We start from the raw sequence: 144,179 nt of genomic DNA, 5'->3' as shown, positions 1-144,179 counted from the left end.
GAGACGACATCTCAGTCTCAGCTGGTGAAACTTAACTCAACATACATCAGTCTTAGCTATACTTCCATCAGTCTAAGCTCTGGGTTCCAGCGTTGACACATGCCACAGATGCCAGGAAATGAGTTGTGCCCTTTTTTTTTCTTTTTTTTTGGATTTGTGTCCGCCCCGTAAGCAAACCTTTTCATGAAGTGTTAGACTGATGGATGTTGAGCTAAGGCTGACAAAGTACAGCTACGACTGACCATGGTATAGCTTTAGACTGAGACTGACATATTGTCTCAGGGCCACCGTAGAACTGCTGAGCAACTGAGTAACTCCGCAAAGGTCAATTTGTAATGGACAAATTCATCAGAAATATTTATGTTCTTATTCCTGCTATAGTCAGAAGGATGTTATTTAACCTGTGGGATTGCCAGTTATGTTTCTGGACATCTAATTACTGGATAGTGATTTGGAAAACATAAGAACAGTTCCTTTTAAAATCCCTGGATTTGTGGTAATTAAGGCACCTTGAGGTACGTGACTTGTTGCTTTCACAATGTTCCCAAGAGGTAAAACCCACACTTGGATTAAATATGGTTAAAATACCAAGAGACATTTTGATAATACCCTAACAATAAACGTAGACAGTCTCTGTCAGTTCATTTGCACTGACACATTGCTATGGCTCCCAGACACTCACTAACAATAACTCACTTGTCCTTCATAAGAGGCTTTCTAATTATCTTTCCTCTCTCAAAATGGAACACAGTGTTAAGATTATCTTCCAGAACTAATGTGCACTTTGAAATTTAGGACCATAATTGCATTTTTACAAGTTTTTATTTTTAGATTTATAGATGTCTCATTCCTAAACATTGTAAACATCAGGAGGCCTGGTGGAAAGTCTTCTCTCTGTCTGACTGAATTAAGGCCTTAGCTAACCCAAAGGAACAGTGGTGGGTTATGAGCTAAGAAGAAGGAAAAAAATCTGTAACTAGTCAATCCCAAGTATAAATAAATAAATAAAAATTGCACCATCCCATGTTTGTTTAATAAGAAAATATACTCAAACACAATTTCCTCTTTAAGAAATTACCATTTTCAATTGAACTGTGCAGTGTTTTATATACACTGGACTGGAGACTGGTCTGAAGACAGGGGACGCTCAACATGGGAAAGAGTCTCACATAAACAGGAGACAATAACTTTCAGTATGTTGCGTTGCCAGTTCTGCTTTAGGAGTCACAAGTTGTCTATCAGGTGTTCACTCTGGATTGGCATAATCCTCTCTGCAGGGACCAAATCTGGCATCAGATTTATACAGTGCTTAAACATGAAGAACCTGCAATGCCTACACAGAGATACACCATACAGCCTAATGTTGAACTATACTACCGCTTACCACTAATTTGCCTTGACAAGACCGTTATTATGATAAGAGGGGTGGTCAGAGAAGGAGCTTCTGAGCTTCATGTCAAGAACAGCCACTGACAGACTGAATCAGAAGTGAGGAATGATCTGTACAGATCAAAGAAAACAGTAACGAAAGACAGGAGAACATAAAACATCTCAGTAACAATTGTAAAGACTAAAGCAGCTTCAAAAACAATCTCAAATAAGAATAACTCTGGTTGAAAATTGTAATCAGGTGGAGCTTGCTTTTGGTGCAGTAGGATCTCACCATTTTTCTTATTGTCACAAAGGCCAGCAAGTTATTCCCTCCAAGTCAGCAACCACTCAGACATGTTTAAATACAAGGCCTGACAAATGGCAGGAGGGAAAGAACTGAGTTCAACTGTTACATCTGTTACAAAGACAAGCTATACACTGGAGAATAGTGCTGATAATTGAGACAACTGACTCTAAAGACATGGGAAAAGGTTTGTCAGATGTGACCAATTTACTTACCTTTACAGAGGTACATTCTTACCAGTTACAGTATCATCAGCCTTAAACCTAGTCAGCAGTGTCACAGAAGCACTGGAACAAAGGGTCAAATTCCTTCAAGTAGAAACTGTTTCATTATCTTGAATAAGTGTATCACAGTGTATCACTTTTCTTATTTCAGATGAATGATTGACCATGATGCTCTGCAAAAACATCAACTCTTCAAGTTGGTTCTTCCAATAAACAATGCAAAGCCAAGATGGACAAACTCCCTGCTAGTGTAAATTCTCAAAGAAGTAAATTACGGTTTGCCATTTTCACAACCAAGTATACTAAAGTAAGATTCTTCTCCTGAGATTTATTTTTATTTTTATACCAAACTCAAAGAACTAACAGCCTTCTCCTATCACGGTCTCCTTGGCTTTTTTGCCAATAAACAAAAGGCATTTGCAATTCTGCCAGAATTAGATCAATGTACCAGAATTACCAAATACCTAACTGCTCATAAAACTTTACAACTAACTGAAAATGTCACAGTATGCTTGTAGCTCTGGAACAGGTGAACACTCAGCTGCAGTGGCAGGTGTGGGGAAGAGAATCCTTACAGTTACACCTTCCTCCAGTACCTAATCAGCACAGCTGGACTGCATTCCCTCGTCAGCCTCCACGCCTTAAAAGATGGTGGTGCTCACAGCAAGAGAAAGTTTGGTTGGGGAGGCAGCTACAACCTGTCCTTGGCTCTTGTATGCCTGCTAATAGTGCTAATAGCAGCCGCCAACCGTACCTCCGACCGCTCGTGCCTCGGTTCTCCACCCCACTCAGCCACTAACTCACCAACCGGCCTCCCCCTGTGCACTGAAACCCAGAGGATTTTGTTTCCAAGTAACTGTTTTCAAAAGGCTGGGGTGGTTCTGTTGTGCATTTGGACTCCCTGTGTTTGCGTTCCCATCCTAAGACTGGGTTGTTCTGTAAACAAAAGGGAAACTGTGCCACTTTGAACTGTGTTCTGGACTGGTCCTTAACTCTTTCTCTGCTGGGATTTGTCGTGCCGCCCTTGGCCTTACAACAAAGCTGTTCGGAATGTCAATGGATAACCAGTCCAGCACAGAGCATATACTGCTATGTACACTTAATGCTCTATAAAAATGTGTACCAACTTGTCAATTCAGTTGAATAAGTCCACCTTCACCATGTTTCCCAACACTCATGGTCAGAAAGCTCTGAGGTAAGGGTGAAGACTCTATGATTCACAGAGATTGCTTGTTGTTTTTCTTCATTTCAACTTTTGTCCCATTCTCTGGATTGATGTCGAAGAATTCACAACCAATCAATAAATACATTTATTTGTTCAAAAGGAGTCATGAAAAGTTATTGAGACAAACTGTTTCTTTACCTCTGGAGGAACTTGAGTGTGAAGCCGAGATCCATTGGATGGTGAATGTTAAAGCAGGAATAGCTTCTAAACATCAAACAAATGGCAAAGATGAAGGTGGAAATTTGGCCATGCACAACCTATTGGTCGACATTCAGCATGAGCTGCCTTGAAGTAGGTTCCTGCTCAGAAGACAAGAGTAGAAAATAATTAAGCCATTCCTTTCTAAAAGTGTTCTTAGAACCAAAAAATATATAACTTTTATTTAATATGTGGTGACATTAGCCTGGACTCTCACAGGAGATCTTTTTACCTGTAGTTCTGTGACCAGACATGTTTCTTTTACATTGTGGAAGAAGGTTCTACTCCTTTTCATGAAAAACAGGAGAGACGACGGAGCACCACGTCTTTGACATTTTCCAAGCTACCCTCCAACTGACTGCTCAAAATTTGTAGCTTTGTGACAACCTGCAAGACTTGTTTATTCTTGTCTGCGCAAATACTTCTAATGAAGTCCAGATTTCCACAGGGAAAAGTGTGGATTTTCAATGTTCTGCGCTGTAAAACAAACACTAAATTAACAATTAATTCAATTATGTTTTGTTCTTGGTTTTATATATATATATATATATATATATATATATATATATATTTTTTTTTTTTTTTTTTTTTCAATGAGTAGAAATGCACTTACTGGTTTGTTTCCAGGCAGCTAGCAATTTTTTGGCCTGAATTGGCCTTAGTTCTGAAAGTAGATCAGCTCCCTGAATGAAGTAGAAACCCTCAGTGGTTACCACCCCCAGCAATTGTAATATCTTTTATAAAATATTTAGAAATGAGACTGGGATGTCTGGCAGCACCTCAGTAATAGCACTTATATGTTCTTTTCCTCTGTATCAGCCAATTCTGATGAAAAAATAACTTTCACACATTTCTGATGAATAAATAAATGTATAAATGAATAAGTGCACTTAAACACCAGAATGAGAGCCTAAGACATTCATTACAATAACAACACACTGTGCTTCAATGGAGCCATTTGGTATCCATCCTTCATGTAAGATGACAATGGATAGAAACCACTGATGTTCAGGCATTGCATCCTTCCGCTCTCTTTCTTATCAATGTACAGATGGTACTGCAATGGTACTTTATTTCTTGGAATTTTCTCACAATTGTGAGTTTATTTCTCTGAATTCTGAATGTATATATATATTGGTCCATAGGTCTTCCATCTTTTTGTATACCACTTTAAAAAAAATTTTTTTTAGACTTGGCAAAAAAGCAGTCTCAAGTCTCAAGTGAGGATTTTTGTAGCTCAGAATTCAATATGACACATCTTCTTTTCAGTGGGACTCCACCCAAAGAATGCATCTATCATATCACAGTCTTTGAAGCTGTATAAATGGAAAACACAGACAAGACTAGCTTCAGTCATTCTAGATGAGGGCATCTTCAAAGTGAATAAAAATATTACATCATTGCGATTATTATTTTATATCATGCTTTTAACAAAAGTTTTGCTACAGGATACACTGAGATATGTACCGTATCCTTCTCAAAGTTAAGCTCTCAGGAAATATTTTTGTCCGGGTGCACATTTCTTTTTTTATGTTAACCCAGAAGTAGTAGTATTGTAACTTTACTTCCTTTTCTTTTTCTCCTAATTTCACTAGTGCTACTACTAATATTACATCCACTTATTTAACAAGTGGTAGTCTGACCACAAGTACAATAATTAGTAGAAGAGGTAGTAGAAGAAAAATGTTAGAGGGGGTTGAATTCAACTACTTCTAAGCCTAATAATTACTAATAATACTGCTACTTTAACTGAATCAAGTAACACTAATTTTGCTATTACTAAAACTAGTATGCATACTACTGCAGCTCTACCAATAATTGTACTAGTACTTCACTAATATATTGACTAATAATTGTACTTCTGCTCCTAAAATTGTGTAACTCATGTACTTATGCTTCTTATAATTGTACAACTAATGTGTATACTAATCATTTTACTTATGCTTCTATTGTGACTACTTACTGTTTTCATTGTTTTTGTTGCCATTTTTGTATTACAATTAAAGTAGATATTCTGATGGGGGTTGCATGATTTTCTCCAATTAAAAAATAATTAATCTCCAACAGACTGGCCAGTAGCTTCTAAGAGCCCTGTGTCTGAAAAAGAAAATAAGAATAATAACAAAATAAAATACATAATCAAAAAGCAATTAAAACTGAGAAATGGAAGGTGACTTGTGCAAGGCTGTTTCCTTATTCAACTGGGTGGCCACATCACAGCAAAGGTACTCAGTGGGTCTTTTTAATTATTGCATTTATTTTAGGAATTTCTTTAACCATATTGGGTTCAGCTGGCTACGAACGGCAGAATAAAGGATCAGTATCTGTGTGTTACATCCTGTCACTGTTACAACTTTCTGGCATCAGGCAAGAAGCTTGTTACTTCCACATACTTTGTGGGTCAGATTTGTAACATCTGTTTATAGGATTTGAAGTTGACACAAATGAAACCTGCATAGTTTACTAGTGCCTGTCCTATAAATAATAATAATAATAATAATAATAATAATAATAATAATAATAACTAGACGATTCCTGCAGAAATTGTGAAGTGTGGTTGCCGCCAATGCCAAGTCGACTTTGTGCTGAACAGAGTTTTATAAATTATGCAAACATTATTCTTACATAAGTATTCAGTATTACTATTTTTGAAGAAGACGAGGAATTTCAGGTTTCGTATGCTAGGTAGTTGATATGGTGTTCTAGGTGGTTGTTAGGGTGTTCCTAGGTGGTTGCTATGGAGTTCTAGGCGGTTGCTAGAGTGTTGCTAAGTAGTTGATATGGTGATCTAGGTGGTTGCTAGGGTGTTCAAGGTGGTTGCTAAGGTGTTGCTAGGTGGTTGCTATGGGGTTCTAGGCAGTTTCTAGGGTGTTGGGTTGCTAGAGTGTTAATAGGTGGTTGCTAAGGTGTTCCATGAGGTCTATTATGGTATTCTAGATGGTTGCTAGGGTGTTTTATGCGCTTGCTAGGGTGTTCTAGGAAGTCGCTACAGTTAGGGATAGGGTTAGGGATACATCTAGGGTTAGGGTAAGGGTGACAGCTAGGGTTAGGTCTAGGGTTACAGCTAAGGTTAGGGTTAAGGTTAGTGTTACAGCCAGGGTGAGAGTTAGGGTTTCAGCTAGGGTTAGGGTTTGGTATACAGGTAGGGTTAGGGTTAGGGTTACAGCTAGGGTTAGGGGTAGGGTTACAGCTACGGTTAGGGTTAGGGTTACAGCTAGGGTTAGGGTTACGGTTACAGCTAGGTTTAGGATTACAGCTAGAGTTAGGGTTAGGGATACAGCTACGGTGAGGGTTAGGGTTACAGCTAAGGTTAGGGTTAGGGTTACAGCTAGCATTAGGGTTAGGGTTACAGGTATGGTTAGGGTTAGGGTCACAGCTAGAGTTAGGGTTAGGGTTACAGCTATGGTTAGGGTTTGGGTTACAGCTAAGTTTAGGGGGAGGGTTACAACTAGTGTTAGGATTTGGGTTGGGGTTACAGCTAGGGTTAGGTTTAGGGTTAGGGTTACAGCTAGGGTTAGGGTTACTGCTAGGGTTACAGTTAGGGTTACAGCTAGGGTTAGGGTTAGGATTACAGCAAGAGTTAGGGTTAGGGTTACAGCTCAGGTTAGGGTTAGGATTACTGCTAGGGTTAGGGCTACAGCTAGGGTTAGAGTTAGGGTTACAGCTAGGGTTATGGTTAGGGTTACAGCTGGAGTTAGGGTTAGGGTTACAGGTAGGGTTATGGTTAGGGTTACAGTTAGGGTTAGGGGTAGGGTTACAGCTACGGTTAGGGTTAGGGTTACAGCTAGGGTTAGGGTTACGGTTATAGCTAGGTTTAGGGTTGCAGCTGGGGTTAGGGTTAGGGATACAGCTAGGGTGAGGGCTAGGGTTACAGCTAAGGTTAGGGTTAGGGTTACAGCTAGCATTAGGGTTACATCTAGGGTTAAGGTTAGGGTTTCAGCTAGGCTTAGGGGTAGCGTTCCAGCTAGGGTTATGTTTAGGGTTAGGGTCACAGTTAGGGTTAGGGTTACAGCTAGGGTTACGGTTAGGGTTAGGGTTACAGGTACGGTTTAGTTAGTGTTAGAGTTACAGCTAAGGTTAGGGTTACAGCCAGGGTTACGGTTAGGGTTACAGCTATAATTAGGCTTAGGGTTACAGCTAGGGTTAGGGTTACAGCTGGAGTTAGGGTTAGGGTTACAGATAGGGTTATGGTTAGGGTTACAGCTAGGGTTAGGTTTCTGGTTACTGCTAAGGTTAGGGTTAGGGTTACAGATAGTGTTTGGGTTAGGGTTACAGTTAGGTTTAGGGTTTGGCTTACAGCTAGGGTTAGGGTTAAAGCTAGGTTTAGGTTTTGGGCTACAGCTAAGGTTATGGTTAAGATTAGGGTTTCAGCTAGGGCTCGGTTTAGGGTTACTGCTAGGGTTAGGGTTAAGGTTTGGGTTACAGCTAGGCCTCGGGTTAGGGTTACGGTTACAGCTAATGTTAGGGTTAGGGTTCTTCATCAATTAATTAAGGACTCTCTACCAAGTCCAATGAGGTATCCCACAATTTGTGGACAATTTTGCCCCATAGAGATGAATGGCGGAATGTTCGGAGAGAGACCAGAGTACTGTTGCTAGAAGACAGAGCATTGTGACAGCACAAGGGTGATCATTCCGCCATTCATTCTCTATGGGGAAAAATTGCCCACAAAATGTCAAATATTTTAAGTACCATGCACCAAAATTTCCCACAAAGTAATAACATACCATTCCTGATGTAGCCGCTCGATTTGACATATTGCACATGTACGTACAAGAAAACTCTGGGTGGAGTAGTGGTCCAAAAAATGGGTGGAATAAATGAAGAATAATAATAATATGTGAGATAATAGTAATGTGATTGCCAAAGGCAACCACACTAATAATAATAATAATAATAATAATAATAATAATAATTTATTCAAGAAAATACTGAAGGAGGATATCTACCCAGTGAAATTTCCAAATCAGCACCTGATTAATTTTTAGTGGGCAGCTTGTCTGCTATCAAAATGTCAACAAGAATTCTCCAACATGAAGCACCAGAAATGCCCTATGAAAAGTTATTCAGTTTGGCCCTTAATGTGCCTTGCTCTTCTAAAAACATTTGACTGCTGTAATCGTGGGACTGCTCTTATATAACAATCTCAATTGGTCAGATCAGGTGTATCTAACTGTGTGGCAATGCTGGTGGAACCAGGCTGACCCTGCTATAGGTCAGCCATACTTGGCTCTCGATGCAGAAACATTTTTGTCGAGAAACTGACAGAGATCCTTGAGAACCTTGAGAATAATATGGAACGCTAAGGTAGAAAAACAAATATGTGTACGTACTAGATAGGAAACCCACATTTACCTTGCAATTTTAATAAATAAAGATGAATGCTAACATTTGGGTCTGTAAGTCAATAAGCTTCTCCATCTCGTAATGTTTTTTTTTTTTTTTTTTTCGCACCGGTGAGATCGTGAATACAAATGAAATCCTTGCTCCAGAGTGTCTGAGTGAATGTGTAAAGATCCCAGAGGAGCAGCGATTTATTGTCTTCCCCTGAATCCTGTATATTAAAAACACACCACAACGGCATAACATCAAGCGAGAAACCCACAGGCTCTGTTTGTCCATGGTTATGAAGGAAGCCAGGGTGTATTAGTATGACTGATGCCAGCCACTTAAGCAGATCAGAACGTCTCCACTTCATCTGTTACGTTTGAGGACATGCTCTAGACGAGCAGCTTTGCCTTTGACAAGTGTTTGGAGATGTTTTGGGAAAATTTTAGCGTAAAAAACATTCCCAAAAATGGTCCTCTCAGCAGAGTGTCTCTTCGTTGGGGGAATCAAAAGGAAGCCAGCGGGAAATACTAGGCTGTGAAATGAAGAACATTGATATACAAAACTAACATAATGAAAAGCAAGAAAAATAATTGATCATTAATCGAACCATGCCCACGACAAATTACTGGAGAGAATTATACTCCGGTTTGTATTACTTTCAGTGATTTGCTTTCAGACTTGTTTTCAGTGATTATAATACATTTCTGACACGTGTATTTGCTCTGACCACCCAATTCTGAAAAAAAATAATAAATTCAAATCTATGAAATTCTACTGAAAGGATTTGCAAGATTGTCATTGTTGTTAATTAATTCATTTAATTTAAAGATCCAGGTTGTATTCACAAATGGCTTATTTGTAAATGATTCTTGCAACAACAAAAAAAACGTATAAAACCCTGTGCCGAGATTGGCTTGCTTTCCCCTGGCTAAACACCAGGTTTTCAGTGGGTGGATTTGGCTGAGTACAATGCATGTCACAGAAACACTAAGACCAATGACATCCTTTCTACTTGTAATTAGTAAATGATGCTCATGCAACTTTTGTGCAGACAAGCTAAGTTGGAAATGCCTGAGAATTGTGCCTTCTCTGGATGCAGAAAAACCAATATGCTTTTTTTTCCCCCAAAAAATTAAATGACCCACAAGAAATGTGTTTAATTTCTGGAGGCCCATGGGCCCTGCAATATTGCAATAACCCCAATAGTTCATTTTTGTAGTGCTCATTTTCGCTAGGAGGACTTCACCGACTATCTACAAAAACAATGCAGGTTTGCTGAAGAGCTAGCGCTGGTACGTGGTGCAGTACCTTCCCTCCCTTCTCCTCCCTCCCAACTGTTGCTAAGGAGACTCCTGGTTCTTACAGAACAGGGGCATGCTGGATTGGTAAGTAGGCCTACCGTTAGCTAGCAATGATTAAATAGCTTTCAAGCTCAGACGTGGAATCAATGGCTTTCTTTATCCGGGTGTAATATAAGGAGTTTGATATCAGGTCCTTAAAAAATATTTACATCCAAAGCCAGACTGTACATATCCAATTCTCACCCTAATTTGGAATGTCTAGCTATTTGTAATTGTCACAGTGTTCACACTCAAACACCACTGTCGATTCGGGATAGTGTAGACATCCACGGTTCTCCTACAAAACATGTGACGTTGTTCGCCTGCTTCTTATCATGCCACATTTCATAGCCTGTATAAAACTGAGTTGGAGGAAGGCCTTTCATATGTACCTTTGACATACAGTCCATGGGCACCTGATTGGCCAGTGGAGCTCGCTAGAGAGCCATGAAACATGGCCCCCTAACCGACTGAATCCTCCAATAACCTGAGCGATACAATTGCCAATCGCCCATCGCCTGGAGCTGCCATCCACAGCAGGCACTGACACAGTCTTAACCGAATGAGCCACCCAGAAACTAATTCAATTACTTGTTTAAAGTTTTGGTCTTTTCAAATCATTAAAAATTCATGTAGAAACTTGCTGAGTGACATTGAGATTAGAGAGAATACTTCCTGCCCCAGAAAGTTGTGTGCAATACCCCATTATGCTACAGAGAAGACAACACAGATCCAAACTGTGCATGTCCCTGCATGTCACTCAGGATAAAATATATATGGATTTGGCAACTGGTTCTGTGATGGATTAACACCAGAGAGGACACTTGTACATCAAGCTGCTTCACATTACATCAAGACAGGGTAAACTCCACCAAGCTGTCTGATCTCACATATAACTTCCTTCCTGTTTGGAAATCCAAATGTGGTGTAGTACAATGATCTTTGTGTTCAATTGACCTGATGTAGGTGGAACAAAATGGGGTACGGTGCAAAATGTTCATGGACAACTGGAGTGGAGTTCATGTAGCGATTGCATGATATACAGCTTTACATGATATTCCCCCAGGATGTGAAATGGTTGCCGTTACCCTGATTGGATCCAGAGGATGGCTGTAATGCTATTGGTATGAGATTTTTTCTGGATTCAAGCATGTAGGCATTACTTCCAGAAGAATTTTGGCAGACAACTTGAAATAAGCTAACGTTACCTGTGCACTCAAATAACTACAATTTCTTCAACATAAAAACTTGGTTCTCACAAAACCAGTGCTCACTCTTTGTAATCCTGGTATCCCCAAGTGTAGATTAAACAATATCACAGTTTTATCTGCAGTGAATATATGCATTAAATAATGATCATTTTAAATTATTTTACGACTTTATGAGAACATAAATATTTTATTAACTAGTTGAAGGAATAACTATGTCTTTTGAAGGAATAACTAAGACACCCTTGTGTTAGAGGAAGAACTATTTAGACAAGTTATTACTTGCTTTTTTAAGCGTCACTTTCTGGTGCAGTGGCTTTTGTCAGTGGAGACCTGTCACAGGTTTTAATAATTCATATTTCCATGCATGGATAGCCATTGTCTTGATACTTTTTGAGGATGTAGTTAACTATTCCTAAATGTGTTCCAGAAACAAGAATTTCAGAAAACTTACTTAATACAGTTGTCAGACATTAGACAATGGTTCCGTCAAAACATAATTTGACTCTCCATTAGTCTGCTAAAACAAATGAAATTGCTTTATGCAGCATTGCTGAACAGCTTATTTCAAAATGACTTAAATATTTACCCATTGGTAGAAATGGAATTAAAGAGAAATATCACCAAAGTAAATGTCAATGAAAATAAAATGTTAGTTGCATGTTTCTTTATTCCATAAATGCTCCAGCTGCAGCATATTTGTTTAGGTAACAATTAAGTGTTGCTTCACTTTTATTCATCCATTCATCCATTATCTATACCTGCTTATTTCTGGTCAGGGTCACAGGAGCCCATTCCAGCATGCACTGGGCAAGAGACAGGAACACACCCTGGACAGTGCGCCTGTCCATCACAGGGCACACATACAACCCACTCATACCGGAGGAAACCCATGCAGACAGAGGGAGAACATGCAAACTCCGCACAGAAAGGCCCTGGTCCGGATACTAACCAAAACCTTCTTGCTGTGAGGCGACAGTGCTACCCACTGCACCACCATGCTGCCAAAATCAGAGAACAGAGAGGTACAGGTATGAATAAAAATGTCTTCAAAAACAAACTCAAGCTTGGAAGTATATGTATATTTTTCTTTTCATAAATCTGCCATAGACACAGAATATTGCATATTGGCTAATATCTCCTGTTCTTAAGCAGTCAAACACAACCAGAGCATATTTTTTTTTTTTAGCAAAACCTCACCTTGGCAAATCCCTGTTGAATGAAGATATCTGTGTGTGTTTATTGCCTTTCTTTGTCAAATACTATCAGGTACAGACGGTTGACTTTGAAAACAGGGATCAATATGAATTAGCGCATGACCGAGAAGCCAATGAACAGGTGTTATCGGGCTTCTATCCTTTTTGTTAAGTAATGATTGATTTTTCATGTATTTTTAATTGCATCGATCCATAGCACTGTTAGCTTACATTTCAAATTTAGCAAATATCACCATCAATCTAAATATCTTTACATAGTCAAAGTAAGACCTACCTGAAGGGGAAAAAATAGATGTATAATGACTTTCAAAAGTGATTTGAAAACCAAAAATGCATTCCATCAAGCATAGTGACTCACAGTAATGAATCATTGCCTTATCTGAAATGTTATTTGATGTGTAGTGAATTTTGCTTTACCCTAAGAATGATATTTTTCCCGTCCTTTTTTATGTTGCATCACCATTGCATCATGGTTGCTTACAGCGAGGCCAAATGCTGCTTAACATCATTGTCACTTTCTAAATCTAAAAGCAGTCCCTTGACACACTGCTGTTCCAAATAGGTGTTGTAATTTAATGAACTGTGTACACCAAGTTCTCTGTATTTTTCCTTAGCCTAGTTCAAGAAAATGGTGTTCTATTTATCTTTGTAAAGATTTAATTTTTTAAAGAGTACTTGCAGAATATGACTATTTAAATCAGTTCACTTGATAATCAGTTCACTAGTTGGGTTCACCAAAACCACTGTACTTTTGCTAGTAATACAGAATCCCTCAGGAGGTCACATCAAGAAGGCACTGAGTTTGAATCCCAACTGAGGGCCTTTTTGTGTGAAGTTTTTATGTTCTCCCCATGCCTGGGTGGGTTTCTGTCAGGTACTCCAGTTTCCTCCCACAGTCCAAAGGCATGCAGTTGGCTAAATGGAGACTCTAAATTGCCTGGAAGTGTGAAGGTGGGAGTGAATGGTGTGTGGGCCCTGCGATGGACTGGCGACCTCTCCAGGGCGTATTCCTGCCTCTCGCCCAATTCGTGCTGGGATACGATTCAGCTCTCCTCACGACCCTGACCTGGAATAAGCGGTTCAGAAAATGGGTGGATGGATGGAATCTCTGAGGATAAAACAAGACTGGGACAATATCGCCAAGACTGCACCGTGACACATCAAGGTGTTTAGTTTTTCAAGTGCAAAATGAGAATCTCAATTTAGGCTCAGCGTAACTGTAATGATTTCTCTGTAGTGCCTTTTAAAAAACCTCATTATATCTACTGTGCAAAACCTTAGGCTTGAATGAAATAAGATCTCAAATAATGTGACGGTTCAATCTAACACGGTTCCATTGGTCTTCCACAGCCATCTCATTTTGTTTAGTAAATTTTCTCAATAATTCATTTATTTGTGCATCCTTCATACGTATATTTTATGAGTATCCGGACAGCCACAGATGATGCTTGCATGATGTACACTTTTGTATACTGTACTGGCTGAATGAGATGATGAATCTGAACCTGAAATACTGCAAGTGATACATATAAATAAAGTGAGAAGATATTCTGAAAAGATCAGACGGTTGCATGATGCATGTCCAGGATATTGTAGTTTGTTGAACTCTGAGCGTAACTGACACAAATCCAGACCACAGCCCACCCGCTGAACCAAGCATAAACTTCTAAACCCCAAAATGAAAAAAATAAGATAAATAAACTTACCATCAATCACTGATACTTATGAGAAGGCCTAAGGAATATCTATCCCCTGATAACTAATAACACATTTGTCCTGAACATGTCATTGGCATGTTAAACACAGATTGTGCCTGTTATATTGTAAATAATCAGTCAGAAGTATGATTCTACTAAATTGAAGGTTTTTAAACTGCATTAGCCTATGAAAGTCATTTGAGGAATCTCCCAATTCAGTTCATGTCATCAGCTTTATTGGCAAGACAAACATGTGGTGCTCTTTTGCCAAAGTGCATAAATAATCATATTAGCGCAAAACATTAAATGAATATATTCATGAATAAAAAATAGCAAGGGAATTATTCATTAATATTTCAAAATTAATCAGCAGCATTAATATCAATGATTCTCTCTTACACACTTTCTTTTGTGTGTTGAAAAGCACCAGTTGTTGATGACTGCACTGCTTTTTTGTAAACTAATTGTTTTATTTATGTCACAAATTGAGTTCCACGTTTAGAATTCCACATTTAAAACCCCTGGCCTTTTGGTTGATTTGGATTTGATTTTGACAGCGACGGCTTTGTCCACCTGTGGTGAAAGTCAAGATAGGAATATAAAATTATAATAAATTGTTCTTCTTCTAGAACAGATCAAGTGTCATAATGTGCAGTAATTTTCCAGGCACTTTGTTTTTGTATATGTTACGCAAGCTTTTCAAGCACTGGACCAAAATAATTTGCAGATGTTTATTGAAATCATGAAAAAATGTGGAAGGGATGGTCTACTACCCTGTATGTTTATTTATCAGGTGCTCTTATCTAGGGCCACAGACAGATTAGCGCATATGAAAAGACCATATAAACAATAGCGGGGAGGCAGAAAAATTCCACAACACAAGCGTGTCATTGCACAAAACATTGCAACAATAAATGGACGGCACGAATGCCACAGTGAAGTGGATGGCCTACAAGGAGTCGAAAGTAAAACTGCTACAGCAGCAGCCACAAAGTGCACTGGTAATCAAGAAAATGGCTGCAGTCAATAAATCCCAGTTAGCGCTCGGAGGCTGAGGGGGAGACTGGGCCTGTGAAACCCTACGCTCTGTTCAGAGAGGCTGGGCTCCTGCCTGCGCCAGTCGATGGCCAGCGGCCTCGCTGCTCCATGCACAGTTCTGAAGAAAGTGTCACAAGCCTCTTTTTATTTTTTAGTTCCAATGATATACACATAACCATGCACTCTTTTCTGACTACTGACACTAAGGATTGGGTTTGGTTTGAACTTTGGATGGGAAGAAGTATTGGTAGGCCAGTAGAGGGCACTCTTCTATTTGGACCAAATAGAAACCCAATGCCAGAACAGTGAGGAGAACACTATAGTAGACGGGCTCATTCTTCTCATGAGACATGAAACTGAGGTCCTGGTTCACTGTTGTCCCACGATAACTTTCAAAGGTATACCTGGCTAACTAGCTCTCAAACATCTGACCACTTAATAACACTCAATAACAGCCTGTATCTGAACAGCTACAAAATTGCTACAAGCATCCCTTCTCTCTCCACCCAGAGTCCCTACGATTGACCTATCTGAGAGGAAACCTTTTTATTATTTTGTCTCTTGTGCCTTGATATTATAAGAATTGTGTGATTTATAAGGTTGCAAGGTTATTTACATGGCAAGGTTGTTTCCCTCATTCCTGACTTATCTGTGCTGTGTATTACCTTTCTGCAGTAAAAAACAAAAAACAAAACAAACACTTCCATAGCAGAATCACCCGGGAGGCTGTTCCGGAGTGGAGTCAACTACGTGCAGAGACCCTGCAGATCAAGGTTTTAAGATTTGTAAAAATCATAAATAAAGATCATCAATGGAGGCTACCATGTGTCTTACGGTAGAGAAGACAAGGGAAAATGGCAAGAGTGAGTAAATTTTGAAATGCATAAAGTTTTCCATGAACGACCAATCCTCTGAGGTAGATGATGTTTCTTTCATTAACACAGTATCCATGGCTAAATCTTGCAGAATACTAAAACTGGTGATGTGAGTGAAAAATGATGCCTTGCTCAGACAAATGAATGAATATAGTCAGTAATTTTAGCTTGCTTTTCCGTTTACATAATGTAATACTGTTAGCATACCCCAATCAACTTGATGCAGAAACTGAAAGAAATATCCTGCCATATCCCTTATTCCTGACTCTGTGAACCCTAAAAAGCAATGGTCATAATATGTGGCACATGCACATCATTTGATTCATTCTGAGGTGTTACCACTTGCGGTGTCAAGTTGTAGTGACCTTCATATCGCTTTTAGTTTGTTTTCACAGAGATATTACGAACACAAAGGTCTTTTCCCGCTCTGTTTGTTGTGCTTTAGGTAAACAGTGAATGAGGGGAAACTTTTACACATCCCTGCTCTCTTCTGCCTCTTTGATTTCAGGCTGGGAGAGACAGGTCTGCTGCGTTACCTAGCAACAGCTCGCAGACCCTAGCATGTTTCCCTCCGTGACTCCTCAGTGGCACAGAGGATTTATTTATTTATCTGTCTGATAATTTATTTATCCGTGTGTTCATTTCATTTTGCGTGCATTTATGTCTCACTTTATCCTCGGGTATCAGTGATGCGGACCACCTCATTGGATGTGCATGGGGTTGGGGGGGGGGGGGGGGGGTGTCATCGATTTCACTTTCACACCAATCGCTTTCTGACAACACTGTTGATGGCATTATTTATTCAAGGATTTTCTGTAAAAATGTGGTCATTTTTGATGCTGTCTGATTCACACTAAATGGTTCAAATGAACATTTTGTGGGACAGAGAAAATAATTCTTAGAATGACTATTAGTATCATAGACATGAAAGCAGCACAATCATTGGTTATGCAGATTACCCATCATACCCAGCTGTGTATGCCTGTTGCTAAGGCTGCCACTGTCCCTGGATCTGAATGCCTCTAAGCTTTGGGAGATAGCAAAAACCTCTGACAGTAATAAAACAGGGAACAACATGCTATAATAATAATAATAATAATAATAATAATAATAATAATAATAATAATAATAATAATAATAATAATAATTATGTGTTATTATGCATGAGATTAAGAGATAGACAGTGTCACTGTATCTTTGTAGATTGATATTGATGCAGTCAGTTAGCATTATCCACATTTGCTAAGTTTCTCTGTCATTGCCACAGCCTTCACACACAGAACAATAGTCAGTTGACTCTAAATATATGACTCAGTGTTTTCACAGCTCAGATGTGATGTTTTTCTCTCGGCAGACTGTTCACTACCTCACACCAGTCAGCTTTGATGATGACCTACATAACAGAGGCCCTATAGACGGCACATAGCATCTTCTCTCCTATGTATGGATGAGAGCTCCGGATAAATGGCAGCAATGTTTGAAAGAAGTACATAAAAAATGCTTAACATGTTCTAGCTGCAGGTTGGCTGTGATTTTTCACCACAGCTCATTTTATGTGGAAGTGGGAGTTAATGTGTAGGGCGAAGTGTTGAAAGTCACAGCATGAGGCTGGGTGACTCATTCGTGGCTCTTAATTAGTGTGTTTCCCTTCCTCCCCGGAGGCAGCCTGATGCCTGACGACCCACCTGCGGCAGTCATCAGATCCACCCACCCGCCCCGACCGAGTCGGCCGACTCGCCAGACACTTTCCCTCACCTCACGTCTGTCATCGGACCGCGGTCGGATTCACGGGAACGTCTTAATCCCTTTTCTCCAGATCGCTAAAGCCCCTTTCCCGCGGTCAGCAATTTCAATTAACTCTCCTGTCGTAATTGCAGGCCTGTGCAGTGGTCTCATCAGTCAGTCATGGCGGGTTGTGCGCTGATGCGAGCGCTCCTCTAGTCAGCCGCTGTGTCTTACTTGCCCTGGCTCTACCCTCAAAGCTGTGTGGGCCGCACAGGAAAGGGCCGCCCGTCTGACACAGCTGAGGCAGACTGCGGGTGCCTGATCCACTGGAAGCCCTCTCAAACCCTGAGCGGGCAGAAAGTAAAATTCCTGTCATGTGTTTCCTTCACCCGTGAACTCAGCCGGCTGATTTCACTAATTAGTTCTACCTCCTGGCTCAAGAATTGTGCTGATTAGAAAATCCAGGTGATTGGAACAAAATCCTGGGGAGGTCTTTTGCTTTCTGAACCTTTCCACCTCTGCTGAGCACACCTTTATTAGGTTGACCTTTTTGGGGTGTGTGCTTGCACACAAAAATAAATAAATAAATAAATAAAAACTTGATGACAGCGCAGTTTAGGCACACATGTATGCAAGCTCCCAGGAAAGTAACTCTGAAGTATTACTGGTGACTGGTCCATGATATTGCTGTTGACATCATATAAACATTCGGCCATACTGTTCTACATCCATCCGAAAGTGTCCCTTTGTGCCAGAGCGAGAATAGCACGGGAGTATTTCCGAGATATTACAAATAAAAACCAGCGGCTAAGTCGATGCAAAGATCCTATAGAGCAGGCCAGTACATTGAGCAATGGTGAGTGAGCCTTCCGTATCACAGCCTGTGATGAATCCCAGGGCTCCATGATACAACGTGTCTGTCAGGTCAAGACAATAGGTGGGTGTATTCATGTCAACAAAAATCATTCAATGTACAAAAATGTATGGAGTTTGCGTGTTCTCCTCGTGTCTGTGTGGGTTTCCTTTGGGTACTTTGGTTTCCTCCCACAATCCAAAGGCATGCAAGGAGGCTATCTGGAGACTCTAAATTGCCCAAAGGTATGAGTGTGTGAGTGAATGGTGTGTGTGCCCTGCGATAGATTGATGACCTGTCCAGGAAGCATTCTGGCCTCTCGCCCAATGCATGCTGGGATAGGTTCCAGCACCCCTTGTGACCCTGACCAGGATAAGCGGGTATAGATATTGATGGATGGATATTTTTGTATTCACGCCTCTGTCGAAGCTAATCAGTTGGTAATACTTGCAGAACCTTAAGTATGTGTTGCTTAGCAGAGTTGGGCAGATTTTTTTTTTTGCTGAATTATAGTGTGAAACCTGATTGTTAACAGAAAATTACTTTGTTATTGAGGAAGTGTAAATCATTTTGATTCATTTCAGCAACCACCAGTTCATAACCAAATGCTATTATTATTTCATGAATAATAATAGCAAAAATAATGACACTTGCTTAAATGATTAACTCAAAGTTAAGGAGTGCACTTCAGTGAAACTCCATTATCAACAGAACTTCAGTTTCAAGGAGGTGTACCAAAAGGTAAGAGTGATGTTGGCAATGATTTCACACAGAGAAATCCTCATTTGTGAGGAAATTTCTCCCAAAACACATACTCGGTGTCTTTAAAGAGAGGGCACATAGTGCAGAGATTACCTGTTGCTGCGGGTATGGGGAGATAAGCAAACTGTTGGGGTGGTCAGGGCTTGCTGTTAAGTCCTTGGCAAGCGCTGCAGTTGCGTCCAAATTGCCAGTGTTACCACATCGATCTCGCCGAGACCACTGGACTAGGTGAGCGAGGAGGTGCCGCGGGCAACAACAAAGGAACACAGCGAGGGGTTAATTGCGAGCTCCTCATGCCTCCTCATGAGCTTCCTCTGTAATTATGTGTATTTTGAATTAAGCCAGAGGCTGTGATTGCTCTTGCGAACAATCATTTTCATTTCATATTCATTTAACAGTGCAACAAAATCACATTTTTTCCCCTTAACTCTGAATTATAAATAAATGAAAGTGTCATTTTTTTTTCTTCACAAACTTCACAACTGTTAAAACTCACCAAATAACTTGCTTCATTTCTTGAATTTTTATCAGATCTCTGTGTGCATTGAATTACATTATACTATTACATATGCTAAGCATATAATTCTAATTATTATACAAGATGAGTATTATTCATAAAGCATTTTGCAAAATACTTTGCAGTGCCGCTTCCTTCCTAAATGAATGGTAGATACCAGTACACAATTTGTTTTTGTCCAGTCTTTATTGGACTAGGTATATTTTTTATTTTATTTTATTTTATTTTATTTCACTTCTGTGGCAAGCCATCTGGGGTTTCCCCTATTGTAAATACCCTGTGTTTCTTTGAAGTCCCTAAGAAAGTAGACAATAATGAATGCTTCCTTGGATGGCTCCGTTACTTGAGTTGTATTACACCTGACATTTGGCAGCTGCCTCCAATTTACATCCAATTTACAAGCCAATCTACCCGCCGAACACGGGGGCTAATGGCCCGACGCACAATCACTCTACCCGACAAAGGTTTTTCCCTGTCTGCCAAATGGACAACAATGGCATCTGAAATTGATCTCCAGGTTCGAAAAAATAAATAAATAAAGAAAAAACAAAAAGGGCAGCCACGATGGTAGAGCCAGAGAACCCCTTCACGCTCGTGTGTACCAAACCGCAACCGTTCCCACGGGACGGTTCCCACGGTTGACAGTGAGGCCGTTTGTGATTAGTCAGCAAGCGCGTGGAATTCCAGATTTCATAGTGTGGTGTAAGCGGAGATCGAAAAATAGAGGACGGGTGAGCTAAAATACTCAGGGTCCTCTTAGCAGGAACTAACCTAGCTCTTGATTTGACACCAGGAGCTATGATGTCACGCCTCTGTCTATCATTTAATTCCACTACGCCATCTCAAATATTTTCAGCGTCCTTGAACGGGCTCTGCCCTCATGGCCTCTGAGCTTTTCACAAGTGTGGCCGAAGGGGCCTAAGCAGGGGTGTAGCACAAAATTCTGGGCCCTATGCAGAAGCAGTCTCTGTGGACCCCCTTCCTTTCTTGATCCATGTCTCTCACGCATCATTCCAGGCTTTTCGAGGCCCCTTCCCCCATTCGGGCCCTGGGGAGTCAGTCCCACTGGGCCTAAGTGGCGACTGATGGAGCTGCTGGATTTATACTTTGTTCCAGTGAGTGGCTGTGCCTCGTAGGCTGGTACTGAATCAGGGGCAGTGACCGCGTGGCTCAGTTGGTGGACATCAGCAGGAAAGGACGGTTAGCTGGCAGGACGAGCTTTGGTGGAGAGCGCTTGCCTGCACTCTCCAAAACCGGCGGAGGATGATGCAGTGATAAAATGGATTTAGGGATGCAATTTGTTTCTAAAATGGAACAAAAAAGGCTTGTAAAAATAAAAACGGGAATGGAAACTGCAGACTTCAGAGACATTACTGATGAGCGATTTAGACTGCCAATCAATCACAACTTTTTTTTTTTCAACAAATGCAAGCTCCGCCAGGGTTGTTTGTAATTGTTGTACATTACAGTAAAGATAAATACCTTTTCACAATGAATAAAAATGAATGAGAGGCATCCACTGCAGGCTACAGTGTTTGAAATGAGCACACACTCTAATGATGAGTAATGGTTGAATAGTCTGTGGTTTACTTGGTGACTGTTAATCTCCTAATAAGTCCAGTACTTACGACTCAATCACTATTCTCAGTGTGATTTCCAATGCTTTTCTACAAACATGATCCAGTATTTATACCCCAACATTTCTTTAATGGCAATACATGAATTACTTATGCCATGACTAAACTTCTTATTTTTACATTACATTTCCTAACAACTTCTCAGAAAGTAATATTAATCAATATAATTAAAAGGTTAATAGGATTATTAATGTGAAAAACTCCATTGAAATCTATGCTGCAATGACTAACATCGTATCATTAAGTTCAAATGAAAGAAATTAGTTTTTATTCTCCAGCAAATGAAATATTGAAGGTATTTAAATTCTAGTTATCCTCTCACATTTCATAATTGATCTGATACTAATCCACTGGGGTGTTCCAGTTTCCAGATTGTACTTTTATACATTTTAACATTTAATGGTCTGACCCTGAAATGCTGTCTGAGACATTGCCAAACTGAAGTAGTTGAAAATGTGCCACCATTGATCTCTTTCTTTCTCGTAACAATTAAGTGACCGCATATTCAAATAATGATTTCTTTTTAATGCAATGAATTTATGAAAATCATCATCATACATTATTTATGCAACATTTTGGAAAAAAGTAATTAATCAAATTAATAATTTCCGACTTTTTTTCTCAAATATTTGGGGTATATGATGTCTATAGCACTAAACATGCTTGTTACTTACTAGCAAAAGTCTGGGAAATTTTGCAGTGATTCATACTAGCTCATTGCTTTGTAGTGTTGTATGGTCTATTCCATGCTGTGTGGTTATCATGTCATATCATTCATCTGTGAAAATAAATACTTGCATACAAATGCAATTTGGGTGAATATTTGAATAGCATGATTGAAAATCTTAAATAAATACCGTGGCCTGGGAATGATCATTTCCACGTGGCATATACTCATGGGCAAACATGGACATCAACTGACTTCTATATTGGATGCTTTGGTTCAATTTATTGCTTGACAAGCCTTAATGTTGCAAGGGGGAAATCAGTGACCCGGTTCAGTAACACATTATGATAAAGCTGTTGAATTCCTTGGGAGTTAAGACTTAATTCCTCATGAATAATAAATTATTCATTCATCATTTGTCATTGCTTGGGTCTGCATTTTTTAAATTTGATTTTCATCACCCAATAACCTTTAAATACTCATGTAATATTGTCTAGACCAAATTGAAGACACACGTATAGATCATTAGATGTACATTAATGCTGCAGAACCATTGTTTGAAACAAGTGAAACCAGGTTCTGTCTGTTAACATTGGGACGCCCCCGCCCCCCCCCCCCCCCCCCCCCACACCACACACACACACACACACTCACACACACCCTGACCCCAAATGATATTAAGCATTCCCAAAGGGGATTATTCAAATGATTAGGCTTTAAAATTGAGAGTTCATCTGTATACATGTCTTATAAAAAGTACAACTAGAAGGAAGAGGTTGATCTGCAGGCAGCTCACACTTTCTTATCAACTGCAGCATATTGGGGCTAATTGATATGATTACACAGGGGATTTGGAGTGCATGTAATTCGGCTGTACTTCATGTTCCGTAATGAATTGTGAATATGTTGTAATTTTATAATTATCACAAAAATCCAACCGAGAAACTTGCGTAACTGATCGCATTATTTATTTTCCTGCACGGTCATCAAACTAACACATACACATAGCTGCACATAGACATATACACACGTGTGCATGCATGCGCACAGACAGACAGACACAGACACACACACACACACACACACACACACGTACGTGTGCCCTCTTTCAGCCACACCCACATATACACGCCAGAGGGGGTAAAACGGAGAGCAATCTCGACAGGGGCGATAACCGTGACGCTCGGATATTGGTGGGTGAATTACAGACTCTGTCGGCTGCCACAGGACATGGCGCTGTATCTGGGATCGATTATCTGGCCTGTGGAAACAACTGAGGAGTCACATTTATTTATATATATACTTATTTACTTATTTAAAAGCTTCACAAACAAGCATACAATGTGAACAAACTGCAACAACAAACTAACATTAAGAAACTGTTTTACAGAGGTACACAAAGATGGGGGTTGAGTGACTGGGGATAGTGCATAATGAGACATTCAAATATAATGTCAATGGATTTTATTCATAAACCTACAAGCAAAAACAAGCAATCTGGATTTGAGAAGACATGAGTGACAACAAAAGCAATACAAGATAATCCTGGAGACTTGAATGGGATAGAGAAGCACGGGCATGTTATCGAGGGAAGAGATTGGTCATGAGGACTTAAAAGGATAAACAGGTATTATAGGGAGATTGCTTCTTACTAGTTGATTGGAGGGTGAGGGAATGTGTGGTGTGTGAGGGATTTGGGAGGAAACGGGCTGTGGGGCTGGGGAGGGCTCTTTCAGGAGACAGGCCACAATAATGGAAAGCTGCAAACGCCAAGAACTGGCAGGCAGGGACTCCAAATGACAGCACATCAGACCACACTCATCCAAACACACACATCGTGGCCTCGGTGAGGCAGGAGGCTTTTCCCTTCTGGAGACTGACGTTCTTTTATCATCCTCAGCAGCCCCCGCTCACAGAGCGGGAGAGAGGGATCTACACGTGAGACCGCCAACATCCACTGTGGCGTAGCGTCGCCCCTCGCCCAAACGTTTGCCTGACCCCTTGCCCACCATCTCCCTCCCGCTACCCTATCTACAGGCCTCCAGGTCCAAGACCCTCCTGGCACAGCCTTTTTCCAACCATTGGTAATTCAGTGGTTCGCCTGCTCCACTGAAGCAAGTTTAACACAATGGTTTCTCTGCCACAGTTTTTCAATTCCTGCCAGTTTTTACAGACGGTCACAGACAAAAACCTACACAGACTAGAAAATGTGCTGTTACTGCTTTTCTTGCAGCATCTGTGATTTAAAGGGTTTTACAGCATACATTGCAACAACAACCATGCTGCGGTAACACATGATAATCTGAATGAAAGTGTTTCCTCAAACTCATTTTGTTTTACACATACTGTACAGGGCATCATTATCATTTTTTGTAATTACCTGGTTTACAAATAAAATTTATAAATGCACTATGAATCTTTTTTTTAAATTTTTTTTTTAAATTCTTATCGCTATGAAACACTTACGATTGTTTAGTAAATATTTTGCCAAGCTGAAGGCCAGGGCTGTTATTGTTAAGAAAATTCTACAGAAAGTATCTTCAGTGCTGCAATGGCTTATGTGCACCAAACATGCAAAATACAAAAAGATTGTAAATTCACCAGTGTGAAGTTTCTGAAGCTGGCAGTCCTGGCATCCAAGAAAATGCATTACAGATCTAAATAAACAATGTGTTTATGTATAAAGCAACTATCAATGCTTTATTATACATTCATAAGAGCAGCACATTCCATTGATGACATTTCTTTCTTTCTCCTGTTTCTGATGAAGTAAATGGAGAAATTAAAATGTAATAAATGATTGGGCTTACAAGTAAGTCTACTGCAATAGCAGTTATGACATTGAATTTAAATCACATTGAGCCAGTTGATGTGGATGCAATATGAAAAGATTCACATTTCCGCATGTTTGCTAAGCACAACTATTGGTTGATGGTTATATTATTTATGGTGGTATCATTCACATATGCTATGATTATTTTATTTAAGTGCGATTCTTGTACTACAAATGATAATGCATTTTCTAGAATGTTCCTCAAGAGTGGGGTTTTCTTTTTATAGAACTTAATTAATAATGCTGAGACGCAGGCAGGAATTTGAAAGCCAGGCCGCTCATATGAGAAGCATGCAAAATAGCCAGTAGACAAAAATGCCCCTGAGGTGAAAAATGTAGTTTTCTCTAATTTCATGGCGCATTTCTGAAAACGGTTTTTCGAGATTGTCCTCCCGACCCCGGCGTTTTTGAAGTAAGCAGCTGTCACGAATATCTGTTCGCTTCAGATCCAGGAATGCTCAGATGGTGATTTTTTTTCTCCCCCCGCGGTTGATGCGGAACGATGAACACGAGTCCGCTTCACGCCGACGGCGAGGGCGCGAGTGCGGGATGTGGAATGTTAATGAAAGTTTCAATTATCTGCATTTCAGTCAGGTATATCAAAGTCAATTTCCACCTCGAGTTTTGGTACGGGCAGTATGCGAGTTAGTCTGCATGCAGTCAATCAACTTTATGCCAACATGAAAATTGTACAGTGATGCAAAGTTTATTCAGCCCTGGCACCCTTGCTGACGACAACCCTAACCCTAAACAATGTATTTATATATAAAGCAACTATCAGTGCTTTATTATACATTCATAAGAGTGACACATTCCACTGATAACATTTCTTAAACTCTTCTTGAGTAAAATAAAATGAAGATATTATAAATATAACTCCAGAAAGTCAGAAGACTATAGCCAGGCATCTAAACAATTAAAGGCACATTTACATCTTGTGTTATTTATTTTGCACCAGTTTTGATTAAAGTCAAATGAGTAAATAGTTGTCAACATATTGGCAAATATTAGGAGCTGGGTGAAAAACCAGTTTGTGCATTTTTGCACAAAAAATAAATTGTTGTTTACAGAACCCTTACCACTTCTTAATGATAGGATTTCATGAAGCTTGAGAGATGAGTTGATTGCTGTTGTTAATTCTGTGTCAGATAATGAGCCAATGTTCCTCTGTCCCTCTTTAGCTTGTAATTAGTGCACTCTGTATTTTACCCTGACCACGTTGAGGGATTTGATGCATGGTGTTCCTAGTAAATCACCAAAATGTGCCGCAGAATAAGAAAATAGATAAATGATATAATGAATTATACATGACGGTATTTATAAAAAGGAATATAAAGGCCACACCAGGCCTCTAAAAATATGTTCCTGAACAAGATTAATGTGTTCTATTATAAATTACATAAGGGATTAGATGGGAACCATATGTGTTTGTGTGTGCATGCTTACGTGCGTATTTTGTTTCATGAAAATATGCCTTTCATGAAAGTAAGTCAACATCAGCCTCATTTTAACTACAATCAATTGATAATTGTCCTTTATATAGCAATATTCCCATTTTGGTGGTCATAGGACTACTCCATCTCTGCAATGTCCTCCATCAATTTGGGAGGGTGCACATCTGGCACAGACACCTGCAGTAGCCTCTTCATGAGAGAGGCTGTAGAGTAAGGGAATACACTGCCAACCTATGGCCTCTCTCCCAGGGCAAAGCTATGGACTGATAGGGTCGTTCCAATCTGTCAAAGAGGCAAAGCTTCAGCTGAATCCTGCACTTGGGATTCTTCTTAAATATTTTGTCAATGAAGCCAAGCATTTCTGTCTTGGAGAAACCGGAAAACTATTCCTTGATCCGAGGTGAAGGGACTGGATGCACTCCAGGAGTAAAACAGAGCATAATAAAATAAACAGCAGAGGAGTAATAAATGAAGACCTGTAAATACTCTTCAGCTCAGTACATACATCCAGAAAGCCGGCTGGCAGGAGAGCTTATGTTTTATAATTACATTTATGAATATAATTTGTGTACATTGTATAGCATATTATTACATAGTCATTATATGATATAAACAAATTACAAGTATCTGTCAAAAAGGACAATTCAAAAAATTTGAATGCTGCCACAGTATTATTATAAACCAAGGAGAGTGATACATGGTTGTTGCAATGTATCCTAAAAGCATTGATAGTACCGAATGGTTCTCTTACATTCAGACACAGGATTTTTTGCGAATCTGAGAGAGTTCATAGTCAATTTTAATTTTTAAATGATGCATTTATGATTATGTATGTGTATTCTTTTTTTTTTCTTATGCATTTGTGTTTATGATTAATGCGGCTGTTAGCATGTGCATTGAGAGCGGGATGGGGAAATTATTTCAGTGATTAATTTCAAAAACATTTTTCTCAAAAAATGAATAATTATGTAATTTGCAAAAAAGAAATGCGCTGCCAGATGTGCACTGTTTAGCATTAAGTTGGCATACACAGTATGATCAATCAAAATCCATCTGGGGCTTCAGGTTTACTACGTGCGAGATTATCTGGCCTCAGTTGACATTCAGTTGTCTCTTTGAACATTTGCAGAATCTGATGCGGAATTTGTGGATCTCAGGGCTGCCACAATGCATCATGGGTATGGAGTGCCACTGTGTAAATTGTGTTATTGTCATGAAGCTGAACGATGCTGTCCATCACTGAAAGGATTTTGAAATATTGGGATATGAAGCTTGACACAGGGCTTGGTACTTTTGATGTAGCTGTGCTCTGAAGCAAAGTTTAGAAGGATGGAATTACCTTTATTCCCCAATCACATTTTTCCACATCTATGTAGATGAGTTTATCACAACACTGAGTGTGGTAAATCTAGGGCAAGGAAGGGACCCGTTATTTTATATGCACTCTATTTAACTTGTAGTCAAGATAGTTCTAATTAGCAGACAAATAGTCTTTGTTCCTTATTTTCCTTATTCTTATTTCAACTTAAAAACATATAGTGATGTCATTTACTAGAATCTGACAGGCTGCCATACATTTATATACTGTTAGCTAAGGTCTGTTGCCCAGCATGTTACCTGTACACTTGCCTTTTGTGCAAGTGCAGCTAGTGTTGTCAGTCATTTGAAGACTCATTACCCAGTAACCATTAGCCTTAAACACTTTACTAAGAAAGTCTTTACCGCTCTCTTGAAAAAGATATTTTAAAAAACTGCTTTACCTTCCTATGCTATTACAGTTTTAAATATGCAAGTGATTTAATGCAAGAGCTAGTGTTTAATGAAGTTCAGTTCAGAAATTACATTAAAGTTTAAAGGTTAAAAGTCAAGGTTTAAATAAAATGCCAATAATGTGAAGGGTAGTAACCATGATTAGGTTGAGGTATGCTTCCCCCCCCCCCCTTTAATTTGCTCAGTTAATTGAGGATGCATTTCATGGTGTAAAGGCTGTACACACAGTACGCCTCTAGATTAGGCTTGCATTTGAGAAAATATTAAAGACCGTTCATTAGCCTCCTAAATGAATTGTAACTGACGTTCTCACTAAAGAATGCAATTAAATATAGGCTTTAGAAATGGACATGAATAAAAACTGCCGAGGACATGACCTCAGTGTCCTCAATGGTAGTTATGGCCCTGTCCACAGGAACAGTGCAGACAATGTGACTCAGCCTCAGATTCATTCTGCTCATGCCCTGCTATCATTTGATTGAATACCGAATCCGAATGGCATTTCAAGAGCCTTGTTTTTGTTGGTAGGTTCACTCATTATCTGTCGCCGAAAATAGAAATGCTGCATAACATTTCCTCTGCCAAATCACATTCCACGATGAACCATATATGCTGCAATTCAACCAAACTGCACAACAAACATCCACTCCTCCTTTAATAGCTGATGGTTTCCAAAATTAGAAATGTGCATGGGCATGTGATGGTAGCTTAATAGCGCCACACTTCAAAAAATCATTCACAGCTTCAAAGTCACATGCTTTACTATGACATGGGGGCAACGCTGCCAATTTCAACCTTTAGACCAGAGTTACATATCCAATGAAAACATATCTGTGTTCAATACTTGCTTATGTCAACACTCTCTTGCCTTTTTCCTGGGTCGTACCACTTCGATCTCCAGCCAGAACTTCCAAATGTCATGAACACAGGCGGCTTGTTACTGACCCAGATCCACCTCCAGGCGGTGTTTCATAGTTTAGATGCCGTCTCAAACTTCACAAACCCAGCTGGCACGTAACAATCTCAGCCCAACCCCCTGGTGGCGATTCATTGTTTTGAGAAGATTTTTAGTTTTTCCAGCATCTCGCAGAGCTTAGTGAATAAACGCTCATGAATATGTGTGTGTGTGTGTGTGTGTGTGTGGATACCTCATGCATTTACAATGCATATTCAGTTCATCCCTCTTGGGATCAATTAAAAATATTTAAGTCAGCATGGCCCTCATTATTGCTCTCCTATGGCACTGTGTAAAATGCTCGATGATCTCCTTATGACAGTTGCTTCCCAGTGACCTTGAGTAGTGCTGTAACGTGGGGGGAGTCGGTGGAGGTGTGGGGCGCAAGGTGCTGGGGGGAAGAGGGCCCAGTATTAACACGCACTGCGTCTGGCTCAGCACACCGACCCTGCACAGAGCAGATGGAGGAAAATCAGGGATTCTGTGTATTTGCCTCAGAATAAATGCACATTTCTGGTGGGTACCACATCATCCGTCTGCTTCACTGGCTAATATTGGGGGTAGTATTACACATGTGCTTATGGAAACCTTTGCAAAGGGTTCACAGCGCCTTTAAACCTTGTAGAGACAGCAATGGTGTGACCGACAGTAGTATGTGGGTTACCATCATAAACAAGTAAATCTTTGTCATGGATATCCATTGTGGGGGATGTCTTATGTCAAGAGCTGATCACGACCTTGGGCTCCGCATGCACCCTAACATGCGTGAAATGCTGCACAGACAATTTTTCAGATTTTATTTAAGTGCATAGGCCATGTAAAGTGGAGTAACGTAAAACAGAGTTTTATATCACTTGTCTTACCAAGTAGTATAACCAGTATAGTATATATTCGCCTGTAAAACAATACTTGATCTACCTCCTTCCTGCATCAGCTATCTGCTAATTAGAAATTCAGGTAGTTTTCACCTTTGCTCTAGGGATGTGATACTCTCATTCCCCTACTGAATTTGAAAAGTTGGATTTCAGATATTTTGCACCTTACAGTTGGAACAATGTGCAAAAAAAAAAAACGGAAATTACAAAGTAATATAAGTTTCTCACTTTAAACATATACAGAGAGAAAAATAGAGAGAGAGAGAGAGAGAGAGAGAGAGACTGTCTTGCCTAATATAACTCTATATAACAGTAATTCTATACTTCTATTCTTACACTAATTCATCATACAGTGTGATGCTATTGAGCAACATGCTTGTATTGGTATGTTTTTACCCAAAGGAGGTGGGGGGATTAATCTCCATTACTGCTAGAAGATATTCAGACACTTCCAAATCTTATTTACCATCCAGAATCATTGTTCATTTCGTCTTCAATAAACTGCAATAACTACTCCTGAAGCAAAAAGACTGTCAAATTTATTGCACAGAGCTGCACATTTCAGGTGTTAATGTATAGTTTTAATGGCACTTCTACGTCTGGAAATAAGCATCATGATTCTCTCTGTCAACAGTTGCGTGCATATGCGGCAATTGAGTCAATATAATCCAAATATAACCCTAGGTGCTGTGGGGGGGATACATAATGTGTGGAGCATTCCATGAACAAACACTCATTTTAAAATTGCCAAATTAGTTATGAACAAAAACAACTATGGATTAGAGGCACTGCTGCTAATTGGTGTTATGGAACTGAACCGTGCTACTATAAACAATCTAGCTGTATGAGAAAAGCCTTCAAAGTTTTGCTACAACTGCCAATGTAGCTGTACACACACACACACACAGATATATATGATACATATTCTCACTCAGTGGCTAAAAAGATAGACAAGGGCCCTTTTTTTCCTACATCTCAAACGAATGCATGTCCTAAAAGCTATAGTGCCTTGCTCAAAAATGGCACATTTGCCATAAAATCAGCGCATGACTATTTCTGGACTTATCACTCAACACAACATATCACAAGCGCTACATTTGAGGTGTGAAACAAGATTTCACTTTAAATTAGCAGGAATTATTTATGAACTTTCCACAAAAATGATCCATCTCAATTTTCAGAATCTATTCACTTGAGCATTTTTCTTGAGACAGTAAGAGCAGACTTGAGAATTAATGTGGCTTACCTGGATTTTTTTCTTGTCAGTCAAAAGTTTGATCAAAATAATAGTTTCATCATCTGATAGCCTTTTATCAGTGATTCAACTCTGCTGTTTCTGGAGGTAGATATGGATATCTGTTTGGCAGAGACGAATGTGCATTGCCATTTGACAGTTGATTTGTTTTGTCTGCAATATTTTTTACCAAATATAATCTTACAGAGGTCAGCTCTTGTATATTTGTTCTGAAGAAGACATCCAGCTGACAAGCTTTTTTTTTTTTTTTAACCACTGGAATTTCATGAACAATGCTATTCATTCCTTCACCAAAATGCCCACACCCATTAAAATGCAATACACCCATTAACCCACAAATATAATTTATTATTTTAGTTTTATATGCATACGTAATTTGTTTAGGGACCGTTTCTTTGTTCTGTGGTTGGAAAAGTCTGTGGCCTTTCCATTGATGTTAATGTGGAGCTCTTGATTTTTGTCCCATCCTTGGCAACTGTATGTTATAAATAATCTAGACCTCACACCTCACCTTCTTTGTATGGGTCAGATGCTCAGCTGTCAGATCTCAACACAAATGCTCTTTGCTGGGCTCACAGACCGGGATATGACAGGCAGGTTAATGCCTTTTTTGTGGAATTTCAAATTGGTCCAGGGGTAAGCCAACTTCTGGACGGAGCCCCTGTTTAGCCGTTATATTACTGCCGTAATGTTTTATTTATCGTCGATCATAAAAAATCGCCGGGGTTTTGCTGTGCAAATCAATAAGATTCCAAAAGCGTGTCCATCACATGCATTTTTCATAGATCAACTGCAGTGCTGCCAACATCAACGTTGACAGGTTTGCAGGGTTTGATGTAGTGATTTAACTTTAGAAAAATATGGTTACAAAAATATCTCTCCAAGTTCCCTCAAAAGCCCTGAAAAGGACAATTAAAATTTATTTTCTTGTTTATTTATAGTGTATTTAACTCTTGACATATTTATTCATCTATAGAGTATTTAACTCCTGACAGAAGTGCTATAATTTGCCATACAATTATAATGAACATACTAAAAGTTGTGGTTAGTTTTTTATCCTTTCTGATCCTTTGCATGCTATTTCTGAAATAGCATTTCACCATGGAAAATGTCAAGAGAAAATTACGCTCCTGTTTATTTATGCAGCAGAGCAGAACCCTCGAGATGGAGGGCGTTTAACAACCCTATAAGTAGTTTGTCCACTAAATAGATCTTTTGCGCTCAAGTGGGAAAAAAGCCATGTTACATTTGCAAAGTGCTCTCCTGGCAGATTTCCGAAATGTAAGATCTCTGTGGACATGAACGGAAGTTGAAGTTGCTGACAGTAAATGACACGGCACAAATGACAATCCCCCCACCCCCGTCATCAGTTCCCTCATTTTCCATAAATCTAGAGCTCGACTTCAGAAGCAATAACTTTAGGACACTGCTTTTTGCATATGCAAAGTTCCAAACACACTGTTTCACAGAGTGGTTCAATCAAGGCTTTGGATAACCTCAGGGTTACTTCAACGGTTCATGAGGTCACTTGAGATCAAGGTTCGTAATAAGTAATCATAGATAAGAGTAAGGCTGAAAGGGCCAAACTCAAAGGGAGGCAGTGGAGTGAAAGCCCCGAGCTGAAAAACCATACATATCTACATTAATTCTGAAAGCCTCGGGTTTGCACCAGGAAATAAATCATAATGTTTCATAGAAAAAGCCCTGAGCTTCTAATGGCTCGGATGGTAAAATCAGGTCCCTGTAGCCACAGCTTCGTACTCAGGCTATGCCATCATCTGACTATGACCAGGACTCTGACGTGGCGAGACACAACTGGCCTTATCCCACCAGGGGCTTGATGGGCTTAAATCAGCCAAGATGCCCAAGGTTACTAGCCGAAAGCCCCACAGACTACCAGCTGTTGTCAATGTGAAATACTCTCCTTAAATCAGTGTTAACTCTCCTGCACAGATGTAGCGTGTAAAAGGTTTGCCAACTTGCAGGTAAGTCTGTGGAAGTGCACGTGATTCAGTTTTCCTTGCATGTGTTGCACAGCCTATTTCCAATTCCAAACTGGGTAGGGGAAAAATGTTTAAAAACAATGGAAAAAGCACACCCAAAATATCCATGCAGGTCAATGCAGAGCATCAGTTGAGATGGAAAACATTCGATTTTTCTACCAACTTCTAGTATTGGGAAGGAGGGGTTTGAAAGACTGCAGGGTGTTCAGAGCATTTCATAATAAACTGAATATTATTCAGTGCCTGCTCCTGACTGAAACAACAGTCCTCATTGACATTATGCCATCCATATACTATATGTGGTTTCATGCTTAATTTATGTGATTGAAACCATTTATTCATGAAGCTGCGGAGGTTTCTCATATGGGTGAATTCAGAATGAACGGCAGATGCAAATGTGACCACAAGTGGCCCCTGGGGGCGGGCGGGTGTTGCGGCCCGGCACCTCGTCTCGCTTGCGTATGCAGTGCAGATGTCACCCGCAGTTCTCACCCCCCCCATCTTAGCTCCCCGGCGTCTGCGTCCCCGCGGACTTCTTTCCAGCCCATTATTAATTTAGCGCCATGTGATCAGCGAGCTTGGCTAAGCTGCTACCGCTCTGCTCACGTTGCGAATCCACAGATTCTGGAAACGTGTTGCGTACGTGGGCGGGAAGATGCGGACGTTCCTTCCCCCAACACCCCCCAACCACCCCTCCTCACCCCACCCCCAACCCCCGGAGCATTTTCTGCCTTCCGGCAAGTTCGCCGGATGCTGTTTTTGAGGCATGGCGCAGGCTTTACATCTCTCAAACATTTGCGACAAACAGAAGGAACGGTGGGCTGCTATTGCACACGTGGGACACCCCCAGCAGATTCAGAGGGTTGTTTTGATGGCACGTTCCAGCGGTTCGCTCCATCCGGCAGTGTACTCTGATGTTGTCTCTCCGGGCTGGAAGCAGGTGTCACGTGCTCAACCGGTAACACACAATTTCTATTCAGAGATGAGAGAAATTTAGCGGTGCATGAGAGAAGCTGGAAGACCTAGGCAGCTGCAATCAGCGTCGGTCCACATCCAGCCCCATTGCCCAATATAAATCCCAGTGGTCACAGGGATGCTCGGAAGCTGCAATGATTTTCAGGCTCTGACATTTTGATCGTGAGTTATTTCTGTGGCGTTTGAAGTTATAGCCGCCCTCTAGTGCCAACAGAAAGGGGAAGTTTTTTTCTTTTCTTTTCTTTTTTTAGCACAATTCATTGGTAATATCACAAATAACAAAGGACGCATCGTTGTGCGAGAGAGCTCTATGTTGCGATGAAAGTCAGCATAAGCCCCCGATTTTCCCCCTGTGCGAAGGATCTGGAGTATTTTCTGCAAACGTGTGAGATACAGCTGAATCATAGCAATCGCAATCTCTCATCTTTCAGCCAGGCATATCCCAGACACAGCACTACATCAAAAACAAATCCTGACACTCAGATTGCAGGTGCTGGCAGATCCTCACTCAATCTGAGAATTAAGAGCTGCAGGGATTTTGAACTATGTTTGCTGAGAAACAAAATGTTCCATCCTGTTGGTCTGGGGCTGTTGTTAATCTGTGAAAGTGTACTAGAACAACATAAATGAATAAATAAATGTTGAATCCTGATTAAAATCGTTTTTATTGCCAAAACAAGAAATATAAGCCTGTTATATAAAATAATTCTTCATTTTTTTCTTCTTTTTTTTACAGACCAATATTAATCAGTTGTGTCATTCTTTATTGTGCGGGAATTCATTTTAACTGACAACAACATGAGACCATGAGATTATTCATTGCTATCTATGAGCGTGGACTGTGGACACCAGTTGCTCCCTGTTATTATCAGCTCTTGATGTAGTGAACCTGGATACGGCCAAAACCTGTGAAATACAACATTACTCATAACAGCAGAAAGGCAGCCTTGCAAAGACTAAACAGATAGTTACTATGATATGCCCAGCTAAAAATGGAATTTACACCCAAAATCCCATATCCTGCATCACAATACATGGGAGAACCTTAGTTATCTTGCATTTGCGGTTGTCACAGCATATTATTATTATTTATTTATTTTTTATTTTTTTGAAAGGACATTTACAATTTTATATTTTATATTGCATTATTTATTTAAATGTGGATCTGGTACAGAGATATACCAGATATTGACTCATTAACCTTTTGATACACTTTGGACTGTTTATTGCATTGAAAATTCATGTGTCTTATATAGATCCATGATATGATGGCTTCATATTTTAAACATGCTTCAGTGTATAAGCACATCAATTTAGTGTGCAGCCTGCAGTAGGTGTTGGATGAAGATGTCAGAAGTTTTCACTTTTATTGAGGTGGTAGTCATTGTAGGGGGCCAGGAAATCCATCAAGAGAACCTGAAGGTATGTGAAGAAGTGACAACAACCAGCAAAGGCTTTATTCCTGACAGCCACAACATAGAGCTCAGGGATTTAAAGGATCTCTTCACAGTCCCTGTACAGAATGAATCTTTTTTTGCCCCAATTATTTTCAGCAATCTGTCTGCCGAGTGATTTTAGCGACTTCTCTTCAGGCTTGCAGGTGAGTTCATTACCAGCAGTAAGCATTAATATCAGGCAGGTTATGTCAGGGACCTCCGGTTCGACATCCATTCCTGTGTTTTAGGGTGTAGTTAAGATCAGAAGTCAGTTAATCAATCAAAAATGGCCTAATAAAACATGGCACATGAAGAAGTTAGCATATACATTACTAAGTGTTCAAAAAAATGGCATCTTTGCATGTAATTATTTTTGAAACCCATGCTTGGAATCCTGGTGGATCCACATACTCCCATAAATATTACATACAGTGTCTTCTGCATATGCAAAGCTAATTTGTAAACCTCACCTTCCATACTGAACCTGACCATGGCTGGACATATTCATAGCAATAAAAATTTAAGGGGTGACAGCACATGAAAGGGTGAATTTCTGTAACAAAACATGCTGCAACCATAGCTGGTAAGCCAAAGCAGACAACTGTTTTCTCTTCAAATATAAAATGTGGAAACACCTGGGAAATACATAAAGGAACGTCATCTGAATTACAGGTTGCATTGTTAGCTTGTTAACTGTACTCAGGGCTTGCTGAGTTGTTTTGACCAGGCTTTCTGAAGGTTCTTGTGTGTGACAGCCTAATTACAAGGGCCAGAAATGTACCTATGCAATTGCACTGTAAGTAAAATGGTTATTTTATAGCCGCAACCTAGTCATGTATAATTTTCTTATAACATAAAAAAATGTTACTAAATTAGACTTTAAGTTTGGATGTGGCAGTCATTTGTACAATGCAAAACGACAAAAATAAATAAATAAAACCAACGCGGAAACAAAAACCGCTGACTTGTGTTTGACATTAATTGTCCATCTAGCTGGAATGTAAATGATTTCAGCACATTTTGTTGGGTTGCTTAATTGATATAAAATTCCGCTCGTCAGGGAAGAAAACAACGCAGGGTCTCAGATTCAATTCGCACAGGTTTTCAGGATAGGGAAAACAATGCACCTCGGGTCATCCGTCTCTGTTTAATCTCACCTTCTATATTTACAGTCGCTCATTGCGAAGCTCATCGTACGCAAGCCGCCGGAGGGTGCATAAGAAAATGAAAGAAATTATGTATTTCAGAGAGTGGTGGCTCCGGTGTGCCGACGCACGGTGGACACGGAGAGGCTCATTATTTCCTCCCATCTGAGCTGTGCCGCGGTCATGAATAATGAGGCTGTTATGGATATGCGGGCCTCTTCAATAGAGGGGGGGGAAGCCATTAAAATGCCCCCGTTCGGTCTCTCTAGTAGGTTCTGTCAGCCTTATCTTATCGCCTACCACTGCCTTGGGACAATACAGTGTAATAAAATTTTACCCGTGGTCCAGACACCGGATGAAGGTGGAGCTGAACGGCGCAGCGACTGCCGAGCTGGATTTACTTCGCTCCTCGGATGTGTGAGGAATTGGGACGGACCTAACGCCACCCCGGCCGGAGACGCTGGGTTCTTAGCTCGTTCCTGCAGGGTATAAACTCAACGTGGAGATGGACTGACTTACATTTAACAAGAGCTTATGCAACATTGCACAACTCTTATTACATTAGCCTGTTGTTGTCATACTTCGATCTGTGTTTCTTGATGTTGTTTTTTTATTTTTATTATCCTTTATCAGAAAATATTCTAAATCTTGTTTTATGCTTTCATTTATAGCTTGCAGTTATACATTATATTACAAGTTTTAGGTTGTTTACAGTTTTAGGTTTACTATTTTTTTATTTACTAATCCGTATACAACATAATCCGTATACTTAAGACTTAAGACAATCACAAGATTGTCAAATTAATCAACAATGGTGGCACCTACTGTATAGCAGAATAGCTTGAAACACTTTATTCAGCAATTTATTCATTAGTAAAGTGTAATTCTTGTCAGCTGTGCTTTGATCCAGTGATCGCATGTGGGACTTCTGAACTGAACTTGATTTTGTGCCATTAAATGTGGTTGTCTCCATGTACATTTATGATAATGCATGGTTGAACAAGTGACATTTTTTATTGAGTTACCAATGAGACCAATTTCCTTAATTTTTAACAACCCATTATTAAATTGTATTATTAAGTTGCAGGGGGCGACATTAGATGTCAGTGACATTCTGCTGAAGGTAGACGATTTTAGACTCGGGTGAGGAAGCAGACGTATTAATGAGAGGAGAGAAGACGGACAACTGTGTGAATGTTAAAGCCAATTTTGAACTTTGGTTTAATAATGGTTAACCTTTGCAGAGGTGACAGCTGCTACGAAATGCAGAGCAGGGCCTGGAAGGTGTACAGGTCAGCAGGGGCCATGGATTTATACTATTCTCTCACAGCTGTCTGTAGTTTGGTCCATTAATGAATTACCTGGCGTGTTCCAGTTATTAGAATGCAAAAATGCATTTGTGACATTCAATTAATATTTAAAGGCAGCTGGTGATAAATATTGATAGCAACAAGCAAACAGAAAATTCAATGGTTGTGTTTTCATAAGGGGACCATATTAAAACAGGGTTTTTAAGGATTTGACCGAAGGTGGAGAACTTAAATGTTTTCGGCTTAAGTCAATAGAAAGTTTAATTTTTTGTTTTTGAATATTGATGAGGAGACTCATGAGACTTGATTTCCAGTCTATGCCAATAAAATGTATGAATCTGACTAAAAATATTAATTACAAATAACTCAGATAAAATATTATACCATATTTTTGATAATTTACTATCACATAGCTTGTCCTTACATAGAGTTCAATAAGTGCCAATTAATATTTGTTTGTGTATTAACAGTAAGTGATAATTAGCGTATACCTTAGCAGAAATGTACAATAACTATTTATATTATGACACCATTCACCACCATCCAAGAAAATGTTTATTAAATTCAAATTCTCATTGAAGTGTTTTCTTATCCGATCAAATCCAGTCAGCTTTGAATGGGAAAGTGACACCACTAGTGCAGCCTGCTAAAACTGAAATGACAAATAGATCTTATCTTACAATTCAGCAGTAACATATTGATCAGATGCCATGATAGAAGCATATGGGCTCAATATAGAATTACAAAGAAAATTGCACGGCGCATTCATATGACAGTACAGATTAATTTCAAAAAGGTTGGAAGGAAGAAAAAAAAAATAGCTGAAACCACTGAAAGTGGAAAATGTCTATGCGAATGGATTAGAAATTTAATCTGCCGCAACACTGCTGGAAAAGAACAGATCCCCCCGCGTGCACTGTATTGTTTGCCTTGGGATAAACACCGCACATCTGAATCTGTAATTTACCAAAGTTTCTATTTACTAAAATAACAAACTTACAAAAGAACCAAAAACAACAGAAGATTAATTGTGTACAGATCTTGCCATGAACTGCATATTTATGTTCACGATAGAGGGCTCCGTACAGCATCGCATAGGCCTTGAATGTTGAGTCTCCTCCTTCCCCTGGTGATGTCATTTGGCCTTACAGCCAGCTTGAGCTGCAGACTAGAGTGAATGGATGCAAATAAATCCCTCCAGGATAAAAAGCCACGAGAAAGTCTCTGTTCAGTAAAACACACACGCACCCACATACAAACACTTGCACACTGTAAGGACGCATTTATAGCGCTTTATCCAACGCTTAATGATGCCTCTCATTCGCCAGAGCATTGGGTAGGGTTGTGCTTGCAGGACACTTGACACGCCAGGCGGGTTGAACGCAACCTCGCTGCCAGACAATCGTCTTACTCTAGCTAGTCACGTGTGCTATAACTAACACACAAATCGCATTGACGGAAATGCAAATCTGCACATTTATGTTGAGTGATTATTCATTATTTTCAATGTTGTATCTCACCCTGACAAACCATCATGGCACACCCTTTATATCCACTACACTTCCACTAAATAACCGCACTGAAAAGGTAATAACTCATGCCTTGTAATAGCATTGCATTTTTGAGAGAGGCTCGAGTCTTGAGTAAGTATATGCAAAAATGTTGATCTTTTCTATTTTTGCTTGCCTTGTAATTATTTCACATCTTGGAGGGGTATAAGCTCTCTTTCTACAGGAAATAGATTTACAAAGTTTTGAGGTTTGGAATTTTAGTCGGTGTGTAAAAAATTATGGTTGAGAATGACTAGTTGCCTATAGGGATAATGCTGGTTCCAGACAATTGTCTGCAAATAGATATTTTCCGGTAACTACAAAGCACAATGTCACCGTTTCTCAAGATTGACATTTCACCATTTAGCAGATGCTCTTATCCAGAGCAACTTACACATAGTAAATTTTTATATACAGCCCAGTTATACAGCAGAATATTTTACTGAAGCAATTCATGTAGCTTCCTCAAGGGTGCACATGTAGTGCCCCAGCTGGGAATCAAACCCACAGCCTTTGTGTTACAAGCCCAGTTTCTTAACACTGATACTAGACTGATAATTTACGTTTAAATAATTCACACACGATAATTGTCGGTGGATATACACTTGCAGCTTTTAATTTCATGGAAAAAAAAATTGAGGGTGGCTTCCATGTATGCTAAAATTATTCCTTGTATTATTCTGTGCCCATATTTCCTTTCATTTCACAGGCTTTGCCAGCTGTACTGCACCACGAGAGATTAGCTTCTAACAGAGTAAAAGTCACTAAGAGTTATAGTCTCATCAGGAACCAAATATTCTGCATCTGAGGTTTCAACATGATTGCTCCTTAACACCGCCTCTGGACATCCATGAGATATGGATGGGAGCTGCATTGCACACAGTGCAACAAACAGATACTAAAAGTAAGTCTGCCCTGGTTGAAGCAGCATATATGGAAAGACAATCTATCAATAAAATAAAATTGTTCCGATGTGAAACTTTCATTCTCTTCCAAGTTAAATGTGCCCATTAAATGACACCGCAGGGCGATATAGACTTAAATATAAGCGATACACTTTTTATTCTTGCTCAATGAATGAATGAATAAATAAAACATTGCATTTATATTGCACTTTTTCAGACACTGAAAGCGCTTTACAGTGATGAGGGGGAACTCACCTCACCCACCACAAACGTGTGGCATCTACACGGGTGATGCACGGCAGCCATTTTGAGCCAGAATGCTCACCACACATCTGCTTAGGCGAAGAGGGAGGGAACCATTTTTAGCCAATTAAATTAGAGATGATTAGGTGGCAGGTAAGAGAGCCAGTTCAGGAAGTTAGCCAGGACACCGGGTAACCAAGTACTCTTTGCGAGTGTCATGGGGTCTTTAATGACCACAATAAGTCAGGACCTTGGTTTAACATTTCACTCAAATGGAGATAAAATGGTAAATATTTTCATGGACAGTGAGATTCATGTTGTTAATGCAGTGGTTTATTAATCTGGTATGTATGTCAATGGAGAGTGTAGGTATATTTTCCACTCTGCAGTCCTTTTGCTTTCAAATTTATCTTGTGAGCCACCTTAATCCTTTTCACGGCCCGCCAGTAGTTCCCAAACCACAGTTGTAGCCTATTTTAAGACGCAGATGAGGCCCTTTGAAGCCTTTGTATGGAAACAGTGAGGAAATGAGCTTCTTGGGGCAACAGCTACAACTACTTTTCAAAGCTTAATCCAGGTGGGTCATGGCAAGATAAATGAAGCCCTTGCATTTGTCCCCCATGCTGTGACCATAAACCAGACACTGGGCATTTCAATAACTAGATGTCTTAAAGAACAGAGACAATCCAGGAGTTTCTAGGCTTCACTGTGAAGGGAGAGGTGAGACCGAAGCAATGCATTGAAAACAGAATCTCTTTTTATCAAACATTATCCCATTTAAAAAACCATAAACTCACAATGTTGAATTGTGTACAATTAGTGGAATTTATAGTCAGAATTTTTCAAATAGGCCTAATCTAATCTATAATTATGTTCAGCAGCAGTTGTATTTACTCTTCAAAAATATCTTCAGGTAGCTGATTATTGCACATTGAATTGCAAAGGAAAGAAAACCTAAAAATTGTATAAAATGCTAGTTTTATACATATGTCCATGTTGACCAAGGACCAGATTGGAAAAATAACATTAGTTATCATTAATAAAAAATAAAAAAAATGAAAATATTACCTGAAAAAGTTGATCTTTTTGTGCTCAGTAAGCGTGTTCATAATCTTTTGCCACAGTAGAATGTTGTTTTCCCTTTTGCTTAATAAATTTGTTTGACCTTGCTGGAACCCAAAAATGTTTATTTGTTTATCTGGATCCCTATACAACCATTGTGGTGATGAAACCCACCACCGTCTCTCTGGGCCAGTCGGACCAGGAAAATAATGTTCTGGATTCTGTTGGCAACAGAGCCTGTTGGATATCGGTGGCCGTGGTTAAACCGTGCCACGGCCCAGGTGAAAGAAGTCGCGCGGTGAAGCTCTTTAAAGGCTCACTGGGACGGTGTCAGATCTCCAATTTCGCTGGCCGCATGCAATGAACTAGCCGGGGGTCACGGACATCCCGGAGGCTGGGTTAATTGGGTGAGGAAGAGATCTGGCCGGGTTCGCGCAATCAGCAGAGCCTCATTAATCACTCGCTACTTTCGGACAGCGCTGCCTCAGCTGCGGCTTGGCCTCATTCTGATCACAGTTTTGATTCAATTAGGATAACGACAATTATCGTCTGCGCGGTTATAATTGCTCCACAGATGCTTCCGCCTCTTATTTGCCATTGCTTACCAGTTTGTGCAATTTATTCAAGGGTAAACTAAATGAAAAAAAGTTATGTCGGAGCTGAAGATATGACTCTGAATATGAAATTATGAACAACTGCTCATGTGCAGAATTTACCGGCAACAGAACTGTCCCGGGACGGCGCATTAGGATGTGCTGCGTAAGACCCTAATTGCGAGTGAATTAAAAAATTTTATTGTTAATGCTTACATTTATCTTCAGAAGGCACGTGGATTTACCAATGTGTACATTTAAAAATTACCCATTAATTTGCAAGTCCATATAGGTTTACTAGGGAGACTGTGCACACCACTAAGGCGCCTTACTTTGATAGCGGCTGCAGTTACAGAGTCATTAAGCTCCCCCTGTAATTGGGCCATTACACTGTGCTCATTATGGGAATGAAGCAGGATAATCTCCCCGGAGGTTCACCCGGCATGGAATTCTGCAAGATGCTACTTCTGTAAAGATGCATCACTTTGAGCTCTGTTAATGACATGTTTTTCCCAGAGGTTTCCCAACACATCTTCTTCTGGTGCTATGATTTCTGCAGGTTTGCGTCAACATCAACAGCACACAATGCTTAATATGCACACAATGAGCCTCCAGCTGTCCAGCGAAGCAGGCTATCGAGCTAGTTGGCTAGTGAGCTATCAGCAAGAACAGCAAGAGCACAATTTTGCCAAAAAAAGAGCAAGTTAAGTTCCGTGAAATCTTTTGAGCATTTCATAGTTATTTATTCATTTCATTCCATCAAGGAAAGCATTTAAACTATTTATTTTCAACAACTACTTTCAATCTGAGACATTTTCTTTTCTAGCTACTGACTGACTGTGAAAATCATTTGGGTTGAATTGTTTAGAGGAACTCGATTTCCTTTTTATTTTGAAACACTGCCTACCCTCCTGTGATTTGTTCTTTAAAATAATCAGCTATTTCCTTCCCTAGAAACGGATGGTTCTATCTATATATTATATCCAGAAAACTGGTAGTGAATGGCTCATATTCTGAGTGACCTATGTTCCTGTAGGTTTTGTTACACTCTAATTTTGGCAAAAATGTATGTTGTTACAACAGCTTTTTTTATTTTATTTTTTGGAGATTTGTAAAATTACAGTCTTATCTATCACATACAAAACTGAAGGCTTTATTATTCCTTTTTTTTAGACACTCTTTTACACCAGTGGCCCTTCATCGGGTGCCAGCTACACATCATTTTGACATGCACTCCTGGTAATGGAGCAAATAACACAAGCACTAAAATTCGAAGTACTACAAGTGCCGTGGAAGATTTAGATTTTTAGCAATAAGGCCACCCCATATTCTACCGAGAACCCTCATCGTGGCCATTTCCCTAAATAGGTTAAACACACACACATATATATATATATATATATATATATATATATATATATATATATATAACATATGTGACAAAGACTGAACATCACCTGGGAAACAAATACTAGAGCTGATTGTTCAACAGTCAGCTGTGGCCACATCTTGACGCGTGTGGAGATATAATGCATGCATGACGACCATCAGGTTCTAGTTAGCTGGCTAACATTTGTTACAAGCTAACTAGCTAGATAGTTATGTGATTGTGTCATGTTTGCTGGCTATAGTCTAGTCTGTAGTGTTAAAAATAGTTATGGGCTCACAGGTAAGTGCACCAATAAAGTACATGCGATTCGTTTGCAATTCTCAAATCACTGTATTAACTTCAGAGACAAAATTAGAGAATAAAAACTGTGGAATTGATTGAAAGTATACTATATAGACAAAACAGAGCAAGGAAATGGTTCATGTTATTACCAGTGTGGACCACTGAGGTATACTTTTGTTCTCTGGATTTTTTTTATTATAAAGGAGCCTTTCAGGTTTATTGTTGGGGTATGTCAAAAGGTAGTCTAATTAGCTGAATAGAATGGATGGGTTCTGTCGCAAGGCATTAACAAGCAGATGTTATTTCAAAGTGCACCCCGTAAATTGCTGCATGTTTAGAGGATCCAGCAAATCCTGCTCTGCAAATCATCATTTAAGACAGGAGATATGATAAAAGCAAGCCTTTTTTCCAAACAGTAATTTCCCATATGCTGGGAAAATCGTGGTTATTTAGAGAAAGATAATGCTTTCCACAGATAATCTCCTCTCTAAAACACAATGTCTGTATATTCTCTCCCTGGGTGTTGCATAAAATGGAATAAATATATAATATGTGATTAATAGATCATAATTGGAATGACAATTGCTTGTAATTTTTCTGTAAAAATGTGTTGTTTTTTTTAAAACCAACTTTATGACTATCAGGTTTTTTATGAAATTAAGTAAGTCTTTGTCAATACGAAATCAATAAATCAAAAAAGCCAATCATGTCCCTGTTGTACTGATGCAAGATGTAATACCTATTCCCTCAATGTATTATATCTGTTGGGGGTTTCATATTTGTCCTTTAAATCTACTACTTTAAATAATGTGAATAACTGGCCATTTCCTGTATCTAAAATACTTGACATTTGAAGAATTTATGATTTTAGAATTAAAATTCTAAAATCAACCTTAGATTTACTACCTTAAAAAAATGAAAAACAATCTCATTACATAAACCCAAATTACATCTGTTATATTACAGAAGAGGTGACACCTGGACTAAAAGGGTACAGACAGAAGAGATGTGCATGTTTTACAAATAAAATGCAGTATGTCCTCAAAGAATTACAAAGCAAATGCAAAAGTACAGTATTTTAACGAACAGTTTTGCAAACAAACAGGTCATGCTGAGGACATCTAACTGGCTGGACTAAAAATAAATGTGAAATGATTCTCGAGCATTGATGTATCTGTTTTTCACTTTGATTGTAAACTAACTTGTTTTCAGTAGAATAGCATTCAAATTATTTGATGTTTGTAGATATTTAGTACTGAATGAATTAAGTACTATTCATTTCATTATTTATTTGCACTTGTGTACAGTTAAAAATATTGAAACCGTGGCACAACAAGTGAGCCAGTTTCAGTGACAGCTATACATGCCCAAGCTATAAAACCTCCTCCGCCATATTTCAACGATGAGGTGGTATGCTTTGGGCCATTTTCTTTCTATGCCTTTGGAACAGGTTAATACTCAACTTATCTGTCCATAAGAGTTTGTTCCTGGGTTTTTTTAAATGTACTTTTTAGCAAACTCTAATGTGTGGTTCACATCTTGCACTGAACCCCCTGAGGCCATGCTGGTGCAGTCTTTTCTTTATTTTCATCTTTGACACATCTGGAGAGTGTTCTTGATCTTCCCACACACAAGGGGTTATCCGTCGCAATTGAAAGTATACTTTTGGACTATAGTGGTCTTCCATGGTCTACCAGGTACAGTAGTTTGCTATTGCTGAGCTCATTCTTGCTTCTTAGCAATGTACCAAACTGTTGATTTTGAAGAAGCCGATGTTTCAGTTAGGTCTCTGGTGGATTTATTATTCAGATTTTCAAGTCTCATCATGATCTACTTTACTGGCATTGACACTTCTTTGATCCTCATGTTGAGACAAAAGCAATTGACACCAAATGCAAAGTACACACCTACCATCAACCCTAGACCTTCTGTTATATTTCCTGTGCATGAACTAATGATGCAACTAGACACAGCTGGTCAAGAAACAGTTGAGTAGCCAATTGTCAAATTACTTTTGGTTCTCCAAAATGGAGGTGGGTGGTGGGGTCGCGGTGGGAAAGCACACAATCGTATAGAATGTGGCAGTATGCTGTAGCATTCAGATTTGCCTTCACTGGAACTAAGGGGCCTAGCCCAAACCATGAAAAACAGCCCTAGATCAAGGGGTGTCCAGATACGTTTGGTCATATAATGATATATATCCTTCTGGATGCTCTCTGGCAGTTAAACTGTGTCATCTTGCGCACGAGTTGAAGAGCTGAGCCCTCTTTTTGACTGCGCTCTTACAGCACCACATTGTAAGATGACAAACATTGCTTTTCATTATTTATTTACTTTCTTAGCATACAATTATTTATTTATTTTAAACACATTATATATTTATGCAGTTCGATGTGTGCTGCAGCAACTCTGTTAAAGTGCTTGGCTTCACGATTAAAGAGATATGGTCACACAAAGAATTTTAACCCGGACTACTTCACCAACTGCTGTCAAGATGATTTTTAGAGGGTCATCCCACAACATCCAGAGAGTATTAAGGTGCAATCTGTTTGTGTATCCCACTACTTGCCAGAAGTTTAACTTGATGACTAGATGGTCCTGTTAAGGTCAGAAGTTCATGCCCTTGCAAGCTGGGCTTTGGAACACACACTACAGAAATAAGTGAACAGGGGGAATGCGATAAAACGTGTGGGAAAAATGACCACCATACTGCCCCATAATGCTGGGGTCATAATTTAGAGACAGAGTCATTTTTGGAGGTGTAACCAGGGGAAGGTTGCCAATAAAAAAAAAAATTTAATTTTACAGAACCTGTAGGTGTCACCAGTATGAAATTAAATTATTATCAGCTTGTCTTAAAAACTTATTCTTGGCCTATATCTCAGAATAGTGACATACAATAACAACCAGGACAGTGACAGTGATTGCAAATTCTAGATATAACAGCTGAAATGCAGTCAGGCTACAGTACAATCAGACGACTACATCCTTCATAAATCATCCTGATCTGCCTACTTTTAAAAAGCAGGATTTCTTTACTACTGGCAAATTAATACATTTTGGTGGAAATTTCATTTGATGTAATTTGCCAATATAATTGTACTGTCTTCATAAAAAAAATCAACTCTGTGCCATATCTGTGAGAAAAAAAAACAAACAAACAAACAAAAAAACACATTTGCTATCTTCTAATAGAAACAACTGCTTTTAGAAATATAAACCAAATAAAAAATAAAAAATCACAGATTTTAAAAAATCCATCTGTAGTTTTGGGTAAAATCAGATAAACTTTGTCTCAGGAAATCCCTTCAACCCTGCTGAATTCCTGCCAAAATTACATTTGAAGCAGATTTATATTCCCTTTTCCTTTCAAATAACTACAAACTGCTGATAGCTGGTTTGCTGATTGGCTCCTTGAATTGGCCCATGTGCCCATATGCATTCATAATGCTGCAGTTCATGGTATCATATATTCTGACTTCTGGGCAAATAAGAAGAGCTATAAAAATGGAATGTTCATTAAACTTAACAGTGAGACGGCTTTTTTCTTTTGAAATAACTTTTCTTCAAAGGCAAAGCCTTGGACTTTCAGTTGCTGAAAGATAAGGATGAAAAAAAAAAATCAGAGTAATAAGCATCTCCAGCAGTCATCAGAAAGCCTCTCTTTTGACAGCACCATACAACATGGGGACAATGTGTGTTCTTCCACCAATAAGAGATGCTCCTGATCCACGTGGGGGCAGGATGACATGGGCAGATAAACCTTTATACCTTAAGCTCAAAGTTGATATTTCGGAACCACTAATCCACGAGGAGATGCATGACGTCAATGGTTTTTTTTTTTTTGGTTTTTTTTGGTGAGTATTCAGCCAGTGTTCTCTCTCAAATTGATTTTTTATTCATCATGTAATCTAACAAAATAATTTAAAAAAATGTGTGGAACTCCATCCCCCAACCAGGAGCAGCTTTATTTCCACCAGGACAGGCAATCAAACGTGTGAAATGCCCCTTTGACAGGGCAGGTTGATTTGCGTCAGCCTGTCTAATCATGGAAATTCATTTGAGAAAAGACCGGGCAGCATTAAATTACATAAACTGACTGATGGGATCAGGTAAATCCATGTGCTCAATAAATCAAAGTGCCTTTCCAGAACATGTCCCTTCTTAACCGATGCCCTAGTGCTGATCCTAATCCAGAATATTTGTTTGGAGCCTGATATAGCATTCCGGCTTGCCCAGCCTGCTTTGATAATAATGTTGACCGAACATCTCAGCGCCACCGTGAAGTCATGCTGGAGGTCACCTCATTTGAGCAGCCGGGCTGGTGTATCAGCACAGGGGACATGTTTTTCCTAAGTGGGGGAGGATTTCGAATGAATGCTCCCTGGGAATGTCTTTATGGTTTATGGTGTCATGTGTGCCCGTTGCATGTCTTAAACGTTTAATTACATCGACACCCTCCCTACTTGCCGAAGCAGAAACTTGAGCTACGCGTAAACTTGCGTGATGTTCGAATTAATTATTTACTGCAATCAGGCTTAATGGTTAGTGATTTTTTGCTGCTTGTTTGACTTCAAATGAGTGAATGGATTTTAGCCTTAGATTCAGTTTTAAGCACAATGTGCCCTTTGTCCTTCTGTATGAAAATGCATGAAGGCAGACTTTTTCTTCTCTTGTTTTGTACACAACAAAAATGGTTGCTGACCTGTATAATTTAATCATCTTACAATTAAAAGTCAGCAGATACTAATTAGGAACTCAAACAAAACAAACAAAAAACCCCACAGCATTTGTTTATTGTTGTCGTTCAGAGGGTACAATGGAGCATACAACCTTCATACACAAGTAACTGCAAAAATAAAGGAAACACTTAATGGGGGATACAAAGTAATGAACATAGGTATTCCACACAGGTAAGGTTCCTGAGTGAATTAAGCAATTAACAGCCCAGCATCATATATAAGAATGCTGGGTAGGACCAGTTGTCCATAATTTTGGCTACCATGACTATCAGATGAGATTTCACTGACTTTGAAATGGAGGTGTTTGTTGGGGCACATTTGGTAGATGTTTCAGTGACTAAGAATGCTAAACCTGCTGGACTTCTGTAGGGAGAAACACCTCTACTAAATGTAGAATAGTGAGGACAGATAATGAAAACACATTCGTTTTAACAATCCTCACAAGTAGCCACCGAGGAATGCAGGATATATAAATATATATAACCTAATGCGGTGATGAAATGGTGCAAAAGTATAATAAATCTTAAAATTTATCAGTATCATAAAATTAATTATTAAATCATGATTATGAATTTTCATATTAAATTTAAAAATAATAAGCAGTGATGTAATAACATGATTAAGTTCTTTGAGGTGGTAGGCTTGAACATTTATCCAAATAAAATCAGACCGATGACAAGGTTTAATAAAATAGAATTTATTAGACAAACAAATCTAAAATAAAATCCCAAGAGGCTAAATAAGGGAGGATATGAAAAAGGGACTAGAGTATTGTGTGTGTGTGTGTGTGTATGGTTATGTGTGTGTTCATCAGCACACTTTTTTGCAGGAGAAAACAAAGGCTCCACTGATGGAATTAAATATGGACCAGATTTTACCATGTGATGCTAACCCGGCCCTGGGGAACCAGGGAAATGGCCATGTACAGAGGGCTTGGCTACAGGAGTTAGCTACGTCTAGCTAATCCTAGTCCACCTTGTCATTTTAAATATATGAGACCATATATCTAATCGGTTAGTGCAGGGAAAATTGCATGCAGATATCTCAGTTAAAACAAAAAGGTGAATTGTAAGCTAATGTTAGTAATAGAGCATAATATGTTAGCTATGCGCGGCTAGGCGGCTGTAGCTAACTAACAAGCAAGTTGATATGTTCTAAATACTTAGCTAATGCCTGGATGGCATTCAGTTTTACTATTGAAGCGCAGATGAGCCAGCATGGTGCTGGCTTGTCCAAGGAAACTCTGGCCTGTTGTGGTTTTCCTTGTTACTGGTACGGCGAAGGGATTCTTTTGTTTTTCGGGAAGTTGTTGCTGGAGCTGGATGCTGTGCTGGCTCGCTGTCGCAGGAAGGTACTGTACGTGTACGCATGTTTACTTGTTGCTATGTTGCAGAACGATAGCAATGTGTAAAGTAAGCAAATAAACTGATCCCGTATGGATGCAGTTGCTTTTGCTAACTTGCAGTTCAACAAGTTTACTTGGAGTTATAAACCGCTGACCATGGCTATAACTAGAGAGACAGCACTTCTCTCCACGTGTTCCTTTACATCTGCAGGCATACTCTCTCTCTTTCCCTGGTGGGGTTTAAGCCTATAAGTGTCCTTAGAGACCGTGCGCACAACCCTTCTAGATGGCCTAGGGAGCAGCAAGAAAAGAGAAACAGAAATGGGATCGCATATTTATAGTACAGGAACTGACGTATTGCACCCAGTCACCATACAATCAGTCTGTTTAGCCGTGATAATGACTGTGACGTGAGTCTGACCTGTAGATTTAAAATGGTGCCTATAGACCCTACACGGCCCAGGGATGTTGTGGCTCTAAATGACTGCATAGAGTGCTTATGCCAGCAGTTGGCTCTGGGGAGATATAATCAACAAGGGACAACTGTGGTCAAAAGCACATACTCCTTGACCGTGATTCCCATGCACTGGTTAGAGATGCAAGACAAAAAAACTGATGAGCCACTCTGAATCAGTTCACTGCAAATATCAGTCTAGGTTGAGAGCAGGCAGTCCATCATCAAGAACAGTCCACTGGGAAATTTACAGAGAAGGATACTATGGTTGGTGTTTCCTTTATTTAGGCAGTTGCTTGTATGGTGGATTTCATCCTCGGAGTTCTATTACATTATTTCTTCCAGTGGAACTGTATACTGAATAATTGGACCCACACATTATCTCTTGCATAATGAGGTACCGATGGAAACACAGCACACAAGAAGAATTTTCCCTCAACCTCCTCCCAGCACAACTGTGCTAGGCCCTGCTCCATTAGGCGGAAGAGCATTACATGACACGAGGAACTGGAGAAGTTGTCAGCCAATGATAAATGAAACAGTGGGATTACAGTAATGCTATGGAGTCTGGCACCAGGTCATTAACTGCCTTATTTAGGCCCCAGTCATATTTAATTCATTTTATAGCTGTTTTCATCCCTCAAAGTCTAATCTGCCTCTCACCTTGCCTCCTCCATCCCGTCTGGAACATATTACATTGTTGATACCTCACTTCCTCCTGTGTAAGGCTCTTTCTCTGTTTTTGGGCTCCCCTGGGATGGCCCACCAGTGCTCCGGATGATTGCCTCACAACAGGAGCCTACTTGGATGCGACAGTACCATAATCACTTCCATTTTCATTAAAAAAATTGCTGTCAACCATTCTGAAAAAAAGCACATTCCTGTGGATTGGTGCAGACTGTTATAAATACTGCACCTTTTTACAACCTTGATTGATTGATTGATTTATTTATTTACCTCCTTGCAATCCAAGAGTCAGTAGTGAGGTTTCTGGTCAGAGCTAAGTTACGTGGCACATTGTACACTGAATTAACTCTCTGGAACATAAAGCATTAGGAAAAATGTACAAAAATTTGCTAACTCCAGCTACTTACTAATAACTGTGTGTAATTGACACTAATACCTGAGTGAATGAACCTAATGACATCCTTCTCACTGAATATGAAATTTTACACAGATTTTACCTCAGCTCATTCTGAAAAGGCTAAAGAGGGATATATACAAGGCTACTACAAAGTATGCTACAGAAAAGAGAAAGCTGTCGCCTTGAACAGTGCCTGCCAAGAAACTAATTAAGAAATAAAAAGAAGAAAGAAAAACAGCAGAGAGAGTCTGTTGTCAATTACCCAGATTGTCTTCTGTGTGTGTTCCATTCCAGATAAGAAGGATGAATCTGACTTTAGAAATCAATGTCTAAAAAAGAATATAAATAAATAAATAAACAATAAAAAAATCAGGCTTCAACTTATTGCAGTGGAATATAGCGGCGGGTAGGTGTCACTTCATCTCAACCATAAAGGGCACGTCTCTGCTGGCCAATTAAAGGCTGGAGCAATAATCTCCGGAGGGCTTCTTGGTATGGATTTTCTGTTCCTTCTAAAGTGCAAGTTGTCTTAGTATGAAGCAGGGTCTCGGCAACATACTCCATTAATTTGGGACCCTAAATCAAGGGCTGGGGCCATAAAACAGGGGTTGAGGCCTCGCTGTGAGCATTAATATTTAAAACGTTTTTAGAAAATGCACCCGCGGTGCGTTCCTCCCTGCGGCAGCCTACCCTGCCGTCTGCACAGTGGTTCCTAGGTGCTCCTGGGGCTGGCATTGACAACCTATTGGGTTCTGTAGTCAGTACTTGCAAGCAGCTACAGCTTCAGCTTTATGGAATGGGGAATACTTGCACAAACCATTACTGTAATTCACAGACATTAACGACCAGACTTTAACTGACATACACTTCCCTCCAAAAGTATGGGAATGATGAAGTGAAATGTATTATTTTTGCGATGCACCCAAGGCATTTGGATTTCCGATCAAAAGATGAACATGAGACGAACGTACAGGCAATAAGCTCTTATTTAATGGAATTTACTGGTATATGTTTTTCCATTTCACAGAAACAGCTGTTTTTCTGTTGAGTACTCCCATTTTCAGCAGTACAAAAGTAACTTAACAGGTGACCTGACAGGTGTTAACTGTTGCCCAGGTCTTTCCTTTTTCATGGATTGTCCCCACATAAGAAGCAGTGAGTGTCTACTCTTGGTTTTAGACTTTGTTTTTATCTGTGGAGATTGCATTTGAAGTCAGAGGCATACATCATCATGAAGAGCAGGGGAATAATTATGGCTGGAAAAACAACATGTCTGTAAGCTGAGAGGACAGAAGAACTCATTAAGAATGATAGCACAGAAACTGGTTATATAAAGTACAGTAATTTGGAAAGTCTTGAAAGAGGAATAAACCACTGGTGGAATCACAAATAAACAGAAATAAACACACAAGTTAGCCAAGCAAGACAACTGCAGTTGATGATGAACAAATTGTAAGAGCTGTAAAGAAAAGCATAAAAAAACGAGTGTCCAACCTTTTCCAAAAAGGGCCCGTGCGGGTGCGGGCTTTTTCTTTTAGCTCAGCACTAAAGCCACGTTTCCACCCAAAGTACCCAGAACTTATAGTCCCAGGAACTACTTTTCAAGGAACTAAAAGGTTCCTTCAGCCTGTTGTTGTCTGTGTTTCCAGCGAAGATTAGGCAAATTAGTCCACTGACGTATGAAAAAGCGACGTCGTCGTCGGTCCATCTGTCCTATGATTTCTTCTGTAACCCCATACTACCACCGAAGTTCTAATAACCGGGACAGCCCGGAGGGGTTTATTCCACTTATACAACGGGTTACCAACAATGACTATATATGGTTACTTCAGTATTTATTGATTTTTATCGACTTAATAACCTGAAATTGAAATTATTCTTCGGCGGCCGTTTAGGCATATTTTACCGTTGTCAAGCAAAACTCTCATTGGTAGTTCAACTTGGACCGTTGTTATGCAACAAATAGGATATAACAGGCTAATAGTCAGATCGTAACTGTTTTATATATCCTCTCAAACACATTTATTATGTTTTTATGCGAACATTCACTTTCATGTTTTGACATCTGAGGCGACAGAATTCCACAAATAACTGGCAACAACAGCAGAAAACATGCACACGTCATAAACAATTTGCTGTTGAATTGATTACTTCGACTCTCATCGTCAATTCCATATAGGCTAATCACAAATGACAAGAATAAATAGAATGAAAACTCGGACTTGCGTGAAAATTTAAATTAGCAATGGTATAGCCACCGTTTGCTTTCCTTCAAAGTTACTGCTAGCGGACCAGCGAAGTGTGCCCTCCAGATGCGAACCATGCACCATAAATTAGTCAATAGTCTTCCTGGTCTTTTTGTGGAATTGAAGAATCGCAGAGTAAAATTATGGCAGTCTGAAAAAGCATAAGGGACGATTACTAGAATGAACCTCTTATTTTACCCTGACAAAAAGTGCAGAAGGTGATTTCCAGGTTGCTTTTACTGTATCACCAATATAAATTACGCAGAACTACCGCATACCTCACATAACTGTATCAAACGTTTTGAGTCAATTATAACGAGCTAACAAAGAAAATCCAGAAGAAAATATTCAGCAACCGAATTAAACCATTTGAATGTTTTGGTACGTAGGCTAATATGCTGTCCCAGCACGAATGCTTAACATTTTATAAAACGAATACTAAAGCAAGAAAAGAACAGAAGAGCACACGCTGGGGAAAGCTCCTGCGGTGGAAACGCGGCTTATGACTCATGATTCTACTTATCAAGGTCTTGTTTGAAGACCATAATTAGTTAATAAGTGAAATCAGGTGTTGTAGTGCTGGACTAAAACAAAAAACCTGTACCCACTCTGGCCCTTTTTGGATAAGATGAAAAGGCCCTAAAACAAAGGTCAGTGATATCATCAGCGGTCTCCAGAGGGTTCATGTGAAAATATCACAAGCCATCATGCACAGAATACTTTGAGAGCAGAATTATTGAGATTACACTGCAAGATGCAAACCTTTCATCAGCAGTACGAATCGAAAGACCAGATTAAAATTCAACAAAGTTCATGGACACACGAGACCAAAATATACCTTTAGCAAAATAATGGAAGGACAAATACGTGGAGAAAGGAAGGAACAGCCCATGAACCAAAGCATCCCAATCATCTATGAAATATGGATTAAGTAGTGTCAAAGCTTGGGCATGTATGGCTGCTTCAGGAGCAGGCTCACTCTTCTTTATTGATGATGTAACAGAGGATGGCAACAGTAGGATGAGTAGGCTGAAGTGTGCAGACAGATTTTGTATGGTTATGTACAAAGAAATTCTTCCAACCACAGAAGCTGGTTCATCCTGCAACAGAAAATGACCTCAAACATTACATTACAGGCATTTGGCAGGCACTCTTATCCAGAGCGACGTACAACAAAGCATATAACCATAACCAGGAACAAGTGTGTTGAAAACCCTAGAGGGAAGTACAGTTCCAAGTGCAGGGAGCGACTGCATAGTTTAACTTGGACCCTGTAGGTTAATCTGATCAACACAAGCATCACCTGCTTTAAATCCAATTGAGCATGTAATTCACGTGCTGAAGACTGATGTCAATGGGTCACAGACTTGATGTAGTTATTGCATTTAAGAGCTATGCAATCATATCTCTCTCAAGACCTCTTTGCTTTGATTTACTTTTAAGTTATTCTGTTTACTTTTGCATAGCTGAAAATGTGGGACTCAACACAAAAAAAAGCTATTTCTGCAAAATGGCAAATGTATACACATGTAAATACCATGAAATAAAAGCTGATTGACTGTACTTTTGTCTCATATTTATCTAAAATCCAAATGCTTTAAGTATATAGAAAAAAATAAATTTCACTCAACTGTTCTTGCACTTTTGGAAAGCACTATAAGAGCATAAGGCATTACACTATTTCCTCAATTGCTTTTACAGATTTGACCAGATTGACTCACATAGCTTGCAAACTTGGCTTTTACTGAAGCATTTCAGCTTAATGGACAAACCACGTGTGGAAGGAAGTTATGCCTGATATTTGTGCATGAAATAAAAATGCAAATTACATTTATAAAAAACCGATGGATTAAATAGATGACTGATCAAGTGAACAAGTGTACTCTAGGGATAAGAGGACTTTACTCTCTTTAAGCCAACCCAATGGTGGAAACTGCAAATGTAATTACATAGCATATTATATAGGTCTATAAAGGTCTTTAGGCCTTGCTTTTGTGATTTGCACTACACCACTTCTGTGTTGTGCCTGCTTTTTTCATAAACCATTTGAGGCAAAATCTCAATTTTCCCCATGTGAGGGAAACAGTACTAAGACACATTTGTTGTATAAAATAGAATTATGTGCTGACTGCATGGCAAGCAGCAAACAAGGAGTTAAAAAAAAGAAAAAAAGTTTTGAGCTGCCACTGTGATAACGCTTCTGATGGCCATTTAATTGTGCCAATAAAGGAAACTGGCACATGCTAATTTTTCTGTATAATATACAATGTTGTTTCCATGTTTTGTTTTGTCCACTATTTTCTCACCCAACTAGTTAGGCTTGCCAAGTGTTCTCAAAGTAAGCTCAGATCAATTTGTAATCAGCTCCTTTAGCAAAAATAGGTTTTCTGGTCCAAACATTTGCTGTCGTCAATGACACTTCCATGGATCAAAAAGTCTTTATCTGCTGCTGCTTTTCCCAAGTTCAGCAATTACACCCTGAATGTGAGCTTGCTGTCACCCCATGTGGCTCCCATTTTTTGATTTAGGTCTCAGTACCACATTGTACACCATTTTAATATGGCCAACAACACAAATAAGATTGGGCGATAATGATTTTAAATAAGGTTATTCAGTAAATAATAAGAATTAATGGGGTCTAATTTGGCCAATCAAAACCCGCTCCCTCCAGAAAAGATTTGGGACATCAAGAGATGGCAAAAAAAAAAAAAAATTGATTACATGGAGAAGCTGTGTTAGCGCAGTTCTAGTGTCAGAGTACAAAGCATGCTCCTGTAAACTCAAATTAAACATTATGCAACAGCATCCCATTAGCAGAAATAAGAAATAAAGAAAAAAAAGGTCTGTCTTACTGCTGAAGGTCAGTGCATGACAACCAGTTCCTTAACTCTGTTCGACCCAGGGAAATGATTGGTGATATAATATTTTGCTTTCATAATCTTGTTGTTGCACTTTTATTTCAAAGACTACTTTCTCTGGGAATCACTACATGATCATCGTTGATCTTTTGGTATCCAAAATCTCTCTAAAATAAAGAATTGTCTTTGTGAGTAAGACTATAGATAGACATGAAAACAACGCTTAGAGCTGAACTTGTGGTCAGGAAGTTCAAATCCTAGTCAGCGTACTGCAGTCAAACTGCCCTCAGGAAGGTACTTGACCCATTCTGCTTCAGTGAGAATGGCTGTATGAGAAAATGTTTTTAAAAACTGAAATTGCTCCAGATGGATGCAACCTCTAGGCAAATGTTGTCAGTTACACACATTTTCATTAGCAATGCATTATCGGTGATTCATTTTTCTGTAAAAAGGGACAGGCTTGCACTTAAACTCAGAGGGTCACAGACCATGTAGCAAAGAAAATTATGGGGCATGAGTGCTATTCTGTTTTGCAAGGAAGTGACTATTTTTACTGTTGAGATATTTTTTCCAAAAAAATTACAAGTTTAAAATACAAGATTGCCATTTGGGAATTCGGTCTGGATAATTTTTCTCCACAGCCACCTACATTTTCCATAACATACCATGGTTCAGAGTATATACTGCAAAGCATCGAATGTTTTAACACTATAATATGCAAGAAATTTCATGGACTATTATTTAAGTAGATTTATTTATGAACATCTGTGGTTTATCTTAACTACTGTGATTTTGATAGCTGGGAATGAGAAATTGCTTCCAGTCCAACTATCTCAATCAAATGTGAACAGTGAAATGGGGCCTGTCTTATATAATCACTCAAATCAACTAGTAGTGAGTGGTGGGGGAGCTCCAGCTAATAATATTACCAGTCTGCATCCTGTAATCACACAAACACACCTGTTTGAGCTTGTTTCCTGGATAATTAAATCAATCAAGAAGTAATTTCTTGTTAGCACAATCTCTGGCTAGAATTAGGTTTTTAACATAAATTAAACAGCTATCTTTAGTGCCAGTATAGAAGCCTTCCATTAATGAGGGCCCAAAGAGATTTAACCCTCTGAGTCCACTTTAGAGAGGACCATAGCCTGTGCTTTCTCATTTCAGTACTGAGGACTAGAAATAGCACTTTTTAAAAACTAATTAAGAGTTTCTATGTTTGTATGAGTGTGTCTGTCCATAATTAGCATAGTTATAATCTATAGTGTAGCATCAAGGGACAGATGTAGATAGGCAGCATATAGAGATACTAGACAGCTGCTGTAGGTACTGTTTTTTTCCATGGTTATTATGTACTTGACGAAAATATTTATCTGTGTTTTCACAATACTCATGAAAAAAAACAAACAAAAAAAACATGGACATGTAGATGTGAATGTTCTACATCCAATATTGCTGTAGATACATTTTTCCACCACACTATCCATGCATATTTTTCTCTCGCGATAGATAGTCGTAGATATAGATAAATCAAATTTTAGGAAGACATAAGGCATCCTGAATAAATGTAGATAGCCAAATGGCTTTATTAATACTAATCTAAACTATATATTAACTATATCTAACCCATATCGTAATTATTAAATGACAAAGTAGCATTGCATTACACAGAAACAAACCTTTTTTCTTAATTTGCATGGTCTAGCGCAGGCTTTGTGCGTGGGAAAGTTACACAAAAGACACAGCTATACAATGTGTGAGTGGACATGTGAGTGGACTGCGCTAGCCTGCCATTATTTTGTAAAGTGAAGCTGATTCTATTTTCATGACTTCCTAAAGCCCAGACTGCAACTGGCCAGAAAACACCAAACAGGCTATGGCTCAACAGGCTATGGCTCATCTTTGGCTTGGACATAGTTCAAGGTGTCTGGAGCATAATTATTGGCTTAGAAAAATAATACAACTTCCATTTTATATGCTAACGCTAACCATTTATACAGCTGGGTGTATTGCCGTAGCAATTCAAGTACCATGTGATAAAATGGCAGTGCTCCATCCATCATAGTACACTGCCATTTTCTCTAATACTTAAAATGATGCTAATGCATTATGAAACTCTTGCCACTGATGGCCTTCAAAGAGTGCTTTGCCATCACACAATTCAGTCAATACTCAGACTTTTGCTTGTGATGAAAAGACAACTTTGTATGGACTTATTGCTCATTTCATACAAGCAGAAAATCTGCACTGGTATTTATTAATTCTTTACAAAATTAGCAAGGACATGCAAATGCAAACATTTGATGTAATCTTAAGGGCCGAGACACATGTACTTTCTGAAATTAGTAAATATAAATTAAATATTCAGGAAAAAGTCAAACAACATTTTTAAGGAGCCCCAGGAGTCTCTGGAACCTAGTTTTGGAACCCCTGCTGCAAATACAGCTGAAGCATAGCTGTGTACATCTTCAACTTTTTCTTAAACATTATTATTACTATGCCTTCTACATTATTTATAGTTTTGAACTGCAGGTTGCATCATGTTCAATCAGCTGTGCACAGTATTGAGGAGAGGAGGTTATGGGTTCAAAACCTGGTCAATGCACTGCAGCTGTAGCCCCTTGAGTAAAGTGTTTGATCCATTCTGCTTCAGTGAAAGTGACTGTATGAACAAATAATGTTTATAAATCTCTCTGAATGAGTCTCTCTGAATGGCTGCATCTTCCAGACAAATAAATAATGTCAGTTACATGCATTTTCATTAGTGATGCATTATCGATGATTCATTTCACCATGAAAGGCACAGGCTCGGCGATGGAGATCAAACTGCTTACCGTGGAGGAGGTTAATGGATGTGCTCCAGACCCCGCCCACTGCTGCTTAGAACATGCTGCGAAGGGCCCACCACGTCTGAAGACCACATGGCCAGAGAAATGAAGCTTCGTCCCTGTAACCAGGCAACCGAGATGCAAAGTGCCTTCCATTCAGGCTACATGCGAAAAGATCAATACCCCAGAGTCATCTAAAAGGCCTGACACATAAAAAAGAGGCCTGTCTGTGCTTTCCGGGAAGAGTTATTTAACCGCCCCCCCACCCCTCCCACCTTCCCCAAAAAGCTAAACTCTTCTTTTTATTCCGTTCCTTTGGGAACACAGGGATATATTAGCGGGCAAAAATAAATGCAGGTGTCTGTGCCCTCCAGGTATGGACTATCCCCTACTCAACAGTTAGTTTTTGTAAAAGCAACTAACAGAAAATGTTCAAATGTACGGACGCACGTACTCATGCGCCAAGCCTACTCAGTACTATCACAAATTTAGAGATGTTTAAAGAATCGGAAGAACTGTGGGATTCTAAGAAAGTCTTTTTCCTAGTAAAGGCAGACTCTCTGTACAGATTTTTGCATGAGACTGGCATAGCCTAATGAATTAATCAGGTCCATGCATTTACATCTACATGTTTTTCTTTTTTTTCTGGAATACACGATACAAGATTGAAATTCTTCTTGGGTAAAATGCATAAACACAGGTGGTGGCTGCAATTTATTCAAAGGGGAAATATGACAAATGTCAAACTGTGAGGTTGATTGGGTTAACTAAGCAATCAAAAGAGGAGGTTGGAGGCAGAGACCAGTACGCAAAGCCTTCCAGGAGATCCAATGTCTGATCTCAGTCAATATTTGACAAAAATCACCCAAACATAGAATAACCAGCCCAGGCAACAAAGAATCCAGACCAGGCCACATATGAACCAAAAAGCCATTTAAATCAGAATTTTAATGAGTTGATACTTTGCAGAATATATTTTATTATCAATGTCTAACTCATAAGGAAAGGTTCAACTGCATGTAGAAAAGTTGGACAGATGACAAAGGGGAGAACATGTCCAGACAATTGATATAGAAAATGGCATACATTAATATGAGCATGACAGTGACATGTATGTCCAAATTGTTCATTATTGTATTTATGTATGACAATGCTCATGTAATGTCATGCTCCTGTACTGTAATGCAGAGGTTTGCCACTGGACATGTTTACTCCCCACTTACCCGCCCCCCAATGTTCTGCTTTTTTCCTCTCCCTCTCTCCTATCCATTCCTCACTCTTGAAAGTAAAAAAAAAACGTCTTGAAAGTACTGTCTATGATTCCAGCCTTCAAGAGCTATTTCAATTCTGTAAACTCAATATGATTTTGCTTCACTTAAATTATAAAAGGGAATTACTGGTGGCTCTGCTTTTAGCTAAATCATTGTTGCAAACTTATTTTGTCAAGCAAATTGTTTAGTTAAAAAGCACTAGAGGCTGTACATCACTTGAAAAATCTGTTGGGTAATTCATCCAACTATCAAGCTTACAACAAATGTCCAAGGCTTTTTTATGACAGCCCAATATAAAATTACCTGTGAAAAGACTGATTCCATATCACATTACCTTATCCCTTGATAGAGAATGTTTAGTGACGGCCATATATAAAAAATATATATACAAAATGAATTCAGTGCAACTCTGTCTATGTGTGATACTTATGGTGACAAATGATAGTAGTATCTTTAATATTATATTTTTCAGTATAGTTCTCAGCAAAACTGCAAGGGAAAATGAGTTATAAAAATGGCACAATCCGCTATCAAAAAAATAAAAAAAAATAAAAAATTCATATGTAAATCAATTTTTTGGATCTAGTTATTTACTCCTTCACAGCTTGCCTGAAAATAGAGAATATGGTTACCTCAATTTAGTTTTAAACTCTCCAGTAGCATTTTAGGATATAGAAAGTCGGCAACAACATGTAACAACATTCCACTCATGAAGTTAATAAGAGATATGCTAATGTATTTTACCTCATATTTAAAGCCTTGCTGTGGTCCTGTATTTACAATCAAAGAAGTGGCTAGAGGTAATTTTACAGATGCAATGGTAAACAAGCCACCACCACATAACTTTTCATCATCAAACATTGAAAACTTGATTCCGATAATTAAGGAATCCCTGTGATCAAAGCAGGAATTATAGAACATATCATTATACCGAGTTATTTCTGCTCATTTCCCCTTTAACCAGAATCTATGATGTCACTGGAAGATCTAACAGGGCCCATTATCGTAGAGATTACCTGCCAAAGATTTATCATTTGTGTACCATCTCAGATGGTATCACAGGTGCAATTCAAAATTTTGTTGAACCTACACATGTCCACAAAATATTTTAGTTTATGATGGTCATACTGTACTAGCAATGCTAGTTGTTAAGACTAAAGGTTTAACAGCGCATACCATTTTAATAGCCCATACATAAGTGTTCTAAATGCTTGTTTTCTATTGAAAAAATACTTTGCAAAAAAGGTTCAGTGTGGACAATATTTAGGAAGCTGTGCTCTCAAACGAACAGTTGCAGGTTCCATCCCTGAATGGGGCACTGCTGGTGTGGCACAAATGCTCTATACAAACACCAGAGGGGCAACTCTGATGTTTCATCCATCCTCTGTACTTCCCTGTTCCCTGTTGAATGACTTATTCAACTCACCAAAGAACAAGATCATCTCATTCATGATGAATATGAACTTTCAACCGACCTCCTCAACCTACCCATATGGCAAATGTTCCACACAGATCAAACAACGTTGTGGAGTAAAGCATTAAATCAGGGGCCAGCGCTGGGAAATTAAAAAGCAGGTAGGACCGAAAAGCAAGTTGACACAGTGAAGCATCTCCAGGTGAAATATGGGGGTCAAAGGCTCTTCTTGGGCAGGATGCAAAAAGTAGAGGCCTTGATCTTGTCAGGGACAGAGAACATAACAGCCCTCTCTTCAACAGTGTGAAGAATTCCCCACACACCACAGTAGTTATAGCAATTCTAGGAAAAGGTCATTGAAAACAAAATATCGGAGACAACATTATGCATGCACGTGCACATACAGACAGCACAGCGGAAAGGAAAACCAAATGCTTGATTTAACGGAACTATGGTGCGTTGTATTCATGTGCAGTACATTTAAGAAAGGGCTTCTTTTTTGTGTCCACCAAGATCAACTTCAAATGAGGGGCATTTCCTTAAATCTGATAAAGTTAATGGAAAGCCTTGGTGTGGTTAGATTCAGTCCTTTAACCGCTAACATTTCTACCAGGAAGTGAAACCCATTCCCCTATGAGGGCCAGCGTCCTTGCAGGTTTTTATTCAAAGCCAGTTCCTGATACAACCTTGGCTGCAACACAAATACCAGTTAAGGGCTAGCATGTAAAAGTTTGATTAAAGAGATCACCTCCCTAGGAACCACACATCCCCTTTATGAAACCTTATGGACATTCTTCTTTGTGGCAAATCACCAACAAGCGATTGTCATCAGGATCTTATAATACATTGACATTGTGATCTTTAATGGATTTCAAGCAGTGACCAATGAGATTCAACTGTAACATATACAATTCATAGATTTAAAGACTAGGTACTTAAAAATCCAGTGGTTCCTTGGGTGCTAGTGTGATTGGGTTTGGAATTCACTGGTCCAGACAGAAACCATAGACTGGGGCAGTACTGATTTCCCAAAATGGTACTAAAAAATGTGGGGTAATTTGGAATGCTGAATGAAGCTGTAATGAAAATTGAGGTGCAAATTGGTGCTCTATATTAAACTGGAGTCAGCAGTCGTCACAAAGGGCCCCTTAGATCAATTTTTTTCTTTTTTTAAACGAGTCACCAGTCACCGCTTAAAGGCAGCGCATAATCAAGCTTTGCCGCCAGTTCCTGCTTGATTAGGGTTCAAATTCAAAAGTATTTCTTAGAAAAAATAAAAAATAAAAAAAATAGGGGCCTTATTTGCAGAAAAAAAGTTCTCATATCAGACATTCAGAAAAAGACAAAACAACATTTTATTGAAAATCCCACACTCACACTGTAGCCCCTTCATTTGGGGACTATTACAGAGAACACTGATGTTACCGATTTCACAAATGCAGGGATAGGAGATATGCATAGCAGTGGAGAGAGCAGGGCTTTGTAAAAATACACTTAAATTCAAGCACCTTCACGCACCGCAGAATCCAAGCCCCCTTTCACAACCTTCAGTTCTTACAAATTCAAAACCAAGCCCTTTCAAGGCCTCCGCGGGCCAGTGGAGCCCCTGTACATGCCAATCTGTGGCGAAGAAAACATCAGAACCAAGGACAGTTAGCCTCCTATACCACAAGGCCGCGAGCCTGAACACACAATGCCATGGCAGGGCAGAGGACTGTCCCTGACAGGGAGAGATGAGCTCCAAAGCAGGCTGAAAGGTTTTTAACAGGTTAAATGAACAAACCAGTCGACTTTCAAAACTTTATTTCTCATCCATGGCTTTTCAGGAAAAAAAGGCAGGAAAATGAATGGGAGCACAACTGATTATAGTGCACACATTTTAATGACATTCGAAGGGGGGGTGTTGGGGAGCATCGGTACAACATGAACAATGAACAGAAAGGAACATGCAGGTCTGTTAGACTGCAGCTCGCAATAGGGAGTCATCGACTCGAGTTTCATTCAATTCCTTTCCAACCAGCTGACCTCTTCCCGCTAAAATATTCAAAAGGCCAGTAAAAAAATGAGAAAATAAAAACATATTATTTTATAGTTGGAAAGAGTGCAATACTAAATTTAAAGTAAACTGATGTTTTAACCCTCTGAAGATTTATAGCAGTAATGGCATAAGCAGTAAGTATGATAATGTACTTTAATGGATTCAATTCCCTGGGCAACCGACTCAAATGCCAACAATATTCATTTGTCCAAAAGTTCGAAAGCACCCCTAGAGGGTGAAATCTTTGAGTGATAATGATGAAGACCTTGCTGAAGATTAGTCTGAAAGCACACACTTCAATCTGGACTTCACAATAATGCTGTTTAGACTATTAGCCTCATTCATACCGGATATTAAAGAACTGTTGGTCTTTAACAGGGACCACTGACTTGTTCCCTCTAAAAATGACATGTTTGTTGTAATTGTGGGTCGGTGTGAACCAACTGCTTAGCTTACCAGAACCATAAATAATTTCGCACAGCAGTGCACAAAGTTCACTTCACCAGTTCTTGAAAATGAGAAAAAGATGCATCACAATTGATCACTTGCCTGAATGGGAAAGGTTCTGAGAATAAGCGCTTTTTCCCCCCCCACAGGCACATTCCAAGAGGAATCCATTTCCATTCCATGCAAATTCTGCATACACACAGGGTCTCCTCCACTGGCCCTAGCTCAGAATTGGTTCCAATCATTTTATTCCTTCGCTATCGATGCTAATCCACTATAGCTACAGCTTACACCGGGGTCCGACATACTTATGGTCGTGTGCTGCCATCGCACACGTATAATGCAAGAAAAAGAACTGAAGAAATAATACGCAAAAGACACAGCAACAAGAGGTTGCCTGTCCCTCGCCATTCAGCAGTAATTGTATTTGCCCCTCTTTTTAAATACCATTATTCATCTTTCTATTATTAATTTTCCCCATTTTTTCCCCCAGGTAAAACAAAAAAAAAACCACCTAGGAAAGGAAACAACTTTTTTTTGTTTTTATTTCTTATCATTTGAACATAAAGACACTACTGTTGAAAAATATAGTTTTGGTTTACTATATAATGTGGAAGAAGAGCACAAGGGACACCCTCACCCCCCTCCCTCCCCCAAAACCCAGATGAAAGGGGGTAGAAGAAAAAACAAAAAACAAAAAAAAAAACACCCTTGCCCAGCTTCTTGTGCCCACAGTAACAGACTGCTACAGACAGGGAGATCATTTAGTTTTTTGCCCATTAGGAAAGAAATCTCCACAGGGGGGTGTACCCCAATGGAAGGAATCTGTTCTTGGCATATGCAGCTCTGGGGTTGTGGAGGTCTAGGTTGGCATGGGGGGGAGGTGGGAAGGTGGCGACTGGAAACGCAAGCTATCCACCGACGGGACGGGACGGGACGGGACGGGACAAGAAGGGTGCCTGGTGTTTCTTGATCCAGCCTCGAGAGAGCAGAGTGGCAGCCCGGGCTCAGAACCTCAAGTGGGATTTGTGTTTCACCATGTACCTGTGCAGCGGGGAAAAATGGGAGGAGTCAATGCACAGAAACGGTAATGCGGGCGGCATTAACGAAAACCCTCTGCGGTGAGACGGACAGCAGCTCAGCTCGGGGATGAGAAAGCCCTCGCCGGCTGCCCTTTTACTTTAAGAATATCGAGAGCGCAAAGATTTCTCGGCACAGCCGAGGTGGCGGGCATACTGATTTTGTGCTCCGACACTGCAGTTCAGCTGCCGCAGAGCAGCTCAGCCTGGCTACATCTCAGTATGCCTTTCTCCTTACATTGATAAAACAGAGCGGGAAATGGCTGCCCTGGAATTAAACACACATGCACATCCACACAAAGACACACACACATAAGCTAATCGCTGCGCAAGCGTATGCATGCGCACGCACGTATGTATACAAATACGCATACACGCACGTAAAAATGCACGCAAACTCAAGGCTCAGACATACGAGGACGCACGCACGCATGCATGCACTCATGCGCGTGCACGCACAGCGCGCGCACGAGACCCATAAAAACACGGCCGTCTTATCGGAATCTCCGTCTTATCTCGTCTGCACACTCGTTCGCCCGCTAATCCCGGCAGCCGTGACCGGGGGTCCGTTATCGGCCGCGGCACTGACCGGTCGAGCGTCTCCCAGAAGCGCAGGAACACGGGCCGGTCCAGGTGGCGCTTGTGGTGGCTCAGCTCCAGAACCGTCACGTCCCACTTCTGCACGTTGGGGTCGGTCTTGGCCTCGTCGTACTTCAAGTGAAAAGCTCGGACTGTGGGGGAAGGGGGGGAGGTTTGAAAACCGAATATTACGCACTGTGTAGCACCCGTACATACTTTAAGTACCGTAAGTGTTTATTCTTGAAAAACAGAAGACAGACACTTTCAGTCTTTTGAAACAACAGCGGACGATTAGTTGACAGAATGAAGGATCTGAACAATACTCTGGAAACCAGTCCCGTCTCATGAATATCTTAGATTGACTTTCATTATGAAGAAAATTCTATTAGACGCTCCCTGACCCCGAAAACTAAATTAGAGCTGGATTGTATCCAGACTTTCAGACCGTTGAACTGTTATTGGAAATTACCACAGTATGAGGTTCCTCATTTTACTGAAAATAGCTGGCAAATTAAGATGTTTGTATGACCAGCAGGTCATAATTCAGTGCAGTTACATCGGCTATATTGTAGCACTTCCAATGGTGCTACTGCCTATAATTTATTAAAATGACTTGTTACAGTCAGCGTATGAAAGAATATTGCACAGTGTGGTAAATGGTCACTTCAGTGACAAGCGATTAGCTTTGGGTCAACCAATGATATGCTTGCAGATTTCTGAGCTTTCTAATGAGTCTTTCCAGGCAACAGGTTGCTTCACATTCACATGTTAACATTAGCTAGTGGCTTCCATTTTAACCTGCCCAGGGACATCGGATGAAAATGAGCTCAGTAGCCAAATCGTGTATTTACATGAATGTGAAAATGGAAATCTTTATTAGCATGCATTTTCCCTGTTAAATACACTTCATAAATAAAGTTACTGTGCTTGAAATAAAACATAAAAATATGCTTCCAGTTTGTATATGGTGAATGTAGTGACATGGAAGCAAGTAGACATTTGCAGTTTGCTTCTCCGGCAATGATGTAGGTACTTCCGTGGCATGTAGCTAGCTATCCATCACTACTATTTATGTACATATTTATTTTTTTGAAGCAGGTTCAAATCCAAAATCAAATGCTTAATTTAAGATGAATCTTTATATAATTCTTAATCTGATATTGTCAAAAAAAAATTCAAGATTTGATGACACAAGATATACCCTGAAAATCATTCAAACAAGTACTTATTTTCAGAGAAAGGAACCCATTTATTGGCAAGCCACACTATGCCCCAGAACACTACTAAGTTTCCCCAGAAGCTATCAGCAGTGCTTTTTCAGTGACAAATGCTTTTGGGGAATAATTAGGATCTTGGATTTCTATATCAATTATTCAAAATGAAAATGTCAAAATTAAAGTTAATTTTTGAAATCGATTACATTGATTTGTTAGGATTAATAGCGGCAGCCCTTGCACTTGTTAAAGTGTGAGGTGGCAGCACAACACGATTCAAAACAAACCAGAGAGATTGGATCCCATTCCTGCCCACTGACTGCATTTGTTCATCTCCATGAACCCACATTATAACATTGCATCACTTTACTATTACTATATTACAACTATTATTTAATATTACACACACATTAATGCACACACACTTCAAAGGCCATTGCAAATTCAGTGCACACTGACAGCTTTGACAGCATGCTTGTCTGTAACGGTAACATTCTTGGACTAATGAAGGACTTCTCACATTTCATATTTCTGTTTTGTGGAAGGAATACACATTAGATTACATTTGTGTTTACTCTTGGTTTATACTCCCATCACCAGCAGGTGATACAATTTCGGAGAACTCACTATGTGTAAATCAAGTCAAAATGGGCAACACTGATTAATATCAAGCAATGGGGAAAAGGGAAAAAGAAATGTGCTTTGAGTGTATAATGAGTTTTATAAGCTTTTCAACAAGCTGTCATTATGCAGGTGTACCCAAGCTGAATAATTATGAAAATGACAAAGCTTCTCATTTCTGATATAGTTCACGTTAAACTAAAATCTCAATTTCTGTAATACTATAAAACTCATTTCCATGTCCAAACTGAAAAGCACCACCCTGAAATGGTCAGCACGATTATAGTAATCACAAAATTAAACATCTAAGTGAAAAGGCAACTTCTACATTTTTGCTGTGACACACAAACATACAGTTGGATCAAGCAAATTAGGAAAGATGGACTCACTTTTTGCAAAAATATCGACAGGCGATCCGTCGGGCAAAAGCCACGGCCAGCCCTTGAACTGCCAGGCAGGACCCTGCACGAACACAGCCACCACGCGGTCCCTGAGGAGAGGATTCAACGATTCACTCAACACGACAGATGGGCGAGGACAAATCAATTCATCTGATCGAGTTATGGAGACCTGTCTGCTCAACAACACCAGGGTGCCTTCAGGCTAAGCTATGATTGGGTTTAGTTCAGGAGATAATAGCCACAGATGACATTAACCCGCGAGCAAGCGCACGCGCACCCAGACTATCCGTCTACAGGAAAATGAAAAATAATGGCCGACTGTGAGGCTCACAGTGTGAATGACCTATACGTGATTATATGCACACAACACAGAATGCAAGGTTCGGAAGGAAATGCTTTATTTTTTAGAGCGAAAGCGGAGAAATGATGGCACTATCTACCCCCGTGACCTCTGACCCCAAATCAGCACTTCAACACTTCTCAAAAACCACTGGCATGTTCTGAAAAACCTTAATGAGTCATGTGGTTCTCTTTTTTAAAAATATTTAACGAGCTGAAGAGACACCTTATTTCTTCCTGTACCCAAGAGTACACACACCACTTCCATCACCTCCAGCAGAGGGGATGAAAATGCCAAGCATGTCTCACAGTACTACGATCTAAGACATTGTGCAAAATAGAATTAATCAAATTTAGTTGCATTTTCCATTTTGTGGTACCTTTTAAAGAAATTCTGCGTTAAGGCTTGGCAGAATGGGTGAGAGGCTGGCAAGGAGAACCTCTTCGATTGGCTGTAACAAATCATCTAGGGAAAAAACTGCAGTGCTAGTTCACTAGCTAACTCACCAAACAAATAGCAAGGATAGTCAGATAACTTCCTCGGTAATCTGGTCAGCCAACTAGTTAGCTAGCCCAGGCTGCTTGGACAGGTCTGTCATACAGTACATTTCTCCATTTATAAAACCAGAATAAATAAGTCTGCCCTCTGCATTTTTGTACCGGTAACTAGATAGTCCCAAGCCAAAAATAAAGGGATATGTTGAGTTGGGGAGGCTCAAGTGTGACGTGCGAGTTTGTGTGCCTAGCCACGAGAACGAAATTCTCAGTGAGCCACATTAAACCCTAAGGATATATTTGCATCTCGTTAACATGGTCTTCACGTCCGAGATGTTGATCAGGGCTTTCCAGATTCCTCGGTGTCTGGAGCGAAATCTGTCTCCTTTGCTACACTCCCGTTGTCACGGTTCTTTAATTATTGATGCATTCTTTCAGCACCGTGGAGCAAGCTCTCCCGTATTATCAGTACGAAGACGTGACACGTGCTTTTACTTTCGTCTCCATATCCTTGACCCGCGATGACCCCCTGCTTTCCGAAAGCCTCAATTCCCCCCCCGAAACGAACGCGTACGCACGTCAGGCATTCCCACGACGCGCGATCGGTACACACATTTTCTCCGTATTCGTTTTGCGCAGCACAGCGGCTGGTAAGTAGCGCGAGAGATCGGCGGAAGGCCGCTCGGACGTTGGCGGGTCTTACCAGTCCTGCGGCGCCAGCTTGAGGGGCTGGTCGATGACCCGGTAAGGCACGGTGACGCTCAGCGTGGCACCGCCAGGCTGGATCTGGTCCTTCCGTCTCTGGAGCAGGACCTCGTTGTCCCGCTGGATCCCCTGCTTCTTCTTCTCCTCTGACGTCACAAACCTTAAGGAGCGGGGAGGGGAAGGTGAGTGATGTGTCTCCCTTCACCCTAGTAATATATTTTGTGGATATTTTTAGAAAATAAAAAAACAAAACAAAAAAAAAACCCCATCCATCGACTTGGAAAGACTCTCTTGCTTGACAACCAACAACGAGATGGATGAGATGATGAATACTCTACTGAATAAAACTGCTTTGGCAACTGAAATTATGCACTGAAATGTTCTTTATAGAGAGACTTGTGCAAGACCTTAAAGCCAAACATCCATTTATACAGCGGGACGGGTACAGCAACAATAGAGTATCTTGGCTCAGAGGTACAATGGCGGCAGCCAACCGCTATGTTATACTGCCAGCTCTCGGAACCCGAGTCGAACGTGCCACCCGGTAGCCCCCGTCCAGGTGATCATTTCTCCGCGGTGTGACGGCTGTCAGGGCACAATTAGGCTCTTACGCTCCGGCCGGGGGAACTCTTTATCAAGGCTTCGATCTGCCATCCCGCGAAAAGCGCTTCTGTTCACAACAATCGACTCCCGGTCCTTCTTAAGCGACAGCTAACAATGGCTCTAATTGTGGCATTTCAATGCTCGGACCTATTTGGCATAATGGCGGAGGGCGGCCCGCTTCGATCTCTGAAGGACTGAAGTGGCCTTTTTTTTTTGCTTTTTGAGACGTATTGGAAAAGCAGCCTTTTAAAGGTCTCCAATCCTGCAGCTCCTGCTGCCAAAGCAAACTGTGATGGAAAAATGCCTCTGAAAGCACCTCTTTTAGGTCATTTGTCAAAGACAACAATTAAAAACAGAAAGAAAGAAGAAAAAACTCCTCTAATTATACAACCATTGCTTGCCAGAGATTTCAAAAACTATTAAAAAAATAATAATAATAAAATAAACAAATAAATAAATAAAACACTATATGATTTTCAAAGCTTATTACTGATGGGAAATGCTAACAGTCCGCCTCATTAACACCCTGGTCAGCATATCATCAACAACAAAGAAATGTTCCCCAAAACACCACTGCTAATTTTCAAAGCTGAATCGTATTCCCTTATTTCCCTTTCTAGAATGTTCTAAAATACATTATTTTTTCATCTTCCGCAATCTCATGCTGCAATCTCCCATGCTGTCCGAGTGTGCTCGGCCTGTACTGCATGGCTTCAGAGCGGCCTGAACTGCATGGCTTCAGAGCGGCCTGTACTGCATGGCTTCAGAGCGGTCCGAACTGCATGGCTTCAGAGCGGCCTGTACTGCATGGCTTCAGAGTGGCCTGTACTGCATGGCTTCAGAGCGGTCTGTACTGCATGGCTTCAGAGCGGCCTGAACTGCATGGCTTCAGAGCGGTCTGAACTGCATGGCTTCAGAGCGGCCTGTACTGCATGGCTTCAGAGCGGCCTGTACTGCATGGCTTCAGAGCGGTCTGTACTGCATGGCTTCAGAGCGGTCCGAACTGCATGGCTTCAGAGCGGCCTGTACTGCATGGCTTCAGAGCGGCCTGTACTGCATGGCTTCAGAGCGGCCTGTACTGCATGGCTTCAGAGCGGTCTGAACTGGTTGTGCGCAGCGGTTTGCTTTCTGTGGGGTTTCCTGAACCTAGGACCTTTCCAGCTGTGTCAGGCACTCTCGGCCCCTCAAGCCCCAGTTACATTCAGCAGTGTGGAAGCCCTTCTAATACGTGCCGAAATGCAGAAACAGAGACAGCTTTGGGCACATCGGAAACATGCAGAGGTGTGCCTTTGTGTTGTGTGTGTGTGTGTGTGTGTGTGAGAGAGTGTGTGTGCATTAACTTTCAAAGGGAACTGGATAGGGGAGGATGCAAACGTGTTATCTGTTCCAGATTAACGTTTAATTCAGTCTGAATCGTACATCTCAGGCACACATCCTATACTCTCACGTACATATGCTGGGACACAGAGACTCTGAATGACCCTGTTTAATTAAAGATGTTTGTGTTTCTGAAGCCCGAGTGCTCCAGCTCTCATCATTTAGGGTTAATCTCTATGAAGTAAACCGGATAGAGACCCTTCTTTAAGCGCCTTGGACCGTCCTGGCATCTGGCTTCTCATTTCTCTTTCCTGGCCTTAATGGGCCACAGATGTGCCGCTGTGGGGTCATCACGGCATTCAAGAACCGCAGGTCCTAATCTGTAATGGAACACCGCCGCTCTAGTGCTGAATGCGGTCAAATCCCCACGACAAAGTCCAGCTCTCTCCTACTTTACGTAGACTGTGAAATATTAAACGGGAGGCACCGTTATAGGCTCTTTATGATCATTAGTTATGCAAATGGATAATAAAACATTTGGTTTTCCTGACCATTAACCAAATCGTTATATTTGACTTGCCTCGCAGCAGATAGAAAATATTCTCAGTGTCTGGGGAATAACAATGTCCACTAAGTTACCGTTAAGCAGTGATGCAAAGCCTCCCCTGCACCTCTCCCTGCCAATATAATAGAAAAAAATATGTTTACAGGGTAGCAGTGCTGAATACGATACTGAATGGATAAGGCCACTAAAAATTTTATACTGCGTTCCTCCCAAAACAGTGTGTGCTGTTCTCTCCTGGTGAGAATTGATTGTTGCCCATGAGCTACCTCTCCAGCTCCCTGCCTTGTGCCAATGGCATGCCTTCTAAAGAAAAGCAGGCGGTAAATACAGCCGTAGCTACTGATACCAACACTGTGCGCACGAGCATGTGTGTAAAATACGTCTTTATAAAATAACTACCAAACGAACACACGATATAATGCACCCACCACTTCTTTTTCAAATATGTATGTAAATAAACATACATACACATTTTTTCAAATGGCTAAAATCAAATCATAATTGCATGGCAGCGTGATAAGGTCACAGACAGCCTGTTTGAGGAACTGTAGCATGCAATTAAATCAATTTCAATCAACTGCATGTACACTGTATAGTGAAATGAACACAGCAAGTGTAGCGTTTCATTTCACTGGTGCTGAACATCAATGGGCAACCAGGTTGGGGTCAATCACAACCGATTCCAATTCAATGAATGAATTGGAAATGAAATTTGAATCGATACTACCTTTTATTCATTCATATTTTCAAGTAATGCTTTCCTGAGTATTTTTCATACATTTAACAAAATTGAAACCATACGACATACCAATATCCAAGTATTTGCAAAATAAGAAAAAAAGAAAAGAAAAAAAAATAGAAAAATCTAATTCCAAAAATATTAAATAAGTCTTTGTAATAATATTTTGACATAATTTTTATTATTATTTATTTATTTTTTTAAAGTGATAGATTTGACAGAAATTAGCCACTGGAATTTCAGTTAACTGAATTCAAATTCTATATCCCGCACACAAATGCGAACTCAAATTCAAGAAGTGCACTGTAATTTATCAAGAATTCTACACAGTAACTTATTGAAAGTGTGATCACACAACCCACCTCGAGCCCTCCCACGCCCGAACCAGCGGGTCAGGGGAACCACTGAAGCGTACGGTGCGCACTCTGACAACACCCCCTCTATGTGCTGCGAAAACCTTCTGCATCTTCACCGTGTTCACTTACGAAGCATAAAGGCTGAGGATAATATTTTCCACTTAGCACGCCTGCCATCGAGAGAAGCACAAATGGTTGAAGTGATACAGCGCGGGGAGCGCGGCGTCTGCCAACGTGTTGACACAATGGCGGCGAGCCGGCGGGGAGCTGTGATCGGTTCTCGAGCAGCTAAAAATGAAAAACGTAAAAATTCTTCAGACGAGACCAGATACCGCAAAGCCTTTTTTTCCAGTAGCTGAAAGAGACAGACAGACAGTTTAAGCTCTGTACGCTTGACAGTATCAAATCTCCCTGCTCTCCATTCATTTTTTTTTTTTTTAGTCTCAAATGGTACAACTTCCCACAAGTTGTGGCGACCCTGCAAATGTGTTCCCAAAATGCAACAACACCTCTAAATTGCTAAATTTTCCCCTGAAGAAGCGGAAGAGCGCGCGCGGGAGAGAAAGCCGCCCCCAAATCCGCGGCGAGGCCGTCCCCCGGGGGGAGGGCGCGTCCGTCAGGGCAGTCAATCACCCGGCGTCGGTCTGCGGCGCGGCGCGAATCGGCGGAGGATCCCGGGGCCTGTCACCGCCAGACGCGTCAAAGTGACAGCGGCGGATTGCCTCGCGAGCTGCTCCCCGCCTCCCGTCGCCACGGGAGCCCTCGGCGGCGGCGCCTCCGGAATGTAATCACGGTGCGGCGGCGCGGCGGAGGGTGGGGGCGGCGTCGGCGTTCGCGGCCCCTCCTCAAACAAACGGGAGCGCTACGCTCGGAATGCCTCTGCGCGTTAAAGTCGGGGTGCGCGCGAGCCGTCACGACTGCTATCCTAAGGAATCAAAACCTAGAGGACAGCACAGCGACCGGGGGAAAAAAAGGCTGGTATTCTTTCACTATTTGAAAGCATACCACAACTTCAAATGATGTCTAGCAACAGTGAAGGACGCTGACCAGCCTCAGCTCAAACGCTCATTACAGAACCATTCCCCAAAGTGAGAGATGACATGGTTGTCAGCTTACGCTCCTTTCTAGAATTCAGGGATAGACAGCGATTGCGGCTGTGAAAGCTTGGAGCTTATTCAACGGGACATTGTTCCTGTAAGAACTGGTTGGTACGCAGAGCTCGTCTTGAGGAACGAACACTCCTGGAGGGCCTTGGTATAAATTAGGCCCAGACAGTATGATCGGCATCACAAGATTTCTAGGTTATATTCAAACAAGGGCACCAACTGAAATGGTCCTTGTGTTTGATGCTGCATCGCCACTGAATAAATTCCTGAAATTTTTCAGCAGAAAACCAGCATTAACATACTAGGCACTTAAGAACTTGGGGCCTTTAAACACACCACCTCTGGACACTGCAAGGGCAAGTACTCTAGAAGTATTCAGGCATTTACTTGCTTTTAAGATTTTAGCCTACAGCACTGAAGAAGACAGATACTTTAAAACTCCTTAAGGACATAAAATATTAAGCTTTTTCTCATTTTCCTCATGCCACAGTATGCACGCTCCAGCCCTCACTGAATTTCAAACCCTGGTCACCTTGACCATACCTAGCCAACAAAGTAAAATGTGCTCCTCCTTTACTTTCCATGGAAACTAACTTAAGGAGCCAACATACTCAAAACAAAACAGAACTTTTTGAACAAAAAGACGTTTTTTGAACAGAGGTGAACAAAAAGAAGCAGTGGTTTGCGTTCGCAGCTTGTGTGCAAGCTCCTAGAACAAACTGTTCACAAACAGACCTCCCCCTATCTGAAATGTGTCCATCCAAGTACCACATGGTTGGCTGTGTCAGGGGTGAACATTTTCAAATTCATTTTCTGGTTCATCCGATCACTGTACTGTCCCTTGACAGTTTTGTTGTGGTCAAGACTGGAATACGTTTGAGATTAATACTATAGTCATCGTTATAATCGACCACACATACATTTTAAAGACAACGAAATGTGCTGAAATTCCTGACACAAAATTTGGTGGAGAAGTTCGGTGTCAAAGAAAAATCTGAGCAATTTCACACGCCTCCCAGTGACATGGAATGACATACAACGAAGTGTACAGAGTTCGTATCGAATATACTGAGAGTGGTGTTCGGTGACATGTTCGCCAGTGGTTCTTTTTCAAAAAGTTTGTGTCGTTTTGAGTATACCGCCTACTTTAGCAATCATTCCAGAGTATTTCCCTGCGGGAGCCAAATGGCTGAAGCTGAATAATCGCAGGCTCGCACAGCACTGGGAGGCCTCCAGGGAGAAACTAGGTTGCTTCCTGGTGTAGGGAGTGGTCTTCACTCTACCTCAAGAAAAACGTTCCAGTGCAGCAGCAGGGAGGTTGTTGCTGCTCTCCTTCAGAGCAAACCAAGCTTGTGACTCCATATGGTAATTTAAGATCCTATGACACTAACTTAACAAAGAGCTAGGGGTTCCACGGTGTCCTGGCAACACTCGTAACCTACTGTACCTCTTCTACCTCCTAAGCAGTTCAATTGCCCCCAGTTCATGGCCTAAATTCTACTTTCCTGCACCATCTTTGCAGATGTGTGGAAGAGTTCTGGTCCTAAAATGGCTGCCATGCATATTTCAGACTATTCCACATTCTGAAAGCACAATTCTGACTCATAAATGCACTTATTTGAGTGGAGGAAATGCAAAAACTACCGATACAATAAAATGTTTGCATCTTCAAATGTAATTTACATACTGGTGGTAGGCAAGGCAAGTTCTTCCCCCTTCACTATATACAGTAAGAGCATGGAATCATGAAAAAAGCTCTATATAAATGTAGTCCATTACTTTTTTGTTGTTATAAAGTATATATTGTCACATTATAATGACAAACATAAATGCATCATTTAATTATCGCTGGCAACATTACTTCACTGAAAAATATTGTATTGCATTGCTTACAGGCCCCAATTTCCAACAGGGTCTCTGGAGAAAACAGAGGTGCGCTTCACTGGAAAAGTTTTATATTACAGAGCTAATATCTTTGTCAGGGGAAGCCAACAGAAGGTCGAGAGCTTGCCCTGCAGTCTTACTTGCTTTTTTATTTATTTCTTCACTGACACAGTCTTTGTGGAATCCTTTTGTGGTATTCTCAAAGCACAAGTTTCTTTTCCCCCAGCATATGACGGGCCTCTCCAGCCTCTCATCCCGATGGCAGGCTCATTCTGTCAGGTGTCGCTAATGCTGACCTGGACAAAGCGAGATGCGCATTTCCAACTCACCTGTCAAACATCAACGCCGAACAAGAGGACTTTGTTTGAACGTGACTGGCTGAGGTCAAAGCAAGCAGCAACAGACCATTCCGCAACTGACAGCATCAGCGACTCCGCAGGTCCCGGGAGGTATGACTCGGTAAGGTATAGGGGCGGTCAAAGGAGATCCCACATGGTTTCCCATCAATGGAGCAAATGAAAAATACCGTGCTGCAGAAAGACTTTTTTCTCCTCTAATTTATTAATGCCGCGTACTCTGTGCGCCAACTTCAAAGAATATTCCCTTTCAAGCCCCCGCTAATTATAAAAGCTCACTGTCAGCTCACAGGAAGGGCAAGGGCTGCTCTTCTGAGGCCCTCTGATGGGAGAAACGGCTTTTTTTGCATGTCAATTAGATACAAATTAGGCCTCCCGTTACCATACAAACGTGTCACGCTTCTGCACAGTGCAGATGCTCCAATAAAGGTAGCCGAAAAGGCATCATTGTGCCATATCGGACCCTGAAAATCAGCGAGCAGAAAAAGTCCCAAATCGCAGTGAAGACCAACGACCCTAAAATGAAACTAAATCGGTAATGATGACTATATGCCCTGTCCAATTTTTGCAAAGTGTAGAGTATGTGTGTGTGTTTGTGTGTGCTTGCGTATGTACAAAATGCGGCAGGGCATAGTCATTCCATTACCTGTTCACTTAAACAGCAAAACGGATGGAGTTGAGTATGGTTAAAAATAAATCTCTCGTTGCATTCAAATGCGTTCAAAAATTAGATGCCTGTTCTCTTGGAAACAATCACATATTCAGCAACGTACCACTTTTCTCTCAGTGGTTTGATTGCCGTGGATGGATTTTCTTTAAAACAGAGTAAAATAAATAAATAAATAAATCTCATTATTTTTTGCATCTTCCGAGTATTTCTTTCTTCCTTTTCCTCCCAGTCATCCATCTTAGAATTGCTCTTTGCACTTTCAAATTAAGAGGCTTATAACTCCTGGGAAGACTGAAGACATGTGTTCTGCAGTCATTTTGCCCACGTGCATCTGCAACGTTACAGAACACCTTCTATAGGTCATCTGAATTTTGCAGGCAATTAACATTTGGGAGAAAAGGACACTTCAGGGATATGGTGTCATTTATTGAAGCACCCCCCCCCCCCCCTCCAGCTTCCCAGATATCATAACTGCAACCGCTTTACGTACAGTGAGCTCAAATTACCTGCACTACCATCAAACGGGACCACGTTGAAACGCAAAACATATTTGGACACTGGCCTCTGTTGTGAGGATGCAAAAACCCTGCAGGATGTCTGGATGAGGATGCATGGATCTGGATGCATGGATCTGTAATATTTTGCCAAATTAAAGCCTCCTTGATGCCATTGGCCAGTGTGTGCAACCAGCCTTAGAGCTGTTGAAACCCCACAACAGATGCGCCTCTTCGATTTGCACTGGTGCTCACCCTGTTATCTACAGACTGCCTTTGCATCCTCAAAACAGAATCTAATTTATTGATATGTAAACCACTGAAGAACTCTGCTTATATGTCTTTTCTTTCATGTCACATCTGCCTCCCATGTTGAAGTGGTTAAACCGAGCCAAAGAGATAGCACCAGTGCACTTCATAGGGGTTAGAATGGCTTATCCAATGGAAACAGATTTGGCCTAAGCAATTATAAATACCAGATTTTAGTGTGCACAACTGGTGCAGGAATAAAATAGTGGACCCTCAGACACGATGGCACTGGGAATGGAGGTAATTCATAACAGAAATAATTGAAAATGACATCAAAGTACACTAATTTAAAGAGCAGAATTGACAGTTATATTGCCCTCAACCTATTTTATTTTAAATGCATCTCAATATTCCACAGAACAAGCAATTATCTGGAGAATTCCTCAATGCGGGAGTTCATCTTACTTGCCAGAAAACCCAGAACACTGATTTACACAGGAGGAGATAAAATAGAAGCATATAAACTATTTTTACCCCCCCACACACACCAACAGGATTTCTTTCTAAGAGATAACCTTACAAATGTGACGTCATTTGAGCACAGGTATCCACTTGAAACGTTGTGGTGGCAACATTTTCATGTCCTTACAAATCATCCTTAAAAAGTCAATATTTTCTTGAGGAAAATAAAACTTGTACCAAGGACTGTTTTTTCATGCTGGGCATGTCCAACTACAAACAAATCCTGGGTCAAACTTTCAATAAGACCCATTAACTATTTTATTTTATTTTAAAAGGGTCTCTCATCATGCACTTTTAAATCTCAGGTTAAACAATACAATAAATCAAGGTTTCAGACCAGGGTCTTTTTAGAAAATGCTTGTTCCTATGTCATCTTTCTGTGACCTGCAGCCTTCGGCTTATTTAAAGAATCGTTTGATTTTGTTCTGATACATGAACAACTATTATAAATGCCATTTTTCTTTTGATTTTCACATTTTATTCTACAGCAGTTATCTTTAGTATAACTTTTATAATTTTCAGAACATTCAAGCTTTAAAAAAAAAAAAAAAGACACATTTACATTGAAAGCTCATGCTATTTTCAGAAGTGCTAATAAAGAGGTTGATATTGATGGAATACAACCGCCTATGCAATTCAAGGTTTTGTATCAATTTTTTTATTTATTTATTTCTTTTTATTAAAAAAAAAAAAAAAAGAACCGGCCAGACTCCAACTGTAAGGTTCATATCTCTGGTCCTACTTAATTCTGCAACAGATTACCGTTGAGTTCCATCCCTAAATGTGTCAAAGATGAGAAATGAGTAAGCCTCCTCGAATGTTGAGGAAACATATTCAAATGTAAATCTCTTGCGTTTAAAAAAACTTTTTTTAGAGATCTGTACAGAAGTCTGTACTACAGTGACAAACACCCAAAGGGTATTTTACCTCATTCTGACAGATGTATAACATCGATCAAATTTAACCATATGGGTACCATTTTAATAGGTATGTACATTCAACAGGAAGTCAATGCCTGTTACTTTTTAAAAAAAAAATTTTTTAAGTGACATCTTATTATAATTTATTTATTTTCCTTTACTAAACTTCAACTCTTTACTTACATCCACTCCAAATTCTATTGCAAAAGAATTCAATGCAAAAGAATTCAACAGTCAACACTCTTTCTATTGTGAAAAGTTCCACAGGACCTTTACTGAAGAAAGTATCAGTACCTCGGTTGAACATCTGAAGGATGACATCTTCTAAAGCACAGTGCCCCCATCACAGTGTTGAGGCACTGGCTTTCTATTTGGTTCAGAAGGAAGCATGCTGGCCCAACAACACTCCTTCTAGTGACACTTTAATAATCTCAGGAGGTCTCCCATCCAAATACTATCCAAAACCACACCTGCTTAGTTTCGGCAGTTAGCCATAAGGGTACACAGGTGTCAGGCTGCAGGCCATATGGCTGTATGGCTGCTAGTAGTGTTTTCCTTTGCTTATCCATTTAATTCTAGTGTTATTGTATGGGTATTTTTGCTAGAATGCACCTTGAAACCGAAGGTACAAAAGGTGCTGCAGTAAGGCTATGTGACGACTATGGTCACATTAATAACTGATATAAAAAATGGTTAGCATGTTTTTAAAAATGGGTAAACAACAAAACAAAACCTAAAAGCAGAAATAAAAAGAAACGTCTAGAAGCATTTGACAGGGAAGAGAGGAAGAAATTCCACTGAGTGCTCACTGTGTAATGAACCTAATTTTTCCCCGAACTGGCCTTCGGGGCCGTTTTAATATCTGTGGTTCACTGCTGCAGTCCATCTACACTGCAAGAGAGGCTTGCTCGGTCACATTGGCCCAGGGTTTTAGTGATTTATGGATCTAATAAAACCTTATGATGGCAATTACTCCTCTGATGGGTATGTATCTTAGATGAACACACAATGGCTTTAATTCACCATTTAGGCCAAAGTGTGCTGATATGAAGTGGATTTGGTTCTGTAATATTGGAATATGCAACTGAAGTAGAATTCGACAACATTGTTCCTAAATCGCAGCACCTCAAAACCTGTACTTGACACTATGGCGTGTGTCTTTGGTAAAACGAGCGAAAACAGAGGGTCTTAGCCTATGCATTTCAAAAAAACAAAAACAAAGTTTACTTTATTTTTGGAAACAGGAGATGTGTTGTGTCTAGGACAAGATAGTTTTGTCTAATTCCACATCTAGCTGAGCTGACTGCTTGCTTGCTTGTAGGAGTAGTATGAAAGATGGAAATACCCTTTAATGGCAGTCATCAGGAATAAATAAATGATATTGAGCAATAATTTTATACATAATCGACCAGTACCTTCTGAACTACTACGCTGTCGCATCACATTAATAATGCTTAACATTTAAAAAAAAATATGTATAACATTTCATTCAATGCTTCCCAAAATAAAATCCAAACCAAATCCAAGAACAATTTCCTAAGGTTCCTCCCATTAGCAGTCTGTTTTCAAGAAACATTTCTGACAGAATGTGACCGCTTACTACAATTTCAGACATCCACAGTAAGTTTGGCCCCCTGTGGAATCTTTCTTTTCCTGCGCCAACTGCATGTGGAGTTTACGACTCCTACGCAAGGACTGCACAACTCATCCAACGGACAGCAGAGTGAAAATAAGTGGTGGCTTTCACCATCAGCACCAGAGGACAGTGGTACATATTTTAAGCAGCTGCGACATTAACATTTACTGTCACCGAATAACCTTATGTGATTAGAATAGGAAAAATATTCAAGATAAGATGAACTAGACTGCAAACCATTATTTAATTCCACAGTGTGCAGCGAGCTGTTCTGCGTTTGAGCCAAGGAGCAGTGCTTCTCTGAAAAATTAACCAAGGAGTTGCCTTCCATAAACAGGAAAATGACCGAGTGCAATCTATGCCAGTTTGCCAGAATGGGTAGAATACTCACACACAATTAAAAATGACTGCACAACCTAATATATGCACCAATTAGCCGACATCATATGATCAGATTTTTGAACATGACAAATAACTAATCTTACTCAATATACAGATAAACACATGACTAGATACTCAACTGGGCTATCTTTCAAGATTCCACTCCCATAGCTATATACCTTGATATATTGAACAGAATCCAATAATCCCAGTTTCAATTACATACTCGTTTTATATGCATACTCTGCTCAACTGCATAGCACCTCAATATTCCAAAGAACATGCAATTACCTGGAGAAATCTTAAATCCAGGAGTTCATCTTTGTTGGCAGCAAACCCAAAACACTGATTTACACAGGAGGGAATAAAATGCAAGCACAGAAGTGATGTCATTTGAGCATAGGTATCCACTTGCAACTTTATAGTGCCAACATTTTCATGTCCTAACACATAATCTTCAAAAAGTCTGTATTTTCTTGAGGGAAATAAAACTTGTACCACAGACTGCTCTTGCATGCTAGACATATCCAACTTGAGACAAATCCTGAGTCAAACTTTTAATAATTGTCTTTTTAGCCCCAGGGGGCCTTACAATTATTTTCAGTAACTACCCAATCATATTCATTATAGTACCGTGGCAGTATCAGTTGCATGGGGAGGATGGTGGAGGGACTATAGCCTACACATTTCTGAACAAATATTAAATTTGCCAGAATACTTGACACACCCCTAATGTGTACACATTCTAAAACTACATTACCAATATATTTATCATCCGTCTCCCCTTACAGGACTGGACTTCATATGTAGTCTAGACTAAAATAACCATAACAAATTAGGTTAATTTAGATTTATTGCCATTTAAACCAAGGTCCTAGATAGGTTCTTCCCTTTATCTCTCTCCAACACAAATGTAGGACAAATCACATTTTTTGCATTTTCCTCTTCATTAAGAGAAAATTATTTATGTTAAGGGACAGTTGGCAACACTACACAATTCATACTAAAGTTACTGATAACACACAGTTAGCCTATGGACATCAATGTAGAATAACGGAACCACTCCTTATAAGGAAAATGACGTACTGTTGCCCCCTTACTGTCGGGCCCCCGCAACTATTTCCTTCTAGGTGGAAAAACGGCTTCCACTGAAGTCATATGAAACCCGAACCCACCGCACATATGCATTTGATATAGATATCAAACAGATAAGACACGCAGCTTCGAAATGCAGACATATAGGATATGCATTTGACGTATATCGCTCTTGGAGATTGGAGCTGTTGTTGTTGTTAGAGCTTGTGTACTGAAGTAATGTATCCAATGCCTGTCTGAAACACCATGTTTCATTTCGCTTACGCGTGGGAGGACAAAGAGAGAGAAACGACCCGCTTCCAGAGGGTGACTCATACTGGGCTTCAGCCGAGTCGTCCTGGCACCAACTGCAGTGTCTGACAAAGAATTGGGAGTGCTACATGTCACTGCCACAAGTGCAACCAGGGAAGTCTTCCAGGAAACCTTTTTGTTTATTTGATATCACTTGCTGTACTTTCAGATCCCTGTGGTCTCCTAATTGGAGTCAGAGGCTAGTAAGCAAATTAGTATTCATTTATTATATATTTTTATTTTTTATTTTTGGAGGGGGGCGGGGGTGTGAAATAATAACTTTCGATGCTACTACTTCACAATCAAAAATTCACTGTCTGCTTATATCCTCAAGAGCCTTGATATCAAGAGACTCAAGAGTTTATATCTTCAAGAGTTTTTATCAAAATCTGGATGCCAATCTGTGAGACAAATTTGCATTTTGGCTATGATCTACTCCAGCCTTGGGCCTACTCTAACACTAAAAGCAAGCACATTCCTGAGACACAACAAAGCAGTTACCGTTCTTTTGTGCAGTGAATTCCACCCATTAATATTACGAAAAATGAAAGGTTAAACTTTATCCTGGTTTTCTGGAAATAATATGCATTATATTAAACGCACATGTGCAGACACGGGCACACACGATTTCCATTTACTTTCAGCAGGGTGAAAAGGCCTTGCTTAAGGGTGTGTTGCAACTTGTGTACTGTTCATTAATGTCTCTGCAGACCGCACGCTGTGGAGGTAGTTGGGGGGTCGATGATGCCAGCAGGTATTGCAGGCAATTGCAACCCTGTGCCACCGCACCTTTGTCCTAATCACTGAATAATTTGCCCTTCTCCAATCACGATTGCAATCTCTTCCCGGCTCTCAATAGCTTCAAGCACCCTAATGATTAAAGTGCATGGCTCACGAGATACCCAGTGCAGGGAATGCTGGGATACACACACCATCAGACATTGAAAACGTTGATGTTCATTTCAAAAACAAGTTCATTTAAAATAGAAACTCAAATCAATATGATATATATTTTTAACTGCGACTGTCAAATGCCAAGGATCTTTGGTTTCTGCATAAACTGTGCAAGAGAAGAGTTTTGAAGGAGCCAGAGCGTATCAGCTAATTGTATACTTTAAATGCAAAAAGCTCCCACCAAGGGTTTGAGGGACTGTGCGTCATTGGGATTTATGTCAGCTCAAGAAGGGAACCAATGCATCAGACTGCAAACAATCAGGGAAGATTGTGGGATACGGTTTCCTCTGATGTCCCGCTTGCACCATTTTACAGCATGCGGTCAAACGCGGACTGCTACAGTCATCAGTCAGGCGTGTTTGGTTTGGTTTCCCTTAAAGTAACGTAATCTCTCAGGCAAGGTACAAGTGCACCTGGATTTAAGCTAACAACAACACTTTGTTTATAGATGGGCCGACCAATTATATTTGTGCTCATTTTAAGCATTGATGCGTTCTGAATTTTCAGGACACTTTTGGGAATTCCCTCATGAGTTCATAAAGGTAGAATGTGTTCAAAACAAATAACCCCTGCTGTCTTTTGATAGGAAAAGGCGTAGAATTTCAGATTTTTCTGTCGTTTAAAAACATTTTCTAACAGGAAATATTGCCATCTATTTCCCTATTTTCCTCATTGTTTTACCACTGAAAAGTGTTTCTTTGTTTACAGCTATACCAGAACAAACAAATTACTTACTTCAGATCCTGCAAAAGGTCTTTTGCATTTAGCATGGTGATTAACGACGTTGTGGCGGCGGGTATGATGACAATGGGCGTTCGAGAACCTTTGTAAATGAGAGAGACAGAGAGAGAGAGAGGTTGCCTATCTGTGTATTTCTGCATTCAATTCCAGTGCCAGTGTTGAATCCAACTCAATGACCTGAATGACAAGGCTTTAAAAAATGGATCAATATATGCTCTTTGAAGACCTGGCTAAACAGGGTTATTTGAGCCCAGATCTGATTTTAGAAACGGGCTGTTCCTTGGAAATTAATAAATGCGGCCCTGATAGCAAACAAATTTAAAGACTAAAATCCAGTACACACTCAGTACTAAAATTAATGTACATGGAAGGGGGGATTTAATGGAGGATGTGTCAATGTCTTCAACTACTGCCATATTTTGAGGTGGAGAAAAGGATTTGTTCCTGGCACGTAATGCTATGTGTTATAAATTGAAATCTTGCGTGATATCCCGCTCATTCATTGTTAAAGGGATTGTTCACCTTCCAGATTTAAAAAAAATTTGAAATAATGCATAATATGGTAATGATACCGTGCAAGCTGATTTTGAGTTACTTCAAGTGTATTTTTACTTGACACGAAGCAGGTGCAATAGCTACCATGCCAGCCATTGTACAGCATACAGGTATTCAGAAACTTCAATAAAGATCTAAATTATCCATTGTTTCATAAGGGATTTTTTTTACCGCTCAACTGAAGTAGAACTTAGGTCCCAGGAAGTTATTCTACCCTTTTCACTTCCTAAAATCACATATACAGTGAGAAATTTATTTCCCCTCCTCAGATTGGCTACAGTAGCCCTTCAGATCTACGAGCTCTATCCTCATTAAAAGCTGACCTTGTTCAACGTGGAGCTGTGCTAAGCCGCTAAAGCTTATGGCTCCCATTTCCCCCCACAAAAGACAATTAAAAGCAATTCCCTACACCGCAAAAGCTAAATACAGCGAACAAACATGCACTAATGATGGAGCGGTATGTTCGTTTGTTTGCCAATCAGCACTGTGTGGCACAGTTCCACTTTAACCCTCTCATTCCCTTCCATATATGAACACATGAAAGTTGCCGGGGGTGGGGTGTAATTTCAAGTCGATTTTCAACTGCTTTCTTGTAAATGTCTGTCCAGGAATGATAAAATGTATTTTTTTTTAATTTTACACACAATGGTTTCCGTAAGCGAGCAGCAAATAAAATCTTTCCTTTCGTACGTACCTTTCTTTTGGTTTGGTGGTGGTCTGGCTTGAGAAACTGAGGGGGAGACGAACACAAAAAAAAAAAAAAACACAGGAACATTTCAAAAAGAGAACAACAAGCAGAAAGCATGGCATGTGCATTCAGTGTAAGGACTATTTTTTTCGTCCAAGGAGAATCAATTGTCATGCATTTTGTCTTGTGTAACACAACAGGCTGGAGCCTCAAACAAAAGGCACTGAGAGACAGAGGATGGCTGTAATGCACCGTAACGGCAGAAGGCTTCTTACATCACAGGGACATGTTTTGCTTTGGCACAAGACTTACCAAACCTACGGTCTTAAATTGTGTATGTGAAAAACAGACATGCTCTTAATCTACTGTCCTCTGCAGAAATGTGTGCTTGTGTTCATGCAAACGTGTGTGTGTGTCTGGAAGTAGGAGCTTCATCTCTCCATCTGCCAGGCAGAGATTTATGTAAGCGTTCTCCAGATTAATATTGATGTGACAAGATGAGGATGCCACGCTCAACTGTGCGCCCACCACCCCCCTCCCCAGCTCCCCCCCCCCCACCAAAATAAAATAAATAAATAAATAAATAAATACAATAAAATACACTGTGTCTCCTTAACATCAGCTATTTCAAAATCCCAACAAGAAAAAACACTTCACAGAGAAGCCTTTCATTTTTCCGTTGGTCTCGCCCAGAGTTGATGCAGGCTGTAAAAATTTCAAAATCTGATGGTACTGAAATAGCCTGCCTGAATAATGCAGAAAGTGGTGACTGGTAAGAGGAGAGAGAATAAAATAAAAAATAAAAAAGCTTAAAGGTAACATCAGATCTCCGAACCGACAGAAGAAGAGCAAACCGTCCAAATCCCCGGCCTGCTAATGTGTTGGTCACGAGTGTTAACCTTTTTCTTGAACGCATACTATGCTGACAGATGCATTTAGCTGGACTTGCAAATTGCGTGGTGGCCACTATTTCTAATGGAAACATAAAGCCGGTCATTTTTCTGAATGAGGAACTGGTGTTTTTCATGTCACTGCTGTGGGAGTAAACAGGAAGCTTATTCAAAATGATGCACTCAACCCTAGAGCAGAATTCCTCCTCTGCTTTGAGCAGTTTCCATCAACATTTCTCTTCATTTTTAACATTTTTCAGTCTGTCCAGAATCCCCCCCCCCACCCACCCTTTTATGACTAGAGGAATGTATAAAACTACAAGTGTGGGATTTACCTCGAAACACAAAAGTATTTTAAAAGCAGAAGCAAGCCTTTTTTCTGTAAACACCTTTTCTTCATCTCCTATCTTGTATTAGCTTTCTTCTTCATTTTTCTGCCAGTTCACAACGTGCAACGCATAATCGCCATTTTCTCATCGCTGAAATGGCTTAGTCAATTTGGGAGAGTGCATACTCGGGATTAATATTTTTTCCAGAAAATAAAACCTTTTTCTCTCTGGGGAATCGATGCATTGTTGGGAAACTAGGCTTGTTTTTAAGGCAATAGCTACCAGTAAACATGTTCTGGTCATACTTCTATAAGCAGAACTAAATTAAACTAGGAAAAATTTGGGAAAAAAAAACCTATGGGTTCCCAAACAGACAGCTTGAGTATATTTGGTGTCATTGTTAAGGCGAAAGAGCACACTTTCTGTTATTAATGAATATTAGAAATTTAACTTTGGATGCAGCTGGAACTTCGCTAGCTGATCTGCCTGCTGCAAGAACAGTCTTCTGGAATTGATGATTAGCTATTCTTTATTGTAGTAACAAACCAAAATTTGTTGAACCAAGTAACCTGCCGTTTTTTAACTCGTTAAAATAAGCCGAGACAGAGGCAATGTTCTGTTAACGTTCAGAGACGTATGGTTGTGCAAGGCAAAGCTATACAATTTAAAATATAGTAATACAGACAACGATATTACTAAATACGCTATTAGCTTAAAAAAAACTTTTGAAAGAGGCCTGTGCAAAAATTAAAATATAACAAAAAACTTTGGCTTGAAAAAGACAGTGGTCAACCATGAATAAGATGGATATCTCCTTAATTAAATCAAAATAGACACTGGTCTATAACAACTCAGGGGACTTCTCTTTTCCTTTGAAGGTGTGCGTTCAAGAAGCAGAGTGCCTCAGTGGACTCTGCATTCAAGCAATTTCTGATTTTGGATCGAATTGTCTGCAGACAGAAAACACTCTCTCTGCCTTCATGAATGTAGCCTGGATCGTGACAAGCACGTCAAGCAGTTTTTGCAGATGTTTTAACAAAATTTAAATGCATATATTCTGCAAAATAACAGCACTGGTGTAACCTAATGAAAAAATAAATACCTTCCCAGGTTACATTTCTTAGGAAACAGGAAATAGTCTGGGCAGGAATTCCCGGAAACGTCTTTCCCAGTGGTATACCCTAGTGTATACCATATAATGTATAATGTGCTCCCAAGCGCTTTCAAAAGAAAATGGGAGGGGAAAGAAAATTTCAAGGACACCCAAAGCCTGATTTAATGTGACAAAAGACCGACACAGCGAATGCAACGCAGTCGGCTCTGACAGCGGCGCCTGAGGGTCTCTCCCGACAGCTGTGGGCCGATTCAAGGCTGTTTTTAATCACAGTACAAACACAGCTGTTTAATGCGGGCGTGTCAAGAGTTCTGGTGCAGATCCGGTCCTCTGCACTACACAGCAGGGGCTCGACATCATCCCTCCCATTTATATGTTCTATTGACCTTTTGCTTCTCCGCGCTAGAAACGGAGAAGGCGATTCATAGCCCGCCACAAAGACGGCGAGTCCGATTGACAGGGCCGACCGCGGCTCCCGGACTTCACGTTGGTTTCCATCGCAGAGATAACGACGGGACGGGAGAAGGGGCCGGCGTTTGAAACTGACGGCCAGCGACGCGCGATATCTGGCGGCGCCGCGCCGCGAGAGGAGCTGACATTCGGTCCCGCCCCCGCGCGGGCGGTTCAGCTTCAGAGCCGAGGAGGACAGAAAGGATATGACAGCAAAGCAACGCGAGCGGGGAACGAGGGCCTCTCGCGGGGCGCGGATTTACATGTTTACGGTGAGTGAAATTGTCAAAGGGGCGCAGGAAATAGAGGTGTTGTTGTAGCGAGGTGCTAATGGGGGCTGTCATAAATGCTGTGGGGCCTGGTTAGGAGCAGGGCTGGGCTGAAGCAAGGATGCTGGCAGGGATTTGGAATTAAAAGGAGCGCACAAAGGGGCGGGGTTGAGTTCGAGTGGGCCAGGGATGGGGGCGGGGTTCAGACGGGGCAGAGCTGGGTGGAGGGATTGGGGAATAAGCGGGGCAAACTAACCTGGTCGTGGTACAGGCTGCATCGCTGGCGTCTGGGCCTTCCTGGCAGAGGCTCCTTCCTGAAAAAAAGAAAGAGAAAACTAACATCACATGTCCATTTTGCCTTCAGCTAAAAGCAAACAGACCAAAAAAAAAAAGCAAGCTACAGAGATTTAAAAACAAAACCAATCCTGTAGAAACCCTGACAAAAACAGCGTGCTACACTTTTGTTTTTGCTGGAAAGACTCCGTTATCCCACTCGCATAGCTCGCATTCCCCACACCCACAGATCATCCATTTCCACAGCTGGGTATTTAAGTCCCAGTCGAACTGCCCTGCTCAAAGACACAAGCGGCATTGTCCCCCCAAAAAAACTGGAAACTGGAATACCACTTTGCAGAAGTTCATTTCCTGCCCCCAGCCACACATGAGCAGCAACTATAAAGTACATCCACATTTTAGAAATGTGAAGGAAAAAAACATTTTTTACCTTGCAATTATTTGCTTGACACCTGCCTTAAAATTAAGATCAGCCAACGATTATTGCTGCCATTTCAGACGCTGAACCACAGCCGTAAAATGTATTTCAGAACAATGAAAGCATAGCACTCAATATAAGCCTATGTTCATCGTAGAATGATGGATCCATGATAGAGATACTGAATCATTGACAGATGGCAAGCTGACTGCCGCAAAGAGCCCATTTAATACAAAACAATACCGCACTTCTGAAGCAGACGCTACATGAATGCTAACTACATATTCTTCATGGTCCTTTTAAATTCTTGCAACATAACCATGGCCCGGCTGATAAAGGCTACAAAATCCTACAACTGGGAAAGAGTTTTACAATATTTGGAGAGATTTAGAAACATGATACACTCATAATTCAGTTCTTTCTTACAGAACATTCACCGACTACCCTGCAAGCCTGTTTTTAGCTTGTTTATCACAAAAGCTGCAATGCAATATGCCACCCCCTCTCTGAGACTGGGGCTTGCAATCCTTTATGCTAGATCAGCCTAGACCTTATAATTGTTCACGTATAAAAGACACACAGAGTACCGGTCATTAAACTTGACCTTCACACAACGCATTGTTTCCATTTGCATGGTTCCGAGCCGTCCGCCCACAAATGAGGAAACTTCTAGAAAAATACATATGGGAGGTACAACTCGTCAGTAAGCAATTTCCTCTAAACGGTGACCCTTTGCCGAAGGGTCTCAAGAATTCCGTAGCGCGACGGGGGCAACGTTGAAGGAAGGCAATTTTCCCCACAAACACTGAGGCCACGGCCTTTAACGCTTTGAGCAGAAGTCAAACACTCCGCCTCTTCCAGATTTCCTCGCACATCCCACTTCACGACTGCCGTCAGCAGACCACAGGTGTGCCAGAATGCAAAAGCAGCCTGGGTCCGTTTCCCTTAGCGGGGACAGTCGATCGATACCATTTTCCCCTGCCCGAGTCAGAATCGGCCATTGACCCCCGAGTGACCGCCAGGTCCCCACACTCCTGCCGGGCAGCACTGCGACTGAAGCGCACACACTGGATGCACCGGTGCTGACTGGAGGACCTCTCGCACATGACCGATAGCCTGCGGGTGCCTGTCACGAACCTGGGACGAACCATGAGGAAAGCTGGCAGGGTTAAACCACCTTACTGTTGGCGAGGCGAAGCCAACTGTCCTACCTGCTCCCAGCCAGCTAGTGGCACAGCTGAGGTTTGAACCTATGCCGAAAACTGACCGAGAAGCCTGGAAGCCCATTATTTATTCATTTTATTTTTTTACATTACCAAAATAAAACAAAGACAGGGAGACAAAATAACCGAGAAGCACCTCTGAATGCATGTACGCAATGATGACGGAAATAAAATGGCCTGAACTTTCAGGCGCATGAGTTCAATGATTTTATGATTAAGCTGTTTATGTCTATGATTCATATTAAAGAGCAGCAATCGCATCAAATGGAGACGTCAGCACCAGCTTATAACTAACAAGCTTGTTCCACTGACATTCAAAAAGGAAAAACGGACTAAAAAAAAAAAGCTACCCTAGCTATGTCTGGGAGATTTTTGTGGGCTTTTTCCAGCGTTCTAAATCTCGGTTTGCAATTACTCTCAGCTAAGTGAAAGCCAGAGCAAGAGGACAGGAGCAATCACAGGCAGGGCATAATGACCATGGTGAGATCCGTGCTGTTTAAGCTCAGAGCTTATTACAAGCCCAGTGCCATTAAAGCGCACAATACCCCCAAAATAGGTGATGTGGACATTTTTTTTTAATTCAAAGCAGCGTTCATTCATAAACCACTCAGCCACCGTGACTGACCTCATGGAACCCGAACGTGCAAACATAATGGAATAACTGATCACTTCCTCTCAGGAGAACTGCAGTGTCGGATTCATTTCCCCGGAGTGTGTTTCTACCCGTTCAACCTCTGCACTGCCGGACTTAAGGAGTGCAACTTCGCTCCTCTGGGGTCTGCCAGCGATCAATAGTAAAAGGTCCCAAGTGTCGAACTCTGACTTGCATGGCCACTCGCATCATGAGCACGGCCTTCTGGGGGTGATGCTACACAATGTCCTCTAGCTTGACAGCCCCACTAAACAAAAGCTCATAAAGGGACACAATTACAGAGGAGTTCAAGCTGGTAACATTCCAAAAAAAAAAAAAAAAAGGTCAAGTCACACATAACACATGAAACACACCGCTGAAATGAAATTACAGGACTAGTCCTTACTACAAAAAACTACTGTGTGAGATTTTAAGTTCACTGCAATCAGCAAATTCAGTGAATTTCCATCACTGACGAAATGTAGAAATTGTACAAATTGAGGGCTTTCCTCTTGTGGAAAACCTAAAAAAAATCATGCTGACGATACTGTCTGAGTCAACTGAAAGCATCTCTGGTGCTTTCCTCAGCTCTGTGTACAGCTCAAAGTACAAAATCTGCCCACGCTCTGATAAAGGCTTGGTTGTGCCACATCAAATCCACAGCAGAATAAAGAAACACAAACTATTCCAAACAAAGGGAATGAGGTGCAAATTTGTCTGCCGTGAGAAGGCCTTATTTGCGGAGGACGATGTTTGTTAACACAGATGGTGTGTTAATGGGGTTTCGCGTAAGCTCTGCAGAAAGGGAGACAGTACGGGACTAAATAAAGCCGTCATCGTTGAGAGAATCGTTTGTTTATTTTTCAGGACAGCAGTGTACAATTTGCAGTACAAATACAAAATTACTTTTACAAGGTTAAACAATAATAAAAATTTCACAGTACATGAGAATATAAATGGGACTAGGAAACAATATACTCTTACAGGATATTTTTGTCACAAATTAATTATTTTAGCCCTTAGCCTAAAAAGATAAGACAGTGTGCTGAGAGGATGGGATTAATTCGAAATGAAACTCCACACTTGGCTACAACTCCCACAAAATGGCAATGGTGAAATTAAAATAATTTTTTGCCATTTCTACATTGTCAAAATTCCAAATCCAATTCCTGTCGATAATACAATTATGAAAAATAATGAAATTGTTTGTAAATCAGGGGTGTAAGGAATCACTGCAAAAGCCAAGCACTACATTTAACAAAAGGAAAAGGAAAAATTACATTTCAGAACGAGGTTCATTTTCATGATATAAATTATAAATGACATCACTGGTCACAATACTACACACAGGATAATGGGAAGTGAAGTACAGATAGTAGAATTTTAAGTCTGTTGCATAGTCCATCCACTTCCAATCAGTCTCTACGCAAAACTATTAGTGTTTTGCTATTGAATGTACTGCACAACAATATTATAGCAGCAGCAAAACTCATAGCCGCACAGATGACTATAGTAATTTTACTAGTTGGGGATGGGGCAAAATAACAAACACGAGTAGAATACATGCTGGCTAGGTCATTGTGAAAGTAAGGTACAGTAATTTGGCATATGGAATAGTTTGTGGATTTATTCTGCCTGATTTAATGATGTACCAAGAATACCATGTTTTGGGTTACCCAGCTAACCTGCTTTAAAAAACAAATGTTTGGAATGCTTCCAGAAAACACCAGTCTTATCGTAGCGCTGTAGAATTGAATTGTCAAAGTAGATAGATAACACTAAAAGCGCTTAAGTTATTATTTTCTAAATTTATAACCTCTTTTTTTAATATAAATTCTGTAATGGATCTGTTTATTCATAAGAGCACAAACAACACTGGATTTTAAAATAATTTATTTGTTGTGAGGACGCAAACATAGTCTGCCACCCAGCCTGGATTAAAAGAGCCAGATGTACTGCTACACTTCTGTAGATCTGCGAATTCCATTCCGAAGCATCTGTCCGACCAATTTTATCTCCATGTTGCCACAAGCTATCATTTTCATTCAAGCATGAATCTGCCATTTGTGGCAATTATGAATATCGCTGAATTAAAAGCCCAGCCATAACAATAACCGGACTCCAGTTCCGACATATGCAGGTTTTTGTTCCAACCAATTATTTTGCCTCGATTTTTTCAACAGCTGTATGCAACAGTTCTGGCTCCCTCCTCCCGTACTGGACCTTTTTTTTTTTTTTTTTTTTACCAGATTACGCATGCTTGTAAATTTAACAAAAATGTCATAAGAGCGAAAGCATTTGGTCAGTGAAGTACTTATATAATAATGATTAACAGAAGTTGGCATACAATACTCAGATGGACCAGCCCCTTGATATGAGGCCCTGGTTTCTGAGTCTTCCATAGTTGTAAATGGTTGTGCAACTCTGCATCGGCTGAAAAATGTAGTGTTTGTTTTGTGTGTTGGACAAAAGGGTAAAAGCCAGTGAGGTAACTAGAGAAAAGATCATGAAGTCATCAAAACTGATATGTCACTCCATTTGGCAAAGGTGTGACCAATGATATGTGGGTCAGATGTGTTGGCAGATGTGGGCAGACGTGCAGAAAACCTTTTTTAAGAGGACCTTTGTGAAACAGAAAGAGTGGGAAATTTCAGAAATTCAGCTTTTCATTCTTTGTGAGAGCATCTTAATTAAAATGGCCTTAATGTAGTAGTAAGTGATAGGCCGTAAGCATCAGACAGCAAAATAAACACTGTTTTTTGGAAGCGTACATTTTTCAGGAAGGAGAGACAGTAATGTTTGACTTCAATTTCCCCTCTAGCCTAGATATGTTGTAAACAGTTTTTGGCCGCTAAAATTCTGAGAGGGATTTTTTTCATTTATTTTTTTAAACTTGGGGCTGTATGTATATAACCAAGAAATAAAAATATGAGATATGAATAAATGCTCTAACTGTAAGTCTTAACTTGACACAAATTTAAGGGACTTCACAAGGTCTCTGAAGGATTAATGGTCACAAATGCTCCCTATTCAAGTTAGAAAAGATCCCTAAAATGGGTTCCTCTATACTAGTGATTCCAAATGTTTTCACGCCCAAGGAAACCCTGTAAATAATTTCAATTTCCACAGCACTCAAAATGACATATGCAGTTTGCAACACTTAATACACATGTTTCTATGTGATAAAAAAAAGAAACTGCTCACAGTCACTGCTCATTTGTGGATAGCACAACGGCCTCATCCATGGGAGATCAGGGTTACCCTTTGTTTCACCAAGTTAATTAATTTTTTTTATGCACTAATGCTTCAAACTGGTTGGCATAAATACAACCAACCTATACTGAAGAACAATCCAATCAACATGACTCCAAAAGAAGGGGCAAGGGGCAAGCAATATGTTGCTGTTTTTATTTTAAAATCTTTCTTCATTGATCATACTTTATGTGGTGAAATTTACGAAACCATCAGATGCCGCTAGTCTGGATAAAACTTAACACGTCGTTTCTGAGGATTTCACCAAAGGTACTATATTTACATCCAGATGGGAGATCAGTCTGCACGGACCAAGGCTGAACAAGAGAGGTCATGAACTTAACTTATGCTGCATTATGAATTGAAATCAGTTGAGCTACAACTGCTCCATTATGAATCAAAATCAGTTTTTTAAATTCACAGTACAATCTGTTAGTATTGCCTAAAGGCTGTCCACTGGCATGAAACTGACTTTAAATTTAACCTTCTAAAATTGTTAGAAATTACAATATTTGAAAATCATTTGCATATGAATATTGTCTGGCACAATATGCAACATAATATGCACTGACACTCTCTCTAATCTGTTTTTGGCCTAAGCATCATCATCCACAAGGGTGTAGTATAAAAGAAAAGGACATTGACATATTCTTCTAAATATAGTTAGTGTTTATTAGTTATGCAGTAGTAGGTCTTCACTGTATTCAGTGCTGTTCACACTATAGGGCAATAATTTCAACTATTGAAACTGACCAACAGATTCATCAAATGAACCCAGCAAATAAAGCTCAGTAAAGTTTCACTATGGCTCAGCTTTTATTATGTACAATACAAGTTGGCAAAAGTGTATTTAAACAATGTAAAATACATATTATAAATGATAAAATAGAAAAAAGAGCGCCACATGGATACACAGCCAGAAAAAAAGGTGCTCTTTGGTGGGGTTGAAAAACATGAATTAAAAAGCAAAACAGGAGCCAAGGCACTCTGCCTGTATGAAGTTAAAATGCCTTAATTACATTGGCTGGTACAAAACATGAACAATCAAATACTCCAACGCGTTTCAGAGTATTTCATTGTTTCTATTTTAAACCTGCCAGTGTAATTAAGGCATTTTAACTTCACATGGGCAGAGTGCCTTGGTTCCTGTTTTGCTTTTGTGATTCAGCCCAAAATGATAATTTTCAATGTGGATAAAGTCACAGCGAGCCACCTTATAGGCCCAGGGACCAATGGACAATAGGCTAATAGAAGCATAGAATTATTCTGGTGGCAGTGGGTATTAACAGGGAGAATCCACGTTCATTTTTTTAACAGAAACATATATAAAACATATTCAAAGGGCCAAAATTCCTGCACTACAGATTTCTCATGGGATCACTGGCTAAATTCTGAAGTTATGTTACCCACGGCACGTACACACTGAAAACAGCTGCATTCACGAACGTGAAGACGCTTGAAACGCAAACTCGCATTCATGCAAATTAGAAAATGCGGGACCTAATACAAAGATCGGAATTCTCAAATTCTCCAGTTTGAAAAAAAAAAATCAGTTACGATATTCAAGCACATTTAGAATGTATTTATTTTTTGACAGTTCTACGAGGCACCCCTGGAGGGATCTCACGGCACCCACTTTGTAAACCGCTGCTCTATGCTACGCTAAGAGAGAAAATGAGAAAGGCCGTCTGGGTAGTGTAGAGGTATAAGCACTCGCCTACCAGCGCAGAGACCTGGGTTCAATCCCTGGCAGCAGTACTTCCGGCTTGGTCAGACGTTCCTACAAACAGTGTTCGCGGGTGGGAAGCCGGTGAGGGTATGAGTCCTGATCGTTGCATTAGTGACTCCTACTGGTTGGTTGGGGCACCTGTTCAGCAGGGAGGGGATCTGGGGGAGATGCTCTCCCAGTGAAACTCCACGCTGTCAGGTGAAAAGAAGTGGCTGGCGACTCCATGTGGCTGGCATGTGGTAGTCTACACCCTGTCCAGACCGACAGAGGATAGCGCATCGACCAGGACTGTGATACACATGGGGAATTGGTATAACGACTAAATTTGGGAGAAAATGGGAGAAAAATGGCAACAAAAAAAAAGAGAAAGAGAGGAAATGAGATCAGCTGAAGGCGGCCTCACAGGAACCCCCAGATGACCTCCTTGACCCCGTGTGTCGGAGGCTTTTACTGCCCCACACTTTGTAACTGCACTTGCAGGTGCTGGCTGCTGGATTGTCAAACTTACGGCCTCATTAAACCCCGAGTCTGAGAGGGGGGGGAGGGAGTGAGAGAGACCGATAGTGAGAGAGAGACAGAGAGAGGCAGTCCAGCAGAAGCTGAGTTAAGACAAACAAATCCACGGGAAAAAAACTAATCTTCCTTTTAAGTGTGTGTGTGTGTGTGTGTGTGTGCGCGCATCTTGATGTATTCACAAAAGCATGCCAATGAAAGTGGAACAAGGCATTGCGCTTAATTGGAGCCCTGCAATATTAATCTAAAAGGGCTGCTCTGCAGACTCTGTCCTGACACCCAAGGCTCCATCTCTTACTCAATACCTGGTATTAGCGCCTTCTGACAAATGCGCCCTCCCCGGCTCGGTAGCAGGACTAATGGTCTCCAAAGGACTTCAGTCAAAGAGAGGTCCGCCATCAATTATTCAGCCCCTCGCGTTTCCCAGCCGCGGCCATGCCGCCCCGTGGTGCTTACGGCGCGCCCCTGCCGCAAACCACCGGGCGCAAAATTTTAAACCAAAAAAAAAAAAAACTCAAAAACTGCCGTGGGTGTGGCGGGACCGCTCGGCGGTGAGATAAAGTGAGCCGCGCCGCCGCCCTTCAGAGTGAACCGAGAACGCCCAGAACCGCCGGGGGCGACGGCGAGTGTGTACAAACACAGAGTGCGACCGCGCGGTAACACCCTTAACCCAGTACATTAGGGCACGTGCTCTCCGAGCCTCGAGTGCAATAAAATAAAGTGCACGAGGGGGAAAAAAAACACAAAAACATTTTCAGCCTGGTCCTGAGAACCGCGGCGCTTAACCGCTTGTGGTCGGGAGATGCGCTGCGGTTCATTCAGAGAGGCTGAAGGAAGCAGAAGGAAGAAGACGGGAGGAGAAAAAAAAGCAAAAAAACGCTTGACAGCCTGGAAGGCTTCCAGAAGCCGTGAGCCTGAAGATAAGGCTTAATGAGAACACGCGTGTGGTACAGGGGAGCGGGAAGCCCCGCACCCAGCAGAGAGAGAGAGAGAGAGAGAGAGAGCAGAGTTAAATCCTTTATTTGGGGGAGGGGAGGAAATGAAAATGAATGGGTCACGTGAGGAGCTCTATTAAGACGGCGGTGACGCGGGAGCGCTCTGTCACTGTATCTCCGCCGCTCGAGCGCTGCGTTTCCACGGCCGCCTCTCCGGAGCCCCTCTCTCTCGCCCGCCCGCCGATCGGGGGTTGTTTTTCGCGCGGCTGGCCGCGAGCGCAGTTTTTTTTCTTTTTTCTTCCTCCCCCCTTCTGTCTTTCCTCTCGGTCTCTCTCTCTGTGTCCGCCTCTGCTGGCTCGCACGCTCGCTAGCCGCCCTGCCTAGCAACATGAAGGAGCGCGGCGGGCTCCTCGGCCGCCGATCGCCTCAGCCAGCGCCGCCGGCCCCCGGCCGCCGCGTCCTCCCGCCCCCGTCGGCCTGAGACGGGGAGCCGCGGCTCGGCGGGGCCGGGGCATGGGAGCTCCCCCGCGGGAGGGAGACAGCTGCACCGCCGCTCGACCGTGACGGAGAAAACCAGAACAAACACAAAAAAAAGCAGGAGGAGAGTGGGGGAGGAAAGAAAAAAAAAAACACAAAAGACATTCTTTCTCTCCCGTCAACGAATTCCGGGCTGCATCCACTCCGAGGAGGAGAGCGAGAATAATACAGAGGGGGAGCCGCGCGGACGGAGGGATAAAGCAGGAGGAGGAGGAGGAGGAGAGTACAGACGCGCTGCAGGCTGCGGGGACTCGCGGAGCGGGAAGGATGGCGCTCGAGTGAACCGCACGGATTGGAAACAAAGTGTAACGGGAGAACGCTCGCGACCCTGCGAGGGGGTCGCAGCGGGGCGGGGAGGGGAGGAGGGGGAGAGCGGACCGAGCCGTTCGCGATATTTTTTTTGGGAGCGGGGCGTGATGGAGTGCCGAGCGTTTGCTCGTACGGAGGCTGGCGGCGTCCGTCCAGAGGGGCTGCCGCAGGAAGAGGTACGTATCCTCAACCCCCTCCCCCTTTTCCCTCTTACGGGTCTCTGTAGTTAAAAAAAACATACGGCACGCCGTCTCTTTAAGAACTGTTAAAAAGTCCGCGATGCAGGCCGGCAGGAGTGCAGGCTCCGGACAGAGGGCACTTCGGGTCTGCCCGCCCTCTCACCCTCGATGCCACCGAGACGCTGGTCTCCGGAGCGTGGCGTACCGAGCGGGCTCACTCACACGGTTCAGAAAGATCGGGTCTGAACCAGAACATAACTGCAGACGCTGCCTTTGTAAGGCCAGCTGCACCTATTCTGCAGACTACAGAAGGCACCTGGCTTCATGATGTGAATTTTTTTTGCAGGCACGTCAGAGTACGGTGACCTTTAAGTAGTTTTGGATGAAAGATTCAGCAAAATTAATGTCATTTAACAGTGCAATAAAAAGTCACAATAATAACAACAACACGTACAGAGCGGATGATAACAACAACTATTATTAACACAATAAGGATAACAGCAATTATTCTTAAGAACTACATCTGTGTTATCGACATAGTGACAACCACGCTGCGACTTTTTATCTGACTGAAAGTGCGTTGCCGTGACGAGCGGTATGGATATGAGCTGAAGGGGCCAGAGAGTGAGCACAGCGGCCGGTTTGCACTCGCGCTCCCCTGCCTCCTCAAGTCCTCTGCACGCGCAGGCGAACAGAGAAGCCTGAAAGTTTGCGCATATTTAGAGGCTGCGTAGGACCGCACACCGTGCTGATGCCCGTACCGCACGCCGCCACCACAGCACATTCCGTTTCGTCGATTAGACGTATGAAATCTGAAAAGCATATTCATATACACAAATAAAACCCAAAGATATGATGCGAGCTGATATTTCTCTCTCAAAAAGAAAAAGCTGCAGAGAAGAGTCTCCAACGCAGCACGGGAGTCTTATCTTGTTCCAAAATAAACAGCATTGTCCTATTATTCATAACTCTGATATATATGCAAACACACAGGGTTGAATACAAGCACGAGACAAATTAAGTGTCTAACCCAGATCATAAGCTCTTCTGTTTGCTGGCAAATCTTACAAAATCAATATCTGATAATGATCACGACTTCACAGTTATACCGGGGTGGGGGGAGGGGGTTGGGGGGAGGTAGTAGTAAGAAATAAATTTGCTCCTGACAGCAGACCCTCGGTTGTGCTGGAGAATAATTAGCATGCAGCAGACAGGCTTGTCAATACAGCCAGCTTGCGAGGGAAGCCGCCGTGAGGAAAGGATATAAATGCAAAGTTATACAGACGGTGACAGGACGCCATCAACACCGGGGGCTTTAGGAGCGGCCCAGACCGGTGCTCTAATGGCTGCGAAGATGCCTGAGTCAGCGGTTAGAGTCATATAATACCTATTGGATTTCAGAAAGCCTTCGACCATGCCAAAGGCAGTAACTTAGGAACGCTGGTCCGCCGCGCTTGTGCGAACGCACAATTATTCCATGCGTAAGCTTATAAGGGGGCAGTAAATTAATTACATTCACATTTGCATCTTTACGCGAGATAAGGCGGCTCACTCTTTAAGCTGACTCCAATGAACTGCAGGTGCCTGATAACATAACCAGTGGGCAATGCAAATTCTAGAAGCAATGCATCAGCACACTTTTGACAGATTTCAACTGCACGCATGATGCACGATACATTACATTACATTACAGGCATTTAGCAGACGCTCTTATCCAGAGCGACTTACACAACTTTTTTTTTTTTTTACATAGCACTTTACATTGTATCCATTTATACAGCTGGATATATACTGAAGCAATGCAGGTTAAGTACCTTGCTCAAGGGTACAACGGCAGTGTCCTTACCCGGGAATCGAACCTGCGACCTTTCGGTTACAAGCGCAGTTCCTTACCCACTGTGCCACACTCCGTCCTACAGGAAACGATACTCTAGTTTGGAGTTATCCTGCAACCTTGATACGGCTTATCAAAACAGGCTTCAGTCGCCCTCCAAACGTTTATCCTGCGCTAATGTTTATCCTGCACTTCATGTCGCCTGTTAATATTCTCCCGTTTGTTTGCGGACGTCAAGCCGTCTGGCTCGATTGACAAACGAGCTCGCGCGCACCTCCCATTGACCGGGCGCCTGTCACAGATGACCTTTTCGGAGAGGAGCCAAAGAGCCGTTCCCCTGATTTATAACCAATGAGGGAAGGCCTTTCCTCCCGGTGTGGCATTTCACGTACAGGCACAATTGGGCCGATGACAACTCGGGAGGCTAATGGTTTAAACCGGGCTGACCGCGGCCGAAAAACCCGCTGGCAGGCTATTATTAACCAATCTGTACAGCCTCGCTGTCTGCCAGCAACCAATCAGAAGACAAAAAAAAGAAAAAAATCAAGTCACCACACAGACTACTTGCTAGTAACCACGGAACGTGTGACATCACAGCAGTTCTGCTGTTGAGCTGTGCGAATCCCCCCCCCCCCTTCACTCTGCCTTCAAGTGTGAATGACATTATGTGCCTTGAGGCACTGGTTTCCCACAAAGGTCTTCGTTTTAGAACATGCCGCAGAAAATGTTCACGTAGCGTTCCATACACAAGTCTGTATGTCACCGGCTAATAAAACGGAATACAAAGCGAGAGAGGAATACATGCAAATGCACTCTGTAAATATGAGTAAGAACAAGAGATCTTTATTAGGGGGACGTTCACTCGGGGGGGACAGGAGGGAGGGACGGCTCGTACATCAAGCTGGCACAGATCTGCCACCGCCGCCGAGGAAGTGCCTACCTCTCCTCTCCGGGGCTCACCGCGGCGGCGCAAACGCGCTCCGCCGAAAAGGTTAGCCGGCCGTGATTCACCCGTGACTAACGGTCACGTCCCCCCAGGAGAGAGATCCCGGGAACGAGAGCGGACGTCGCGTTCGCTCCGGCTCCCGGCGAAAACGAGACCGCGCGCTGTCTCTCCGTGCCGTGTGTGCGGGGGAGAGGGGGGCGGAGGCAAGCCAACAAACGGCCGTGTAACACTTCTGAGCCAAACTGGCACAAAAAGAAATGTAGCACGCTAGGCCGTGCGGCGCTACAGTACACTAGCGAGAGCGCCGTCGTGAAGAGAACCGCACTGTGGGTAGTCTCCCTCGCCCACGCCCCGCGGTGCGTGCTGGACCGCGTGGTTGAGGGCGGTCGGTGAGTGATGGTCGCTGTCGCTCGCGCTGGCCCAGCGCTCAGCGGTTCCTGGCCGCTCGTGCCCGTGGCGTTCTCTCCCTTCGTGTGGGAGTGCGACGGGCGTCTGAACTGAGAGCAGCAGACTGAGCCTAAAGCACAATGCCATGTTGTGTGCCCGCTTCAGGGAGGAGGGGATGGGGGGGGCGGACGGGGGAGGGGGATTCCTACTGCCAAGAACGAGGCTCTCACGCTGTACTCAACTCAAGTTATTAACTAAAGGCTCAAGTCGGATCAGTCCGAGACTGTTCGCGTATCCCAAACATTGATCCGTTGTCATGAGAAGCTTAGTTTAAAAAAAAAAATATTAAAGGTTGTACTGAAATTGTAATCGAACAAATTGCAACTGAATTGACCTATAACCGAGGACACAAGCTGTACTGGAAAATGATGTCAACATTCCCGCACAGTTCCTAATCTCTGGACTGAGAATGCCTTCATTGTCGTTGTTCTTTCTGTTGTTGATCTCTTTCTCCCCCTCTCTCTAGATGGCGAAGACAGAAGCCTGAAGAATCGACCTCTTTCTCCCAGCACGCCGAAGCAGAAAAACCCTGAGAAGTCATTCCAAGTGGCTCCTGTGGAAAATGTGTCATCCCCCCGATAGCTTCACCGTGGGCCTCGAACGAGTCAAAGCTGTCAACTCCGATAAGGGTCTGGTCGCTAACCGTACATGTCTGATTTGATTGGATGTGACCAGCGCGCTTGCCCAGCAACATGCAGTGGAGGCGGCGGCACTGCTGCCCCATCAAGATGCCCTGGAACGTCAAGCGCTCGCTCTTCCGCACGCACGCCCTGGGCCTCGTCTCCCTGGTCTCCCTGGCCGGGGTCTTCCTCTTCGTCTGCCGCCAGGACTGGCTGCCCGGCAGGAGGGACAATCCCGTGGCGTACACCGTGCGGGGCTTCCGCTCCCCGAGGGCCGAGGCCAACCACAGCTCTCCCAGAGGCCCGTGGAGAGAGGCCCTCCCCGTGGCCCCCAAGCCTGGGGCTAACCTGAGCTCCAACCAGGCGGAGGTGTCCGCGCAGGGGGTGACTGGGCTGGAGAACTCCCTGAGTGCCAACAGCAGCTTGTACCGGGAGAAAGGGGCGGTAGGGCAGCCGCTCGCCCGCCCGTACCGCTACATCGTCAACCAGCCGGACGTCTGCCGGGATGTCAGGCCCTTCCTGGTGCTGCTGATCGCCGCCGAGCCCGGGCAGGCCGAGGCCCGCAAGGCCATCCGGCAGACCTGGGGGAACCACAGTCTGATCCCCGGCCTGGGCCTGGTGCGGATCTTCCTGCTGGGCCTGGGGAGGCCCGGGGACGCCCGCCTGCAGCGCTCCATAGAGGAGGAGGGCCGGCGCCACCGCGACATCGTCCAGCAGGAGTACATGGACACCTACTACAACCTGACCATCAAGACGCTCATGGGCATGAACTGGGTGGCCACGCACTGCCCGCACGCCACCTACGTCATGAAGACCGACAGCGACATGTTCGTCAACACCGAGTACCTGGTCCAGAAGCTGCTCAAGCCGGGCGTCCCGCCCCGGCGCAACTACTTCACCGGCTACCTGATGAGGGGCTACGCGCCCAACCGCAACAAGGACAGCAAGTGGTACATGTCGCCCGAGCTCTACCCCAGCGAGAGGTACCCCGTCTTCTGCTCTGGGACGGGGTACGTGTTCTCGGCCGACCTGGCCGAGAAGATCTACGGGGTCTCCCTGGGCATCCGCCGCCTCCACCTGGAGGACGTCTACGTGGGCATCTGCCTGGCCAAGCTGCGCATCGACCCCGCGCCCCCGCCCAACGAGTTCATCTTCAACCACTGGCGGGTCTCCTACTCCAGCTGCAAGTACAGCCACCTGATCACCTCCCACCAGTTCCAGCCCGGCGAGCTGGTCAAGTACTGGAACCACTTGCAGAGCAACAAGCACAACGCCTGCGTCAACGCGGCCAAAGAGAAGGGGGGGAGATACCGCCAGAGGAAGCTGCACTGGGGGAGGGGCCAGTGATGCGCATGAACTGTGGGACGCCTCGCCGCGGATGACAAAAAAAAAAAGGGACCACTGGCGCATTGGCTCTGAGCCGATGTAGTCTCGATTAAAATTATTTTTTCAGTTTAAGAGAGATGTTATGTATTGTAGACCTGTAACAAATGTTTGGATGGTATTTAATAAGGGAGAACCATGGTTAAATGAAAAAAAATAATGTCTATGTGCAATACTGAGCATGCACAAAAAAAACAAAAAAAGAACTAAATATGCCGATTCAGGTGCCAATTAAAGTATCAGAAACATAAAGAGATAATCGACTCATTTTCAAATCCCGGGTAATGAACTGCACCATCTGAATCCTGGTTCCAATATCCAGAGCTGGTAAATGCAATAAGGGGGAGCTACTTCAGAATACCATCTAAACACCATCAAAAAGCACAACGAAAAGAACCGAGGGACATCTTGGAAAAACAATAATAATCCACATGGTATTGATTTCTGAGAAATGGTTTCCTTCGCGAGAGACCAATTGATTCGTAAGGAGAACGCGGGTTATAGCACTGTAGCCAGTTCATCATTCTGTGAAAGTCTGAGATTGATTGAAAACTACCTCAGGCCCACGGTTGTACAATCTACAATCAACATCAAGAGTGATGTTAAAAAGAAAAAAAAAGTTGAAAAACCAGCAATGGTTCAGTGGTTTCAGGTGGTATTCTCGAGGCATGGGAAGGGTAAAGTGTGAATTGCAATGAAGAGTTTCAGTGCTACAAGTAAAGCAAGCACAGTAACAGAATGTGAAATGGCTTGGGCTCATTCCCATCACTGATACACCTCTGTACATTTCACAGAATGTTACAAGGAAAAATAACACACACACGCACGCTCGCACACACGTGCATGAACACGTGCGCACGTACACACGCGCACACACACATGCACATGCACGCACACGCATGCACACATTTCTGAACAGTACTGTGGAACAGAACTAGGCCTTAAGGAAATGAGCACTAACATTATCTTAGCATTGTCTCACAATAAATAAGGTGAAATGACACTGCAGTCAGTGAGGTCAAAAGAGCAAGACATCGGTGAACTGAACTTTTGTCCTCCAGCCTAAACAATAGCACTGCTGACTGAATTCCACATTCATGGGTCATTCTTACATGGCTTACAACAAAATACAGTGACCTTCCTGTATAGCAAATGTCTGCCTTCTCACCAGGGGTTCAAAAACTTTCCAAGGGCCAGATCTGGTTAAAGAGGAAATACATTTTTTTTGACACCAATTCTAAGGGTACAGTATGCATTTTAATTTGCAACTTGCTAAGTGCCTCAAAACACTTTTAATACCCATTGGTGAATGCTTGGTAATTATTTTACCGACTTTGGAAAATCCTGTATTAGATGATCTATGCAACTCCTACACCTTGAGGAAAACATGTTTTTTCAGGTTACGGGTTCTACTGTGGGAAGGAAGAAGGGCTTGCTTATTTGTATTATTATTTAACTGTACTACATTCATCAACAGGTTAGATAATGTTAGGATTTTAATAGTCACAGATCCAAAAATAATATCCATTACCTTACGAATATTATATTATGAGCTGTTAATATGCACACGTTAATATAGGCTACTTTTCACTTCACACTTTGAAAGATCTGTAGCCCGCCCAAGCAAGAGAGTATCACTCCAACATACATTATAGCACCCTTTATACAGTGGCAGGTCATGTGACACAAGCCTTATTCATGCGGTTATTTCAGGAAAAAAGGCTAACGAGCAAAACAATGCAGGGCTGCATTAGCAGCACATGTTCATTCTAAGAGTGTAGGCCAATGTGACTGCCGAAACAAGTGCCTCAGCTAATTATAGTTATAGAAGGCATACCGCTTTGTTAAGGATCTGACAAGTGCCTGGTGTGAAGGTCAACATTTAGGGGAGAGGTAAGAGTGCCCCCCCTTTGTACGTGACATTTCATTATTTGTCATTTGCCATTTTGGGAATTGAGGTCTTGCCAAGGCTGTGGGACAAAGTGTGACATAATTCTAAAGAAATGTACTACTAAACCTCAGAATAATTTATTAGAGGGAGGAGCCCCAAAACCAAACAAGACAGCAAGCAGTTGGATGAAATTTCTGTCAGGCAGGGACATAAGATTATTAACCACATACGAGATTCCAGGATTTCTGTCATTTTTCCACCAAAGTACAGGAGGAAAAAAAGGTAACTTACAAAAAAATTACCCATAGTCCATATTTGACCACTCAAACACACATTAGACACACAATTATATCCTATCTCCAAAACCCAAGAATGTGGTTTCTTCTACATCAAACAATGTCAGTCAGCCAACGAAGAAAAGAGGAAAAAATAAAATAAAAGATAGAGGAGTCCATCCCTCAGGGCCGAAGGGCCTGGGAAAAATCAATCCAACTCCTTCCTGTTACAAAGCCACAATACTGGCCGGCAAAAAAGAAAAAAAAAAAAAAACATCTTTCATCTCTGCATCCTGCTCAGAATCGCATGACGACAGTTTTTTCACACTTGAGATATTGATTTTATGCAGTGTCTCCGGAGCAGAAAGGAGAGCAGAACAGCAATTTTAATTAAGCTGGAGAGACGACGGGAACAAGAGGATTCTCTCCCCGAGGGGCTGAGGAAACGAAAAACGCTCCTTTGGGCTGCGCGACGACGAACAAACAAAGCTTAAAACGAAAATAAAATAACTCCCGAAGTAATAACGACGGGGGAGGAAAGCCTGTTTAATTTCGCCGTCCGCGCGAGGAGTCGCGCGAGGACAGCCGCTCGCATTCTAAACATCGATTTCCTGCGCGAGCGGAGCGGAGCGGAGCGGAGCGGCGCGGCGGTTTTAATAACGCGGGAGTGAGCGGGGCTGGGGGGGGGAGAACGCGCTGATGTATGAGCGGGGGGGGAAGGGGGATGGGGGGGATGGAGGGAGGGGGGCTGTTGACCGATTGGCGCAGGCGACGGGGGTTGTGCGCTAACCCGGCTAAAGGGAAACGAGGAAACCGATCGAAACGTCGGCCGTGATGGAGCGGGGGGGGGGTGGGTGGAGGGGTGGGCGGGGTCAGTTGGGGTTGGTTCGGCGGACGGGCTCGAGGCCCCCACCCGCCCGCCCGCCCGTGAGGTGACGGCCGCGGCGGCGACAAATGCCCTGACCTTTCCGAGACGTCCTTTCCGGCGTAAGTGCTAAGGTCCAGGGGGAATGACTCATATTTCCCCAAATCGCTTTATGGTTCTGAGGCGAAGGAAGAAAAAAAAAAAAACCTTTTCTCATGACGGATGGTGGGCGCAGTTCATTTCAGGTAATGTTAGGATAGATCACAGAGAACGGTGGGCTGGCAACCCCTTCCCCCGCTAGCCTGCTCCCGGCTGTTCCTCGAGTGGCTCGCTTCCAGCGCGTGGATTTTCCAGCAGGCACTCTCTTAGGCCGCGGAGGGCTGAAATATCCCCAGATTTAATAAAAGAGGTGAGGTTCAGGTTAACTCAATAAAAGCGCAGATAAACAAGCTTGGAAATCCTTTTCAGCAGGAACATCACTCAAACGCGAGCGCACGCACGCACGCACGCGCTCACGAACGCCCGCGCGCAAAGATCGAGCGAATCCACAGACTAATTCCATCCCCAAGAGGATTTCCATCATACCGCGAGCCGGCGTCTACATGTAGATTAAATTTGACGTTCATTTTATGTAACTAATGGGGAACGCAAATTTGTTGACCGGGTTTGGGCCTGTATCCGGTAATGCCATTAAACATGGCACGTAAAAAATAAATAAATAAAAAAATCAGACTGTTTTATTTCGGTACCTTTCAGTCCGTAAGTGCATCATTTTCAGAGCGGATGTATTATTAAATGCTCCTTTACACAGCATCCCTTTGAAAAGCGCTGCTGCTGTCTGCGAACATGACATCGCGATAAACACAGAGCGCGCGATGCGGTCGGATCAAACCACCGCTAATATTCAACAACCCATCCTAGCTGCCAGCGGGTGAGACGGGGCTTAAGAGACAAGATGGAGACCAAAGACTTAGTTGGCACATCAACAGCCCCAGTGCGATAGCACTGGCTTCACAGCACACAAGGGAAACCAAAAAAAAATGTAATATGGTAATATGCGGAGTTCGGTCTTGGTAAAGGAACGGAATTTTCTATCAGCGCGGGTGCTTAAAATGAACATTTTAAAGCACGTTTTTCCTTAGCCGCCAAAACCTAGAGCGACCCGAAGTCGCGTATTTTGACCTGCATCCCTCCGTGACACGCTGACTTCTGCATTTTACACAAAATTCTGAAATGACACCTTTCAAATTCATGTCATTTTATTTCATTTTCAGTTGTTTCACTGGGCTACTGGTACACTCGTTCCGGGTCAACATTTGGGGTTTCGATGAAAACAGTGAAAAACAAAAGATTCCATTTGTGTCAAACCAGCCATTGAATATGGCAAGTAATTTCCTGGAAATTTGATAAAGCTAAAGGAGCTTTATGCATATGCATAAATATGGAAATTTTTTGGAAAATGAACAGCACTTTTAACCCAAATAAAAATTAACAGATCTGCAGCTAAAAAATATCCCTGGGGATGGGACATGTAGCAGACAACTGGGGGAAATCTGTGCCAGATGCCAATAGCCAAGGCCATACCTAAATGTTTAGGCTACGCTTAGGCCTATATGTTTCCGTTTGTATGAAGGGAAAAGGAATGTGAGGCAACATGTTGCCAATCACTCACCATACAATTGTCATGCAGAAATAAACAAGCCTATAAACGGTCACCTAAATCCCACTGCTGCTCCACTATTTACAATAACATAGGCCATGTAAATGCAGTGATTTATCAAGAGTAGGTACTGAACAAATATAAACGAGTTAATACGGCAGCATTTTTCAGCTGACACCATTAAATTGCTAAACCTTAACGTGGAGGTATGTTTCAATGCTGGCGTGAAAATCTGAATACCATCAACGCTGACATTAACCATCCAAGAAATATCAACAGGACCTTACGTTTTGTCTACGTCAAACTTTCACTCGTTCAGCCAAACCACAAGATGGACCCTTTTACGAAGTGGAAACGATTAAAAGGTATGATCCTCGAAAACAGTTCTGCATTCAAAAAATGTGTTAACACACTATGCTTCATCGCTCAAGTCAAATCCAAAGCCTTTCCTCACCAAGAAAAAAAAAAAATCACCTTTCATTCTCATTGGACTGGAGGGAAATGGCCAGGTTCCATTCCGCGGACTGGCATAATTCTCACGGCACTGAATGATGCCCGTTTCCCATTTCCCCGTTCAGCGCTTGCTCTCGTTCACAGCACATTTCCCGTTATGAGCCACACTCAATACCTGCACAACCGAACAGGAAGCATAGTCTTTTCTAGAAGGCCCAGAGAGGGGGGAGGTGTGGGGGGGGGGGGTAAGGGGAGCACAATATGCAATTTCTTTATTCCGAGGTAAGGCTCCTAATGCGTGACCGATTCCCAGCAGAAACGCTGTCGGCGTCACCGGTTAAAAATACGGCGCGGGAGCGTCAAACGTTATTAGGGTCCCGAAGAAAAAGCCGACAAATCCCCTCAGCGCCCCTCGCCGCCGCGCGGAGGAACAAGTCCGGTCGCACAATCCCAGCCGTCCTCCCTCGGGGGGAAAGGAAGGGGGGGGGAAGAGGGAAAAAAAGGGAAAGCAAATGAATAAGCAAGGAGCTGTATTGAGAACTGAGGACGCGCACTCTGTTCCCCTAGCTGCTAACCCCCGAGAAGGGGAACATTAATAAAAGGGAAAGATGGAACGGGCACGCTGGGGAAGACGGCCGTTCTCCACGAGAACGTTCCGGAAGACGCGGCTCATTTCTTTTGGGAGCGAGGGGGCGGGGAGGTGATTTCACGTGGGAGGTGGGGGGGGGGCTGGGGGTGCAAAACTACTACAGGCTGCAAAGATTACACGTCAGTCTCATGTTCGCAGCTCCGCGCCGGAATATGCTTTTGTAAAATTTGAGAATAGGAACGCGCTGTTCTCCTGTTTAAAAACAGCTTTGCGCAGATCTCCGCTGCATCCGGAGAACACCTCCACTCCGTAGCGACCGAACATGAAACCAGCCGCCGGCATTCACCAGGAAACCGGCGTTGTCATTTACCGAACTGCACATGCCAAATGCCACCACAGGCAAGTTACGCATGAATTATAAAAACTAGACAACTAATAACAATTTGAGTTTCCGAATTAGAGAGATTGGGACGTACGATAATTTAAAATATGAGAACGCATGGTAAAACATTTCTCATTTTGGAACACTTTGCAACTCCCTTAAGACAAAATTAGTAGAAATTGACATTCGCAGAATTATCCGAGGAGTTTCAGAAGGAAAAAGAGTGAGGACTCGCTCCTGGATGGTTCGTTAAAAGTGAATCATCCATTTCTCAGCCATCCAGGCCCCAGCCTGACCGGCGCGACTGATGCTGCCGCCCGGCCGCGTTCGCCGCGTCCCACTTCAATTAAAAGACCAATCGCGAGGATCCAGATAAGTGAAATGGAGGCCCAAACGACACAGGCTGCTTTCCTCCCCCTTTCCTCTTTCTTTTTTTTTTTTTTCTCTTTCTTCTTCAGTCGGTAATGAAATAAGCAACACGTCAGACTGGCGGCGAAATCGGCTCGGCCGCGAGCGAGATGTTCTCGGGCCCGCCGCGGACGCCGCCCACACCGCGCCTCCCTCAATTACGCTTTTGCATTACCCTCCGGACCCCGACCGCTTCCGACAGGCTGCGTCATCTCCGAACAATGATTGAAAAATCTTAAACCTGCGAGGTCAAACGTGCCACTTAAAAAGCAAAAAATAAATAAATAAATAAATAAAAAGCAGCTCAGTCTTCTTCAGATGTAGCGACTCTGAGAGGCTGCTGCACATTTTTCTACCCCATTGCTCGTTTAAAAAAAAAACAAAAAACAAACGACCAAAAATAGCTCCGAGCGGCTCCCGTCCCTTCTACCGTGGCACACGCGGTTGGCACGGGCTTGCCGTTGGCGGGGGGGCGGCACGGCAGCCTGGGACGCGAGTCCAGTTGGCGCTCGCCCTTAATCCGAATTCTCACAGAGGGGGCGAGGGTCAGGCGGGGGGGGGGCTGTATTTAGAATGCAGTATTTACCAGGTTTACGGACAGGAGGAGTGAGACGGCGACATCTGGAATGATCGGGGGCTCGCTGTGGCCGGTTGGCGGCCGGTTGGCGGGCGGGGCGAGGTAAGCGGACGGACCTGGCCGGGGCCCCGCTTGCGCCTCTGGCACGGCGGAGGCGGTTATGAACCGGGATGAATGCGTCGCTGTCTCCGGGAGTGATTAATGGAACGGAGGGCTTCCGTACGAGAAGCCGCGAAACCCGCGGAGGGTAATTAATCACGCCTGCGACACACAAGTGTTGGGCGGTGATGAGTGGGGGTGGGGGGGGGGGGGGTGGGGGTGATGGGGGGGGGGGCACGAAAATGGACTAGGGGCCAGCGGGAGGTCAATGAACACCATCACTGTACGCAGTTATCCATCAGAACCCCGCGCTTATTTCCCCTTATCAATCACAGACTCTGCCACTCCGCCCCCGGTGCTCGCGTTGCCGCGGTATTATGCGCAGTTCAAGGATGCCGCGGGGTCGCCCCCGACAACAATGCAAAGCAGCCATTTTCAGTCAAGTGTAAGAAATGAGCAATCACAGCAAAACTAACGCAAAGACATTTCAACTCTCATTGCACAATTTCTTGACGAATATCAGAAAATTAAGCCCGATGATAACAACAGTCAGCAAACGACTCAAGAAGCACATTGCAAATTAAGTTAAGCTTTTTTTCCCCCAAAACAATATTAATATTTTTCATGCCCGTGATAAAATTTGTATGAGTTACGGCAAGACACCTTCATTTTCCAGCCAATACAATCATCTCAGGAGCTGTAAACCACTTGGTCTCTCTCTCTCTCTCTCTCTCTCACCAAGTCTGTTAGCTGGCCATAAAGACAGCCGCTTCTTGAAAGAAAATTAAATCAATGTTTCATTACGTTACCACGATTCTTAAACACCAGCTTCCTAATAAATGAACTGCAACCGCCAAACCAAAACTCTAACGTCTATAGAAGTGCGGCATGACAAAGTAGCACTACGCAAAAAAAGAGCAGACTTTTACAAAAAACCATACGTATATTTCCTCACCGCGCACTGCATGGCCACATAAATCAAAAGCTGCTCGCGTAAAGGCCGAAGGTGATACATTACCAAGCTATTCAGAGACAACAAGACGGCAAATAAAATGGGGGGGGGGGGGGGCGAAACTGCCCAATTTCTGTTTTAGTGTCACAAAATTTTTTAAAAGCAACAAATTACAACTGGAACAGGACCATCTCATCTGATGCCACTCTCTCTACGGGACTCGTGTAACTGCTTAGATCAGCGTGTTTTTAATCTAAGCTTGCTGGCAGCTGACCTTTTCCTACAAGAACCAAATTAAAAGACATAAAAAACGCAGAGGGAAATACAAAGCAAATGTTTATCTTGCAATGCTTCTTGAAAAGGACATTTCTCGAAATCTGAAAGTCATTCACCACAAAATTCACCACGGCAGATGGCAGGAAAAGGAAATCTGATTTCACACCGCTTTACGCGCACATGCGATGTGTGCACGCGATTCACATCGCTCAACCAACCATTCCAGTCTCCTTTATGACAATGTGGTTGTGCTGGCCTCGTGCTGTAGCCGCGATACAGGGTTATCGCATCTAAGCGTGCAGGTCCGCAAGACCTGCCATTGGTCAATTCCATTCTGAAGAGGGAGTAAAGAGGGCGGGCTTGTCGACAGAAAGCAAGCAGAAGAACCTTAAGCTTTCAGGCTTACCGTCACGGACTTCAGGGTCATGCCGTGGTAAGTCCCCATGGTGTCGATCTTGAAGCCCTCGGTCTCTGTTGAAAGCAAGACAATGTGCACAGGTTGGTGACCCTTTTTCGTTACCCCCCATCACATCACTACCGCAATATCATGTTGTCCTGTTGGGAGATTATCATCTATCAGTTCCCGTTCCTGTTTGCATCACTACTTGCCTTGCAAAGATACGATAGCCAGCAAATTTATCAGCTAGATTTGATATTGGCGGTAACGGTGCATAGCAGTTATTCACTGCCAATCATCAAATCGATGGCTACTGTTACGCCCAGATTAACAGAATTTAATGTGAAGTGTTCTTGACATTGACGCCAAAAAGTAAGAGAGAGAAAGCTCCACAACACCCCCCTTGTGAGCAGCTGCTCAAGAAAAAAAAACCTAGAGCACTCACTGTGCGTGACAAACATGTAGAACACGAGAGGAGCAGCAATTTAGTTCTGCATGTGCGTGTGAATTAATTTAACACCAGGATCCAATTATAGACTGTAGCTACAGAACTAGTGACATACCTACCGCAAGCCCAAAGATGGTGATTGCACTAAAATATGCAACAAGGACATTTTACAGTAAAACTAATGAACAATGCAACTAAATTTTTAGTTGTTTCGGTTGTAAGCTCAAAGGTACATCATACTACACCACAACTAACTGAATGATAAGTGAAGGCTAACTAATATTGAGCATGTGAATGCAAAAGAAGGTACCATTCAGAGCATGCAACAGAACAAGAGCACAGACAACGGAAACACAAGCAAATGAGTATTCACACACACAGGGTGCACAATGCAATAAAAAGGACACCATTAGGTTGAACTTAGCTACACTGCTATTACAGAGCGATAGCAGGGCATTACTAAACACTGAACTACATAAAATTAAACAAATACAGAAATATCGGTGTTATGATACTGTGTAGAGAATGTAACTCCATTTCATTCAACGTGAAAACAAACGAGGTTTTAGGAAATGACACATTCTGAAACCTGACAGAAAATAGCCGCTCCAAAATGACATTCATTGAACATCCCCCTACATATACATTTTAAATGCAACTAGCATAAATGGGCTATATGCCTGCTTTTAGTTAGCTGTCATTTCTCTGTCCAGAAAAATTAATCACTGGGGGAAGATGGTATATCATGTACCAGCCCCTGTCCTCTGCACAGTTATGATCCAGAGAGGGAATGAGTGTGCCTTTCCATTATTCATACTAGACACACTCCTTCCTCTCTTATAATATATATATATATATATATATACATACACATACATATATACATTATATATATATATATATATATAAAGAGAGAGAGAGATACAGAGAGAGACGTGCACACACAAGTGCATACATACATTTTTTTAATTAGCTGAGGGTGAGCATTTTAATCTAGGGCTGCCAAATGATTAAAGCATGGACTGCCACTAATATAAAGTATTGCAAAAAGAAAATATGAAGTTCTAAAAAAAAATTAATGGTAAGACTTGCTTATATAATGTACTGGCTTTTCATCTCTTCTAAAGCACAGATTCTATAAATAAACCCGAAGCACAAGGTAAAACAAAATAATGAGCTTAGCTGTACCCCATCAATTCTGGACATAAGCATCTTTGGCGGAGCCAGGGTTCGACGCGGCTTGGCTAGGGTACGAGAGGAGGGTACAGGTTACCCGGCCCGCTATGGTTAGCTAGCCGACCCTCAATCTTGTGTGTTTAACTGGCCCAAATTTCCTGAATCGGTGATCCATGTCTTCCAGCTGTCCTCATCCAGAAACAATGGGCCTCATTCACAAAAACCTTTTCTTTTTTTTTTTTTTCTTTTGCTTTTCTTACTTTTGTTCTTAAAAATGTTTCTTTGCGAAAACAGTAAGAGATTCATGACACGTGTGCAGATCTTTGTTTTTGTGCATATCCCAGGTGCATGAGATGATGAATGCTGGCCGTTTCTAAATTTTACGCGCAATCCTGTTCATGTGATTTGCATAAGGAAACGACCATGAACAAACACAGATAAGGTGAATGATGAATGCCGAAATGTAAATGTCCTACCTAGGAAACGTCCTTACACGCAGTTGTAAATGGACTGTACACGAGGCCCATTGTTCCTAACAAATTAATTTGTATACATGTAAATGTATATCATATCCGAACAACCCGGGAATTTTCTTCATTTTTGCAAGCTAGATTCACGGCTAGATTCACGCAAGAGGAGGACAGCCGAGTTGGTTCCCCTGCTTGTCCAGTGATCGCAAGCACCTTCACTGGCGGCTTTGCTGCGGAGAACACCATATTATTTTCAACTGGGCTGTATGGTCCTATTGGCTTGCTATTTCAAAAACCTGGCTCTATCGGGTCCGGTCTAAAAATGTGGCCAATGCTTGTCGGGCAGGTTTGGGTGGGATCATGTGGATGTTGGGCACAGGCAGGCTCTGCCCAATGTAACCCGCTACCCAGTACCCCATGCAACGGCTGTATTAAACTGGCTTCCATTGCATTTCGTTGCCCTTTTAAAGAATAATCTCTACATTGTGCATGTACACCTCTGACTGGCAGGAGTTCTTGCTCTCGAAATTTCAAATTTGACAAAAAAAAAAGAAGGACCAAAACTACCATCCTTCAGAAGATGGCATTTACAAATTTCACCACATCACCACGAGATTAAAGGTGGCGTACAGATGTAGCCTCGTAACAAAACCAAACAGTTCTGGCCGTCATGAACAATGTTATGGCGTGCTGGCCGTGATGAACAGTATTTCCATCTGGGTAGCAGTCTTCTCGCCCTGCAATTTTCCTTTGCACACTCCAGTATTCACTTCGACCATAAGCCTGCCATGTATAGCTACATCAACAAGAGAGTATCTACGAAAGAAATCTTTGAAGTCAGCTTTGCAGATCCTGTCGTGCAGTTTTTTTTTTAACGTTTTTAAGCTGCAGGGCTATATTTGGTAATGTTGATAAACAGCTCAACTCAGAAAGAATTTTAACTTCTTCAGTGATCAATTCAGCAATCGATAAACGTCAGATAGCCACCTTTAGTATAAATAGAAATGTATGTCTAGAAATATACAGCCATTTACAGATAATCAGAGACTTTCCAAAACGATTTATTTATTTTGCGCTAAAAACAATCTGTTTTGGTTTAAATCAACAACATGAGCAACTTCAAGTACCTGCCATATGTTTGTTTGTTTCTACGGTATGACTAAACAGCTCTGGTTTAAACAGATTAGCAGTTGCATACACCTTCCTCTTGTGACTTCTGACTGCTGGAAAAGGATAAGAGCGTTTGCGGTGTTCTTTTCAGCCAGTCTGCTCTCATGTCAAATATGATTTTGCCTTCTGATATGGCCTTCGTGCCCCAAGAAATATTGGCTTGCCCTAAACATTTATTTTGAGGTCTGATGAGGTCGTCTCAACTGAAGCCTTTAAACTACGTGCTAGAGAATGCCACAATACATACAAAGGGGGAATCAATTGCAATCTGCATTTAATTTGAAGTTATTGGACTAATGGTTACTCTATATTACAGGACACATGTCATCCTGAGGTCAGCAAATTAAGAAAGAAATGCATACAGCAATGATAAAAAATGCACTTTAACTTGTTAAACCGCCTGAAAGATAAGGAAGAAATAAAACTTGCATCCCACACCACAATAGACAAGATCCCACACAGGGGATGCTATTTTCATGCAGGTTTAAAATAAGAGATCACAGTTACATGATTTCCTTGGATTTTCTATATACTGTACAGAGGGGAGAGTGGGGGCCATTTATTTTCTTCACTCGACTACGTTATTGTTCTCATTTAAAATATACATGTGTACCCTTACAGCGAAAAATTTCTGAATGAAATGGTTTTCAAGTCTGGTTGCATGGAGGGGGGCAGGAAGGGGGAGGAAGTAGGGTTAGATGAGCACACACAGCACTCACCCTCTTTCCCTTTGAACCTCTCCTGATCGTATCTGTTGTATGCGGCTGGCACGGGCTGTTTGTTTCTTATGGACGGGTCCTACGGGGAAGGAGGGAGAAAGTGCACACAATTGATACAACTCGGAAATCTCGAAAAAAGAAACACAGGCAATGGCCATATATGGTCAACAGCGAGAAAACAATATCATTGGTTGATCCGAATAGGTTAATCGTGTTTCCTTTCACGTGGTTTTCCTTTTTTAGAAACGTAGGCCAGGATTCATTGTGCATTTATCTTCAACTTTGATTGGCAAATAAAGGAAAGAATGCAGGTTTTCCAAACAGTTTTCAGATACCCAGTTTAAGGGGTTTATTTTGCCGATTGCTGGACTCAGAAACTGTTTCTAAAGGGGGAAAAGAAACCGTGTTGGTTGAAACCATGCCTTAATGTGACCCGCCTCAGCAAAAAGCCTACCTCAAATGCCAGGTCTCTTTGGAAACACGTCCTCCAGAAGAGTTTAATATACATATTTCATGAATACTATCTGACAGCATTGTAATATGCAACGCACAGACATCAGAAGGCTACATGCCAGCCCTAACACCATAGGAGAGAGAGCAGCTCAGCAGAGACCCAACAGTGTCATGTCAGTTCCTGCTTTTCAAAAGCACTAAATAAGGACTTCTTTCTTTCCCCCGTCATTACAAGCCGCAATTAGACATGTATGATGAACCGCGATAATGAGACCTGAGGAAAAACAAGCTGCCCTCAATTAAAAATAATTTGCGTCACACTAAAAAAAAGATTCCATTTCAATGCCAAAAATGACTGTGTAATCTTAGGGTTGTAGCTAGGTAAGCTGTTTATCTTAGTTGACTTAGTTACTGCACTCCTGCCTACTCAACTATTGCCTGTATTATTTGCATAGACCGCTTTGTTGCTGTTTTTGTTTATGTTGATCAGAATAACCTACAGGGTCCAAGTTAAACTATGCGCTCGCTCCCTGCACTTGGAACTGTACTTCCCTCTAGGGTTTTCAACACACTTGTTCCTGGTTATGGTTATACACTTTGTTGTACGTCGCTCTGGATAAGAGTGTCTGCCAAATGCCTGTAATGTAATGTGATGTACTGGAAAAAAAAAAAGTAAGAAAAATGAAGGAATGGGCGGCGGACGAGGAGTGCGGGGGGGACATGTCGTACGCACCACCTGTGTGGCGTTCGGCGCCGGCCTCTGCTCCGGGGCCCGGCCCTCCTCCCTCGCCTTCACCGACTGCAGAATGGCGAAGATGTTCTTGGAGAAGTTCTGCAATAACAAAGAGTGATTAATGAATTCATATTTGATCCTCGGTGCCCTGGTGGGGGGGGGGAAGGGAGTCACAACTACAGCAGTTTCCCTGCCCTCGTGTGTGTGTGCTTCCCCCCCCCCCCCGCCCACCCCCCTTCCTGCCCACCCCCCTTCAACAACACTTCCAAGAGCAGCGGTTCTGTGCTGATAATCAAGTCACCCGCATTGCAAAGAAATGCTGACATTATTTATTATAATTAACCCAGCTGTCGCCTGGTAATAAATACACCGCTCCACTTTGGTTCTACCACTGAGAGAGAGAGAGAGAGAGAGAGAGAGAGAGAGAGAGCTCTGTGAAGACAAATGACTTTCACCACAACCAAGTATGAAGCAGGCGAGGAAATTAAGTTATATTTTTGAAGTTATTCTGGGGTCATTTTCTTTCACAAATCGTGATGCTAGGCTACGTGAAACGAAATGCGTTTCCGCATGCAGCACTGCTGCACAAATTTGACATCATTTGTTGGTGTGGTGCCGGTGTTGCAGTTTGCTCAAGAGCTGGACCACTGCCCTTTCACGACACAAACGCAGTTCTCTCTTGGGTGTGGTCCCTGCCACTCAACCTGAAACAGCACAATGTGCCAGCATTGCGGTATTAATCAATGCCTGCACTAGAACTGGACCACTTCCTTTTCACGATCGAAATGCCGTTCCTTTGATGCCTGGGTGCGGCCCCAGCAGCTCAACAACTGATAAAACTAGTTGACATTATACCACTCAAGTTATTTCTTTGCAAATTTCAGCTGTGGTTACATGCATCAAGCATGTTATGTAAACTACGTTCTTTAAATCTACTACTTAAAGATGGCAGCAAATTAAAGGGCTGTTCTAAAAGCAGTTTTCACCGTTCAACACTTGACAGAATCACAATATGCTTCCCGAATTAAACCATGTAATATTTATATATTACATGGTTATTCAACAATATAGGGAGTGTGTGGTGTGGTCATATATGCTAGCATGAATGCAGGATATTCCGTTTCGTATATTTTTTTTTACTTGTGTGCAGGATTACGACTGTTACGGCTCACGGAAGTCAGTGGTACTGACCTACCAAGAGGTTTAAAAAAGATTTAAAAGGCGACAAATCGACTTAGTGCTACTTTCTGAGAATATTCCCTCTCAGAAATACGCTGTAGAATAACACAAGCATAAAAGCATTTAACAACAGCAGGCAAAGTCACATGGTCATTCATAAATTTACAAAGAGCAAGTCTGCCCCCTGCAGGAAGAAACAGCTTTTGCATGGAATAAGAAAAATCTAACTTCTGCATAGAGAGACAAAGGGGAAGGGGGACCCTATGCCATCAAACATTGACAAAGACACAGCTTTACCATATAAACAAACTTCAGAAAAAATGTATTAACCCCTAACAATCTAACCATATTCAGAAAAGCCATGCCTGAATGAACTGTACAAGTAACAAAAAAGTTAATAGGTTATTTTATTTTATTTTTTTTACTTTTTTGAAATTGCGCGCGCACCTGCCAAGAACGGCCAGGCGGCAGGTTAAGGTGACCAATACTTTTTTTTTCTTTTGAAAGGCAGCGAAAAACGATGGCAATATCCCCTGAGGAAGACGGCAGCCTGGGATTTACAGGGCAGGTATCGTGTCAATTCAATGAACTGTTTTTTCATGGAAACAAGACCAGGTTAAAACCTTGTATATGGCTGGACCGGCCGATCAACGGTGACGTCATACCTTGGCCAACCAATGGTGTAACTTCATCACCAACTCAGTCACAGACATTCGCGTTTGTAGGGCTGGCCCCGCTGTTGCGGTCCAGCCAAAAAAGAGCCTCTATCCTGATATAGTTTCTCACTTCTTCGATAATGTGGAAAGTAGAGGGTTCCAGAAAACAAGAAAACACCTGCATAATTTACAAAAAAAGAAAAAAGCCACACTGGTCGTTTCCGCCAAGATAAGTTATTTTATTTTTTTGTAATGGCTGAGCACTGCCAAGCGTCGCTGCTTCGGGGAGCACAGAACTAGCAGAAGTGCCTCGTCATCACGGCCTACCTGGCGAAGGCCCGGCTGGGGAGGAGACTTGAGGCAGAAAGCGACTTGTCCTAGGTGCGCGCCCGATCAGTTCTGACAGTGAGGGGAGAGCTTTTTAACCTACAAGACCTTGGGAGGGCCGACGCCGAGAAACATTTCCTTCATCATCTGAGGTGACGCCGCGGCTTTTCCCAGTTCTTAAACCTGTGGTCCTGCGGGTTTCTCCTATAAAAGGATCACGGTGCGGTTTTCTCCAAAGAAAATGTCACCCTGTGGTACTTTGGCTGACAAAGTACACGAAGTCTACTATAACATTTACGTACAGTGCCGGTGTATGGAGGTAGCAAATAAAATCAACAAAACGTTATACATGTCAGCGTGTGTGTGTGCGCGTGTTCATGTGTGTGTGTGTGCCTGTGTTTGTGTGTGTGTGTGTGTGTGTGTGTGTGTGTGTGCGTGTGTATGCATGTGTGTGTCTGTCTGCGTGTTTGTGTGCGTGTGTGTGAAAGTGTATACATATTTCTGTGTATTAATCTTGGGACAGATCCCATGAAACCATAAACCCACGGACTGAAACTAATATTCAACATCTGCTCCGGTTATTAGTATGGGCCCAATTCCGGCGAGGGCCGGGTGCATTTTGGACGGATTCTCTCCCCCCCCCGTTTCCCCGCAGCTTAAACGGTCCGGTCGGTTAATTAGCCTCGCGCAACTGTGCAACTCCCAGAGCGCGCCGCCGTGAAATATGCAAAAGAGGCGAGCGAACGTTTCGGCTAATTAAGTAATTAGGAGGGGAGGCTGGCTCCGGAGCCCGGCCCTCCCGGAATACGGGAAGCACGCCCCCGCTGTAAAAGAACAATAATGAGGCCTTTAAATCAGGCCCCTGTCACCGGGAAGCCTTAAAGGGGCAGGCGCGGCGGCGAGGAAACGAGTCCGCGCTGGCGGAGATTTAATCCTGGAGTTACGGCGGGACGCTGGCGCCGCTGCGATTGCTTCGCCGCTGGCTCGCTCGAGTCGTACGGGGGACAGAAACGGCACCCTGGCATTGGTTTCTTTCCAGTTAAAACTTGGGAGGGGTTCCCTGACAGGACCCACATAATGACGATACATTTCGAGCAAAAAAAAATCCCGGATTTAAATTTCAGACCGACGTTACCCAATATGTAATTAACATGGCTTTTTAACACGTTTCAAACTGACTGCCAAGCGCAGAGTACAATTCACGTTAATAGTGCAGTTAATAGGCATGTAAGAATGTTAACGGGACTGCTGTCGCTTGATTGGCTGGCTGCCTCTACCATTAGCCAAAGATCTGGCTATACGTACATCTCATCTGCATTCTGTTCGTTCTCCACGCGGTGAGTGGCAGACAGTGAGATGGTGCGAATGTTTGAGAGATACTGTTAGAGGAGATGAAAAATATCACCAGGCCACACGGGCTGCTGCCACGCACGAGGGCAGAAGGTGTAATCACCCCGACGGGCGCATTCTGTGGCGAAAATTAACCCCCCAATTCACAATCCGTGTGAGTACGTTGCGCAGGAAGAAAAAGGCAATTACTTCCTGTGGATAATTCATAGGTAGGGTAATAGAGAAGCGTACTGTGCTCACCAAAAAGCAAGGAAGGAGGCTTCCGATTGGTTCGGGGGGTAACGGCGCTTGCCGTCGTTACCCGGCTGCGAACTGGGACGTGGCGACTTGTCACCGTGCAGACGGGGGTGTGTTCAAGTTCGGCAGGGTTCCTGAGGATACCGCCGCATTAGGTATTCCCATCAACGCGGCGCGTGTCCACGGGCCAGCGCTCGTCATCAGAGAGAGATAAGCCGCTTCTGCGATTAGCCCACGCAGTCTCCAGCCCTGAGGTCTGGCACGCGGGGTGTAGAACAGTCACCGCCAACATGCAGAGGAACCACAGCTAGACACACAATTGCAAGATGCCGAACTGGGCGGAAAGAAATTTATGAAATCGAGGATTTGTATATACTTTGTATATTTTTTTTTTGTTTTTTTTTTCTTTCTTTATGCGGGAACTCCTTCCCAGAAATCCGACGCGGGGCGTGACAGACAGATGGCTTTCTGATGCTGTGCGTTTCAAGCCGCCGAACGCGATTCCGAACAGACGCGGAAACTCGACAGGCTGGCGAGGCGGGCGGCCGTGTCAGCCTTACTCGGATGCTTTGGGCACAGCGTCTGACTTATAATGGGGGAGGGAGTTAAAAAATGAATACCCTGGGCTGGGGAGGGACGCGGTGGGCTGGCGGTGGTCAGACCCATGGATTTTACAGCGCGTCCATCTACGACAGGGCTAATAATGACTGATTATGCGCTCCTGCAACACTGTCCACTTAGCAGAATTGCAACACTTGGTAATCAAGCCCGGGGCAGAGGGGGGTTTGATCAATAGCAATTACAACTACGCCCCACCTCCAGTCCCCTCCCCCCACCCCCCACCTGTCTGAAACACTGCAAACTCTCAGCAGAAACACAGGAGTGCGGAAAAACAATGCCGCCCACACTTTAGGTTGTTTAAGATAACGGGCAAAATGACCGTATTTCCTTCACCTCCAAAACACTGGGCATGAGGACTGTGAAAATTGAACATGAACAAGTTCTGTATTTAATAGTCTCCAACCGGAGACATGCTCAGAATCGTTAATTCTCAGTTAATGAGCAACAGGACTCATGGCGACCACATTTGGAATACTGCACCACTGTCACGTACAGACAATCAGCCTTCAATGAGCTATAATAATATTCCTTTGCAAACAAACATGAATGATGTGATGCAGTGCTTGTTGTCCTGCAAAACTGTAAGAATTTGAAGCAGTTTGTCTTTCCTGCTTAGTTTTTCGATCCACGTTCTCATTTGACCACAGCATCAGAGTGATTTCATTCAGCATGAAAAAGAGGACTCCTGACTGTATTTAGCATTTAATATAAATGTACCAAAGGCCAAAGATCAAAAGCATTGTGACATCACACCTGTGATCCTGGTCTTGGACCATTAGAAGGGCATGGCTAGCATTGTGACATCACACCTGTGAGCCTGTTCTCAGGCCATTAGAAGGACATGGCTAGCATTGTGACATCACATCGGTGAGCCTGGTCGTGGGTCATTAGAAGGACTTGGCTAGCATTGTGACATCACATCTGTGAGCCTGGTCTTCTGCCACCAGAAGTATGCAGCTTGCATTGTGATATTACACCAAGGAATCTGGTTTTGGGCCATGAGATGGACAATGGCTAGCACGGTTTCATCACACCTATGTGCATGGTTCCAGGCCATGGCTGCCTTCCATTATGGATGCATTCTAGTTAGGATCCATGGCAAAGTACCATATTGTATGTCATATGTATTCCAAACTACAAGTATACATACATTAAGTCCATGCTAAAACTGCCAGATGTGTACTTCAACAACAGACAGACCCTGAATTGTAAACATGCATCAATGCATACTTGTATGCGTTTTCTACTCCCAGAGATCATTGCACTAAGCATACAAACTATCGTTTAACATAGTAAGCACCAGCAAGGAACGTGCTTTCAGGTTTAACAGTTATGGAAGTACCTTATTGATTTCAACAAATTTCTAGTGATCATAGCTAGGTAACGATATTGACGCTGGAAAGACTGTTAGCTTGCCTTGGTGCCCTTTGGCTAAATTTGTGCAGCAGATACAGATCTGTTCTACCATATCCACCATTTTTCCTTCACTGTGTCTGTGGCTCCTCCCACCTTTCCGCTGCTCTGCAGGATGGTGGTCCTCGTCCTCCACACTCGCTCTCGACTGACGATGTCCCTGGTGACGTCCACTTCCGCGTCCACGAAGCTCCTCTGCTTCAGGGTGATGTCGTCGTCCAGGTCCGTTTTGATCGTCGATCGTTTCTTGGCCATGATTTTGGCTTTGATGGCGGCGATTTTCTCCACGGACATGGCTTCGGACAAAGACCTGGATTTGGAAAAAGGAGGTTAACTTCACTCAGATGAAGCAGGGCCCCAAAAACACAATTCCATATATTTTAGATAAATAAAAAAAAAGTTTTAAAACAAAATTACAGCGCAAAACTTCACAAGAAATGAAAATGCCCTTATTTCATTGAAATGCTTCAGTTTACAAAGCTGTTCGGGGGAGGGAGGAGAAACAGTTCCATCTAGTGGCCAAACAGGAGATTGAATTTTCTTTCAGTATCGTCAACATATCCTAGGAAAATACCAAACCAAAAAAAACTTCTTCCCATTTTCCTACCCCATTTAGCATTCAAACAGGAAAGACATCAATTTCAGTTGTGCGCTGAAATAATTAAATACAGCTCAGAAAGAGACATTTTAATTTTCAGAAAAATGTAAATATTATCATGAAAAACATGGCCAGTGTAGCCTTTCCCAAATTTATTTCAAAACAGCAAATCGTTGATTTGACTGACTATTTTCAGTACTTTGGTGTTGAGCCAAACTACTTTCCACATATCAAAAAAGCAATAGTTGTCCCTTTAAGTTCTTTCAGTAAAAAGTACAAAGGCCAGGTTCTTCATAATGGTGAATTTTGCTGACCAAAGCAACAGTACATCTCTCTGACTTATTATAACACTATTTGGACAACAATGGAGTTCTATGACTTCTGGTATATCAGCATTGGCCACATGGACAATAATTGATAAAAAGTTGGACAGAAACATTGGTTTTAGTCTTTTCATAGGATATGCTGACGATACTGAAAAAATAAAAATGACTGTTCTTGTCCTTTAAATATCTGGGGGAGGACAAAAACCTGTCCAGTTACAGATGTACAGGCAAAACAATCGGGTCAAAGAGGGTGACCAGAGTAAAGTGCTAGAAATATAATGAAACCAAGGACAAAACAACAACAAAAACAAATGGACAATTCATTTCTAATACCACGTATTTCATAATAACATTTAAAAAAGATTTTTTTTAAATCCACATATTTAAATTGACCTCCTAGAACTCCAAAAAATGAGAAATTTACATTTGCAATTCAAATGTTACCCTCTCTCTTCTTGAGATATTAAACATAGTTAAAATTTGACTTTGAGGCCTATTCCAATTATACAACAGACAGCGAATGTAAAAATACTTCCTTCCTTCCACATTCACCCTACATTCAAACAATTATTCTTGGTGCGAAGTCCATTTATTTTTGTGTGCGTCCACGACATGCCAGCCAGTTAACTTTCATTAGTTCCTTAGCCTGAGTCTTAAAAAACTTCAAGATAATAATTTTGTTTGAAAATGAACACATGTGGACTATTTAAACTGGTGACTTTGATGTTGTTTCAATTTCACGCGGGGAACGGCAAAGACTGAGAGGGGTGTCTAACCTCCTGCATCGCAATCTTTCACAGCCATCTGTTTCACAAAAAGATGATTGAAAGCCAAGTCCCATACATGCGCCTATCTGGCAGGGAACATTCCGGAAGAGCGAAAAAATACAAAGACCTTGGACAGGAAAATTGAATTGTCATTGAACGTGATGGTGCATGACTGTTTAGTGAGGGGGGAATGTCTTATGAATGCCATTAACAGCGTGGTATGAAAGCCAGTGGCTCGGTTCTAATCTTGGATATGTATTGAGCAAGTTAAGAAGTTTATTATCCGGAAATTATTACTACTATTATTATTTATTTTGTTAACACCATGAACGATTTAAAAAATACTCATAACCATGTTCTTTTATTTCTTCCCATCGCATTTCATACAAACAAGCAGGGATGACTTTCATCCAAATGTTTAAGTATCACCAATGATTCTTGCATACCCATTCCCTTTTAATGCCAAATATATGCTCTCCTGCCAAGTGCAGTGCAGTATACAATTTACTCACCAAAGATTGCCTGAATTGTAGCAGGTCTTGGGAAAAACAAATTTTACATAGGGGACTCCGCTAGCAATAAAATGGCTTGTAATTGCGAATTATTTTGCTCATAATTATTCCGTAATTACCAGGCTATCGAGTACAGCAGAGCTTTACACATTGTCATCAAAGGACTGTGTCAAATAATTTTGATGGGAGTCATCACACATTGCCGTTAAAAAGCCTTGACTGCCGATGCCAGCCCAACGGGGAATGGAGGTAAACTGCAATGAAGTACAGACATGTAGAACACGGTGCTACGGAAGTGCGCTGCTTGTGGGAAAACGGGGGACTCGGACCTGATCTGGTCGGTCTGTACGATGCCTTCCTTGTGTCCCTCCAGGCGGGCGGCAAGACGCTCCTTGTCCAGACGCACTCGTTCTTCATCCTGGCGAAAGGAACACCGCACGTTCGTTCAGTGTACCGGTGAAAAGGCGGCTGAGCATTCAATGTATCGGCGCATTTTGTCATGAGCGGGGCCTCTGTCTGCGAGGCAGCTAACCGTTTTACTTTGAGACCGCTATATATATTCTTTTCCCTTTTTTATGAGCCAAGTTTTGCCCGGCGACAGTGCTTACATTTTCAAGTGCGTGTGTGATATTCCTCGATTCGCCATGGAAACGAGTCAAAACACAGTTGTTTTAGGCTTTCGCCTCCTCCCCCATGCAGCAAAAACACCAGAGAACCTGGCTTGAAAACCATAATACTGCAGGCTCTACAACTATGAGGCTTCTACTGTACACCTTAAGCCTGATTTGTACTTGTGCGTTGAATCTACGCCGTAGGTACGGCGTAGCTGCGTTCCCTACGCTGTAGCCTGACGCGCACCTCCCCAGAAATGTAACCACACGTCGCGGCGACGCAGACCGCAACAACAGCGATTGGTCCGCTTGGTAGCATCGCATCTTCTCCTACGCATTTCCAACTAGCGTTTTGGCGATGTATTGCAAAGCGACGCAGAAAGACCAGTGCACAAGTATAAATGCTCACAACGGCGTAGGCTACGGCGTAGGCTCTACGTAGATTCAGCGCAGAAGTATAAATCAGGCTTTAATATGATAGTAACCCAGAACTATGCGCTTCTGTACAATCATCATTATGCACATATCACTGCGTTCTTGTTATAGCCATTGAATAGATCTATCACTACTACCAAAAGAAGGTCATCAAACACGGTCAGAAAAATGTGCAGAACAAGACTGAGATCTTTCAGTACCTCCACTCTTGGCTTTTTTGCTTCTGACGAGACTTCGTCTGCTGCTCTTTTAACTGAAACCGAAAAAGAGAAAACGGGATCAATGCCAGTGAAGCAGGAAAACATCCAAACCTGTGCTATTCTCTAATTGCGTTGGGATCCGAAATGTTGATACTGATGCACGCAGGCGAAACAACCCCAAATAGTTTTGACAAGTAAAGCAACAAACCTATTTGTACAGTGCATGAAAGCTCAAAAAAGCAGTACCAGGTATTAGTATGGATTCTAAGTATGGACTGTCTAACCCTTCAATACATTCAACAGCCATACAGTTCACTGTTTTTCTATAACAGGCCTGTTTCATTACATAGATTTGTTTTTCATGGCCTGGCTAACCAGCGGAACTAGAAGGGGAAGAACAAATGGATTCTGTGTTTTGTCACAATGCAGCTACGATTGTGAACATAACTGAATGTAAATTACAGTAATTTGCCATCAGTGATATTAAATTTACAGCATACTTCTTGCACTCAAAGTGATGGGTCTAAATCCCAAACAGGTGTGCTCACTGTTTGAGATGCTATAAATACAGAGACCCATCTACAAAAGCTGTCAGTGTGCTGCCAAAATTCCTCTTTTCCTTTATAAGAATGCAGACAGCCAAGCAATGCTTTAATACAGAAATTCAGTACAGATACAAAAGTACACATAAAACACTTAGCATAGTGACACTATTTCTTTGTTGTGGCGCCATCCATCTTCACAAAGGTTATATTTAGCTAAGTGTATCCACACAGGGGAAATGCCAACAGATGCAAGCAACCCTCAGACAACTCTGTGGTTAAACAGCAATGCCACCCTGCTTACAGAGGTCCTTAAACACAAACAACTGCTGCAGTATGAAACGGCGTTTTAAAAATAAAAACAATCAACAACTAATTTGTTCTGACCACATACCTTGCGTCGGCCTTTGCAATCCAATTTCTATTGGCGCACTTCTGTCGATACTGGCTGAAGTTGCTGGAGGAAGGAGAAGGAATAAATTAAGTAAGCAAGTCTTACAGGAACATTTCTTTTTAAAATATGTGCCACACATATTCACACAGGTGTTTAAATTATTGCAATTATTTTAAATTCATAATTAAAAAATCGAAAGCTTTGTTAACACTTACAACTTTCTCCATTGAGATAAGACAGCAAATCCTTTCGATCAGGTCTTCTGACTACCGGAATGCTTTCTGTCTGATGGAAGAGAAACAAAGACCACTTTCATAAGGGCAACGCATTCAGGGATTAATGGACCATAAAACACTGCAACGTATTCTTAAAATACTTACAGTTTAACTTGCAATAAACAAGCATTCCCTCTGTAACTAAACAACTGCTGACTGACCACACAATATTATAATTAAACAAGTGGGAGGGAAAAAGTTGATACATTTAAGACAAAAAATTTAAAAATAATAATAAAAATAATAAAAACAATACATTTTAAAGAGACAAAAGTTTGTGTAAATTGTTCGTGTGATAAATTAGGTCACAGCTTTATAAAAGTTCCACTTACTGCTGCCCTTCGCACATAGGCCGGGTGAGAGAGATGCACGTTGTTGAGGAGGAAGAGGATGGAGTCCAGCGTGTAGTACTCCTTGGGCTGGCCCTCCTTGCCAGTTCTATAATATTAAAATCACATTTGTATCATTCTTGAATAAACAGACCAGCAAATAGCAAGAACTTCAGTTTTCCTGTTTCGTGTCTACTACACGACTTGACCAGAACTGCTTAAAGCTTTGCTCTTTTTATTTTGGTCCCAAAGCCTACAGATGAAAAATATATGCAGAAAAAACAGCTATCGTCGGGAGGTTAAATAATCTACTACAACAAACCACCAAGCTCGGGCTTTTCACTAGCGGGCTGAACCGAAAACAAGTTAGTTAACATCTGCAAAACTTTTTTTTTTTCAGGTACGCACCCAATTTAGCGTTAGTTTTACAATATGACCAAGCAACCAAGCCAAAAAGCCAGTTCCAGCCAACTTATTTAAACGACAGCTAGCTTCCCAGCTTCACCTACAGCGCAAATGACAACCACGATCTTGCTCTGAACTATGGTCAGGTTGGTAGCCGTCATGACAGCGTGCATACTCGCTAGATTATGTTGGCTATGTTGTTGTTGTCGAACGTGACAGTCGAGGAAGGCAGACTGAGCATGAAAACGGTGAGCGCTAAATCTCCCGACCGAGCTAGCTAGCCGCACTAGCTAGTAAAAATAAGATCACCAGCTACTGATCATTACTGAGCATGAGGTTGAAATCCTAAAATTAAATGAAGCTATGAACTAAACGAATACACAGTGCAATGCTCCAACTAACCAATAATTAAGCACGCTACCACATAACTACAGTGCGAGCTACTTAGCTCGCCAGCAACATCGGACATGCTTGGAGATAGGAAAAGTTTTTTTTTCCTGGTCACAATGTGTAATACAATATAGGCAGCTGCTACAAGCGGCATTCACATACCCCCAAATGACATAGTTGGTTTTGACATTTTTAGGCCAGGAGAACTCTCCGAAGATAACTTCATCACCCTTGGCGACGATTTCTTTTTTCTGGATGTTGTATTGACGAAGAACACTCAACACGTCCGCCATCTTCAATAGTCTTCGCAGAGTGAAATTGCTAGGCCCCCAAGTACTCTTCAATTGAGAGTGGTCGTGCAACACGCCTGATCAAAAATCAAACCACTGGCCGTCATACGCTTTTTGACATTAGTGTGCTTCAAATGAGTCAGTTGACCTTATATGTCATTCAATACACGTTATAGACACATATATAATACAGACATAATGCATACGCTCAATAATTGCATGTGTGCGGCTGAACTCTATTCTGGAATTGGAACAATATCTCAGGCATACTTCGAACCGAATGTTTGGGATCCCACTACAGAGTTGAAACGTGGGCGTGGTTATATTTTGAGGGACTTATTTATACGGAAGCAAAAACTCCATTTACTTCTTTTCACAGAGCCTTGAAAGTCGAACCTGAAACATAGGCAAACAATTGTGCGTTGATTTGTTACCTTGTCGTTATACTTTAAACTTTCAATAAAAAAAGTCGAACAGTGAAGGGCTGCTCGGGCATTCCCGAACCTTGGATAGGCATGAAACTCTGCCGGCTGAATCATCACCTCAAAATTAGCAATAGCGTTGGAAAAATGTGTATTCTTTGAAAAAAGGCAAGGGTACAAGGCTGTTTATATAACTTTTTTTTTGAAGACGCATAAACTACAAGTCCCGAAGCGCAGCTCAGTTTTCTGGAGGTGAGCCATTTTGCCGAGGTAAAGTTAGTTAGACCCAACAACGATGACGCTACCTGAATCCGATCTATGATCCGCTTCCACGGGCGCTGGTCATAGGCTGTAGCCAGAGCCGTGGCTAACCCTATCACCATAGTAACAGGCGCCAATATTCATGGGTAATGTAGTATTTTAAATATCTAACAAAAACATAATACTAAACTATATTGGAAGACTTCGTTACGGATGGCCACAACATCAATATATCATAAGTAATGTGGAAGAGTCCAGTTATTCTCTGGTGCATAATATTGCAGTCTTTGCTGAGATCAAAGTCTACAATCTGGACAATATGTGTAGAAAACCAAGTCTGGAACGCTTAACCCTGTCCATGTTTCCTCTCTATTGTGTTAGCTATAGATATAGAATGGATAGATTTTTAGGTCTTGAAACTGAAAGCTGTAACATGCTTGCAAGAAGGGAAGCCATATGCTTCCAGATTTTTCTAATTCTAAGCTGGAAGCTGCTTTATTTCATCAAGGGTACAAGGTCATGCTGTTTTATGTGAACATATCTCGCTAGGACACTCATTCCTAACATACACTACATTTCCAAAAGTACCGAGAACAGCATGGCTAGTAAAGTAGTGAACTCCCTGTAGTTGTGTAATTGCGATGTCTGTGTAGTACACTTCATGTGCAGGCAGTGCAGGGGAACCACCGTGTTTGATAAGACAGAGGACTCACCAATAAGATGGAGACTGCCATTCCAACAACCTCCTCCCTGAGGCACATCCCAATGACCATACTTCTTCCTGTGGGGCTGCCCAGCACTGGCATTGCCATTATTCTATACCAGACTATAATGCACACAAGTAGTCGGGGAAGCCCTTTCTCCAGCAGTCTGAAAGTAGGTGCTAGGAAGTAGTGGAGTGCGATGGCATAAATTAGTCCGATGAAGATCACAGAAAAGGCCCTTTGGTTCCCTTTGAAGACAATTCAATTTAGCTGGAGTCTTTTTGGGCAATCTTTCAGCTGTACAAAGGTGGTGAGGAGTCACAGTAATGAGCCAGCTTGAGGGGTATTTTCTGATGTGGGGTCTGGGGTAAGTCATTTCTTTTGGCATGAGCCTGATATAATGAAAAACATCCAGGAAAAGCCGATGTCTGCGCTTCTTTCAGGAACATTTAAAGCTTCTGATTGAAGTGATTAGGCCAACACTTCCCTTTTCTTTTCTGTCTGATACAATGTCCATGCACTCTGAAGGAGCTTTGCTCCAAAACACATCAGTTCTTATTTTTCCCTTGACTTTAATAAAACATTCCTAGAAGAGTGCAGTCCTTAAGCCGTATTACTTCATAATGAAAAACATATCTACCTATACTGGCCGGTGCTTTAAAGGTGTTTGGCAATATTATTCTTCCTCCAGGATGAGAACTTCTATTCCATAGCGCATATGAATGCATTTTATCATAAGTCTGTTAGGTAAGATAAAACAGGTAGCTAGCAATACCAAAAAAACAAGCAATTGTCGTATGCTAACACTTGATTAAAAGAAAGTAAACCACAAGAAAAGCAGTAGAGGAAAAGGATGCAGGAGACAGAGGAAGGAGTATGAGTCTCTCTCCTGTTCCTTTAATTAGGGCACCAAATGTAGGGAGAACATTAGCAAATGTTAGCAAAACAGAGACACTGATTTACAAATCTATTTCAGATTTATTAACAGTTTGGGACATCACATATCTTCCAACGGATTCTTATTTGCGTCAACATAATTAACTGTTTCAGTGTTTCAGCACTTAGTTTAAAAAAGACATAGCTAGCTAGCTTAGCAAGCTACATGGATAATATATAACAATTTAGGCAGTAAACAACATCTTATATTTTGGCTTGGTCTCTGAATTACAATGTCTTGCACACGAAAACCTTTAATGTAGTGCCAGTAAATGCTTGCAATTCTCTACACCTTACACAGATTTTAGAACACAAAAACCTCTTGTCCAAAACAAATGACTTATTTTAAAAATGGTAGCTACATGTCAGTCAAGTTAAACTGAACAATCAAAGCGGTAGCTAGCTACCTATTACAACTCAGCCCTCTAACATTTGTGTTCAGGTGAAAGAAAAAATCAACCCTATATAACATTTAGCTACGTCCACAAATGGTGGCAGGAGGTAAAATGAGTGAATGAATGTGCACAAAATAAAAACAAACTAAAGTGGACCCTGAATACCTACAGCATACACAGAGCAGGAAACATTAGTAACCACTATACAATACAACATGCACATAGCAACTTTACAGTACGATGTCACACACAAAAAAGTTACTATTTTGCTAGTGTTGGACAAATATTTCACAATTAATCCCAATACAACCACCAATGTTGCATTATGGAGGTAAGAAAGATTAAAAAGAATCTGCCCTGTGAATGTTCACTAGTTGGCTAGCAAGCAAAAGCTATAAAGCTTGCCGGCACATTGTTATATATATATTAGGAAGATCGAATGAGAGCAAAGAAGTAAGGGAGCTTAAGGCTAAGAAGAGGATTCAGTAGGAGGTAGTACTGCTTTCCAAAAACAGAGGCACTATGTTCAGCAAAACCTTCATTCACAGAATTTCAATTCAGTTTTTCAATATTTGCAGTAGGCAGATTGGTTCAAATTGAATAGGAAAATTTCATATCTCAGAACTGGTTTGTAAGGTACATCCACACTGTGCAGGAGTCCTGATAAGTTGATTTGAATTTGTAATGGTTTCACACCTAAAATAGGTGTATACACTGACGGTTAAATTTGTCATTTCACTTTGACATTCAATAGAGATAAAATATCAAGTGCTGGACCTTTAAATTTGGATATGCATAAGCTGTGCGTGGAGTGTGGAGTTGCTCACTGAAGTGATTTAAGCCTTTTTTCAGAGCAGGTTTACAACATGCATTCTTCAGCATACCACCCACTATGCAAACTAAGATTTTAAACACCAGTGCCTCAGATTCATGAAGTTACTTGTCCATCAAATTCAGTGCATTTTTTCTAACATGCTATGAAGAAGTAAAATGAAAGTTGCAGGTCAAACTCAGATTGACCCTGTATGTATTGCATGCTCGTCGGCAACAAACTAGGCCGACTGTGTGGAAACCAGCCTTATGAAAAAAAGGGATATGTTAATCATATCTGCAAAATAATTAATACAAAAAAGATGGTGAATTGAGAGAACAGGTTCAAAGAGGACCCATAAATCACAGTTAAATGGTCAGACAATTAGTATTGTCTACGTAGGGGTCGATTTAATAAAACAGGAGTCATTAACAAAGAGTTTGGTTGGTTTTGACAAAAGAGGTAATTTTACCTTGAGTTATTAGTCTGAAGTCATTGCATGAACTTCAGCTATTGTTCTATGACTGAATTGACTCCTCACTGTAAAGCATTACTACTCATCTTCTTTATTCAGCCATGTTTGAAGTATAAAGCATTTGAATTTAAAATACAGTTCTGAAGTCTTACAGAAACTTTATAAAGGTACATTCAGTTGTATCTGTTACATCTAAAACGTAGTGAAATACTACTGGTACATTAGTTTAAATTAGTTTTTGCATAACTAACATTCTTACGCTTCCTTCTAAGTGTTTTTACTTTCTTATATATACTACAGTATGTTCCATCTTTCCCAGCAACCTTAATTTGACCAGATAATTAAAGAGCTTGATTGGAACATTAGAAAAACAGTACAATGATGGAAAACACAACTGGTAATGCATAGCAAACATTACACTGCTGAGAATGAATGGATGGATGTAAACAGAACATGAAAAGACAGAATTAGAAAAGGAATTCACTGCCCCTTCCAAAGACAAAGTTGCTATGGTTCTTGGCATAGAATGATTTCTGACTGTGATTCCTTATCAAATGGATTTTTTTTAAAAAGAGAGAAAAAAAAAAAAACATCTCCTGACCTATTAAGCATTTAACAGGAGTAATCTGCTCCCTCATCTAAGCCCTAAAATGAGCTTGTCCCCCTCAATCTGTTTGAACTAAGGGTATGACAATGTAGAATAATAGTGTTGATAAAAAGTAACACAAAAGAGCTGTCTACAGTCATCTCTTAATTCCTATTATATTAGAATAACAACGTCATAATGTGCTAGAGTTTTGGCTCTGTACTCCATATTGGATTTGAAATGAAACTGTAAGCAAGGGGTTAAAGGGCAAGCTTTAATTTGGGGGTATTTCCATCCATATCGGGTGAATGGTGTCAGAACTACAGCCCTTTTCATACATAGTCCTCCCATTTTAGGGGAACAAAAGTAATTGGACAATTGTCTGCTCAGCTGTCTCTTGGCTAGATGTGCGTCTTTGCATCATTAGTTCATGCAAACGAAAGCTAATGAGCACAAGAAAGCTAGAATTGATTCTAGGTGTGGAATTTTCATTTGGAGTCTGCTGCTGTTGTCTCTCAACATCATGAGGACCAAATAAGTGGCAAAGCCAGTAAAGCAGGCCATCATGAGGCATACAATGAGAATAAATCAAGCAGAGACACAGTAAAACACTGGGTTTGTCAAAATCAGCTGTGTGATACATTGTTAGTAATGTAGGGAAAATACTCAGTGTCTTACTCAGTGTCTGGCAAATTAAAAAAGGTTGCACATTTCAGCCAGTTATTGAGTGCAGCCAAGTGGGGGGGACTATGTATAAAACATGCCGCAATTCCTACACGGATCACCCGATATGGATGTAAATACCCTCACATTAAACCTGACAGTCTGCACGCTTATGTCACATTCATCATTTCATTTCACATCCAATGTGCTGGAATACAGAGCAAAAATAACAAAAATTGTGTCACTGTCCAAATACTTATGGACTGCACTGTACATAAAAAAAAACTACAGAAGCATTGTATTAGCTTACAAAATAAATGTTTTCGGCACACAAACCTTCATCGATAAAGTGTTAATCTTTAGCAGCACACACATACCATTTTAGCTGAAAGATTTGCTTATTAGACAACCTACAGATCTCATTTCTTTGCCATTATATCAACTTTCTAAAACAAAATCCAGACCTACTCTGGAACCCTCCATGAAAAATTACATTATGATGTAATTTGCTGCTGACCCCACCCAGCCCCTAATCACATTTCATTACATGAATGTCTTACACTTAAATACACAAATTTGTCCAGCCTGCTGGACCTTAAGAAACCGTTTAAATCGAAACTTCCTTCTTCAATGAATAAAGTAAGTGCTTGACAGATGATTCACTTTACAATTTCACGATTTCTTTGTTTTGTTTGCAAGGGTTTAGTGTTTCTTTTTTGTTTGCTTTTCTGGGTACAGTCCTTGACAAAATTCAGTTCACCTTACAGTTCCGTTTGGTGCTTGTCCATTTTTTGAGGTTTAATTTTTATTTTCCTCCTCCTGTCGTCTCTCAAATGAGATCCAGCACAAAGTTGTTGAGGACTTCCAGAGCCCCAGAGTCAAAACCACACACCTCCAGCATGCCTCGGTCGTCTGGGTCTGCAACTCCAAGGCTGTTTGATGTGAGCCCACACACTATCAACTTTGAGAACACTCCCATTTTCTGCAGTTAAAATAAGCAAATACATCAAGTGAATGTCATACAAATTCCTTTTTCTTGCTTGTTCTTAAAAAATGAAATAATGCTCTTGATAAGCAAACTAAAAGTGAAATGAAACGAGGATTATTGGGGGGGGGGGGGGGTGGACCAAAGGCTGAATCAATTTTTAAAATAAACCATTAATTATATACATTAATATACATAAACAGATTCATATTATTTAGTGAATAGTTTTGAACAGTAAGGTTCTTATCTGGTTTTAGGTTCCCTGAAAAACACTTGCAAACTTACACATTAGAAACAATTTAAAAACAAAATGACTTAAAGGCATACCGACTTTGCTGACTTCAAACGTGCATGAAGTCAGCGAAACTGCATAAAAGGCAGATTGCCAGTGCATCATAGATATGCCTTAGCATGGTTATGTTATCATATTTTCAAGATAAAAATCCTGCATAGTATGCCTTTAAGTGATTCTCTCCACTACGTACTTGTCTGTGCAGCTTCAGGGCCTCTACCGGGTGGACATTCCCAAACCAGGTGTCGTTGTTGGTGAGAACGATAAAAACATCTGCTACTTTGCCCTTTTCTGTAGCCCACAGGACTGGAAGAGCACAGTCTGTACTAAGGCTGGGAATCTGAGAAAAGATAAACACAAAACAGTTACATGTTTTAAAAACCTAACTCTAAAAACCAGTATCTTTACACGGGCAAATCTTTTCTTTTTCTTTTTTTTTTCAAGAAAACAAGCTGGCAGGTTTATCTCCACTCCACTTTTTTGTTCCCAAATTGACCATAAGTCAGTGCTCATTACTGGATCCTCTGCTCTGCATTAAGGCAGACTGAAACAGTAGTACACCATTTGTACACAACTTACTCAGCCCTTTGATTGCATTTAGAACAAACAAATCAAAATTCAAATTTTATTTTTATTTTTGATGCACATTCTCACCTTCACCAATTTTTCTGTTACCTCCATGAGAGACATGTCAGCAGTGACAGGACAGGGAGAGACCGCTCCTTCAGAAAAAACAAGGATCTGGGAATCCACCTCGGTTCGCACAACAACCTTCAACAAATGATTTCAAATGCAAATTAGATGCACATTGCCACTGCAAAGCTCACAATCTCCATCTCATTTATACAGACTTGAAATAATATGGTTTGTGGGTCAATTTATATTATTTTTTGCAATGGTGATAATGGAAAAATAATCAATTATGACAAAAACCCTTGCTAGTGTTTAAGCATTACTGTTCCGCTAAATTTAGATATTAATGTACTTTACTTATGTTGTTGAGTATGCTAACTATGCTTTTTTGTGTGCTATATAAATGTGTGGTACATAAATTGCAACATAATGGATAAGGAACTGGAGAGTGTGTATGTTCAATTCCCAGGTGGTGTATGCTTGATTTAACTTTGCTTTCTGCATTTATCCAGCTATATAAATGGATTCTCCATAAAATAATAAGTCCCTGTGGATAAGCGTATCTGCTACAAGCCTCAAATGAAAATGTAAATATTGATATCATAATAAGAATAGCTTCTGATGAGTTCCCACAATCTGACCTTGGACAGTGCAAATTGCACATGAAGTAAGTGTGGAATAGTCCTTACACAATAATTCTTGAAATAGAAGGGCTACAAGTTTGAATCCAAGGAAATTAGGAACACTTTTACTGTTGTACCCACTGAGAAAGACAGTTCTCATGCCGCCGTACATATTTGCAATGCGTAAAAATGTCATCCTGTAAGCATGGATAAAGAGGTCTGCTGATCTCACAAATTATATAAGGAAAGAATGTGGGAAAACCTCACCCGATTGCTGATTAGTTCTGTTATGGACACACTTTGGCCTACCATGCTCATAGCTGCGGCTATGGTGGCTGCATTGATGGGACTCCCCAGCCCTGTAGTGTTCATTGGTGCGCTGACATCCACGCCCACTACAAACCGCTTCCCAGTGGCTTCAACATTCTAAGGATAAAAAGAGGTTCAATAGCAAGTGTTGGCAAACATTCAACAGAGTTAAATGAGATGCTAGATGTGGAAATACAACAGCTGTCTTGAAGCCTTTCAAGATGTATACATAAAATCCTGGCAAAGAGAAGAAATTTTCACAAGACTTGTTCATTAGCAAGTTGCCTGGCACTTAGTTCTTAGGTGATGTTTCCAGCCACGGTCTAATTAGCGTTCCAATCAAGTAGTGCTGTGACAAAATAGTTTTTGTTGGAATTATTTCCTTCTTTCTTTTTCTCTACAAAAGAGTAACACACAAATGGTAAGTCATAGAGAAACCATATACAGCGGGTAGGGTGCTATGGCCCCCCACTACTCAAGAAAGGTGTCACACATGTATTGGACAGTTGGTGGCACTATAACACATATATACATTTTGACCCATAACATCTAAACTACACGTCCAATTTATGCCACATTTCACACATGTATTTGGGCATTCCAATTTCATTGGCACTACCCACATCTACCATCTTGATCTAACACCATTTTGTTTTATATGAAAAACGTTTTTTTGTTGTTGTTTTTTTTCCACTGAAGCTTTCTTATTATTGGTCCCAGTCAAACCAAAATTGGTATATATTATTTCAGAAGACTGAGATACACAAACATGTTATTAACAAACTAAATCACTACAGGAGTCTCACTCAGTAACATTCGGTAACATACAGGACATATGTATTCTGAAAAACAACAAAGAAAGCTTCCATTATCAGTACAAATGAAATATGTGGCAAGCAAACACAGGCTAGTTTGGCTGGGGGATGATGCTCACCAGAAAACATTTGTAAAAGGCTTTGTCCAGTGCTTGGATGATGCTTTCGTCTGGTTCCCACTTCAGTTTTCCTCTATTTCCATGACCTTTCTTGTAGGTTTGCGAAGCCACCAAGATGTGGAAGGGATGAATTTTAGCCTGGAGTTGTGAGAGACAAAACATGTTATAAATTTTACATTACTGCTGTTTTAAATGTAATGCAGCATTTAATGAAAATGGCTAAACATAATTAGGAAGATAAGATTTTCATTTGGAGCTTAGTTATGGTGTTATATAATCATTGATATTATATTTATTAATATAATTATTGACAATATTCTCAACAAAATTCTCACTTATGTGACTGTGTTGCAGGGACGAGTACTTACAGCCATCTGGGGACTTTTAGAAATATCAGAAACAAACACCCTGAAATTGCAATATCAGTCTCAACCCATGAAAACAGCACGGAAAATCTCTTAATCGGCATACGACCAATCGACTGTCGGACAAATTCCAAGTGGACAAATTCCATACCTTCTTCAGCACAGAGTCATTCTGGAGTCTTTCACAAAGAGCTGCAAAGTCAGAACTTCCAGGTTCCAGGACCTTGTCAGCAGTCATTTTACCCATGTTCCGCAGCACTTCAGCCACTGGCATCTCCTTCAGCAACGCCTTCCAGACCTAACAGAACATAACAGGAACTAAAAGCATCTGAATGACTGGATAACTGCCTTGCTATGTTCCACATATGGACCTCAAAAACACACACAGTGTAGGAGCATATTTAAATAAAACAGAAATGTACATAATTGAAATAATTAGCAGCAGACAACTGCAAACCTCTTTGGATTTCAGGTGGTTGGTCAGTAACTGTTCTCTTTCCAGCCTGTGCTCCTCTATAAGATGGACAATTTCCAACTCATCCTCAGAGTGTTTAGCTTTCTCCACTGCCTCCAAGTATTGGATAACTTTGGTGGTTTCCTCAGTGTTCTCCTTATCGCCATATGATTTCTGCACCTCCTTCCATCCTTTTGTTACATACTTACTGATCACCGCAATAGCTGGAAAACAAAGCCAGCAGTTAGTTAAAAGGGAACCTTGCCTTTTTAAAAATGTATTTATGCCAGCAATTATGCTTAAACAACTCTGGTGCTTAGGCTTCTCGAGAAACAAGGGCAAAAAACAGCAAAACCTGCTGACTAATGAGGCTCGAAGAACATGTTCCTGTGATGTGTTATTTTCCAAAATTATAAATACATTCCTGCTTGGTGTGTCTGGCTGAAATCAGACTTGAGAGAACTAAGAGAAGAAGAGAAATAAAGAAGACCAATCTCTTCATTTGAGGTACTAGTGTGCAAAATTGATTTTTGTCTTTAACAATAACAAAAAAGTTTACTTTTACCTTCATTTGCAGGCTTCATGTGAGACAGTCTCAGTAGGTCCTGGTGCGACCAACCTGCCCTTTGCTTATACTTTGTAACAGCCAGTGCCAGACTCATTGCGTCTTTTTCATTATACCAGTCCGCAACCGCTTTCCGCAATGCTCGCCCCCATATGCCGCATTTCATGCCTTCCTTCAGATCTTTCTTGAACTGGACGAAGGTGAACAGGTGCGTTGGAAGGCGACAGATGTCCTTCAAGGCCTTGAAGGCGGCCTGCTTGGTTTTAACATCACAGTGCTGAGAGCAAACAGCAAGAGCAAAAAGAGCAGGGTTTGTCTTTGATGCTCTGCAGTCAAGGCTGAATTTCTTTATTTCCTGAACCACTTCGCAGCCTCTGCCCTCCTCTATTAGTCGCATCAGCACTGTTGCGTTCTCCATGCCAAGCTGGTGGTCCTTCATGCTGTATGTACCTGCTTCTGATCCGAAGCACAAAAAACGACGCAGTCGGGTCATGTCAGTTACTTCCCAACTGTGTCCACCTGCAGGATTGTGTGCCTGTTGTTCAGCATTGAAGGATTGCACCTGCGTCACCATGCATCCAGCAGCCTCCATTTCTTAAGAGTTTCTCTAATTGGGAGGGGGGACAAAACAGAAAAAATGAAAAACTATCATAAATAAACTAAATCAATCTCTGACAATTGTGTACCCAAAACATGGAATTCCACAGGTGAAAAAACATGTAATTACACAGGGGCCATTTGATAGTAACTATGCACATGAAACAGTCGAATAATAGATGCATTTTGTTCTACTGTATGTAAATATCATTCTTAAGCAACAGAAGGTTATGGTTGAACTGAAGCATCACAGAAATTCTGTCATCCTGTGCTCTCACTTCACCATAACACAGGAAGCCACCCAGAAGAGAACACAGCCCTCATTGGTGTCTAGAGACACCCTCCAACCCGTCCAAGAAAGTTTTCGCATGGCGTCATCCGCCTGGTGACTTAAATGCAAAAGAGCAGCTTGCAAGCCAAGAGCATAGCAAATCAAAATGTAAAAACTCGCCAGATTATATTGTTATCAACTTGGCTAAGTATACGCAGATTCGGTGTACTCACTGTTGGTGCTGACAATTATATGATGTCCGCAAGATGAAATAAAAATCCCCGTTGATAGGTAACGTTAGCTGCACAGTTTTCCAACAACAGATAGCCCGAAAGTTAGCTTGCATATCCAATTAAAGTTAGGACAACTGGCTATCTAGTTAGCAGGTTTGATAAACCTTTTTGAAAAAGCAACGCACTGACGTTATATTTATCTTGCAAACAAATTCCCGCGGTTCATTTGAAACATGACAGCTGTATTGGCTGCAAAGACCGACAATGTGGGTATACAAGTTCTGACAGTGCTAACGACCGGCTTGGTATTTCGGAAGACAATAGGAATAGTGGTTAACTTGGTAGCTGGGATGACAAGGCTAGCGAAGCGACACCACAAAGGCTTCACCATTCGTGATTACTTGCGAGTGAACTGACAATGTTTTCAGGACAGGAACACAGAGCCAGACCTTAGATAAACAGCTAGCTATGGTGCTAACTGGAGATTACACTGATTATGCTGAGCTAGCGAGCAACCAAGCCACTGATTAAAGCTTAGCAATTGATGATTATGCTGGCAGAATATCCCACATTATATAAAATATAACCGGCGATAGCAACAAAATGTACTTTCCATCACTTAAAACGACATCCTACCTCCAACACGCAATTGAATCCGTTAACTATATTTTCCTCCAAGAAGAATATAGCTATTTCTAGCTAGCTATATATTTAGCTAGCTATATTTTCCCGAACATAGGGGCCTCCCTGGAATGGACAAAACCGTGACAACAAGCAGCCGCAGTGGTTGCTGGGAGAGGATAGTGCAGCTGTTGTTCTCAGAATGCACACGATGGTTGAGTACCACTTCTGACAGATTCATGTGATCTGAAAGAAAGGAATCATATCATCGGACGATGAATTCGTGTTATTTTATTAGGCTCAGTACCCTTATTGTATATGCATAAACTAGAACTGAATATTCAGTATTCAGTGTTATGTATTTGTCTCCACCACTGCGTTCTACAATCGGTACTACTACTATGAATAGATAATAATAATAATAATAATAATAATAATAATAATAATATCTGACATGTTAGCTGAGCAACATGATACATTCAAATACATGTTGCACTCCGACAAGGTCTTTGTGAAACAAGCTGTGTAGGTGGATGGAATACCAAAATAGTTTCAAGCCCCTGCAAAATATGAACAAATTAAGAAATTGATAGTAAAAATAATAGCGACATCATGATTTTGCCTTTATGTTAGCAGCACCCCTTGCTTAAAACACGTTTGCATGTCTGCATATGCGGGACCTCTGAGGATGGACCCTTCCAATCAGGTGGTGAAAACATCTGTTGCCTGCATAGTTTCTGGCACACAGGACTAAAAGGGCACAGTTGGTGTTAACACTGGGAATCTGAGGGGAGATAAACACTAAACATGAAAAAGCACTATTGTATCTATGAGTAAACCAACATCATTAGACTGGACTAGACTAGAATAGAATGGAATAGAATAGAATAAATTATATTAGACTAGACTAGTTCCCCAGAGGAAGGTGAAATAGCTGGCATAAAATAAATGTAATTGATTTACATAAATTACACTAAGAAATAAAATTACAGAAAGTACATATATAAATTCTTAGACTGCATTACTATTGTTACAAATTTGCATTTAAGAGTTATGTTAAGGAAACTCTGGTTAGAACTTCCATAAATACATTAAATGCTAAACACTAAAATATATAGATGGGTGACAAATGAAATGGAAAAACCTGAATAGTGTAGAAACATAAAGAATGTAGATGCTTCTATGCAGGTGTACTACATCATACAATTAAACAATTAACATTCTATCATGCTCTGTGGCATGTATAGAAATGCTTAACAGGCCCAATTGACCTCAATTTTGGATCATGATGGCAAGAGGAAAAGATTTAAGTGACTTTGAAAGGAATTTTCCTGGCATGGTTTGAATCCACTTGTTCTCTCATATGGAAGGGTCACTGCAAATCA

At 41.6% G+C, this 144,179-nt stretch overlaps 3 protein-coding genes across 4 annotated transcripts; 1 reads left to right on the top strand and 2 right to left on the bottom strand.

The window, feature by feature from the left end:
- Nucleotides 1–65,808: 65,808 nt before the first annotated feature.
- On the bottom strand, nucleotides 65,809–130,697 carry cdc73 (cell division cycle 73, Paf1/RNA polymerase II complex component, homolog (S. cerevisiae)). Its single transcript, XM_064338521.1, has 17 exons — nucleotides 130,532–130,697; nucleotides 129,578–129,683; nucleotides 129,186–129,255; nucleotides 128,971–129,033; nucleotides 128,035–128,087; nucleotides 127,118–127,206; nucleotides 124,682–124,895; nucleotides 118,803–118,901; nucleotides 117,617–117,695; nucleotides 113,643–113,707; nucleotides 89,816–89,873; nucleotides 86,514–86,549; nucleotides 85,259–85,346; nucleotides 70,384–70,545; nucleotides 68,835–68,935; nucleotides 66,621–66,762; nucleotides 65,809–65,996 (listed from the first exon to the last, which is right to left on the bottom strand). Exons 1-17 carry the CDS (start codon nucleotides 130,660–130,662, stop codon nucleotides 65,960–65,962), a joined length of 1,593 nt encoding a protein of 530 aa, XP_064194591.1. The 5' UTR covers nucleotides 130,663–130,697; the 3' UTR covers nucleotides 65,809–65,959.
- On the top strand, nucleotides 98,633–105,068 carry LOC135256596 (beta-1,3-galactosyltransferase 2-like). Its single transcript, XM_064338522.1, has 2 exons — nucleotides 98,633–99,576; nucleotides 103,273–105,068. The coding sequence occupies exon 2, from the start codon at nucleotides 103,499–103,501 to the stop codon at nucleotides 104,771–104,773; it is 1,275 nt and encodes a 424-aa protein (XP_064194592.1). The 5' UTR covers nucleotides 98,633–99,576; nucleotides 103,273–103,498; the 3' UTR covers nucleotides 104,774–105,068.
- Nucleotides 130,698–132,921: 2,224 nt separating the features above from the next.
- ro60 (Ro60, Y RNA binding protein) lies at nucleotides 132,922–142,970 on the bottom strand. 2 transcript variants are annotated; one of them, XM_064338519.1, is made up of 9 exons: nucleotides 142,810–142,970; nucleotides 141,073–141,679; nucleotides 140,511–140,731; nucleotides 140,205–140,351; nucleotides 139,689–139,826; nucleotides 138,755–138,871; nucleotides 137,844–137,960; nucleotides 137,383–137,529; nucleotides 132,922–136,894 (listed from the first exon to the last, which is right to left on the bottom strand). In XM_064338519.1, the coding sequence occupies exons 2-9, from the start codon at nucleotides 141,662–141,664 to the stop codon at nucleotides 136,742–136,744; spliced, it is 1,632 nt and encodes a 543-aa protein (XP_064194589.1). In that variant the 5' UTR covers nucleotides 141,665–141,679; nucleotides 142,810–142,970; the 3' UTR covers nucleotides 132,922–136,741. The 2 variants fall into 2 exon arrangements, with proteins under 2 accessions (XP_064194589.1, XP_064194590.1); XM_064338520.1 differs by lacking the exon at nucleotides 142,810–142,970 and adding an exon at nucleotides 142,174–142,796.
- Between the last annotated feature and the right edge of the window lie 1,209 nt (nucleotides 142,971–144,179).

The sequence above is a fragment of the Anguilla rostrata genome, chromosome 6 (assembly GCF_018555375.3).
Source record: "Anguilla rostrata isolate EN2019 chromosome 6, ASM1855537v3, whole genome shotgun sequence".
In the NCBI taxonomy this organism is placed as follows: Eukaryota; Metazoa; Chordata; class Actinopteri; order Anguilliformes; family Anguillidae; genus Anguilla; species Anguilla rostrata.
Note: the sequence above shows the minus strand (reverse complement) of the source record. Positions and strands in the feature narration are given on the sequence as shown.

What these genes read in the sequence shown, in the direction of transcription:
- LOC135256596 (XM_064338522.1), top strand. Translation starts at nt 103,499, where the DNA reads ATGCAGTGGAGGCGGCGGCACTGCTGCCCCATCAAGATGCCCTGGAAC.
- cdc73 (XM_064338521.1), bottom strand. Translation starts at nt 130,662, where the DNA reads ATGGCGGACGTGTTGAGTGTTCTTCGTCAATACAACATCCAGAAAAAA. An exon ending in GAGGTTCAAAGGGAAAGAGG is followed by an intron (nt 113,708 to 117,616) that starts GTGAGTGCTGTG and finishes TGCTTTCAACAG; the next exon opens with AGACCGAGGGCTTCAAGATC. An exon ending in AAGCTGGCGCCGCAGGACTG is followed by an intron (nt 68,936 to 70,383) that starts GTAAGACCCGCC and finishes TCCTCTCCTCAG; the next exon opens with GGACCGCGTGGTGGCTGTGT.
- ro60 (XM_064338519.1), bottom strand. Translation starts at nt 141,664, where the DNA reads ATGGAGGCTGCTGGATGCATGGTGACGCAGGTGCAATCCTTCAATGCT. An exon ending in ACCACCTGAAATCCAAAGAG is followed by an intron (nt 140,352 to 140,510) that starts GTTTGCAGTTGT and finishes ATGTTCTGTTAG; the next exon opens with GTCTGGAAGGCGTTGCTGAA. An exon ending in TAACAGAAAAATTGGTGAAG is followed by an intron (nt 137,530 to 137,843) that starts GTGAGAATGTGC and finishes ATCTTTTCTCAG; the next exon opens with ATTCCCAGCCTTAGTACAGA.